General features: G+C 45.9%; 2 protein-coding genes and 1 pseudogene across 2 annotated transcripts; all 3 read left to right on the forward strand.

The window, feature by feature from the left end:
- Positions 1–594: 594 nt before the first annotated feature.
- On the forward strand, positions 595–9,352 carry LOC132372815 (dnaJ homolog subfamily C member 8-like; annotated as a pseudogene).
- A 496-nt stretch (positions 9,353–9,848) lies between these two features.
- Positions 9,849–111,580, forward strand: GALNT8 (polypeptide N-acetylgalactosaminyltransferase 8). Its single transcript, XM_059934933.1, is given in 13 exon segments — positions 9,849–9,857; positions 10,891–11,084; positions 20,388–20,554; positions 22,568–22,751; positions 23,482–23,679; positions 24,181–24,295; positions 29,646–29,831; positions 30,816–30,893; positions 30,895–30,954; positions 31,501–31,555; positions 31,558–31,595; positions 32,602–32,769; positions 111,398–111,580. Coding segments are annotated over 13 exon segments (1,635 nt in total).
- Positions 74,398–75,981, forward strand: KCNA6 (potassium voltage-gated channel subfamily A member 6). Its single transcript, XM_059934422.1, has one exon. The coding sequence runs from the start codon at positions 74,398–74,400 to the stop codon at positions 75,979–75,981; it is 1,584 nt and encodes a 527-aa protein (XP_059790405.1).
- Positions 111,581–144,179: the final 32,599 nt, after the last annotated feature.

Here is a 144,179-nt window from a genome sequence, read left to right on the forward strand (position 1 = left end):
TGAAAATAGTGTCACCGAGCCTGGCTTTGGGTCTCCTCGATCAACGTGCAGCAAAGCCAATCTACTGACACCAGGTTGTGGTGAAGGAAAGCACAGCGTTTATTGCAGGGTTGAGCAAGGAAAAGAGGCAACGCATGCTCAAAAGACCCAAACTCCCTGATGGTTTTCAGCAAAGGGTTTTTAAAGGCAACATTTGGGGTGAGGGTTGCAGCTTGTGGTCTCTCTTTTGATTGGTTGTCGTTGGTGGTGTTTTGAGAATCTTAATCATTAAACTTCTGGTTCCAACTAGTCTGGGGTCTATGTGCTTGTGGTCAGCATGTAGTCACCATCTTCCACCTGGGTGGTGGTCTCAGTTTTTGCAGAACAACTCAAAGATATGTGTCAGATGGTTACGTACATCCCTTGAGGGGGAGCTAGGACTCTGTTTTATCACTGAACTATTGCTTAAGCTCTCATTACTTTTCTTGCTTAACTGCTTTTCCTTTGTTCCTGCATTGCCTCACTTCCCTAATTAGTAACTGCTTGGATCTGCTCTTCCGAACTCAGGGAAGGCCTAGGAGACCAAAGCCTTTTTCTACAAACAAGAAATGGGACATGGAGCGACTTTGGTACCGGGGAGGGCCCTGCAGGGTCCTGCTTGGTTCCAATAACAATGTCCATTCCTCCCATCACACAGAAGCACATGCACATGCACACCACCACCAGTGGCATCACCACCACACATGTGGATTCTGCCCATCACCTGTGGAAGCTTCTCTCACCACTTCTTTCCTGCCTTGAAGATGTTGTGCACCATCCCAACTTTGGACGAAATATGATACCCGTCTGGCTACTGCTAGACCGAAGTCTGTAGCTAAGACCTTCCAAAGAAGGAAGAAAAGAAAGAGAGCACCAGGGCATCCTTCCAAACATTTATTTAACAGCTTCTCTGGCTCTCTCATGTTTCTCCAGGGACTTCAGAAAAAGAAAAATTTCCTGGAGTTTCTAATTGCCTTTATGTTTATTATGAGGAGGCATATGCTTTAATTGCATCATTAAAATCTTTTACTTTGTTAATTATACAATATCGTGAATATTCATATAAAAATCTTTTTATGGACAGAAGTTTTCATTTTTCTTGGGTGGTACCTAGAAGTGGAATAGCTAGATCATATAAGTAACTTTAGGAGCGAGTGTTCTATAAATGCCAATTAGGTCATGTTGATTGTGTTATTCAGATCTGCCATATCATGATTACTGTGATAGGAAGAAAGATGCATAGAGGGGTCCTATGATCTCCACTCCCTGGTGTTACTCCCATGATTAAATTATGTTACGTGACAAAGAGGCTTTTATAGATGCAATTGTAGAAGACCAAAATATGCCACCCCAGAATATGCCTCCTTGTCATAAGGATTATTTTGAACTGATTATTTTGAGAAACAGAAGACACAGGAGAAGCTCTGAAACTAAAGTAGAAGTTACCCTTTTATAACAGGAGTTTACATTTACAAAGGAAATCTCCGTTTGTAAGAGTTTCTCCTTCTCTGTACCTGGAAGAGAAAGATGACTAGATCACAAGAGACTCTTATCAATGGATAAAGTACCAGCTTAAGTCTGCATAACTAGTCTTAACTTTTATTTACCTTACTTTTCCTGATCACTCCCATAACTGGCCTCCCCCACACCCTTCCTTCTCTGTTTTTAGCTGACGATGATGATATTTAAGCCTGAATTCTAAGCCCATTCCTTGAGGATTACTCATTTCTCTGGTTATCTCTCCCAAGAGCTATACATGTAATAAACTTTAGTTTGTTTTTCTCTTCTTAATCTGTATTTTATTATGGTAACCCCAGAACTTAGAAGGCTAGGGGGAAGATATTTTTCCTCCCCTACACAATTAAAATGACTTATCAGTTGACCTTAAGATTAGGGAGGCTATCCCAGTGGACGTGCTCCATTTACATGAACTCTTTAAAATCAGACAGTTTTCCCTGGCTAGTAGCGGAAGAGGAAGTCAGAGAGATTTCAAGTGTGAGGAAGAGGTGCTGGCTTTGAAGATGAAGGGGAACAGGTGGCAAGGGAAGCAGGTAGCTTCTAGTTGCTGAGAGTGGCCTTGATTAACAGGCAGCAAAGAAACAGGGACCTCAGTCCTACAGCTTCAAGTAACTGAATTATGCCAACAATCTGAACGACCCTAGAAGTGACTTTCCCCAGAGGCTACAGAGCCCAGAGTGGCTGACACCTTGATTTTGGCCTTGTGAGACACTTGGGAGAGAACCCATTTAAGACCACCCTGGCTTGTGACCTACAAAACTATGTTGTTTTAAGCCACCTCTTTGTGAAAATTTGTTATGCAGCAAGAGAAAACTAATACATGAACTAACTTTTTGTTCCAATTGTTTTATCACTTATTCTCTCCAGGATTGTAGATTTGCCTATTTATCTTTAGTTATGACAGTTTTTGCTTCATGTATTTTGACGCTCTAAGGTTCACATACATGTAAGATAGTTATGCCTTCCTGACTGATTGACCATTTGTTGTTATAAAATTTCTACTTCATCTCTGATAATACTCCTTGTTTGGAAATCTTCCTTGTCTGGTATTAACATAACCACACCAGGTCTCTTCCCTCCAAGAAGATATAACAATGCTTAATGTGTATGCACCTGACAACAGAGTGTCAAACCACATGAGGCAAAAACTGATAGAACTGCAAGGACAAATAGATTAATGCACTATTACACTTGCAGACTTCGGTGCCCCTCTGCATATACTGAACAGATCTACCAGGCAGACAATCAGTCAGTACATAGTTGAACTCAAAAACACCATCAATCAACTGGATATAATTGACATCTATAGGATACTTCATCTAACAACAGCAGAATACACATTCTTTTCAAGCTTGTGTAGGACATTCACCAGGTAGACCACATTCTGGGACATTAAACTCACCTTCACAAATTTAAAAACTAGAAATCTTACAATGCATACTCTTAGATCACAGTGGAATTAAAACAGAAAGATAGCTGGAAAATCCCTAAATACATGGAGATTAAACAACATAGTTCCAAATAACACAAGGGTCAAAGAAGAAATCTCAAGAGAAATTTTAAAATGCTTTGAACTAAATTGAGTTGAAAATATAATTCATCAGAATTTATGAGATACAGTGAAAGCAGTGTTGAGAGGGAAATGTATAGCATTGAATGCACATAATAGAAAAGAAGAGGAAGAGTCACGTGGTGACCGAGTTGGGGAAATCGTGGCTGTAGGAGTGAGCAGGTTTGGGGTGGAGGGGGCAGCACAGAGGAAGTATCTATGACCTTCTACAGTGAGGTGAAACAAATAAGGAAGAGAGATTCAGTTCTAAAGTCCAAAAATGAGATTGAAAGGTTGACTTGTCCTGGTTCCTCCTACTTCAACTTGAACCCTGAGGTTCTTCAGATAGATCCTGAAGTGACAGATGAAGAAATAAGAAAGTAGTTTCAGCAGTTATTCATATTGGAGCATCCTGACAAAAAAGAGGGTGATGCTGATGGAGCACAAAACCCTTCTGAAGCTGTGGACAATGTTTACAAGTTGCTACTGGATCAGGAACAAAAGACGAGGGCCCTGGATGTAATTCAGGCAGGAAAATAATACCTGGAACACACTGTGAAAGATTAAAAAGGGCAATTAAAGAAGGAAGGAAAACCTACAAATGTGGAGGAGGATGATCTCAAGCTGTTCAAACAAGCAGTGTACAAACAGACCATAAAACACTATGCTGAGCTGGAAATTAAAAGGAAAGAGAGAGAAACCAAAGAGATGCATGAAAGGAAATGAATAAGGGAAGAAAGAGATTGCAGCTCAAGAAAATGGTTTTTAAAAATCATTTTTTTCTCTTTCTTTCTTCACATTGGATAATTTCTATTGATATGTCTGGAAATTTATGACCTTTTTGTCTGAAGTTGCCAATTTGCAATTAAGTCCACCCAGTAAATCTTTAATTTCAGATACTATAAATTTCAATTCTAGAATGCCCATTTGGTTCTTTTTTAGAGTTTCTAGTTTTTCCTTGAGATTTCACCATCTCTACATTCATTATGTCCATTTCTTTCTTTAAATTCTTGGACTTTTTTTTTTTTTTTTTTGGACATTTTTATAATAGCCATTTTAAAGTCCTAGTGTTTGAATTACCACATCTGAGTCATCTTCTGGTGGGTTTCTATTGACTTCTGTTTTAATGGGTCACATTTTTCTGCTTCTTCACATGTCCAGTAATTCGTGATAGCATCCTTGACATTGTGAATGAATCCTTGTAAAGGATCTGTTATATTGTTTTCCTTTAAAGAGTGTTGAGTTTTGTTCCGACTGTTAATATACTGGAAACTTATTTTGATGTTGTTGAGACTTGCTTTTGGGCTTTGTTAGAGTGGGTTTAGAGTGGCCCTTATCCTAGGGCATGGTTCTTACATGTAAGCAGTGGTCTTCCTATTGTCTTAGCAGGATACCCAGGGTGTTCACTAAGATGTCTCCATTGTGACTCAGCCAGAATTCCTGTATCCACTAAGACTGTGTGACCTCTAGTATCTTTGTTATGTCTTAACCCTGTAGCAGTTATGCTAGGCTAGACCTTGTGGAATTTCTCCCTGGGATCATTAAACCTATCCCATGTCTGGGAATCTGGAGGGAATCCTCAGAAATCATCCTCTTTCTAGGTAGCTCCTTTAATTTTGGTACCCTGCACTGAAATTTACAGATGCTTTAGCAGCTCCCAAATTTAGCTCTCTGACTCCTCAGCTCAGGAGGCTATCATTCTCTGCCTGGGGCCAACCATCCTATGCCATAGTTGCAAAATTGTCCCCAGATCAAGAGATGGGGTAAATGTAAGACTCAACTCATGCTTCCTTCTCTCAGGGATCACAGTTATTTGCTGCCTATTGCCTGAAAACAGGTGTCTCATATACTTTGTTCAGCTTTATAGTCTCGGCAGGAGGGAAACTCTGATTCCAATTACTCCATCATAGCTGGAAGCAGACATTGATTCTGCATAGAAAGCCAAATAAAAAAAAAAAGAAGAAAAAAAGAAATTATGGTGCTTTTCCATCTATTTTCAGCTGATTCTTCAGTAAATTTAATGTAAGGTAGAGATACCCCTTTCTCAACTCGTCAAACTAACCTTCATTTGCCTGAAATTCCAGAATATCTTTTCTTAAGTGCTTCTTCCAATTTTTTTTTCAAGTGGATAGTTTCACCTTGAATTATTTAAAGTCTCACTGGAATGCCTAAATGAAACAGAAACTGAGCTGTTGCTGGCAGGTGGCAGCTGGTAAGTAACGTAGTGCTTCAAATCATCATCCATCAGATAATATTTGAAGAACTGAATTTAAAGGCTTATGAAAGTGAATTGCATAGACAAGTGTGGGCTGCCTAAAAATTGCATCTACTCTAGTTCTGATGGTAATGGCCAAGATTCCCTACCAGGTCACTGATGCAACTCACAATCAGGTGTGGTAAAAAAAAAACCCAAAACTCATGTTTTGGTTGTGATTCCAGTTCCCCTCTTCTTTTGCTGTTTTGTTCTGCAATCTGTATTGGTCTATTTTCCAGGCTAATTTTTTTCCCTTGGGCCAATTCTGCTCTTTTATAGATACTCAGGGCTGGTGAATAATTGCAAAGAATTCTGTGGCTCTGCCATTTCTCCAAGTTAAATGTTTATCAATTTTATTGACTACACCATTGTCTCTTCCTAATTATGTACAAATGTATTAGGTTTTATGATGCTAATTCTGCAGCACGATTCTCTTTCCTCTGTTGCTATGGTGAAAAAGATTTGTCTAAGCCTCTTTATTATTGGTGGGAAAGACCACCTTTAAAGTGGGTTTCTTACTCAACAATTTTGCTTACCTTATGATTTTTGGGGGGGGTGTCTTACTATGTCATATTCTCACTCCTGGCTGAGCAGCTGAAGTGAAAAACTATTGTCATGGAACCCTTGTTTCTGCATCATATATAGACTTTAGCATAATGATAAATATATAGGCAACCGGTCCAGGAGGTCAGGAAGGACGTTAGGAAATGGATATCTGTGCAAAAGAAAAACTCTGCAGATTATCCGTACTAACCCCCAAAACTATAGCATAAAAAAGTATGATTAAAACACTGAAACAAATACAACCTGATCCAGAGTGGATATCACTTAACCTTCTGATTCTCAGTTTCCTTATCTGTGAAATGGGCTAATAATCCTTGCATCAGAGGATGGTTATGAAGACCAGATAAGATCGTATACATACAGTGCCTAACACTGGCTGGCCCACAGAAGGTGCTTACAAAATATTTATTTCCTTTTTCCCTCCAACACATGTTCACAATCCACAAATAAGCTTTTTTTTAGCCATTGTTATCAACCCTATTCCTTGTCAGATGAATGAATCCTCTGAAATTACACAGATATTTGTAACCGATTAAGAAAGGATACAGTTTAATCTCTTGAGAACACATTATCCCCAAATGAGCATAGAATGAGCAGAAATTTTAGGGATGAAATATGGGCGGGGAAGGAGCTTCCTTCCAAAAAGTCAGTATTATGATCAACAGAAGTAATTCATTCTGAAATATTTACTGTCTGGCTTGAGGTTTTATGCAAAGGGAAAGAAGAGATAGACATTATTCATGATTGAATCACCATTCCCCCCACCCCAGTAGGTTTTAAGACACTATAAACATAAAATTTCCCATGCTTAAATGTTTTATTGTTATGTTTAATTACAGTACATTTCTACTCTCAAAAATGTTATTAATTTCCTCTGAGCAAATTTTCTGCCCTTGATCTTGCCCTAGAGCTTCAGAGCCAAATTTCCATTTTCTCTCTGGACATACCTGATCTTGCAAAGGCCTTTCAAATGAAACATATACCTAGTTGACCTAAATATCCCCGGCCCCCATCTATTCTCCCTCTTTGTAGACCCTGTATTATGGGCACCACCAAGCACTTGATTGCTGCAGCTGGAAACCTCAGAGTTCTCTTTCAGTGCTTCTTTCCCCTCAGCCTCTATTTTCAGATGGCTACCATGTCTGGTACATTAAAATATCTTTAATTTATAAATATTTTCCATTACGAAGCTGATAGGACCATATCAGAGGATAATTAAAAAATAGAAAAAGAAAATTAACTGTCTACATTTCTACTACCTTAATGCTACCATTCTGATCATTTCAGCATATTTCCTTCCAGTCTTTTTCCTTGCATTTCTGTTTGGTTCTCTTGTTTTAGTTTTCCTCTTTCCTTTTTTGAGTATTTTCTTACTTTCTGGTACTACAAAATGCTTCAGGTTCATCTCTTATTTTCTCTGCCCCAGAATCAATCATTTATCTAAATTACACGGGTTCCTTGTGTTGGAGAATCTGTTCACAGGGTGTTGTTTTTCTTTCAAATGTTGCTGTAATCATGGTCATACTTTGGCGTGGCAGGTGGTTCCCATCTGGAATCTAAGCTATGCTCAGTGCTTGAGTTTAGCTCTCTCTGGGCACATCTGGCAGAGTGATAGAGTAGGCAACCAGCAGTCTGCTAAGGAAAGAACTGCTAAGGAAAGAACTGCTAAGGAAGCAGTCTCCTGGGAAAGAACTCATGCTAAGGAAAGGAGTCAGGCAGGCAGACAAATGTGGGCAGAGGTGACGTCCTCTTCATCTGAGGGAGAGAGAAGTGATTCTGCGTCATAAATGGAAGCAATCATGCATTTTAAATTTCTTTTGACTCCAATTTGCAGGTGAAAGCATGGGGAAAACTGATGAAAACAAAAGAACTGGTTACTAAAAACCCTAGTGTTTTAATGAACAGGTTAAAAAAAAAATCCTAATGTGATTTATTTATAATGTGTGTGTTCTTTATCCCACTTTGTAAAGTCCTTTACCTCCCTCCCACCTCCCACTTCCATGGTGCACCCTGGACTTTGTCATCACCCCGAACTACTCTTCTCTGAAATGACAAACTCATGCCATCCATCCCTGATCGCAACCTCAGGACCCTGGCGCAAGCTCATTTAATTTCTCCATAACAATACCATCCCTCCAGCTCTTCTCTTGCCAATATCCACAACTCCGTGCATACCTGTTCTGTTGTACTCTCCTAAGAGCTACCCCCCAACCCCAGCATCATGTGAAATCAAATGCCCATCTTCTCTGTGTCTTCACCCAAGTGCTGAGCACTGTTGGAAAAATTCCCATAACCAAGCAGCCTGGAGCCACTACAAATTCGTGGTCACTTGCCTCAGCCGGTTCTCTCCCAGCCCTGTGGCGATTCTATGTTTCACAAATCAGCTCTCAATCCCATTTCTTTCTTTTTTTTTTTTTGGCCGTGCAGTGTGACATGCGGGCTCTTAGTTCCCCAACCAGGGATTGAACCCATGCCCCTGCAGTGGAAGTGCGGAGTCTTAACCACTGGACCACCAGGGACGTCCCTGAAGATACTCCCATTTCTGATCACAACAATTGTTTTTCTTGTTGGATTTTTTTAATGAGCAATTATGTTACGTTTTTTTAAATTGTGTGAATATAAATATGGTACATTCATTTCAAGATACAGCTCAGGGATCATACTGGGTAGAACACATTTCCTTTCATCTCCAGGTTGAGTTCAGTACTTCTCCTCCGGACACCCATGACATCCTGCTTAAATCTCTTATGATACGTATCGCACAGCGCTTGTAACTTGTTTTCCTTGCTGGCCTGGGAGGTAGTTTCCACCTCATTTTCCCAGACTTCTCCACCGTGGAGAAGGGCGCCATCAACCTGTCTGGTCACAACAGCCAGAAACCTCAGGCATCACTGACACTCCCCCTTTCCATGCCTACACTTTCACTTCCCAGCTGTCCTCAAGTCCTGTCTAGCCAACCTGCAAATCACATCTCAAAATGTTCCACTTCCTTCCCGACTGCATTTTCATTCTAGATCAACATCTCTCCCCTAGTCCACTACACTGCTGCTTCCTAATTGCTCTCCTAAGGCCACTCTTTCTGATCACAGCAATTTAAGTTTCCCACTCTTCTCAAAACCCTTCCTCACCTCTTCCCCTTCCCACCCTCCCGACCCCCTGGCAGAGGAAACAAAGAAACTAGAGAAAATGGAATAATAGCCAAAGTTTACTGTGTGCCAGGTCCTGTCCTAAGCACTTTACATGTATTAATCCACTAGTTATCACAGCAACCCTCCAAGGTACTTGGTAAACTTAAGACACTGAGAAGAGAAATCCCCTGGCCAGGGTCACACAGCTACGAAGGGTTAAGGCAGCCTGGCTAAGGAGCCGGGACATTTAACATCTCTGTGTTAATAGAAGTTGTCAGATAGGATCAGCCTGTCTTGTTTGCCACTGTCCTTAGGAACTAGCCAGTGTAGATGCTCAATAACTCTTTGGTGAGTGAATGATCCAGGTGAGGTCAATAAGGAATTGAGCTGGAGTAGAACGGAGAGAAAGGGATGAATTCTACCCTGAAGAGATAGGCCCTACACAAAGAGGCAACTGGATGGAGGTGGGGAAAAGAGAGTTAAAGGAGACCTGAGGTTTTGGGATAGGGTAGGTAGGAGACCAGTAGTTGGTGCCATCTGTAGAAATAGGAGTGATGCCTCGGGAGACGCAGGGGCAAGGTGATTAGGAATTTGGGAAACTTGGAAAACAGCAAAATGAGAAATGTCTCCAAGAATCAGTTGAGAAGAGAGTGATGATGATGGTGATGAAGATGACGAACGTAACAGGCACAGTTACAAATGCTTTATGTGTACAAACTCATTTAATTCTCCCCCCAAATCCATGCAACAAGTGCTGCTATGTCCCATTTTACAGATGGGGAAGTGGAGAAGTTAAGATACATACTTTCCTGAGGTCATGTACCTGGTACGTGGCAGATGTGAGATTCAAATTTAGGCAGTCTGACTCTAGAACTGCAGATTGGTATGTCTGGTGGTGGTCATTGCCTTGAGGTGAGAGACAGGGCCTTGGGGTAGATGAGATCATGCAGAGGAGAGGACAGAGGGTAGGGATGGGGGACAGGGCAGAGGAGCTTATGGGAGCCCGTCTGTAGTTCTGTGATGCAGAAGGTACTCACTGAGAGAGAAATGATGGCGGCAGAGCCAGGGCAACCGAGGTGAACCTGGCCGGGGACCAGGGGTGGTGACAGCCAGATGCAGAGAAGATAACACTGATTTCTCCTCCTTCTGCTGAGGATATTCTCAGCTGTGTGGTCCTGCGTCCAGGCTCAAAGATGGAGCTGTATCATGGGTCTTGCATCTGGAGACAAGGCCACTGAATTTAATGGCACAGTGGGGGAAGACACATTTAATATCAGAATCAGACTCACCTAAGCTGGGTCATCCTGTGAGAGACTAACAGATTCTCCTGCTTCCCTTGGGTAGGGAGATTCTGATTTCATTCATTTGGGGATAAACCTGGATAACTACATTTAAAAATTATTGTGACAGATGATCCTCATGTAAGTGGTTCTTGGGCTTTATTCTGAGAAATATTAGCTTATTGTCAATGTATTTCTCAGATTATGGTTCCTAGAGGAAACATGAAAGTATGGGACTTGAGATAGATAAGTTCTGATAGAGCTGATAGGAGAGATTTGTTTTCTTGCTTGCCTGGTTGGGACAGCCTAGCATGGCTCTGACACATTCCCTTGATCCAGCGTAGCCTCTGGGGCAAGAACTTGTAATTTTTAGAATCTGGGGAGAAAAGCATTTCAAGGAAACGTGGATGAGAAAGCAATGCCCAGGTAACTAAAGATTGGCTGAAGTGTTTTCTCCCCTGCCCTTCGTTTGCAGAAGAAAGTATGAAACTAGCGATGAAGCAACCAAAAGATGTGGATGACACACTGGCAAGGGTGAAAGGTGAAAAGTGTCCTGTTCAAAATGCGGTGCAAGCCTAGACGAGTGGCTTCTTTAAGCAAAAACCCAATAAGATTCTCTTCCCAAACTCAAAGCTTTTCAAGCGGGGAGGTAGGGACCTTTCTGAGGCTGAGCAGAAAGAGGTTGAGGACCTCTTCCAGAAGTTTGGTTACAACGTTTACCTCAGTGACCAGATGCCCCTCGATCGAACCATCCCAGACACACGAGATCCCAGGTAAGAAGGACAAAGGTGGGCTTCCTGGGGACCTCAGTTTAATTTGAAGATAGGGTTTGGGAGTAGCAAAAGTCAAGGGTTGGAAAGAAGGTTGGGGGAGTGGGAAATTGGTGGGGAAGGGTCTCAGGGCATAGAAAGTTCTGGAAGGCTGACAGAGCAGAGTTCTTGGCTCTAATCCATTTTATGATGGCAGCTCAGAGAAGATAACTGACTGATTTAAGTATTTACAGCCCCTCAGAGATGAGCAGAGATGTCAGAGAAACAGATTCTTGAGAATTCTGATAGGACGGGTCTAACTCATAATTTTACAGATGAGGAAACAGGCTGAGAGAGAGAAAGAACTTGAGCAAGTTGCAGGGAAGTCAACAGCGCTACTCTTCCCACTGGTGTTTTCCCCACATTCTCTGCTTGGATCCCTCTTTGTTATTAATTTTAACCAAAAGAATCTTCCCTCTCTCCTGCTGTTTCCCCCTTCCTATTGTTTTATTTTCTCTTTCTGCCTCTCCTACCCTCCTTAATAAGTTTTAAAAATAACATCTTTTGAAGATATAATTCACATACCATAAAATTCATTAATTTAAAGTGTACAATTTAATGGATTTTAGCTTATTCATCACCATAATCAATTTTAAAACATTTTCACCTCTTCAAAAAGAAACCCCTCCCCCACTAACAGCCACTCCCCATCTGCCCACGATTAGCTCATCGCTAGGCAAGCACTGATCTGCTTTTTGTCCCTATGGATTCGCCTATTCTGGACATTTCATATAAATGGACTCATATAATATGGGGTCTTCTGTGACTGGCTTTTTGCACGTAGCATAATGTTTTCAAGTGTCATTCATGTTATAGTGTCTACCACTACTTCATTCCTTTTATTGTAAAATAATATTTTGTTTTACGGTTATACCACATTTTCTTCATCTATTCACTAGTTGATGGACATATGGATTGTATCCACTTTTTGACTATTATGAATAATGCTGCTATGAACATTTATGTACAAGTTTTTGTGTGGACATATGTCTTCATTTATCTTGGTTATACCCTAGGAGTAGAATTGCTGGGCCATATGATAACTCTATATTTAAACTTTCAAGGAACTGCCAGACTGTTTTCCAAAGTGACTGCATCATTTTACATTCCCTCCAAGCAACATATGAGAGCCCTGATTTTTCCACATCCTTACCAACATTTGTTATTACTTGTTTTTTGATCATAGCCATCCTAGTGAGTGTGAAGTCTTATATCATTGTGGTTTTGATTTAAATTTCCTTGTTGTCTAATGATGCTGAACATCTTTTCATGTGTTTATGGGCCATTTGTATATCTTCCTTGGAGAAATGTCCGTTCAGAGACTTTCTACTTTTAAAAATAGATTTATTTGTCTTTATTTATTGAGTTGCAAGGGTTTTTTTTTTTAATTCTATATATATACATAAGATTATGTCATCTGCAAATACTTCTTCTGTTCCAACATGATGCCTTTTATTTCATATTCTTGCCTAATTGCCTGGCTAGAACCTCCAGTACAATGTTGAATAGAAGTGGTGAAACAATAGGCCATTATTGTTTTGTTCCTCATTATAGAGGGAAAGTATTTTATACTTCACCATTAAGTATGATGTTAGCTGTAGGTTTTGTAGATGTCCTTTATGAGAAATTCCATTCTATTCCTAGTTTGTTTAGTCTTTTCTTTTTGTTTTTATCATGAAGGCGCGTAAAATTTTGTCAAATGCTGTTTCTGTGTCCGTTGAAATAATCATGTGGGTTTTGTCCATTGTCTATTAACATGGTGTTTTACATAAATTGATGTTAGGATGTCAAACAAACCTCAAATTCTTGGCATAAATTCCACTTAAGCATGGCATATAATTGTTTTTACAGTTGCTGGATTTGGTTTACTAGTATTTTGTTGAGGATTTTTGTGTCTCTAGTCATAAGGGACATTGGTTTGTAGCTTTCCTTCCTTTTGATATTTCTGTCTGGTTTTGTATCTGGGTAAGACTTGTCTCATAGAATGAGTAGGGAAGTGTTTCCTCCTCTTTTATATTTTAGAAAAGTTTGTGAAGGATTTCTATTAATTCTTCTTGAAATACTCAGTAGAATTCACCACTGAAGCCATCTGGGCCTGACCTTTTTTGATGGGTAATTTTTGATTACTAATTTAATCTTTTTGCTTGAAGTTGTCTATGCAGATTTCTGTTTATTTTGTGTCAGTTTTGATAATATATGTCTTTCTAGGAATTTGTCAGTTTCATCTCAGTTTTCTAATTTGTTGGCAGATAGCTGTTTATGGTACTCCCATAAATGTGTTGTTTAATTTCCACATATTTGTGAATTTCTAATTTTTTTCTTTTTTCATCTCTAATGCCACTCCACTGTGATCAGAGAATCACACTTGGTATGAATTTAATCTTTTTAAATTTACTGAGGCTTATTTTATGCCCTAGCATACAGCCTCTCCTGGAGAATGTTGCACGTACAGTTGAAAGTATTCTGCTTTTGTTGCGTAGTGTTAGTATAGATGTCGTTAGGTCTAGTTGGTTTGCACTGTTGTTTAAGGCTTACATTTCCTTGTTTATCTTCTGCTTAGTTGTTGTATCTATTATTGCAAGTGGGGTATTGAAAACTCCAATGATTACTGTTGAATTGTCTGTTACTCCCTTCAATCTGTCAGTTTTTGTTCCATGTATTTTGGGACTCTGTTGCTAGGAATGTATGTTTATAATTTTTATGTCTTTCTGATGGATTGATTCTTTTATCATTACAAAATCTCTCCCTTTATAACTAGTAACATTTTAATTTTACCATCTATTTTGTCTGGTATTAGTATAACCACTCTAGCTTTCTTATGGTTGCTGTTTGCATGATATATCCTTTGTTTTCAACCTATTTGTATCTTTTGATCTAAAAGTGTGTTTCCTAAAGACAGCATATAGTTGGATTTTTTTTTTCCAAATATAATCTGACAGTATCTACCTTTTGATTGTGTTGTTTAATTCATTCACAATTAATGTTTTTATTGATATAGTTGGATTTATGTCTATTTTTGTTTTCTAATGTCTTGTGTGTTTTTCCTCTATTCCTCCTTTATTGCTTGTTTTTCACATTAAGTGAATATTTTCTAATGTAACAGTATAATTCTTTCAACAATTTTTCAATATATTCTTATAGTTGTTTTCTTAATGGTTGGTGTAACTTAACTTAATGATAAGTTAACATACATCTTAACTTATCAGAGTCTATTTAGACTTATTCCAATGAGATATAGGAAGGTTACTCCTATATAGCTCTATTCCCTCTTCCTCCCTTTTTCTATTATTTTTACATATATTCCATATATGTATGTTACAAACCCCAAAATATACTGTTATAATTACATTATATAATTGTATGTCTGTTAAAGAAGATGAGAAAAAAGGAGAAGAAGCATAAATTCATGGTGTGTTATATTTGTCTTCTTATTTACCATGTCTGATTCTCTGCACTTATTCCTGTGGATTCAATTTACCATCTGGTGTTATTTCCTTACTTCAATACAGCTTTGTTCCCATCCACCTCTTTTGTGTTGCTTTTGTCAAGTATAGTAAACTGTTACATGTTATAGCCCCAATAATACAATTATATACACTTTAAAAAAATACAGTTGCTTTTAAAATTAGTTAAGAGAAGAAAGGAGAAGAAATAGGCATTTATATTGTCTTTTATAATTACACAATTACCTTTAGTGGTGCTCTTTGTTTGTGTGTGTGTGTGTGTGTGTGTATTTGAATTAACATCTGAGATCACTTGCTTTTAACCAAAAGACTCACAGACTTAGAGAACGAACTTATGGTCACCAGGGGGGAAGGGATAGTTAGGGAGTTTGGGATTGACATGTATACACTGCTACATTTAAAATGGATAATCAACAAGGACCAACTGTATAGCATAGGGGACTCTGCTCAATATTCTGTAACAACGTAAATGGGAAAAGAATTTGAAAAAGAATAGATACGTGTATATGTATAACTGAATCAGTTTGCTGTACACCTGAAACTAACACATTGTTAATCAACTATATTCCAATATAAAATAAAAAGCTTAAAAAATGTTAAAATAATAAAAAAACAAAGCAAGTGTTAAAAAAAAGAACATCGTATTTCTTTTAAGGTGGTCTGCTACCAACAAATTCTCTCAATGTTTGTTGATCTGCCAATGTCTTTATTTCACCTTCATATTTGAAAGATATAAGATGCTCTGTTGATAGTCTTTTTTCTTTTGACAATTTCAGTATGTTGTCCCACTGCCTTCTGTTTTTATTATTTTTGATGAGATGTCAACTGTTAATATTTTTTGGAGTCCCCTTGTATGTGGTGAGTCATTTTTCTCTGGCTGCTTTCAAGATTTTATCTTTGGCTTTTAGTATTTGGACTCTGATGTGTCTGGGTGTGTATCTCTGCATTTATCCTACTTATTTTGGAACCTAGCTCAATTTCATAATTTAGGTCTTTAGGTGTGCAGATGATATGCTGAGGTCAGTGGGTAATTGAAGCTGCTTTGCACTTAATTCTGGAGCATTAAGTTTTAATTCCATAGAGATTAACTCATGAAACTGCTTGTTAGAAAGTCTTAGTGTGGATACAAACTATATATGACTCAAGTATCCACCTATACTTGAATAACATGAGTCACATCTCATGCTTATAAACCAAATAAATACTCTTTCTTCATGCTGACCATAAAAAAATTCGTGTGGCTCAGACATATGGATTCCAGAGCTAAAGCATCCTGGGTACCACCACGCTTTGAAAACTATAGGAAGACCACTCCTTGGACTTTCTCTGAGAAAGAAATAATTTAGTGATTCAGAGCTATCTCATAGAATTATAAGGTAATATAAGGATAGACCTTCTATGCCTGCTAAGCATGATGCCAAAGTGGTGGTCATCATTAGGTCTCCCCAGCTTTCTGGATGGTTGTCTGATACCAGAAAGATGCCAGCCCTGGCAGTCTTCATGTTGTCATGTCCTCTCGTTACCTTTCAGGGACCAGAGAAAAGCGACTCAGGGGAATCAGTAAATTTTATTGAGCTTAGGTAACTATTAAATACCAACCAAACAATCAAACATATGGAAAGGCAGAGCTTCAATAGTTAACCTCTAATAAGGAGTTCACCAAAATGCCATGGGCCAGGACCAGTTACAAAATTTGCAAGACCCAGTACAAAATGAAAACATGGGGCCCTTTGTTTAAAAATTATTAAGAATTTCAAGATGGTGACAGCAGAGTATTAGCCAAGTTAATTCACCAATTCATTTTTTCTTAGAACTGCAGGAGCCACATTTTTTTGCCTCTCTCTCTCTCTCTCTCTTTTTTGGGGGAGGCTGCCCTGTGAGGCATGCGGCATCTTAGTTCCCCAACCAGGGATCAAACCCGTGCCCTTTGCAGTGGAAACACGGAGTCTTAACACTGGACAGCCAGGGAAGTCCTCTGCCTCTCTTGATATAAAGTGAGTAAGAGAATGTGAGGTGTGGATAAGTGTTGTGAAAGCATTTAGAAAGTAGCCAAGAAAATATTCAAAAGGATGCGTGGGAGACCGGGTGGAGGAAGAAACATCTGAAGGTAGCTGATCGGATTATGTGGATTAGAGGTAAGAGAAGCTGAGCACGGTTTTAATCAGTTTCCAGTTTAGCATAATTACCGATTCTTACTCTCAGTTAGATGCATATTTATTATATAACCAGTCTGTACTAGACGTTAAGAATGGCCACTGAGCTTGAAAGAATTTAAAGTTCATCTCTCAGGCTCCTCTGCTTTAAATATTGATGATCCCCAGGCTTTAGCTGAAGGCGTCTATCTGCACGTAACTTGAGTGATTTTATCCAGCTCTTATGAAGTCAACCACCATGTACACGGTGATGACTCCCAAATTCACGTCTCCAATCCAGATTGTTCAGACTCAATGTGGCCAAACTTAAATGTACCAATTTCTTTTTCTCCTCTCATGTGAATGGTGTTATTGTTCAAGTGATAATTATAGCAACAAGAACAGCTATAACCACCAAGGTGGTAGCGATAGCAGCTAACATTTATTGAGCACTTCTTCCATTCTGAGCATCTTATGTACGTTATTGCATTTGATCCTCATAATAATACTATTGTAAGATAATAGAAATATATATTGGTCTCTGTTCCCAGTTCCTGGCACAGAGCTCATGAAACCGTTGTAAATTCCTAAGTGCATCCTAAGTGCATTCCTAAGTGCATACTAGGAGCATCTTTCGTTCTATTGAGGTGACTCTGGGTAAACTCCTGTATGGGGGCTGGTCACCAGAAAGACCAAGTCATGCTTAGAAGCTTGGAATTTTCAGCCTCACCTTCCATCTTCCAGAAAGGGGAGAGGGTTGAACAATCAAATTAATATTTGATCATGCTGGTATGAGGAAGCCTCCGTAAAATCTCAGTAGTGTGGGATTCAGGGAGCTTCCAGGCTGGTGAGCACATCCACACTGGGAGGGTGATGTACCCCAGCTCTGTGGGGACAGAAGCTTCTGTGGTCAGGACCCTCCCAGATCTTCTCTATTTATGCCTTCATCTGACTGGTGAACTGTATCCTTTATTCTGTTCTTTGCGGTTGGCATCTGAAGTGGGGAGCAGTCTTGTCGGACTGGGCCCTTGCCATGTGGAATCTGATTATCACCAGGTAGATACTGTCAGAATTGAATGAAATTGTAGGACACCCAGCTGGTATCACAGAGAATTGCTTGGTGTGGGAAAAACTCCCACACCTTTGGTGACCAGAAGAGTCAAAAATGAAGTGTTCTGCGTGATAATAATGTAATACAGGAGACACACAACAGGGAGCCACAGAAAGCCGCACATACACGTCTGGTTACTGACGTTTTCATTGTGAATAGTGCTGTAAGTAGAGAGAAAGAGACACACAAGAAGTTTTCTTCTTTACAAATGCCAAGACAATTTAATGGCAGAAAGAATGGTGTTGGGACAACTGGGCATCTACATGCAAAAAGATGAAGTGGGGGCTTCCCTGGTGGCGCAGTGGTTGAGAGTCCGCCTGCCGATGCAGGGGACACGGGTTCGAGCCCTGGTCCGGGAAGATCCCACATGCCGCGGAGCAACTAAGCCCGTGCGCCACAACTACTGAGCCTGCGCGTCCGGAGCCGTGCTCCGCAAAGAGAGGCCGCGACAGTGAGAGGCCCGCGCACCGCGATGAAGAGTGGCCCCCGCTCGCCACAACTGGAGAAGGCCCTCGCACAGAAACGAAGAACCAACACAGCCAAAAATAAATAAATAAATAAATTAAAAAAAAAAAGATGAAGTGGGTGCTTAAATCACATCAGACATAAATATTAACTCAGAATGGTCATAGATGTAAGAGATAAAATGATAAACCTCTGAGAAGAAAACATGAGTAAATCTTGAAGATCAGGTGTTAGGCAATGATTTTTAGATATGACACCAAAAGTCTAAGTGATAAAAGAGATGATTGAAAAGTTGGACTTCATCAAAACTGAAATTTTTTTCTTGCTGCAGATAATACAAAGAAAGTGAAAAGACAGCTCTCTGAGTGGGATAAAACATTTGCAAACCATATATCCGATAAGGTACCTGAATCTAGAATATACAAGTAACTCTTACATCTTAATAATAAAAAGACAAATAACCAAATTAAAAATGAATAAAGTCCTTAGATATTGCTCCAGAGAAGATATACAAATAGCCAACAAGCACAGGGAAAGATGGTCACGTCATTACTTATTAGGGAAATGGAAATTAAAACCACAGTGAGATAATACTTCACACCTACTGGGAAGGCTATCATCACAATGGGGTAATGACAAATATTGTCCAGGATGTGGAGAAATTGAAACCAACATTTATTACTGGTGGTAACGTAAAATGGTGCAGCCACTTTGGAAAACCGTACAGCAGTTCATCAAATTGTTAAATATAGGGTTACCACGTGACTTAGCAATTTCGCTCTTAGGTGTGTATGTTAGTAAAATGAAAACATATGCCAACACAAATTTTCATAGTGGCATTAATAACAGCCAAAAAGTAGAAACATCCTAAATGTCCAACAATGGATGAATGGATAAACATGTGGCATACCCATGCAATGGAATATTATTTGACAATAGAAAGAAATGAAGTACTGATATATGCTACATTGATGAACTTTGAAAACATTAAGCTAGGTGAACACAAAAGACCACATATCGTATGTTTCCATTTAAATGAAAAGTCCAGAATAGGCAATTCTATAGAGATAGAAAGTAGATTAATAATTGCCTATGGCTGAGGGGGGATGGGGTTGGGGAGAAATAAAGAGTGACTGCTAATAGGTATGGGCTTTCTTTTTAGTGTGATGAAAATGTTCTAAAATTAGATAGTGATGATGTTTGCTCAACTCTGTGAATATTAAAAACAATGAATTGTACATTTTTATTTTATTTTATTTTTTCCCTCTGGAGAGTTTTTACAAAATTTTTACTGGAGTATAGTTGATTTACAATGCTGTCTTAGTCTCAGGTGTCCAGCACAGTGAATCAGTTATACATATACATAGATCCACTCTTTTTTAGGTTATTTTCCCATATAGGTCTTTAAGAGTATTGAGAAGAGTTCCCTGTGCTATGCAGTAGGTCCTCATTAGTTATCAATTTTATATATAGTAGTGTGTATGTGTCAATCCCAATCTTCCAATTTATCACTCCCCCATACACTTTTAAATGGGTGAATTTTATTGTATGTGAAATATGTCTTGATGAAGATGTTAAAAAAAGAAGAGTAGGTCAGTGCCAAGCATACGGTAAAGCATTTAATAAATATAAACTCTGACACTTAAAAAATTTGTTAAGCACACGTCTCTGGACAGTTGGCCACCTCTCTTTAGTGGTGAAGGAGAGGATTGTGTCAAAAATGACAGAAGGTCTGAGAACATGGAGAAAGGGTGGTGGCAATGGCAGAAGGAGGCCTTCTGGCAAGGACGATAATTTGGGGACAGGGAAGAATAGGAATTCTTTGTGGGACACGTTGAATGTTCAAGTGGAAACGTCTACTGAAGGTTAATCAAAAAGAAAGGAATTTTATCCCCAAAACAAGAGAATTTTGGACAAACAAATACAAAATCTTCTTGCTACTGTGACAAGCAACTGAGAGTTCCCCTTCCTAATGAGTTTGGGGGTTGGTGAGTTGATTGATAGATTATAACATCATACGTAGGGAAGAGGGACTTTGGAGAGTAATGTTTAAGTAATTAAAAAGAGTAATATGGTTATAAAAAATCTCTTAGAGGTGTCTTCAGAAGAGATACCCTTCACAACTCCCGTCTCTCAGTGTCATTCTCATATTCGTGGATGAAGTTCTGTCTGTTATACAAAGAGCCATCACCAGCATCATCAACCGGACGCCCTCTCAATTGTTGAAGGAGATCATCTTAGTGGACGGTTTTAGCTCAAATGGTGAGCAACTTGTTCAAGGAATAGTAGTAAAAATGACCATTTATGGACTGTGCTAGGCTGAAAGGGGTTTTAGAGTTTAGGACAAGAAGTTGGACTTCTCATGGAGGGAAAAGAAAGGGATCATTTGTTGAGGGGTCATTTTGTGCTGGGTACATTAATCTTCCCACGTCAAGACAGAGGACCATCCTTTTGTTTGTCCTTTTGTTTTTCTGTGGATAAAAAAACCCCAAAAGCAATGGTTCTATAATTCCATATTCCATGGAAATAGATGAGTTAATTCAAGAGTCCTTCCTGTGGAGCAATGAAACTGAAAAATAACAAGTTTACAAACACAGAGTGGACATATAAAGAGAAGCCAAAGAAGGTTCTCAGCTGTTCTAGACCCTGTCATATAACATCCTGCTCACTTGGGTCGGGAACCCATTCATAGAGATAATTTGTTTGGATAGGCACAGCAGAGGGAATTGTTGGTCATTCTTTGACGGGTGTCACTGGGACAAGAATCACCTTCTCTCTCAGTAACCATGGAAACATCAGCCAGTTTGGACCTGCACTGAATTATGTATTGTGTTAAAATTTTTTTTTGTTAAACTGAGGAAAATGTTTGGACGTCTCTACCATGCAGGCCACAAAAGAAACTTACTGTTCATGTGACTTTGGAGGGCTGTCTCTCAGCTACTTCTTGCCTCCATTTCCTCATCTGTGACATGGGACAAATAATAGTGCTTCCTGATAGGACTGTTTTGGGGATTAAATCATACATGTAGAGTCCTCAGCCCAGGGCTTGCCCATAGTAAATTTTAGCTAGAGTCCTCCTTGTTTACCTCAGTATCATTGGTAGTAAGATTGAAATGCCACAAATCGACGTTAGAGATGTACCCCCTTCCTTTTTTCCCCCTAGATGTGAAGCCTCATTTGCATCAGGTCAAATATTTCAAGTGTCAACCGATTTAATCCAAGTGTTTCAAAAATGGTTTGAATGCATACACAGGCCTTATAAAAGAGAGGAGAGAGAGAGAAGAAGAAACTGTAAACAATCTGGAAATAGCGAATCTTATTTGCATAATGTTGGGGATAAACTTATTAGCTAGAAGCTGGCAAGGAGATTCGTCTGGGTATTCTGTCCCAATTGGTCCTTGAGTAGGTCAAGTAGGAATACCTAAAAAAGACAAAACAATTTCAGTTGTTTATGTACTCTCCAGAAAATCTTGAGAGTTTAGCTGTGGAGAAGAAGTTCTAGGTTTTCTCAGCAATGTCTGTCCATCAGCACCTCTACCTTAGTTAGGTCAGGTGTGTCCCATTCATTCTTTTTTAAAAAAATGTATTTATTTTATTTATTTATTTTTGGCCACGTTGGGTCTTTGTTGCTGCGCGCGGGCTTTCTCTAGTTGCGGTGAGCGGGGGCTACTCTTCATTGCGGTGTGCGGGCTTCTCATTGTGGTGGCTTCTCTTGTTGCAGAAAGAGGGCTCTAGGTGTGTGGGCTTCCGTAGTTGCAGCACGCAGGCCCTTGAGCGTGCGGGCTTCAGTAGTTGCAGTGTGTGGGCTCAGTGGTTGCGGCTCATGGGCTCTAGAGCACAGGCTCAGTAGTTGTGACGCAAGGGCTTAGTTGCTCTGTGGCATGTGGGATCTTCCCGGACCAGGGATCAAACCCGTGTCCCTTGCATTGGTAGGCAGATTCTTAACCACTGCACCACCAAGGAAGTCCCGCATTCATTCTTGTAAGAATTTCTCAATACTCTTAAAACACATGTAACAGTGCCTGGCACATAGCAGTATTATTATGCTAAGATAGTTTAACTTCAATGGAAAAATTAGGATTGGGAACATGAATCCTGAGGATGGAAGGGAGAGGAGAAGCAGGGGTAGGGAAACACTATTTTCTCAGTCAAGGCTGTACAACTGCCCATCCTATGCTGGAGGTAGTCCAACCACTACTCTACAATAGTATAAAATTTTTACACCGCATTGATTATTGCATTCAGAAGTTCTATAGGTGTGCATTTTGTTGGCAGGAGAATTAAAGGCATACTTGGATGAGAAGATTAAGCTTTACAACCAGAAGTCTCCAGGACTACTGAAAATAATACGGCGTACCGAGAGAAAAGGTCTTGCTGCTGCTCGCAACACCGGCAGGGAGGTGGCCACGGCTGACGTGGTTGCCATCTTGGATGCTCATGTTGAAGTGAACGTTGGGTGGTAAGGCTCCAGGGGACTCCTTCTGGGAAAGGGAAGAGAGGAGATATTGTACATACGGTGAGTATAAGACAGGATATTGTGGAAGTGGGGAAAGTCAACACCAGACCTCAAGCAAAAGGAAGCTCCAAAGACAGGATGCTTTTGGTTGGCTAGGAGAAGTAGTCTAGTGCTAGCGAAAAAGCAATGGACTTGGCATATGCACAACTGGATACCAACCCTGGCTTTGCCAAATACTTTGTGACTTTCAGTGAGTCACTTCACCAAACTAGACATTTATGTAAAATGAAGAGATTATCCTTATCTGTAAAATGAAGAGATTATCTTCTGGTAATTCCTAAGGTTTTTCCCATGAAGTTACCTGATACGAAGAGAGTTGTGTTCTTTGGAGAATGTGGGGAATCAGATAGTAAAAGAGACATTATTTTGGAAGCAGGAAGACCCAAGAGCTAATGTAAATTCAGGCAGATACTGATGGTCCTGTTCACAATGGCTTGGGGGTGATATTTGGGTACTAATTTCAAATCTGCTCTTGACCTGGGTCAGCAGCTAGCCACCCCAGCTATCCCCAAAACTGCAGATTCTCTGGGCTCTGGAGAGTTCTGCTCACCACCCAGCGCAGCCTGAATGAAGAAGGTGCTCAGTGCCAGGGCAACGTGCTTGCAGCAGCTTTGTCTGCTTGCTTCTGCTGTTTACCCTCACATCCAACCTGGGTTACACACTGTTCTTTTAGGGCAGAGCCCATCTTGGTGTGGATTCAGGAAGACCGCACCGTCGTTGTGTCTCCTGTGTTTGACAACATTCTTTTCGACACCTTTAAACTGGATAAGTATGCATTAGCAGTTGACGGGTTTAATTGGGAACGATGGTGCCACTATGATTCACTGCCAAAGGCCTGGATTGATCTGCATGATGTCACCGCTCCTGTGAAGTAAGTCTTTGTGGGCTCAGGGAACTTGATTAGCACATGGGAAGTCAGGAATGGGCAGTCTGGGCTTCGTTTGTTTTTGGTGGTAGTCATGGGAGTGGGGTGGGAGGAGCGGAGGAGATGGGGTGAAAGACAGGGGATAGAGAAAAAAGAAGCTGATCCCAGATAAGAAATCACAGATACTTTGGCTATTTAAGGAATTTCAAGCAAAATAAAGCAAAGAGTATAATGGTTTAGAAAACATCTTGGCCACTTTAAGCATTTATCAGGCTATGAAGCAGGGATACCAAGATGAAAAAGATGTCATTTCAATATAATTTGAGAAGGGAAGGCTCCACGCACTTAGTTCAGCCTAAGGGTTTGGGGAGAGCCTTCAGGATAAGAAGAAGTTTGGGTAGAGAGAATCTTGAAGGCTAAACCATCATTGGGCTTCCTAGCCCTCACCGTCATCCTGACCCATTCCTCGTCGAGGTGTTAGTGACTCTCTTGCTGTGTGCTCTGCAGGAGTCCTTCCATCGTGGGCAACCTGGCTGCCAACAGGCTCTTCTTGGGAGAGATTGGATCTCTGGATGGTGGGATGCTGACCTATGGAGGGGAGAACGTGGAACTTAGACTGAGGGTGGGTGCATTTCCATTCTCGTTATGGGACAAAGCAGAAAGGGAAATCATAGGAAGGTAGTAGGATCTGTGGAATCCTGGAACAAGGATGAATGCCATTGGCTCAAGAGGCAGACAAATTCTCATGTTTCCAAGTCACTAGGGAGGGGCTGTGGAACTTCTGGAGTGGAGCTTTCTGGTATAGGTCTGTATAATCTGGGTGATATGGGTGGAAAGATGGTGTCCCTATTTCCCTGAGGACTCCAGGCGTTTTCCAAGCATCTCCTGAGATAAACCAACTTTGGGACAGACGGCTCTCTACAAGACCAGTCAAAGAGAAACTGGAATGGGCAGAGGGACCAGAGGATACAGATGTGTGGGGAGCCAACCTGCCCCTGTATGGACAGCCAAAGCAGCTGACAGGGTGACATAAGTTCATGCTGAGATGTAGTCTAGTCTAGAACAGATAGCCAGTGATGGGTTGTACTTAAATGGAATCCTCAAACCAGTTCAAGTTCTGAGCAACTTCCTGTGTGTCTGGAGCAATACTGGCGTCACACTTCAGCAATGATCCCTGTTCTCTGCCCCTGACAGCTTCTCATGGTTTCAAATGAACAGGTCAAATGAACCTGGATTTAGTTGTGCTTTATAAGGGAATTCACGGTGCAAGTAAAACAGTTGGAGAAATTCCAAGTGCAGGTTCATATTACCTCTGTGTATCAGTTAACTATTGCCACAAAAATGCTGTATAACAAACCATTCTAAACTCAGTGACTTAACGCAACAATAATTACAGATCTTACAGATCTTCAGGTCCAGCTGGGCTTGGATGGGGTGGCTCTTAGGCCTAGGTTTGGAACTAGCATGTTATTTCTTCTGTCTTATCCCATTTGTCAAAAGTCTCACGGCCAAGCACAAAGTCAAGGGGTAGGGGAGTATCTTCTGTCTACAATAAAGGCATGGAGAGAGGTATAAAGAACTGGGGCCAATAGAGTCAACTCATCACAATCAGTTTGGAACAGTTTTCATGCATAAAATATCCCTTCTATAGTATGCCTTTTGCCCCTTCTGTATAATCTACAGGCCTTCTCTAAACGAACTTGACCCTTGGGTTTGTGACTGTCCTTGTTAGTTATCCTGTAATCTTCCAACCTAAGGCTGAACTCTTTTTATTTTTTTATTAATTTTTATTGGAGTATAGTTGCTTTACAATGTTGTGTTAGTTTCTGCTGTACAGCAAAGTGAATCAGTTATACATATACACATATACACTCTTTTTTAGCTTTCCTTATCACGTGAGTAGGGTTCTCTGTGTTAACAGTAGGTTCTCATCAGTTATCTATTTTATACATAATGGTGTATATATGTCAATCCCAATCTCCCAGTTTGTCCCACCGCCCCCTTCCCCCCCTTGGTAACCATAAGTTTGTTCTCTACATCTGTGACTCTATTTCTTAACTCTTAAAAGACGCAGCGCAGCCTAAGGTGGTGAAACTTACACAGGTATTGGAGACAGACAGACTTAAGTCCAAATCCTACTCTGCCATCCGAAAGTCTGTGTTACCCTGGGCAACACACAAGCTCTTGAAGCCATACCTGCCACGTCAGGCACCTAGCATGGCTAGTGACACGTGGCTTTTACACTCAGTATATAGTTACTGACAATAATAATAATAGTAAGGATGTCAGGGTTGCACTGTGAAAAATGCTGAACACGGGTTCTAATTCTGGCTCTGCTGACACCCTGTGGACTGACCTTCTATAACATGGCTTTTTTCTCTTCCCCCAGATTAAAAATTCTGTGCTTGAGGCCAGGTGACCTCTGGTCCATTGTGGACTCTGGAGGAACAAGATAATTTCCTGTCTAAAGCTTAGTCAGGTCTTTCAGAGACTGATGACCCTACAGCCATATATCGTACCCGGTTAGCACCCAATGAGGACTCCACATTTGTATGTTAACAAATAAACTTTGAGTCCCCCTCTGGGTTCTACCTTAAGCTACAATCATTCCTTGGCAGAGAAAACTAATTTTTTTACATAGTGGTCTTGACCAGTTTTCCCATTTGTGAAATGAAGAGAAGCATCCTTGTTTCATCTTCCTCCCAAGGATGATGGTGCAGTTCAAACGTGATAAGTAATTCAAAATGATTTATAAGCATATTAATTAGAATCCTCGTTTGGTTTCTGTGACAGAGGCCAAAATAACAAAGGTTTGAACAAGATAGAAATTGATTTCCTATAACAGTTTGAACACGAGCAGTTCAGGACTGAGAGGGCAGCTCCAGGGTGATGGGAACCAAGCCTCTTCCATCACATGGCTCTGCTACCCTCAGCACCACATCTGTATTCTCATCAGTACGAAGAGAAAAGAGGGGAAAGAGAGAGCACGCTGTTTGTTTTTAAGGTCACTCCCCGAAAGGTGTATTTCTCCTACATCCCATTGGCCACGACAGGTCACACGGACATGCCTGTGTGCAAAAGAGTCTGGGAAATGTAGATTTCAGCTCGTTGGCTATGTGCCCAGTTATTCCTTCTATAACTATAAATGTAGGGGGTGGGGAGTAGACATTGGGAGTACAATTAGTCTCTAGCACAAAAAACGTAAATGCAGAAATCATTATTTTATGCACGGTACTAAGCAAAGTCCTGAGGATGACCCAAGTTCCTTGTGGCTGGGTTTTGCTACCCACCAGAGCATCCCATGAATTTGCCTGGAACCTCAATTCTCCAACTTAGCACCCAAAGCCCTTCTTACCATTTCTGAGTTCATCACGCTTTTCTCTGCTCTCCCTTCCGCATCTCATTTCATCTTCCGCAAGAAATCCTAATTCTTTTAATACTCTGTGATTCAGAAAAATAGATTTTGCTGGAAACAGAGGGAGTGTCAGGGAAGGGTCATTCTTTTCCTTTTCTTGGTAAAACGGTTTACCCATATCCAGCTTCCTTTGTTTGTGTGTGTGGCCATTTGCCTTTTCAAACCTCTAAGCACTTGTTAGGATATGTATTTCTCCTAACAGTAGCAGACCTTGGAGAACATCAGAGCTGCACGGGGTGTTTTATTCTGACATCTAGAGGCCACGCAGCGATGGTGCGCATGAATGCGTATAAATAGAGATGGAGTGTCAGTCTGATGCCCTCAGCACTGGTCCAGCACCCTGTGTATTCCTGGCGCTGTACCAGAGCTTGACACTGTCTGAGATCAGAATCAGGCTTTGTCATTTCTTAGCTGGTAAACGTGGGCACATTATTTTAATGGGGGTAATCATAATACTTACATGGTGAAGGTTAAATTGCTGAAACATCAGGATAGTTTGTGATACAAAGTAAGCCATTGTAACTATAAGCAGAAGCTTCGTGTCTCTGTGTGTTTGAGAGAGAGAGAGAGACAGACAGAGAGAAAGAGGAAGGGGCAATTGGCAAGTGGGAATAAATTGAGAGAGAAAAATCTGAAACCTATTGTTTCAGGAGAAGAGTTAAAATTGCTTCATCAATGACAATTCTGACTTTTGTCTTTTCACTTGAATTTAAGGTTTCTTGTGCCCACTGTTCATTTTTCTCCCTTAAATGCCTGTGGATTGGAAAACTCTTTTAGGAAAACGGAAGGAAAGTTGTATCGGGATTTTCAAATGTTTAGCTACAGAAAATAAAGTCTGAAAACAAGCTAGATGGAACGTCTACATGAGGTTGGGAACCAATGAGGTGAAATGGAGGAGGAGGGTGAAGAAAAGATGTGCTTCAAGTTTATCATCTTAGAAGATGGTGCCATTTAGTCCTCCTGGCAGCCCTTTTGGGGCTGAGCCCCTTGAGGCTCAGGGAGGGGGCAGGTTTCCCCCCCTCGCTGCTGGGTGTGCTAATAGCTCCCAGAAAATGCAACTCACTTGGGCAACCATGAAGAGAACACACAGGAGCGATTGTATCCATCTAATATCACTAGACAGGTCAATCATCTACTGGCATAAAGAATACATTTTAAGCCACATGTTAGACTGTGTGGGCTGACAACCATGTTTGTATCCATCAGGATGACAAACATATTTATAATTAGATCATAAGTCATGGTATCTCTTGGTCAAGAATTACCCGGATTAGTTACCAATTGCTGTGTAATAAAATCGTCACAAACTTTGTGGCTCAAAGCAAGATCCATCTATCATCTCACAGTTCCTGTGGGTCGGGAGCCCATGCCTGGCTCAGCCAGGTCTTCTGTAAGGCTGCCGTCAGGGTGTTGGCCAGGGCTGGGCTCTCCTCTAGGGTTGGCCGGGGACAGGTCTGCTTCCAAGCTCGTGCGGTTGCTAACGGCACTCAGTTCCGTCAAGTCTTCCAGACGGAGGAAGCACTCAGCTTTTTCTGGCTCTCAGTTGGGAGCTGCCCTCAGTGTCTTGCCGTGTGACCTCTCCCTCTGGTGGCCTGATTCTTCAAAGCCAGAGAGACAGTGCATCTCCCAGCAAGACGGACACTACCTGCTTATGTAACGTAATGACACACGTGTAGTCGTGCACATGCTGTCCTCTTTGTCACAGCCTATTGGTTAGAAGGAGGTTTCAAGCCCACCCTCAGGGGAGGGGATTAGGGAGACATGTGAATGGCAGGAGTCAGGCCTCATGGGGGCCCCTGAGAGTCTGTCCACCACATTGCCTTACGTCCAGCACCAGGACAGAGGGCAGTCATGGGAAGCTAAGTCCAGCGAGACCGGCCCAGGCCATGGCGTCCCTCAGGACTTCTGCATTTTCCCTGGGGATAAAGGAGCAGGGGCCCTTGGGCTTCCCTGGTGGCGCAGTGGTTAAGAATCCGCCTGCCAATGCAGGGGACAAGGGTTCGAGTCCTGGTCCGGGAAGATCCCACATGCCACGGAGAAACTAAGCCCATGCGCCACAACTACTGAGCCTGCGCTCTAGAGCCCGTGAGCCACAACTACTGAGCCTGCGTGCCACAACTACTGAAGCCCACACGCCTAGAGCCCGTGCTCCACAACAAGAGAAGCCACCACAATGAGAAGCCCGCACACCGCAACGAAGAGTAGCCCCCACTCGCTGCAACCAGAGAAAGCCCGCACACAGCAACGAAGACCCAACGCAGCCAAAAAAAAAAAAAAAGGAGCAGGGACCCTCCTCTGGTCCCTTCAGGAGGACTTCCTGAAGGAGGTAGGATTTCTGGCGCTGTCTGAGTGACAGGAGAGAAGCAGTTTGGTAGATGTCTAAGGAAGATGGTTTTCTATGAACAGTTTGGGGGTGCGTAGAGATGGGAGTAGGAAGACTGAATGTACACTCTTTAAAAAGTGGTTCCAGAGTGTGGTCTCTGAGTCAACAGGCTGTGCACTTTCCGGCCACGGGTCCAGCCTGCCCAGGCGATTTTGCTTTTTTCTTCTCTTGCAGGTGTGGCAATGCAGTGGGAGAGTCAAGGTCTTGCCTTGCTCCCGGGTTGCCCACCTGGAGAGACACCACAAGCCCTACTCCTTGGACCTGAGTATTCCCTTGAAGCAAAATGCCCTGAGAGTGGCTGAAATCTGGATGGATGAGTACAAAGACATGGTCTACATGGCCTGGAACACACCTCTCCAGGTTCGTCCTGGACTTGAACAGAAGCAGAGGTGGATGAAGGAGAAAGAGGTGGTGGTCACGGCGGGAAATGGGAAGGGATAAAGCAGAAGTGCCATCCCAGCCCTAAAGAATTAAAGTCAAGTCCCGATAGGGTGAGGATAATGATATTAGCATTTATGTCCCAGGACTAAGTTCCAGGCACTCATGACTCATCACAACGTACCTCTGGTGTAAGGCTTATTTTTATTATTTTAAGTTTTCAGATAAAGAAACTGAAGCACAGAGTGGAAAGGAAGTTGCTTAAGGTAATAAGGTTGTAAGAGCAGAGATAGGATTCAAACCAAGGAAACTTCTAGATTCCATGTCCTTCATCCGTCATCTATACTGGGGGATTCCTTGTGGGGCAGGGTTGGGCATGGTTCCACTGTCTAAAGAGGACATAAACATAGCGGTTGGGGTGTGGGATGGTGGGAGCCGGCACCGGAATCCTGTTGGATGCACGTGAAAGAAGATGACCTTCTTGGCTAAGGCCACATCATTTGCCCTAGTCCCCGAGGCTGGCATGACATGCCGTCTCTGTTCCCGAGCTGTGGCTCTGGGCTGAAGCATTCTTCCACTTTGATTGGCCACAGATACCACTTCTAGAAAATCTCCTTTAACCTCCAAATCTTGCTGCCAGAATATTCCTTTTGGAAGCCTTTTCTGGACATCATGAGGAATATTTTGTGCCTGATTGGTGTGAATATTTTCTCAAACAGGAGCAGTCTGCATCAGCTTGCTAACGATGAGACGTAAACCCCACTACGCAGGCCTTGCAAGTGCCTTTGAAACTAGCAGATATTCCTAGGGGTCAAGCCTCTTCCACTTTCCCTGGAAAACTATAAATGATTAAGGATATCTTACAGGGAATCAGGGAAACACTCAGTTCCCTCATGCATTACCCGTACCCTTTGGTGGAGTCAAGGGTGTTGCAAGGTGCATACATGTTCCGTGTTTTATTTGCAGAACTCCGGAATCGATTTTGGAGACGTTTCTTCCAGAATAGCACTCCAGAAGAAACTGAAATGCAAAACTTTTGACTGGTTATCTGAAAAATGTTTATCCAGTCCTGAAACCAATCCACAGCACTGCGGGCTACGGAAGAGTAGGTTTCATGAAATTGCATTTCAGATTTTAAATGTTTGGATATAAAAGACCATGAGACCTGAATCATCGCATGACTGCCTGGACAAGGGTTTCCAAAAGCCATCCTCCCCGATTCCCTACCTACCCCCAACTCCTCTCTCAACTTTTTGCACTTGAACCCTCTCAGTTTCCCTTCCTCTCTTGCTCCCCAGTCCCCATCTACTCCTTCTCTCCGCCTCTGGTTCCTTACTTTGCAAACCACAGCCCTTGCTGTGACCCTCACAGTTTCTCAGCCAGTCAGGGCGTGTGGCCTCACCCACCTGACGGCAGGTGTAGGAGCCCCTTCTTTATATATGCTCTGATGCGCTGACGGGGTGTGTGTTCCCAGGAAGTGGGCATCACAGCAGAGCCTCACTTCAGCTTAGAAAGTAGCTGCCAGGATCCCAAATTCCCACTCCCTTTGGCATCCTTAGAGTACTGGGCAAAATGCAGGGCCTGGGGAGGCTTGGGGACCCTCCTTCTCTGTCTCTTTCCAACAGTGTTGCCTTGCGTTTTGCTCCTTCAGATGAAAAACCCATTGGATGAAAGTGTCTGCCTGGACCAGGGTGCTATTCCAGGCAACAGCCGATCATGTATTACTGCCATCAGTACAGTTCCCAGGTATCTTCCCTGCCCCGGCGGAGTGAGTCTGTTGTGGCTCACCCCCTGCTAGCCTTTGCCAGATTTGGACTTGGACTTGGTGTTAGATGATGGGGAAGCAGGTGCTGAGCATCCTGGGTAATGGGTAAGGATGAAGCCTGAACCCGTGCTTGTACCTAAGCACTTCCAAGTTCTTGTGAGCAGTCATTGCGTTTCAGGTACAGGGAGACTAGGCAGAAAGGCTGTACTCTGGCACGTTCATTCTCCAAGGTCATATCTTCATTGATAAAAACCTCCGATCTCTTCCTTTTCCCCTCCTCCCACCGCCCCTTCTATCCGCCCGCTGCCCCTTGTATGCCCTGGAAGGTGGACAGGTGATGTTACCTGTGGTCCTTCCGTAGAGAAGGAAACAGAGGGCTAGAGAAGAGACAGGCTGAATGGAAGCCCCTCCATGGGGTAGGAGAGGTCTGGCACCACGTGGAGGGTGCCCCCAGGGGACTTTTTCCACCTATCATGTTACTTTGCATGTTGCCCTCACAGGAACTTTTTGAGGTCTGCAGGACAGATTGAGCTTCCATTTGAGAAAAGAAAAAAATGGAGATACAGAAACAACCTATCTGTCCAAGCTCACTGAGCAAGGTAGTGAGAGACTGAGAATTTGAAAGGTTTCCTGACAACAAGCCCTTAGCTGGGACTTATAATGACAGCTTCTGAGTTCAGTTGTGTTGTTTTTGTTTTCAAAGATAAGCTCCCTCGTCTATGCAGGAATTGATTCTATTGGAGCCTCTGTGTGGAAGGAAGCAGGCTAGTGTCCCTCCCTCATGCCCGGTCTTCTTTCTAGAATCATCTGGGGATGAGGGGGGGTCAGAGAAGGGTGCAGAGGTGACTCTTTGTTACCCACGAAAGTGCAGTGGTCCCCCCGTGGTGACCGGGTGTCTAGGGGAACCAAGAGCAGTCTTTATGCCCTCTGTAATGTCAAGGGCATCCCCACTGAGTCTCCATGGCAAATCCCCTTGTCCTCTTGCAGAATGTCTACTACCACCTAACTGGGGAAGTCTATGTGGGACCACTGATTGCTGAGACAGACATTGATGACTGCTGTCTGACAGACCCTGGCAAAGGGGAGAAACCTACTTTAGAGCCATGTTCCAAGGCAGTCAAAAATAGACTGCACATACACTGGGATTTTAAACCGGTGAGTCAAGTGTTGTTTTTTTTAAAGATAGATATATTAAAATATAGTCTGAGAGGTTCAGATTTGATCTAGTAGTGTTTTAGAAAGATTAATTTTGTAGCAGTGTATAGGGAAAAGACTAGAAATTTTTCTAGTCTGGGCATGAAATACTGAGTCTGTCGACTAAGGCGGGGTGGCCAAGGGGAAAAGATATTGGAATGTGTTGTAACTTAACAGTTAAGAGTTTGCCTTCAAATCCTAGTTCAGTCACTTTAAGCTATTTCCTTTTTCTTTTTCTTTTTTTTAAACATCTTTATTGGAGTATAATTGCTTTACAATGTTGTGCTAGTTTCTGCTGTACAACAAAGCCAATCAGCTATACGTATACATACATCCCCATATCTCCGCCCTCTTGCATCTCCCTCCCACCCTCCCCATCCCACCCCTCCAGGAGTTCACAAAGCACAGAGCTGATCTCCCTGTGCTATGTGGCTGCTTCCCACCAGCTATCTATTTTTTTTTTAACATCTTTATTGGAGTATAATTGCTTTACAATGGTGTGTTAGTTTCTGCTTTATAACAAAGTGAATCAGTTATACATATACATATGTTCCCATATCTCTTCCCTCTTGCGTCTCCCTCCCTCCCACCCTCCCTATTCCACCCCCTCTAGGTGGTCACAAAGCACCGAGCTGATCTCCCTGTGCTATGCAGCTGCTTCCCACTAGGTATCTATTTTACGTTTGGTAGTGTATATATGTCCATGCCACTCTCTCACTTCGTCCCAGCTTACCCTTCCCCCTCCCCGTGTCCTCAAGTCCACTCTCTAGTAGGTCTGTGTCTTTATTTTCTCATCCTCTCTGAGACTTAGTATCTTCACCTCTAAAATGGAGATGATAATTTCTACTTTACGAGCCTGTGGAGATGATTAAATGGGATAATATATGTAAAGTATTTAGCATGGCGCCCGGCACATAGAAAGCATTCAATACTATTAGCTGTTGTGATTAGCCTTATTATTAATGATAATCAGAGAGTCTGGAGCACTAGGATGAAATTCGACAGGCACTGATGTAAAAGCCCTGATTTAACATCATCATCAACTGACTAAGAACAGGGTGGAGGGAATCTGGCGGAAGTCACATGACAGTGGCATGAGGGACATGGCTGACCACGTCTACATGTGAATTAACTATGTGTTGGAGCTGCATTCCTAAGCCACGTTGGCAGTAATGAGATGTCTTGAGGGAGAGAGGGGGGTAATACTTTGTCTGTGAATATATCTCTGAGCATCTTGGTGCTGTGTTAGCTTAGGTTCACATTGTAAGAGACATGGACAGTCTAACAGTAATTGCTCACTTAAAGCTAATAACCCCTTGAGGAATGCTATGGACCGTCTCCAGGAAAACATATATAGGCACCTATGTGAACAATTGTGCTAATGTTTTGTTGAAGTTTTTTTTTTTTTGTCTAAGTTCATTAGAGATAACGGTCTGCAGTTCTTTTGTTTTTGTTTTGATACTGTCTTCCTTTTTAGTATCAGGTTGATACTGGTCTCATAAAGTGCGTTGGGAAGTGTTCCTTCTTTCTGTTGATAAAATTAGTCATGTTGACAAATATTACAGAAGAGACCAATTTCTGGAAGAGGCATTGTCTGGAAGAGATTTTCTGGAAGAGATTGTCTTTAATTGGTGTTAGTCTATCTTTAAATTTTTGCCAGAATTCTTTAGGGAAACCATATGGACCTGGATTTTTTTTTTCAGAACCTTTTAAATTACGAGTTGAATTTTAAAAAAATGATATAGGGCTATTCAGATTATTTCGTCTTGATTGAGTTTGGTGGTTTATGGTTTCTGAGGAACTGTTCCACTTCTTCAAATTTATGAGTATAAAGTTATTTGTAGTATTTGATTTATTTACTTATTTACTTATTTTTATTTAGATATAATGGACATATAACATTATATTAACTTCAGGTGCACAGCATAATAACATGATTTATATGTATATTGCAAAATAAGCACCACAGTAAGTCTAGTTAACATTCTTCATCACACACAGTTACAGTTTTTCTCTTGTGATGAGAACTTTAAAGGGGTTTTTCAATTTAATAAATTCCCTTAAACATTACAGACTGTATTTATAAATTTAATACATTAAATTTTCTTTTTTAAGAACTTCAATTATCTTGACTTTAAACTGAATGATTTCTTAAGTTCTGTTAAATGTTTCAAAAGTGTTTGCAATCCAGTAAAATTTCAACATAAAAATCACAGATTTATTTAATTACACATTTTAAAATTGGTATCACAAGGTTAATCTGTAAGACAGTTTTTCTTAAACATAGTAAGTACTTAAAAATAGTAAATGTACACAGAATCTTTAGCAATTATTATGTGTTTGATTCCTTTCACATCTCAACTTTATCTTAAATCTCCAGATAGTATTTATGCTAAAGAAACAATGATGACATCCCAAATATTTTGAAGGTTGTCTTTCCAAGAGAATTTTGGAAGATCACTTACTTTCTTAGCGGGTTGAAGTTGCTGATAGAATAGAGATCTTGGCTGGTATGAGATCTGGAGCTGCAGGACATGCAGGGGAATTCAGCCCACCACTCTGATGTCCAGGCTGGGTCCCTTTGTACGATCACTATGTCAAGAATTCCAAAAGTTAAAGAGAGAGACACTCATGTCGCTCCTGGTGCATTACCTGACTTCAAGTCAGGTTGAAGTCCCTTCATTCCATCTAATCTCTTCATACCCATCTTATCTCTTAGGACCACAGCTCTTTCAGATGTGAAAATGATGTTTAATGGAATCTTGGGTCCCTTTTGTGCTCTACTTTCTTTGTAGACACAAATCGCACAATCATTCTACTAAAAAGTTACCAAAGATGTTTCCCAGAACTGAGAGGGAGGGAAAACTCTATAATTCCTTTGTTGTCTTCCAATTCCATGATTAATGTTTTGAGTCAACCAGAAGAGGTTCAGACCTCTGAAAACCACAGGAGAGATGGTGCCAGTGACTGAGAAGGGACTTGTTTGGAGAGAGAAGGCCAGTTTCAGGTATCTGGACTTTCACATGAGGAGCACGGAGGGGAAAGGAGAGACAAAGCTGATATAATGGAGAATTTGAGTGACAGTCATTGTTCAGAAGTCTTTTGGATAGAGTGACAGCAGAGGATCTCTGGGAGAGGTAGTGAGAAGGAGGAGGCCGCTTGTAGTTGGGTTTGAGAAGTGAATAGGAAGAGATCCCTGAGGGAGGGCACTCACGCGTGCTGGAGGGCACAGCTCCAGAAAGGTCTGACACTAACCAGAATCCCCAAATTGATTAGGCCCCCTTTTAAGGCACTAATTCTCTTTTAAGACAATATTTTAATTTAAGGAATAATATAGAATGTAGATCAAGATTAATATAGAAAATATGTTAATAGTTATAGCAAAATATTAGGAAAGATTAAATGTCCAACAGTAGGGGAGATTTTTGTTCATCCCTTGAACTGAATATTATATAGTCATTCAAATTATATTCTCAAAAAGTGTGTTTTCTAAAATGTTAATGACACTGGAAAATGCACATGATACAATGTTAAATTTCAAAAACAGGGTATAAAAGCCATATAGACAATGTTATCTTAAGCTAAAAAAATGAGCACATATTCTTTTTGTACAAGTGAAAAAGAATCAAAAAATCTTTTAAAAAGTGGCAGGCCATACCTCTTAAATACAAACCAAACCAAAAATGTATAAGATCCAGATGAACACATGTAAGAGAAACCAGAGGGGAAGAGTCTGAAGACATGTAAGGAATATTGCCAAAGTACATGTCACATGGAAGTGGAGAGAAAATAGAAAAAAAAAAAAGGACCATTGATTTTATCTGCAAGGTCACAATAAATTGTAATTGCCAATATTTATTGAGTACATATTATGTACCAGACATTGGGTTAAACATTACCTAATTTAGTCCTTACTCAAATCTTATGAGAAGTATTACCATTAGCTCTACTTTACCTATGAAGTAACTAAAACACAGAGAAGTCAAATAATATTCCAAGGTCACATAGCACAGTAAATATCCAGGGTTCAAACACAGAATCTTATCTACTGTTTTTGCCACACTGCTTGGGAAGTTTGATTCTGAAAGGGAGAAAAACACTGAATGCTGGTTGAAAAAGATGATAGAGTTAAGGAACATTTTTTCCCCTCGAATATTGGGACATTTGGATATATTTAAAGTCATAGAAAAGGAATCTGCCAAGAGGGAGAAATAAGAGAAGGATGTTAGACAGGAAGGGTGTTTGTTTCTCTGGCATCGAGGATGGCTGGGGTCCAAGCACAGGGGGCTGATAGTAGAGACAGAGGCAGGGCAGCTCCTTTGAGACCACCCCTGATCAGCACCCCGAGGTTGCTCATGGCATTTGGGAGGGACTAGATTGGCTGGAAGCAAGGTCTTCTTGACAAAGGGAAAAACAAAGGCATTTAGTGAAAGTGAGGGTCAAGGGCTGGGGCAGAAGGAAAAAGCGTGCTAAGGAGGCTTGGAAGAGTAACCCTAAGGAGTAAGCCAAGTTCTGAGGCCAGACTGCTCTAAACACTTTTTAGGGGCCAGGCCTACTCAGTTGGTGGACCCTCTCCAGGAGCGCTCTGTGGTCTGGGAATGGGGCCCAGAGAAAGGAGCGGTGGGAGTGATGCGGGCAGTTCAAGAATAGGAGGGCATAATTCCAAAAGAGTCATGTACCACAATGTTCATTGCAGCTCTATTTACAATAGCCAGGACATGGAAACAACCTAAATGTCCATTGACAGATGAATGGATAAAGAAGATGTGGCACATATATACAATGGAATATTACTCAGCCATAAAAAGAAACGAAATTGAGTTATTTGTAGTGAGGTGGATGGACCTAGAGTCTGTCATGCAGAGTGAAGTAAGTCAGAAAGAGAAAAACAAATACCGTATGCTAACACATATATATGGAATTAAAAAAAAAAAAAAGGTTCTGAAGAACCTAGAGGCAGGACAGGAATAAAGACGCAGATGTAGAGAATGGACTTGAGGACACGGGGAGGGGGAAGGGTAAGCTGGGACGAAGTGAGAGAGTGACATGGACACATATACACTACTAAATGTAAAATAGATAGCTAGTAGGAAGCAGCCGCATAGCACAGGGATATCAGTTCAGTGCTTTGTGACCACCTAGAGGGGTGGGATAGGGAGGGTGGGAGGGAGATGCAAGAGGGAGGAGATCCGGGGATAAATGTATACATATAGCTGATTCACTTTGTTATAAAGCAGAAACTAACACACCGTTATAGAGCAATTATACTCCAATAAAGATGTTAAAAAAAAAATAGAAAAGAATAGGAGGGCAGCCCTGAATGACGGATGCTGGATGGATGCACCCAGGGAGGTGGGAGGTGGTGGCCAGAGGGAGTCCAGGGTGGCCAGGGACGGGGGCAGGTGAGATTGGGGGAGCAGGGTTGGTGGGGGCCGTTGGCGATTGGAAGAGATGAGAGGAAGGGAGGCGGGGTCAGAGAGGGAGCAGAGATTTGGATGTAGAGCTGCAGCCCTGCTTGGTGTTAAGCAAACACGAGGTGGGGACAGGTCATCGAGGTGGCGCAGTGAGATCCGGGCTTCTCACCAGACGTCCACATGTATGCTGTGAACTCTGAGGGCAAAGGGAACCACTTCACCCAGACACTAAGGTAGATTCCTGCAGAGGGCTGGAGAGGGGCATGGGGAGGGAAGAGTCAGGAGAACAGAACAGGACACATGGCATGACCGTCAGTGTCAAGGTGAGCAGATAAGGAGCAAAGAGGTCGGGGGCGTTGGACGTGGCACAAGGGAGCACAGAGAAGGACGCCCTCCCTCCCCTGTTCCCCGTTAGGATGGGGAGGGATGGAGATGAACTAATATCTATTGCACATCTTCCGTGTCCGGCACAGAGCTCAATAAATATTAACCCCAACATCAACTCTAGACCAATTTTAGAGATGAGGAAATTGAGACTTAGGTTAGGTAATTTGCCCACATCTCTCTCTTCACAGTGGAGCAGAGATCCAACCCAGACTCTTTGGCTTTAAAGCCCTTAATGTTTCCAGCAGTAAACCTTGGTGAAGCTCCCACAACAGGGGAGGCAGGAACTGCCTCCCTACCCAGAGAAAACAGGTGGAGAAAATAGGCTGAGAGTCCTGAACAGAGCTTCCACTTCAGTCCTACCACTGGAGTCCCTTGCTGAGGAGGCGGGGGTGGGAGGGGGGAGAGTTCTGATGGGTTTCATGGGCTCGGGGATGAAGACGTAGAAAGGAGGTCAAGTGGAGAAGGGCCACGGCTCTTCAAGCTGCATCCTGTCTTGCCAGCCATGCTGACCTGATGCTTCCAGCTCAGGAGATACAGATGAGAATATAGGAACCCAGCACAGCGTTTCTTACTCCTGGGTCTGGGGTTAGTTTGCGGCGGGACTAGAAGAGAAAGCACCGGGTGATTTAACTCAGCACTCGGCTTCGTTTGTCCACTGGATGACTCGCAGAGGATTGAGGGAGCCCTTGGGCTTTTCTCTGAGCACAGCAGGGAGATGATGCTTGAATACCTTCACTTTTTCTCCTTCCATCCAGGGAAGAGCCGTCCTAAACAGAACCACCAAACGATGTGTGGAGACAAAGAGGGACACTTCAGGTGGCTACATGTTTGTTCTCCAGACCTGCACCACACAAGTGTGGACACTACAGTACACTGTCGGAAACTGGGGGGTCAAATCAATGCCCAGTGATCCTCAGAGAGCCTGGGTTCTTGCCACAGGAATGGGTTCTGCTCAAAGTGGAGAAGAGGGAGAGAAAGAAGGTGTGTGTGTGTGTGTGTGTGTTTACTGTGACTTCAGCCAGCACTGTCCTGAAAGGTGCAGCAAATCGACCCGTAATCTTTAAAAAAAATTCCTCCATACATCCCCTCACAGCAGCTTTCTTTGGATTACCCCATCTCTCCCACAACAGAGACTCCAGGGGCTGAGGATAGGAGAGAACACACCTAACGAACCAATCCCACTCTGCCTAGTACCTGAGAATGGTGGAAAAATCCAAGTCCTTCCAAGTCTTTCTCTAAGGAGCTTATAACATTTAATAGGCTTGATTACCTGTTTCCTTCTACCATCCCTGAAAGTTATGGAGAAAATGAGGCTTGAAACAGACAGGCATCACTTGTTGGGAAACAAAGAAGGGATTGTAGGTAAATACTAAAGACCAGGGGTCCTTACTGCTGCCCACTGGATAAATCCTTTCTTGTAAGTGGTGAGTTAGGAGGATCTGTCTAGGGGTGCCGGCTTTGGCAAGGTGTTAGGGGCTGGTGGGAGCGAGCATCACGGTGGGAGAGGAAGTAGGATGGCGCTGTGTGTGCTGTGTTGTTGGGTCCACCTTTCAAGTATGTCCTTTCTCCAGAGGGTCACCTTTTCCTCTTTGTTTCACGTCAGGGTTACTTGGGTATGATTCTGGGAATCATCAGGCTTCCTTTAAGCATTAGGCAGACAAGACACTGATAATTTAGTGCAGAATTAAATCAGCTAAGAGTTTTTCAAATAAGAAACGTACAAGTCATAAATATACAGCTTGATAAAATTTTCGCAGTGACCACGCGCATATCAAGGACTAAAACGTTGCCACAATTTAAGATTTTATGGTGCAAAAATTAAGGAAGAGGATAAATGTTGAGCAAATGTAGAACTTCTAGCTTCTGCCCAGCATGTTAAAGGGAAGATGCAATTCATAGCCAAGTTTTAAGAAAAGCATGTGCCCAACAGAAAAATGGGCAAAAGACACAATATCCTTAAGCAAAAGAAAAAATGTTTAACCTCATTCATAGAGTGAAAATTTAAAAATATGATGGCACATTCTGGTTGGCAGGGCTGTGGGAAACAGGCAATCTCATACTTTGATGGTAGGGATTCAAACCGGTACAGTCCTTTTGGGAGGGATATTTGGCAATATCTAAAAATACTATATGTGCATTTTCTATTTGTGCCAGTAATTCCACCTCTAGGTACTTACAGCTCCAAAAACAAGAAAATACTTACATACATAATAATTCTTTGCAGTATTGATTGTGATTGTAAAATGTTGGAAACAAACCGTATGCTCAAACATCAGGGAGTGGTCCACCCAGTGGGGTGCAGCTGTAGAAAAGAACGAGGACCATTTTTTGAATGGATATGGAGTGATTTCCAGTGTGAAAGAAGAAAAACAGTCTAGAGTATGGGTCTTTTAGGTAAGAAATGAGGGGGAAAGATACATGTATCTGTTCATTTCTGGTTAATCTGCATGATTAACCAGAAACTAATGAGACTGGTGACTAATGGGTGGTGGGGGCTGGGAATGGGGTGGAAAGGACTGGGTATAGGAACAGGATAGAAGGGGTGTGGCAGGGGAGTGACACTTTTCAAACTACAATTATAATTGTAGACTTTTAGAACCACGTTATATTTCATATGCTCAAAACACACATACGGGAAAACCAGTAAGGTTAGAGGAAACCCAAAATGGAGTACAAATAAAAACAAGTGAACTTAACTATATTTTGATATTTTAACTGAATGCACATACCCTCTGAGAACACTTAGCATCTAGCATCCAGATCTTGGTTTCTTAATATTTTCCAGTAAAAGGAATTAGAGCTCCCTGGAGAAATAGCTGATTTTAGGGCTTGGGGACTGGGACATTTTCCCATGTTGGGAAATAAGGAACTTCTCAAAGAATGATGGGAACAAGTCACAGACTACAGCAGCCAGGTTCCAGGGGCTCCCACTGGCCAAATCTAAGACAACTTGAGCATTAAACTAAACAATGATTTTATTATATAGACTATAAGCCATAGGATAAAATAAGAATCCATGAGTCCATACCGATGAGTGATTGGACAAATGGATGGATGGATAGATGGACGAATAAATGAATGAATGGGGAAAAAGGTAAAGCTCTTTCTGATAGTAGAAAGCCAACTAATAAATGTAGGAGAAATTATGGAATTAGAAATTTATTTGGCAACCCCCATAATTAAAATTGTTTCAGGCAAGAATTATCAATGGATGTTAAAACTAGTGGGTGATGAGAAACAGGATACATACAGAGTATCAAAGTAACTCCCCCAAAGATATTCATTAACTACAAAGGGAAAATAATAATTTCGTGGTGGAGAAACCGGGCGGACACCATCTTAACAAGATGATCAGTGTTAACATCACCAGTTACAGCAAAAATGGATATCATGTGCCTCCTGATATGATGCTCCCAGAAGAATACATCACTTCTGTGGTATTCCTGCCCCAAATACGGAACCTGAATCTATAATCTTGAGGAAATACCAGTTAAACCCAAACTGAGGGACATTCTTCAAAATAAATGGTCTTTATGCTTCATAAACGTCAGTCATTAAAAAAAAAAAAAAAAAAAAGACAGACTGAGGAACTGCCCCAGAGTAAAGGAGATTAAAGAGACAGGACAGGGCTTCCCTGGTGGCGCAGTTGTTGAGAGTCTGCCTGCCAATGCAGGGGACACGGGTTCGAGCCCTGGTTTGGGAAGATCCCACATGCCGCGGAGCAACTGGGCCCGTGAGCCACAACTACTGAGCCTGCGCGTCTGGAGCCTGTGCTCCGCAACAAGAGAGGCCACGATAGTGAGAGGCCCGCGCACCGCGATGAAGAGTGGCCCCCGCTCGCCGCAACTAGAGAAAGCCCGAGCGCAGCAACGAAGACCCAACACAGCCATAAATAAATAAAATTAAAAAAAAAAAAAGAACCGTGTGCTCTGACATATCTCAAACTGGTTACTTTAAAAAAATAAAAATAAAAAAGAGACAGGACAGGTGTCCTGATTTACCTGTCTTAATTGCAGCTGCTGCTTCTCTTGAATTCTGGCACTTTTTTCAAGAGAGATGGGCCTGAGGCTGTGGTCATGTATCCTGGGCCTGGTGGTCCCTTTTCTCCAGGCCCCAAGCACATTCCACACCAGCCTCGAACATCCCAATGCTGTTTAGGACAAGCACCTTCCTCATTTGTGCAAAACCTAAGAGATAAAGGGCTGAGGGCTGGGTCATAACAAATTGAGATTCTAGCAGTTCTAAATTTAATCTCTTATAGAGTCCTTTTATTTTCCTTGTAATCCATTTTTACAATAGGAAATGTGCTTTTAGTTAATATCCTAATTTTAAGGAAACTTGTAAAGTCCTTTTATAGAGATTAAGTGAAATAGAGTTAGGCCAGTAATGTCCTGGTGAAAATTATCGCTAGGATTGGTGAATAAATCAACTTCTCATGACTTTAAGTTGTTATAATTTTAACAAACACAGGTTTTTTTCCTGCAAACATTTTGATAAGTGTAGTTTCAAGGAACAAAACTGTCTCAAGATTTCAAGTCTATTGTCCATGGAACTATAAAAATCAAATCTCTCAATATTACCAGAAAGGTGTTTGGCCGCCTTTTTTATTTTTTTAACATCTTTATTGGAGTATAATTGCTTTACAATGGTGTGTTAGTTTCTGCTTTATAGCAAAGTGAATCAGTTATACATATACATATGTTCCCATATCTCTTCCCTCTTGTGTCTCCTTCCCTCCCACCCTCCCTATCCCACCCCTCTAGGTGGTCACAAAGCACCAAGCTGATCTCCCTGTGCTATGCGGCTGCTTCCCACTAGCTATCTATTTTACATTTGGTAGTGTATATATGTCCATGCCACTCTCTCACCCTGTCACATCTTACTCCTCCCCCTCCCCATATCCTCAAGTCCATTCTCTAGTAGGTCTGTGTCTTTATTCCCATCTTGCCACTAGGTTCTTCATGACCTTTTTTTTTTTCCCCTTAGATTCCATATATATGTGTTAGCATACTGTATTTGTTTTTCTCTTTCTGACTTAACTTCACTGTGTATGACAGACTCTAACTCCATCCACCTCACTACAGATACCTCCATTTCGTTTCTTTTTATGGCTGAGTAATATTCCATTGTATATATGTGCCACATCTTCTTTATCCATTCATCCGATGATGGACACTTAGGTTGCTTCCATGTCCTGGCGATTGTAAATAGAGCTGCTATGAACATTTTGGTACATGACTCTTTTTGAATTATGGTTTTCCCAGGGTATATGCCCAGTAGTGGGATTGCTGGGTCGTATGGTAGTTCTATTTTTAGTTTTTAAGGAACCTCCATACTGTTCTCCATAGTGGCTGTATCAATTTATATTCCCACCAACAGTGCAGGAGTGTTCCCTTTTCTCCACACCCTCTCCAGCATTTATTGTTTCTAGATTTTTTGATGATGGTCATTCTGACTGGTGTGAGATGATATCTCATTGTAGTTTTGATTTGCATTTCTCTAATGAGTAATGATGTTGAGCATTCTTTCATGTGTCTGTTGGCAATCTGTATATCTTCTTTGGAGAAATGTCTATTTAGGTCTTCTGCCCATTTTTGGATTGGGTTGTTTGTTTTTTTGTTATTGAGCTGCATGAGCTGCTTATAAATCTTGGAGATTAATCCTTTGTCAGTTGCTTTGTTTGGCCTTCTTAACAAAAAGCCCTAGGCAGAAACCCAACTTTATGACAACAAGATAAGAAATAGGTGTAGTTTTCACTTTAATTGATGTAAGAGGTTGTGTCAATATTCCCAATATTTTCCTTCTTTCTCTGACAAGTCATTACCGTAAGGTCAGGACTTGTCTTTTCCAAGTAACTTGTCAATGTTCTTCATTCTTTAAAGGTTCTTCATTAACTACTAAATGAGGCTGGTGGTTTCTGTTTCCAATATAGTTTCTAGCCAAGGCTAAATTGCAGAAGACTGGCTTATGTTTTCCTGTTTTTGCAGGTGCTTTGTCCTGAGGCTGGCTGTAACCCCTAAGTCCCAGCTTCTCCCCCCAACCCCCATCAAGCTCTCTACTTCCTCTCCAGGGGCCCTGCTGGTGGGCCTTCCCCACCAGGCTTTCAGCTCATTTTGACTAGTGTTTCCATGTGAGAATTCTTTCCCAGCATTGCTTGGGAAATTTCTGTGTTTTTCCAAATTTCAAATTTCAAGAAAAAAAAACGGTTGAAAAGTTAGGAAAACAAGAAAAAACTCTATAATTCTCCTGCAAGAATTAAAGCTTTATAAGTGACATAGAGATGTTACTGATTTGAAGGAATCCATTGAAGTGCAATGGAACATGAGTGCAGGAACCACTGGCACATAGAGTCCAAGGTTAAGGGTGATAGTTTCTGAGACCAGGACAGGATCACTGAGAAGAAAAGCAGTGATGATCTAACCAGTTTGTCATCCATAAGCTATAGCCATGTTGTGTCTGTGACCTGCCTGTCTCTAATGGTGAGTAATTGTTGCAAATAATAATTAATGAATTTTACTAATTTCTGATACATTTTTATGCACTGTGTACTTTCTACAAATCTTGGAATGGTGTTCCAAGAAATAATAAATTTTGGGAGCAAAATAAGTCTTGAGCAAATTCAACGTATGATTCTGACTAGTGCTGTCAACTAGTTAACCTCTCACTAGGAGATCTGAATGTTACATTATTTAAATAATACACAGTAATGTTTGCTAGTGTTTGAATATTTGCTATAGACTATAGTTTTCATAAATATGACTAAGCTTAATATTTCTTCTTTATTATACAACTTTTTATATATCCATGAGTAAAGAGTATAATTAATTTTAGAAACACTTAAAGAATAACTTATGATTTGGGGAATTCCTGAACATTCTCAAGAGTTCTAATTTTTGTTCCTGAATCCCAAAGATAGTATCTGTTGGTAAACTACTGGGAATACTACCTTAACATTGCTGGAACCTACAGGGTGGTCTCCCCCAATGTATTGCCCTGGGTTTTCCATTAAGCAATCAATCAAACAAGTTTCTTTCAGGATTTACTTAAAAAAACTTGGTCCTTTTTCTTTCGTTCTTTTTTGCCAAAATTTTTAAAGCCAGTTCATTGAGGTATGAATGACATGTACACAATTAATGCACACAATTTAACGAGTTTGGGGTAAGTATAACCCGGGAAACCATCACTACCTTCAAGGCTACAGACATCCATTACCTCCCAAGGTTTTCTTTTGCCATTATTATTATTAATATTATTATTATTACTAGCACACTCACCATAAGATTTTCCCTCTTAGGAAAATTTTAAGTATAAGATACAGAATTGTAAGCTATAGGCACTAGACTGTATAGTAGATCCCCAGAACTTATTCATCTTGCATAATTAAAACTTTATACCCTCTGACCATTATTTCCCTATTTCCTCCTTCTCCGACCCCTGGCAACTGCCGTTCTATTCTCTGCCTCTATGCATTTGACTATTTTTAGATTCCACATGTAAATGAGATCATATGGTGTTTGTCCTTCTGTGTCTGGCTTATCTCACTTAGCATAATGTCCTCCGGGTCTATCCATGTTGTCACACATTTGCCAAGCTTTTAAAATTGCCTTTGACAAACGAGTTTCCCAGTGGTCTTTTCTTCTCAAGTCTGTGTGTGCCTGGGCTGTGGTTGGTTGGCCGGGAGAGCTATGGCTGCGTGAACAGCAGCCCGGACGCAGCGTTTGGAGGGCTCCTGCTGGGGCACAGTGGTTCTCACGATTATAAGTATCTTCAACAATTTGTTCCCAGTGACTTTTTAATCAAGAGCTTCTCTCAAGGGCAGGAGAGTTCTGCTGAAGGTGGAGTAAAGTGTACTTCCCCACTTTCCTCTGATCAGTGGGGGAAAGGTCAAGATCTAGGACCATGGGTTACGACGACAGTGGCAAGAAGAGGAATCTGTAAGTAGCACAAAGCTCCAGCATCATAATCTGGGGAACCCCTTTCTTCCAAAAGTCCCACCCCAAGCCCCATCATGGAACCCCTTCACCACCTGCTGGAGTCTTTCTGAACAGATTTGTAGCGGGTGCAGCAGAGGTGCCACAGATTCTGTGAAGAGGCGCTAGGACAGATGCTCTGCTTTCTAAGCCATGGGTCCTGCCACTCTCATGAGGGCTTCCCTTCCCCAGTTGGAGCCAGACGCTGGTCCTGGGAGGGCTACTGCTCTGGGGACTGGCTACCTGCCGAGCCTTGCTTTGCTCCACTGGGCTAGAACACTGCACTCCCGGAGTTGCCCATCATGGCTTAGGGCACAGGGAAGATAGACTGAAGGGGCAGAAAGGAATTGACTCGGGGGGCAAAAGGGGTGGCCACTGCACGGCCAATTTGGGTGATGGAGGACCCTGCGGGACGGGTGTGGCTGTGTGGGTACCAGCAGTACCAGCAGTGGTACTTGCATGCCCTAGGACAGGGTTAACAGGGCAGCAGATCTTGCAGGGTGATGGAAGTGGCGGGGTGGGCAGGGGCTAGTCTTGCCTGCAGTAGCGGCTGCAGGAGGCCCCCGTGGTGCTGGGTAGCCCTCAGGGAGCTCTGGCAATGGCAGGTAGTGAAATGTTGATAGCTGAGCCTGGGGATTGGCCAAGCAGGAATGTGTGAAAGAGCCAGGAGAAGGGGCCTTTAAGTGTGGCCGCCTCTGCTCTTAGGCCCTTCCCTGCAGGAGGACTCTGGCTTTCTCAATGTGCCTGAGGTTTTCCAATCTCCATGCTCAGATGTTAGGACCTTTGCATCTGGGATGAACTCAGCTCCAGGGGAGCAGGCACTGGCTCTATTGATCAACGACAACCCTGCTCTTGTACATCTTTCTGTTCAGTCTAGAGGGAACAATAGGGGGTCTTTTTTTTTTTTTTTTTAAAGTGCTTCTATAGCACCTTGTATTTTTTAAAATTTTATTTATTTACTTATTTATGGCTGTGTTGGGTCTTCGTTTCTGTGCGAGGGCTTTCTCTAGTTGCGGCGAGCGGGGGCCACTCTTCATCGCGGTGCGCGGGCCTCTCACTATCGCGGCCTCTCTTGTTGCGGAGCACTGGCTCCAGACGCGCAGGCTCAGTAATTGTGGCTCACGGGCCTAGTTGCTCTGCGGCATGTGGGATCTTCCCAGACCAGGGCTCGAACCCGTGTCCCCTGCATTAGCAGGCAGATTCTCAACCACTGCGCCACCAGGGAAGCCCCAATAGGGGGTCTTTACTCATGAACACTTTGCCCAACAGACCTTTAATCACGGACAGGCTGTTTTCCATAGAGGATTCTTCTTTGGATCCTACCCCAGCCCTTAGGAGGCTGAGAAGAGCCCTCCAAAGGGAATAATGTCCCCACCTATGAGACTCACCCTTCTCCCTTGAACCCTCTGGGATCAGGGAAGATTTCTTAAGACTGTAATAAGAGACACCCTTAAAAAGTGAAGGCATCTCTTTTACCTCACCCCTACCAGTGTGAACTCCCTGTAGCCAAGTTCTCTTAGGGAGAGAGAGAGAGGGAGGTTTCAGCTGTCCTGGGCTATATCCAGAGGCACGGCAGAAGCAGTTTCACTGATATTGAACAGAACTACTCTCCAAGTGAGAATCAATGGCCAGCACAGCAGTCCCCTGGCCGTCTTGAGTGTTTCTAAACATCCTGCTTTTATGTACAGAGAGGTTTGAAAAAATAAAAGCAGTCCAGGACCAGTTGCACCCAGAAGGCAAGGACGGGAGGTTCTTAATGGAACAGGCAAGGCCCCTGGGGGAGCGGTGGTGCTGGCTGTGGCCGGGTTGGGCCTCTTTGGGCAAATAGACTAGCTGGCCGGTCACTAACAGAGTGCAATGTGGTAGAATAAACAGGCAACTGTTCTGAAATCCAGCTTGCCCTGGCCCTAGGCTGGAGCTGTCTGACAAACCCAGCAGTGGAGAGACTTCACCTCAGACATGCTTTGAATAAGTGTACCCAGTTGAGTTCTTTGCCAGGTCTCTTGTCTGTCTCCACTCCATCCTTAGATCCTTTTGGCTCCAGAGGATATCAAAGGTTCCTGCTTTGCTTGGCCAGAGGCCTCAGAGAGAGAGATTTGTAAGAGTCTTTTCATTATGGGCTCTTGGTTACTGGAATTTGAAAATCTGGCTGTGAACACTTCTACTAGGCCAACTGTTGGCACCAGTGTTATAACAAGGATCAACTTCTACCCTCAGTCCCTTTGAGTCAAATATGGAAAAACTCGATTTGGCAGTGCTCTCCCCTGAAATAGCAGCAAGAAGAGAGACAAACATCCCAAGTTTAAAGAGAGAAGACTTTAGACTGAATCAGGGATTCTCTTGTACTCGTATTCTAATAAGTAATACCTTCAACTTTGTCCTCACTCCTGATATTTGTGCTTATAAATGGCCTCTAGACTGGAGATGCAAGTCAGCTCTGAAGCTACAACTGGAATAAAAGAAACCAGTGTATTAAAAGTCCTTGCATGACTGGTTCAAGATGGCAATGCCGGAAGACGCTGAACTCCCCTCCTCCATGAATACACTGAGTCTACAGGTACACATGGAACCATTTCCTCTTAAAAATCCTAAAGGCTGGCTGAGTGATAACGTCACATTGGGCAAACAAGAAAACCATATCGAGGCAGGTAGGAGAGGCTGGGACACAACCTCACGCCAACCCCACCCCTGGTGCGCATCTCACAGCCGGGAGGGAACTCGGAACCCAGAGTTTCTCCCTGAGGAATGAGGGGTTTTGACCCCACATCAGGCATCCTGACATGTGGGACACATGAGCCCCCCAAAACCTCTGGCTTTCAAAACCCACGGGTCTTGGGTCCTGAGACCCACAGGACTAGCAATCTGTGAGATGGCTCTTAAAGGGCTCCCACACTTAGACTTGCCCATCCCATGGCCCAGCTCAGAGCAACCCATTGCCTCCAGACTTAAAGGAAGAACACTCACCTGCTTATATTAAAGCATTGGCTGGAGGGGCCAGCATCTAATTTAGCATCGCATCTAGGAGTCTGCTGGAACGCTCTCCAAGATGCAGATGGGTGGGTGCGGTCTTCCGCTCTCCCTTTGCTGTGATCCGCGAACATCAGTGTCTCCAGGATGGACGCTTTTGCACACGTCCATGCCCCGATTTTTGTGGCTGCTGCCTGGGGCACACCTCCTGATCACCCGGCCCTGGAGGCCAAGGGACTGTAATAATCGGTGTCACCAGAAAGGAGCTCACAACCCAGGCCGGCACCCTGATTTTTGCGACTGCTGCCAGGGGGCTCCTCCACATCACCTGGCTCTGGCGGCTAGTGGGGCTTACACTCTTGGGTCCCCCAGGTCTGTGACCGACAGAGAAAGAGTTCTTAAACAGCTGCCACCCCCAGAGCACAGCAAGAGGCAACAGACCCCCTGGAGCTTGGAGGCCTATTAGCTGATTATTATAACTGCAGGCAGAGGGGCAGCTTTCTGATTAAACACACAGCTAAGGGCTGACTGTAAACCTTTCCTGAGACCGCGGAGGGTGACGTTATCTTTGCACTCACCCTCTGCTGTGCTCCGGAGGCCAGTGTCTCCTGGACGGGAGTTTTGCATGCATCCAGTGCCCTGGTTTCTGTGCCTGGAATCTCGGATTTTGCAGCTGCCACCCAGGGTACGCCCCTAGACTGCCTGGCTCTGGTGGCCAGGGGGCTTGTGTTCCTGAGTCCCATGGGACTGTGGTGATTGAAGAGATGATTCTTGGCAGGTTACCACCCCCAAGGTACTCAGGCTGTGGACTGAGGCACACCCCCCAGTCTTTCTATGAAGAAGGACTATTTGCTTGTCCTTTGGCCTGAAAGGCAGTTTTCAGGTTTGACACACATTTAGAGGCCTATGGAGCTGCTCTCAAGGAATGTGGGCTGTGGGTGCCGTCTTGGCTTTCTTCCTCTGCTTTGCTGCAGCTCACAGATACCACCCAGAAGAGAGTTTGTACACTCATCTTGAGCCCTGATATCTGTGACTGCTGCTCAGGGGACACCTCCAGATCACCTGGACCTGTTGGACAGTGGGGCTTATGCTTGTGGTCCCAGAAGACGGTATGTATTTGCATATGTTTAAAAGCTGATGCCTGAGAGTCTGGCTTCCGGTTAGCCTGGATCTAGGTGGTGACTGAGATCCTCCCCTTTGGGACACTGACAGGTCTTGGCAAACCCTCAACTACTGGGAGCCATTAAAAATATAATAGGCTGCTTGGACAAGCACAGAGGCTTAAAAGACAACCAGGAGTTGAGGCAGGGCTGAAAGAAAATGTTCATCTCTTACATGAGACCACACCTTCAAGACTGGAAGGGGTGGTTGTTTCATCTACCGTATAGAAACCAACACAGAAGAAGCAAAACGAAGAAACAGAGGAATATGTTCCAAATGAAAGGACAAGATAGAACCTCAGGGGGAAAAGAAACCTTAATGAAATGGAAATAAGTAATTTATCTGATAAAGAGTTCAAAGTAATGGTCATGAATATTCTCACTAAACTGGGGAGAAGAATGGATGAACACAGTGAGAACTTCAGCAAAGAGATGGAAGATATACAAAGGTACCAAATAGAAGTCACAGAGTTGAAGAACTCAATAACTAAACTGAATAAATACTCTATAGGGGTGCAAAAGCAGACTAGATGAAGCAGAAGAAAGGATCGGTGGACCTGAAGACAAGATAGCGGAACTCACCCAATCAGAGCAGCAAAAAGAAAAAAAGAATGAAAAAAAGAGAAAACAGCTTAAGGGACTTATGGAACAACATCAGATGGAAACCAAAAGAAAGCTGGAGTAGCTATACTTACATCAGACAAAATAGACTTTAAAACAAAGACTATAATAAGAGACAAAGAAAGGGCATTACATAATAACAAAAGGGTCAATCCAACAAGAAGATATAATATTTGTAAATATTTATGCACCCAACATAGAGGCACCTAAATATAAAAAGCAAATATCAGATATAAAGGGAGAAATAGACAGCAATACAATAATAGTAGGGGATCTTAATACCCCACTTACATCAATTGATAGATCACCAAAACAGAAAATTGATAAGGAAACATCAGCCTTAAAGGACACATCAGACCAGATGGACTTAACAGATATTTACAGAATATTCCATCCAAAAGCAACAGAATGCATATTCTTCTCATGTGACAGAACATTTTCTGAGATAGATCATATATTAGGTCACAAAACAAGTCTTAATCAACTTAAGAGGATTAAAATCACATCAAACATTTTTTCTGACAACAGTATGAAACTAGAAATTAATCACACAAAGTCAACTGGAAAATTCACAAACGTGTGGAGATTAAACAACATGCTACTGAACAAGCAATGGTTCAAAGGAGAAATCAAAAGAGAAATAAAAAAATACCTTGAGACAAATGAAAATGGAAATATAACATACCAAAATGTATGGGATGCAGCAAAAGCAGTTCTAAGAGGGAAGCTCATAGTGATAAATATCTACCTTAAGAAACAAGAAATGTCTCAAACAACCTAACTTTACACCTCAAGGAACTAGAAAAAGAAGAACAAACAAAGCCCAAAATTAGTAGAAGGCAGGAAATAACAAAGATTAGGGCAGAAATAAATGAATTAGAGACTAAAAAGATAATAGAAAAGATCAAAGAAACTAAAGAGACTAAAAAGATAATAGAAAAGATCAAAGAAACTAAGAGCTGCTTCTTTGAAAAGATAAACAAAATTGACAAACCTTTAGCTAGACTCACCAAGAAAAGAAAGAGAGAAGACTCAAATAAATAAAATCAGAGATGAAAAAAGAGATGTTATAACTGATACCACAGAAATGCAAAGGTTCATAAGAGGCTACTATGAAAAATTATATGCTGACAAATTGGACAACCTAGAAGAAATGGATAAATTCCGTATATGTATATATATATATATATATATATATATATATATATATATATATATATATATATATATAAAAAATAAGGTGTGTGTGTGTGTGCATGCATGTGGTTGAATATTATTCAGTCATAAAAAAAGAATAAAATCCTGCCATTTGTGACAACATGGATGGACTTCGAGGGCATTATGCTATGAGAAATAAGTCAGACAGAGAAAGGCAAATACTGTATGATCTCTCTTATATGTAGAATTCATATATATATGATATTATATGTACTTATATAACATACATATATAAATACATATAAAATTAGGCTCATAGGTACAAATTGGTGGTTGTCAGAAGCAGGGGGTTGGGGGGGCTGGGAGAAATGGATGAACAGTTTTTGTTTTATTTTAGTTAAATACATTGAATAATAACAAAAAGACACATAGCCAAAGAGAGAGAGTGCTTAATTAAGTAAGTCTGTGAGTTAGAGAACAGAAAAGCCAAGGTAAATAAGGTCCCTGCAGGGATGGCTCTGGGACAGGGCTCTGCTTACCCTGAGATTGGGTGTTTCTTTTCTCTGGTCTGGAAGGGACCTTGTAATGCAATGCTTTTCTTGGGAGAGCATGTGTCCTCACGGAAGGGACACCTGTTTCCTCTGTTTTGGATACACGTTCTCCTGTCTCCTACTAGGGGTCAGAGAAAAAGGACCATTTGAATCCCTTTTGGTTGTGTCTTTTTGAGACTCTGTAGCTGCCAGTTGTGTGGCCTAGATTCACCAGGGTTATGCAAACTTAATCATGTTTTTTTAGGATTTTATGGTTTTCATCCATTTCCCCCACCCTTCCCACCTTCTGTCCTAACTTTTACTTCTACATCTCTGACACTTGGTTAAATCAATTTGATTGGAGCAGAAAGGGAAGCAGGCCCACCTGGATTGGGGAGGGGGCGGGGGTGGTGGTGGTGGAGGAGGCTCTCAGGTCTGCCTCAGGCTCAGGAGGCCTCCCGAGGAAGGTGGGATTGGAGGAGGCGAGTGAGGAGAGGGGGACTCTTCCTGCTCCAGAGCCTGACATGGTCCCAGGGATGTGATGACAAATGAACAGAGACGTGGAACCGGGAGCAAAAATGCCAAAAATGAATTTGCCTGGACGGCATGAAAGGGCAAAGGAGAGATGGGGGCACGCCCTGGGGGAGAGACAGTGTAGGCCTTCGAGGAACACAGCAGGCAACAGAAACGTCCTTTATCTTGCCTTCTCCCTCAGGAATGCATAGAGAAACAAATGAATAAATAATACTCAAGTTCTATTTTTCATTGTAAAAATTTCCAAAACACATAAAGGCAAAGCCAAACAAACAAACAAATACAAATGCCTGCATCAGCTTACCACTTTGAAGTAATAATTATAGATTTCTCCTTGTTTCCTTCTCATCTTTTTTCTTTGAATCTATGTGTCTGAATATATTTATACATTTTATAAAATTAGGACCTTATTTTATATGCAGTTGTAGCTTGATATTTTTAATTTAATATTTTATCAAAAAAATCCAGCATTTTTCATTATATCTGGATATAGAGGAGTTATCTGTTGAAAGACAGAAGTTTCTAGCACAGGCTTTAGAAGATGACTCTGGAACGATGGTGTGGGTGAGTCTCTTTTGGGCAAAAGTTTGAGGTGGAACAGAGCACTTCCTCAGCTGCCCAGCCCACCATAAGGGCTGCTGCTCCGAGAAGGAAGAAGGAAGAAGGCAGAGGGAGGTGTGTTAGAAAAAAGAGCTCTCTTCTCCCAGGTGTGGTGGGAGAGAGCCCGCAGGGCTGGGTCTGGTCTGTAATGATGGGGTCAGCGCCTCCCAGCTGAGTACAAAGGGATCCCCCACCTTGGAGGATGCTCTTTATAGCTGACATTTATTGAGCATCTACTAGGCGCTGGGCGTTGGGGGCTGTGCAAATGCCATTCGTCATCCTCCAAACAACTTGAACAAATAAGCATCATTATCCACACTTCACAAAGGCAGAAACTAAGGCTCTCAGAGATTAATTTACCAGTTCATGGTCACACAACCGGTGAGTGACTGAGGACTACAGCTTGCATTTCCAAGAGGGTAGCAGGATAGAAAAATATAGGCTTTGAAACAAACAGAAAACATGAATTTGAATCACTTTTGTTAAAATACAACTTTCCTTTAGACTCAAAAGTGATACGTATTTATTGAAGAACATTGCTACCAATGTCTTTCTATCTCTGGTCACTTGATTTGGGAAGTCTCTGCTTATCTGATTTTCCCTGTTGGGATCTTACATTAAGTCATTCAACAAACATTTATTTTTCAATTACTATGTTTAGTCACTGATAAGGGGAATAAAATAATGCATATGATTTAGACCCTGCCTTCAAGAAATGGACAGGACAATGGGATGTGGCAGTCACATACACACTATAACACCTGTAATGATTACTGCCATAGAGGTCTGAACCCAGGGCTGAGGAAACATCCACGAGAGGAGGGTTACACCTGTTTGGCCAGAGTCAAGGAAGGCTTCAGAATGAAGGTGGTGTTTCCCCCTTTGAGCCTTTGTTATTTCACCCGTTAAATGAAGGAACTGGACAAGAGTGACTTGTGGCTTCGGCATTCCTTGATTTTCATTCCCTTATCTTCCACAGGGTTGTCACCAAGGACAGCTCTTTCCCATAAGTAGGAAACTACATGTGAGTTGCATATGTGTTCCCAGACAGCGTGCTGCAGAGCTCCCATTACACGGTTGCCTGCAAAGCCCCTTATCTTGCAGTGACCCGGTCTGCACATTTGCTTGTGTTGGGCAAGGAGAGATCTGGTCTCAGATCCAGGTCTGGGATATTTCCTTTCCACTTTCAGCTCCCTTCCTCTTTCCATGCTTTCAGGTGTCTTTCAGTGGCAGGTCAAGACCCACTCCACTCCTCCCCACACCCACATTCCCCGAACGGGTAGGATTTGTTTCAGTTCAGCTCTGCACCCCTCTAGATCTTAGCACGGTGCCTTGTGCATAGCAGATGATCAAATAACGTGGACGGATGAATAGCTGTTTTCTCTTTTGGAACTTTGCATGCAGTTTAAAAGTGTCTGTGTTTGTTTTCTCTAGTTTGCGCAACAAATTAGCACAAACGTGGCCAAAAACAACATAAATATATTATCTCACAGTTCTGGAGGTCGGAAGTCTGAAATGGGTCTCACTGGGCTAAAATCAAGGTGTTAGCAAGGCTGTGCTCCTCTCTGGAAGTCCTAGGGGGACATCCCTTCTTTTCTGTTTGTTTGTTTTGTTTTCTGGTTTTGTTTTTGTCTTTTCCATCTTCTAGAGGCTGCCTGCACTCCTGGGCCTGTGGCTTCTCCCACCTTCAAAGTCAGTGGTGGCTGATCAAATCTTTCTCACATTGCGTCACTGCACCACTGACTGTTCTGCCATCTTTAAAGGACCTTGTGATGACATTGGGCCCCTCTGGATACTCCAGAATCATCTTTCTTGAAGTCAGTTGATCAGCACACTTAATTCCATTTTGCCGTGTAACATATCATCGTTACAGGTTACAGGGATTAGGATGTGGACACCTTTGCAGGGGCCATTTTTCTATCTACTATGGGGCCAAGTAAATTTATTTCAGGATCCTGTTTATTCAGCCATCCACCCCTGCACTCACCTCGCATTTGTGGAGCTCTTACTGTGTTCCATGTGCTCTGCAGGGAGCTGGGAGATCAGGGGTGCACCACGAAGAGTCTGGTAGGAGACAAGAGTGAGCAACTGCCCAGCAATCTGACAAGCCCTGTAATGTGGGTGTGCAAAGGGGGGCTGTGGGGTACAGAGCAGGGGCATCACCCCAGGCTGGAGAAAGAGAGGACACCCGGCTTGAGCTTTAAGGGGGCTGGGGCTGGGACCGGGGGACCATGCAGAGGGAAGAGCGTTTGCAAAGACCTGGAAGGCGTGGGAGTTAAGAATAGTCTAAATTGCTGGAGCATAAGGTGCTTGCCCACACTCTACCTGTGCTGTCCTTAAGGAAGGGAGTTGAGGCTGGATGGGTAAGAATGGGCAGGTCATGGTGGACCCTGGGTGCAGTTAAGGTGCTGGACTCTATGTTGTAGCCACAAGTAAGCCACTGAAGGATTTCAGACAGAGGAGCGATGGTGTTGATGTGCCGGCCATGCATGGTGACATTCCAGGGATTCTTCCTTGTGTGCTTGGGGCTTCCTTCCTCCCAGGGAACACACATGGTCTACCTTTTTCTCAAATGAGCACAGTGCAGCCATTTAATACCCTTGTGGCCAACCTCCCTGGGCTAACCCTGGTGCCTGCTGTTGCTAAGGCTGCTTTGAGGTCCTCAAAGGTGACTTTGCAGAATCTCTCCACATATTATGCCCAGGACGTGGCTCTGATTACTTCCCTGCTTTCCGTCTCTTTTTCCCCCAGAGTCATCTTCATTAAGGTCCTAATTAGGACAGCATCAATGAGCTGTAAGTGCATCTGTACGAGATGATCGCCTCTCTCAGCAGATTTGCTGCTTCTCTGAAAGTAGTGGCAGAAGCGATGATGAAGCAGCTGTGGGACAGCAGCAGAAGCACTGGTTCTAGTCAGAAAATCTGCCTGTGAATCCCAGCTCTGCCACTGAATAGCATTAGAACTTGAGGAAGTCACAGAAATTCAGTCATAAATCAATTCCACAGTCTATAGAATGGGGGATGTATTAGCCAGGGTAGGCTAACTGCTGTATCCAACATTTTAGTTAGATTAACACTATAAAAGTTTATGTCTTATTCATACGACAGCAAAGCAGGTGTTCTGCTTAGCTCTGCTCCACTTTGTGACTCAGGGACTCAGAATCCCTCCAACTTATGTCTCTCTCAACCCCCTCCACCCTGCAGTCCTCGGCATCCTCCTTATCTGGTCAAAAGATGGGGAAAGGAGAGAGAGTGTTCAGGTTTGCATAGTTTTATGAGCCAGCCCAGGAAGGGACCCACATCCCTTCTGCCCACATTCCACTGGGCAGAATGTGGTCACATGGTGCTGCATCCACTTAGTTGCAAGGGAAGCTGGGAAATGTAGTCCAGCTGCGTGCCCAGGATGAAAAGGAAATGGTTCACTGCACACCTGGTCAGTCTTTCCCCAACCAGCTGACTATAAGGATTATACAGTTTCGAAAGTTAAATTAGATCAGTGCCTCTCTAGCGCTGAGAGCAGTGCCTCGTACATGTGAGGGCTGAATGTGGGCTTTTGAGCCTTGGAAAGAGTGCCTCAGAAGACAACAAACACTCCAGGAAGGAAACGTGAATTGTGGGTTGTGAGAGCACTCCTCCTTCATGGTTTCTTTAAATGTATCAGGAAACAAGATTCAGTAAGAAACAGTCCATTAGCAGCAGCAAAACACACGTCAAAAGAAAATAGTGCATTAGCCCCGGCACACTTAGGACAGAGCGGCTTTCTGCCAGGAGGTGCTGCTTCCTGTCTGATCTGATAGTAGCAGAGTCCCTGGTCTTCCTCATCTTCCTTTGCTGCTTCTTTTCCGATTACTTGCCCCCCTCCCCCAATCCTTAAACTCACACACACTAATTCCCCTCATGGAGGGCTAATAGGAGCTGACTCAGGAGTGATAAGTAGCAGAGGGGTGGGTTAAGTTGGACAAGATAATTTAGAAGAATAAATAAGGCAACCTAGGTCATCGAAAGGAGGATTAAATGCCATTTGGCCTAGGAGAAAGGTCCAGATTAATTCAGACGCTTGTGCAAGGGAGTATGCAAATCACTTGAACAGAGAAGAGAGAGACGGCTCATGGAAACGTCTTGTAATGAAGTAAGACAGTGTTTCTTCCAAGTGTTAGGGCCCTGATGCCTTTCCAATCCCCTGTCCTGCTCTGCCCCCTCCTCATAATGGGAACTTAATTAGGAATGGAAGGTATTCCATCTCCCTGCCTAGCATATTTCAGAGCTGGTGATTTTATTAGAGCAAGTATTAATTTTTTTAAGACATAATAAGAAGATTATTTCTTCTCCCTTTCTATCAGTTCAAGCCCTACCTTGGAAAAAACAGCAAGAGGAAACTCTTTAGTGAGTGTGCTGCTTTCAGAGCCAGCCCGGGGGACAGATCCATCTCCATTAAGTGTCCAGTTTTTGAGAGCTGGGCTCGGTAATGAACTCTGTGATCTGAAGGCTGGGGGCTGGCTGGGAGGGGGCTCTGAGAGCGGCTTGGGAAGCAAGTCCCTCTCTGATGATACCCAAGAAAATGTCATCCAAAGAGAGCTGGTGAGCCGTGTGCATGAGGGCTGAGAGGTAGGCTGCAGAGATTGATGGATGGGGGTCATTTGAAAGAAAGGACATGACAAGTTAAAGCGAAATCATGCTTGTGGCTCAGGACTCAGAGCTTTTATCCAGCCACGAGCTATTCTCGGTCTGCTTGCGGGAGGGAGGGCTGTAGGCTGCTTCTGCTTCAGAGTGAGGACGTGAACGTGAAGAGGGGGCTGGTCTGGGGCTGAGTGGGCAGAGAGGAGGCTAAAGCGTGGCCCAGGAGCCAGAAGAGAGCTCGAGGAAGAGGAGTCAAAGAAGGAGCCTGGCGGTGAGTACGGAGAACCCAGGACTCAGGATCCCGGCCCTAGAGCCCCTAGGGTCCCTGTTCCAGGAAGGAGAGGGGTGAGGACCATTCACAGTTGATCAGTGAAGACATTGGATGGAGAAGAGCTCTGACTGCCCTTCTCTTTGATTGTTTTGCTTTTCCTTATGGTGGATCTCCTTCAGGAAGAGGGTTGCAATGTGTGTTGTTCAAAACCTGGGTTTGAATTCCAACTCCGCCATTTGTCTACTTGGTGAACTTGGAGAAGTTCGTTAACCTCTCTGAGCTTCAGAGAATGGTGAGGATGAAGAGGATAATAATGTATGTAAAACCCCTACAGTGTCCGGCTCATAGCAATCGTTTGTCAGAGTTAACTGATGCTGTGAAAAATGCTTAGTTTGATCAAGGAGATGACTGGAAATTTGGGGAAGGCATCCCAGACGGCATGATAAAGCTGTCCTCATGCAAACGCAAATCGGAAGGCCTTTTTCATGAGGTTTGCCCCCATTTGGAGGCCAAAGACCTGGGTCCTAGTCGTGGTGCCACCATTAACGAGCTGCGGGACCTGCAGCCGGCTCAAGTAAGAATTTCAGGAGCAGGTCCTCGTGTTGGAAATATGGATGATGCTGATTGCTTGGCCTGCTACACGGGGTTCCATTAGGGTTCGTCAGGCAAACCGGAAACACCTCGTGAGAGGCAAGAGTCTAGGCAAACATGGGGGGGTCATCGGTGGGTGATCCCCAGAAGCAGAGGCAAGATGACTAGGGAGTGAGAGGAAGAAGTGGGGAGAGGGCAGAGAGTGGGAGAGAAAGTGCTAGAAGCTCTGGTAACCCTAAGATTGTTTTCTATGTCTGTGAATCTGTTTCTGTTTTGTAAATAAGTTCATTTGTGCTGTTTTTGAGATTCCACATATAAGTGATATCATATAATATTTGTCTTTCTCTCTCTGACTTACTTCACTTAGTAGGATCATCTCTAGGTCCCTCCATGTTCCTGCAAATGGCATTCTTTCATTCTTTTTAATGGCTGAGTAGTACTCCATTGTGTATATGTACCACATCTTCTTTCTCCATTCCTCTGTTGATGGGCACTTGGGTTGCTCGCAGTCGACTCTTGTGAGTCAGTATGAGCTCCAGCACATCACTGGCAGGAGACCAACAGAGAGGCTTCTAGAGCTCCCAAGTAGTGAGAAAAAGTCATCAGATTTGGGATATATTTTTAAAGCTTCCTCCTATTATGAACAAGGGTGAGTGACATTCTTGCTATATCTCATTAAATCTTTATACCAGCTCAGGGCCAGCTTTAGCCCATAGAGAACCTTGACGCAAATCAAAAAAAGACGCCCCTTCCTCATTATTTGCTGAACAGCCACGCCAGGGTGCATGGTGCTGGGTATGGAGTGAAGGGTGCCCCATACAGGGTACAACCTGCCAATTCAGGAAGACATCCTTTGAACTACAATGACAGAGGTGCTGCCAGGACTCCCTTTTCGTAGGTGAGGAATTGGCAGTCCGTATTAGTTAAGTAACTTGCCTGCAGTGGGGGAGATGAGATAGAAATCCAACGTACAGCCTCACCCCCAAAGTGAATCTTCACGCCTGGGCTGTCAGGTGCCCAGATTGCAAGGGCAAGGAGGTGGAAGGAAGAGTAAGAAACCTAGGGCTATAGATTTTTATGGCAAAATTTTATCCCTGGAGTTGTGCCAACCCAAGGTAAAATGAAAGGAACTATAGTTATTAAGCTTCTACTTGATGAAAAGCATCCCAAACTTCTTCATGTTAATTTGGGACCAAGAGACATTTTAGCTTCATTTTTAAAAATGAGAACACGGAGGCTCAGAGAGGTTGGGAAATGCACCCAGGGTCACACAGCTGGGGAGTGGCACCTGGCCTGTGCGCCTTCCACATCACCTCCCTCGAGGTTGTGCCCTACCAGTGGGCACAGGAGCCCCGCCCTCGTGGTGCATGCCCCCCCACCCCCCTTCCTCAGACGATCAGAGGCATCTGGATGGGGAACAGGCTGCCCACTTCCTAATAGTTTAGGAACTTGACATCAGGGCAGTTGTACGGAGATCATTTATTTTTTTCACTCATTCAACAAACATTGAGTGTCTGTTATGTACCAGCCACCCAGTCAGGTATGGGGGCTGCAGTCACAATGTCAGAGGCCTTCTCTCTGACCTTGTAAATTACTCCACAATCCTCTTGGTTCCTCTTTACAATTCGGGGTGCAAGTCCCAAATGCTCAGTCCCAATCTACCCAGGGCTCTAAGGGAACCCAGGATGCTCACGTGGTTTGCTATTTCCCCAAGTGAGGATAGAATCAGGACACATGGAAGGTATCAAAAATTGCAACTTCCCGGGACTTCCCTGGCGGTCCAGTGATTAAGACTCTGCGCTCCCACTGTAGGAGCCGCGGGTTCGATCCCTGATCGGGGAACTGAGATCCCACGTGCCACGCAGTGCGCCCACTCCCCCCCCCCCAGAAAAAAAGAAGTTGCGACTTCCCTTTCCTGTTTCCAAAACGTCACTTTGCCCCTTCCCCTGCCAATTCCTGAGCCGATGACATCGAGAAAACTGAGCCCAGAACTTCCAGACAGCGTGGTGCCTGTCCCCCACCTGCCCCCGATTCCCCTTTCTCCATCTCCTTGTTTTCGACCTGTTTTGTAAGGATGCGGGGCTCTTCCCTAGCGCAGGGCCCCTTCCTGGCTTTGGGAGGATTCGGCTGGACGTGTTTTTCATGGAAATGGAATTCAAATTGGAACCTTATGTCTGGTTTCTCTGTGCCGCAGAGCGTGGCTAGAGTGTGGCCTACATCAGCCAGACCCAGATTCCGAAAGTCTGCTGACTCGGATTAGCTAAGCTGATGCTTTCTCCTTAAATGAGGGACTTCATGCCTGTCCTTTTCCTGTAAGGATTCCCTTCTGGTGATGAGATAGTGAAATACGATGCACAGGGGTGGTGTGTGTGTGTGTGTGTTTGTGTGTGTGTGTATATGTGTGTTTGTGTATATGTGTGTGTATATGTGTGTGTGTGTATGTATATGAGGGGGTGTGTGTGTATATGTGTGTGTGTATGTGTGTGTGTGGGGGTGTATATGTGTGTATGTGTATGAGGGGGTGTGTGTGTGTGTATGGGGGTATGTGTGTGTATATGTGTGTATGTGTGTGTATATGTGTGTGTATGAGGGTGTGTGTGTGTATATGTGTGTATGTGTATGGGGTGTGTGTGTGTATATGTGTGTATGTGTATGAGGGTGTGTGTGTGTGTGTATATGTGTATGAGAGTGTGTATGTGTGTGTATGAGGGTGTGTGTGTATATGTGTGTATGTGTGTGTATGTGTATGAGGGTGTGTATGTGTGTGTGTATATGTGTGTATGTGTGTGTATATGTGTGTGTATGTGTGTATATGTGTGTGTATGAGGGTGTGTGTGTATATGTGTGTATATGTGTGTGTGTGTATGTGTGTGTGTATATATGTGTATGTGTGTGTATATGTGTGTGTGTATGTGTATGAGGGGGTGTGTGTGTATATGTGTGTGTGTATATGTGTGTATGTGTGTGTATATGTGTGTGTGTATGTGTATGAGGGTGTGTATGTGTATGGGGGGTATGTGTGTGTATATGTGTGTATGTGTGTGTATGTGTGTGTGTGTATGAGGGTGTGTGTGTGTATGTGTATATGTGTGTCTGTGTGTGTGTGTGTATGTGTGTGTGGGTGTGGGTGTATATGTGTGTGTGAAGAGAAAGTGCAGAGGGTTAACTCTGCATTCAGGAAAGTTCTGGGCTCCCCTGAGCTCTACCATCCCCCTCACTTCCCAGGAGGTGGTCTGTCCTCACAGCTCAGCTGGATTGGAACCTCCACTGTAAAACTTCTCAGCTGAGATACTCTCTGCAGGTTACTTGGCTTCTCCGAGGGGTTCGGTTACTCTTGCTGCAAGACAAGTTACCTGACACCTACTGTCTTCAAATATCAGTTTGGTATCATTACAGCTCACAATTCCGGGGCTTGGGAATTCAGACAAGTTGCAGCGGGGATGTCCTGTTACCTGCTCTGTGATGTCTGGGGTCTCAGCTGGAATGATTTGAACGGCTGAATCCCGAAGCAGCTCAGGCTGCTCCAGGAGCGTGCCTCTGTGAATACGTGTGTGTATGTGTGTGTTGTGTGCACATGTGTCTACACACTTATGTCTGTATGTATATGCTTTGCCCCCCCCACCATTAGATAGGCTGTCCTGGGGGTCAGGGTCAGAGTCAGGCCTATTTCATTCAACACTCTATACCCAGCACCTAACACAGTACCTGGTACACAGAAGATGCTCAATGACTGTTTGTTACGTAGATGAATGACTACCTCTCAGGTCACCAGTATGCATGGCCAGGACAGCAGGTGATGAAAGCAAGGTGAGTCAGCACAGAGACAGCCCTCTCAAGGAGCTGCCTTCTTGTCCTCTCCCCACCCGTAAATACTGCTCAGGTCACCCTGGACTGAGGGGAGAACTCTATCTATTTAGCAGCTAACACAGCTTGAGGAGCCCAGGATGCGCCGATATACGATTGCCTCGGCTAATGGAAAACGTGCGCATTAACTTATTTGCGCTTTTCAGATGGATAGGTTCTGGGGTAAATGAGGGACACAGAGTACTTTGAGACTCTGATGACAAATCCGTTGGAAATGTCCTCTACTGTAACTTTCACCTTCCAGATTTGGGCTGTGAGTGTAAGAGCCTTCATCTTATCCTCAGTTGAGCGTGTCTCCATAGGGAGGGGTGCGGGGATGCGTGCGGAGATGGGGGGACGTGGCATCTGGGTGATGACAGTGTGGGCATCCTCTGGCTGCCTCTGTGGCTGTGTTCCTGCAGCTGGTGACACACGTCCTCCTGGGCATCAACTCCAAGAATCAGGTCTTGGGCCAGCGGGAAGGGGTGCCTAGAGCCCACTGCTGCCTCTGCTGTGGGAAGGGCCTGGTGGGTGACACCTGGGGTAGCCGTGTGAGGCCAGCGTTGCAAAACCGCTCTACTCGGGAGCTGCTGTTGCTGTTGCTTTTGGAGAAAATGGGGTTCTTTCTACCTGCAGGGGCAGATGCCTGGAGACCCTCTGCAATGGTACCAACCTAGGGTTAGGAGCACACATCCAGAGTCTGAGGGTTGCAGAACCAGGATTATAATTTACCTTAGACCCCAGAGTCCTCTAGTATAAACCCCTCACTGTGCAAGTGAGGAAACCAAGGCCCAGGGAAGTGCAGTGATGTGGGCTGATCACTGGACACCCCAGGCCTGGAAGTCGGGCTCCCCAACTCCAACTCCAGTGCTCAAGGCTCCGGATGTGACAGTCCTTTGCACACTGTAAATCACCGTGATCAACTGAGGGCGTTCTTCATGTTATTACGAACCCGTGTCCCTTGGTCACTTGGATGGGAAACGTACATGGAGAGAAAAGAGCTGTCACCTCTCCCTCTTCTCCCCTGCACCCTGACCCCACCCTTCACACACTGCCGCCTCCCCTCCTCTGGACTCTGGTCCCCTTGCTGGTGTCCTGGACCCGGGCCTGGGGGGGAAACAACACATGCATTTCAGAAAAGAGGGTGCGGGGGAGAAGGAATTGTGTGAAGGATGCTTGGTGAGCCTTCAACATCTTCAGAAGAAAGGCACGAAGCGTGGGGACACCAGGAGGAGCAGCACGATGAAACCTCCTCCCCTCCAGCCGCCGAGGCCCCCAACTTCCAGGTGTCCTGAAAGTCCAGCTCTGTGGAGCGGGATGCTGGAATCCTTGCTCCCAGCCTGGCGGCCAGCACTGTGGCCCCTGTGGTCAGAGCCCGCCTGCCTCTGGGAATTGTGTCTTGGGGGAAATGAGGTCCTCCTTACCCCAGGCCATTTCCAGGCTTCCTGAACCACCGAGAGCACTGGGATGAGGGATGAATATTTTATAAAAGGCCATAAAACATAATTTGTTCCTCGGAGCGAAGTAGAGGCTGTAGTTAAAAAAAGAGAGAAGCTACCATCGGTGGACTGAGAATGTTGCATTATTTAGCCCCAGCTATTTCATTCCATCGGGAGAGCAGAAGAACCAGAACATGAAAATCACACTGAGCTCCTCAGGAAGGGAGGCAGCACCTTGGGGGCCCCGCTACATCCAGCTTAGACTCACTGGGCAAGGGACAGTGGTTCTCTGTTTGCAACGTGCCTGGGGGGAAGGAAGCATAAACGCTTTGGAAAGGACGAGGCACCCTACTGCTCCCATCTGTCTATTTGCAGCCAAAGTGGGGAGGGGAGCGGGGGATGCTAGTGGGGTCTCCTCTTTCTGTAGAATCCTCCCTAATCTCCCCCATCTTTTCTTCCGAAGCAGCTCCTTCGTTCTCCAAGACTGGAATGGGAAGCCAAGCCCAGAAGAGAAAACAGCCTAAAAGTGCACATTAGACATGCCAGTTCCAATTTCTGCATCCGACAGGCTACCTCACAAGGTCTTTGAGACCTTGCCTTCCCACTTGTTTTGGGGACCTGTCCTACTCGACAGACAACCTCCTCTAATTTCTTCCTTTTTATTTTTTTCTTTGCTTTTTCTTCCCTCCCTCCCTCTCTCTCTCCCTCTCTTTCTTCCTTCCTTCCTTCCTTCCTTCCTTCCTTCCTTCCTTCCTTCCTTCCTTCCTTTCTTCATTTCTTCCCTTTTTAAAAACTTCTTTATTGGAGTATAATTGCTTTACAATGTTGTGTTCCTTTCTTTCTTTAAAAATTTTTGGCCATGCCACGTGACTTGTGGAATCTTAGATCCCCAAGCAGCTTGTGGAATCTTAGTTCCCCCACCAGGGATCGAATCTGTGCCCTCGGCAGTGAAAGGGCCGAGTCCTTACCGCTGGACCGCCAGGGAATTCGCAATTTCTTCCTTTTTAGGTTCCTGCAATTCCTGACCCTGGGAGGAAAACGGAAAATCATTTTACTTCTGTTTTGATGCAAAGCAATTGAACTTCCTTTGCCTTAAGCTTCCATCACAAACCGTATCCTGGGCTTTATTTTTCTTATAACCATAAAGTCCTTTCATTTGTCGTCAGAACTAAAAGAACTTTTTTACTTCACGGAGTAAAGCAGTTAGCAGAGTCAACAAGAGATACAATTTCTTCAACTGTGTCAAAGGTTCCAGATCAATCTCTTCGTGAATTTGTACTTCACTCCAGTGGTGGAAGAGGCCGGAAAATATTTTCTCCATCTTTTCCAAGCATACCCTCTACAGCATGATATGGTGGGGGGAGAAGTAACCAACAATAAAAACAAAAGAATTCACCAAAATTAAGCTTTTGAAATGAATTTCATGATTTATGTTCAATTTTTTACTTGTGGCCATAGAAAATAGAACATTAATGACCTCTGTTGTATGTATCTCTAAGCAGGAAAACCAGTAGGTGTATCAGTCAGGAGAGGCTAGGTTAAGCTGTAGTAATAAACGTCCCATACCTCTCAGTGTGTTCTATTGAAGGATTATTTATTTCTCAGACTACACATTCTTCACTGGCATTCTTGGCGGCCCTAGGTTGATGGAGCGGCCACTTTCTCAAGTGCTCTGGATCATTATGGCAGAGGAAAAGAGTTTGGGAAACTCAGTGCTGCAGGCCAGATATGACACATGTCACAACGCATTGGCTGGAGCTAGTCACGTGACCCTGGCCCGCCATACGTGGACCAGGAAGGACACAATCCTACCACGTGCTCAGAAGGTAGAGAGATGGAAATATTTGGTAAATAGCAGCAATGCCTACCATCGTCTGCCCTCCTGATCATGAAATGTTTGACCCTCACAGGCAAAATACACTTACTCACTCTCTAAGGGAGACAACGCGAAAGTCCTATCCATTCCAGGTAACAAGCTCAAAGTCTAGGACCTCCAGCAGTGGGTAGTAGTCTTTGTGTTCAGAGGGACATGTTCTGGTCTCTACATCAGTTACGGACGTGGCACCTCCCAGTTCAGAAACTCAGAGAACCAAAGACATGTTACCTTTCCCTCTCTCACAACGCAATGGACAAGGGTTGAATTGGAATAAGATAACCTTAATAAATATTCCCGTTCAGAAGGGGGAGAGATGGAAACAGTGCAGCCGTCACCGGACTGCTGTGGTTCTGAACTCCACGTAGCAGAATTAGGACCTCATGTGGCTGCTTGGGAGGGATTTCCAGCTCACTGTTCTCTATCCCCTGGCTTCTCCCTCTGGAACACCCCTTTTTCTCTGTCATCTTCCTTGGTCCTGTCTGAGATGGGCGTTGCAGGTGATACGTTTCTTGGGGACTGAGCAGCTTTCTCTGTCTGCTTCCTGACCATAAAAATGTAGGGGCCTAAAAGTTGTTTCAAGTCTTGAACAGTTCTGAATGGTTTAGTCCAGGTCATGGTTCCCTTGGCGGTATGACTGATATAAATCATCTTAGACTTTCTTCTATCTGTCCAGGCAGCTCTCTGTGCCCAGAGTCAATAACCACACCCATGGTTCTTCTTGAGATCAACCTAACAGTGGATAATTTGAGCCTATTAGTTTTCTGTGGGAGGTTACACACCTCTAGTTTCTTCCCCTCCGCACAAGCCACTTTGTTTAATTCAAATAATAATTTTTTTGGAAGCCACAACTTTAATTAGGTTTTTGTAAAACACCTTATTTCATTCAGAGGTATTAGCAATGGGCATGATTGCCCTACGATTGATTTGTTCCATGAAGCAAGCCTGAGTCCTTATCAGCCCTTCTGCCACAGAGGTCTTTCAATTTTTGTTTACTTCTGATTGGGAATGAGCAGCAGTTGCCTCTGCCAGCCCTGAAAATCCGCACATTTCTGGACTCTCTCTTGTCCATTTCAGCTCTGCTTGCCAATGGTAACCACCATGTGATACTAACAATCTGTTTTGTAACCTCTTCATAGATGTGCCAGTTTTTAGGTACATTATCTGCTTCTAGGTTATCACAGGCAACAATTTTTCAAATATTTTGCCACTCAGAACATGGATAGTCCATAACAGCCTCCAATAAAGTGTCTTTACTGCCCATTATCTGACCCCTGAACCAATGACACAAATTTTAGGTTTTGGTTACAGCACCTTCTCGATTCTGGGTATCATTGTGGATCAGTTTGGATAGACTAGATTATGCCATGGTAACAAATCCATCCCCAAATATCAGAGAATTAGAACAACAAAAGATTTTTTTTCTTACTCATGCTACGTTCCTGTTGCTTTGTCTGGGGGCCCTGTCCCGCATCACCTCACTCTGGAACCCACCTCACTCTGCCAGAGCAGCCACAATCATGGGTGATTCTGGCCATTGTGGCTGGGATAAAGAAAGCTCTAGAGGCTTTAGTTAAATATTTGGGTCCAGAAATGACACGCATCACTTCTGCTTACAACTCATGGGTTAGAACTACTGGGCTGGTCCAACCACAATTGAGCTAGAATACAGTTCCCCACCTTCCTGAAAGGGAGAGAGCTGGAGACATTTGGAAAACAGCACTAATGATGCCACAGTAGGGGAAAGGGATGAAGAAGCAGCTGCAAACCTGTAATACTAACACGTGCTCTTGGATCCTCCTTGACTGGTAAAACATTCTTTCTTCTTTTTTTTTTTGGCTGCGTCCGGTCTTAGCTGCGGCATGTGGGATCTTTTGTTGCAGCTCGCGGGCTTCTCTCCAGTTGTGGCGTGCGGGTTTTCTCTCTCTAGTTGTGGTGCGTGGGCTCCAGGGCGGGTGGGCTCTGTAGTTTACAGCATGCGGGCTCTCTCCTTGAGGCGTACGAGCTCAGTAGTTGTGGCACGTGGGCTTAGTTGCCCCGCGGCATGTGGGATCTTAGTTCCCCAACCAGGGATCAAACCTGGGTCCCCTGCATTGGAAGGTGAATTCTTCACCACTGGACCACCAGGGAAGTCCCAAATGTTCTTTATAGATTTATTTTCTGGCGTGGTTAGTCATTTCCTAGGGCTGTTGATTTGCGAGACACAGATGTCTAATGCATTCTTTTCCCAATATACAGCTTCACTCAACTAAAATATGTTAGATTTTTCTCTAGTGGATCCTGGAGCATCATTATCTCCATCACACTTTGTAGTTGAGATCATCACCATCACCATCATCATCGTCATCATCATCATCATCACCATCAAAAACTTTGGCTAAGCAGCTAATTATAAATGATGCTTATCTACAAGATATGTGTTTACATTTGTCCTTCCCCTTGTCACTTTAGTCCCAGGGAAAGCCCAGAGGGAGGGAAATGGTCATGGGACACATTGTCTGACTCATCATTCCTGTCCCAAACCATCTGCAGTGGAAACCTAGAGAGGGGGGTGATTCTTCTTAGGGAGGGTATGTGTATACGTACTTGTGCACAGGTAGGAACTGAGGAAGCTGACCACTTACATTCTTTCCTTCCACACGTGTCTGTGAGACATAGGGCAGTGAGAAGGACCATTCGCAGAGATTCCTCAGAGAAACAAGGCTAAGTCTCCCCAAAGGAAAACTACAAGGATCTTATTCCTGGGGTAATGATAAGCACACACACGCAGACACAGAGCAAAGTAGAAAATGTAATAAAAGAATCCTGTAAAACAGAGTAGAATGATCATTTATATACCTGGGATAAGTACATTTTAAGGCAAAGATAAAAATGTAAATGGTTATCAAATTATCTGCCACATTTTATCTGCTCATCTTGGTACATACGTCCATTTTTAGGTGGTTCCTCCCTCCTGGCACCATTTTATTCCCACCATGTGCTCCTAATTTGATGTAGATATGTTTTCAGCTGGAAGGTCTGCATGGGTCTGGGAGGATGGGACCCCTGGGGTCTGGTCTCAGTTGTTGGTTTCCAGGATAATCCTTTCTCTTGGTTTCCTTTCCTTTCCACTGAAAATCCCTTGGTCTTCTTTGCTGGCTCCTCTTCCTCCTGAACTTGAATGGTAAATTGTAGACTGCTGTGAAGGACTTGGTCCATATTCTGTTTCTCTAGGAGACTTTAATGCCAGGGGTTTAAATACTTCTAAATATTTTAAATTCATAAATCATACATTTCTCTACCTGGATAAACAATCGCCTCCTTGATGTCTTCATTCACATGTGTAATTTGCCTCTCCAAATGAATATGTCTAAAAACGATATGGGTCTTGATTGATCCCAAGCTGTTTAGTCTCTCATCTTCCCTTTGTCAATAAATGGCACCACCAACCCACCTGGTTGCTCAAATCCCAAACCTGGCATCCATTGTTTACTTCTCATGTCCTATCCATCACCAGTTCCTGCTAATTCTATCTCCTAAACATCTCCCCACCCCACCTCCTCCCTCTGTATCTCTATACACCCTACCTTTTCTCTAGTCCAAGTCATCACCATCTTTTCCCCAAATCACTGCAATTTCCTGGTCTCCCGATTTTTTTCTTTTGTGGCTTTGTAATTCATTCCCCCACAGCCTCTATGTAAATCATGTCATGTCTCTTCTCCTCTTGAGAACCATCACTGGCTTCACATCCAACATCCTAAGATAACACCTGAACACCGCCCCCTGGAAGACCTACCCCTCGCTCCTTCTTCAGCCTCATCTTGTACATCTCTCCCTGCTGCCCATTCTCCTCCCAGCACATGGCTTTTGTTATCATCTTGAACACCCATGACCTGTCTAGCTCAGAGCTTTTGAACTTGTCTGCCCAGGATGCTCTTCCCTGCTTTTAGCAAGTCTGGCTCATTCTCATCTTTGACTTCTCAGTTGAAATATTACCTCTTCAGAGGGAAATTTCCCAACCACCCTCTTCAAAGCAGAATCCCCAGGTTCATTTCTGACTCAGCATCCCATTTATTTTCATCAGAGCATTTACTACAATATGTAAATATCTTCTTTATTGTTTACTGTTAACATTTTCTGTCTAGAATGTCATGTATTTATTGCACGAAAATGTAAGCTCATAAGACCAGATGGGTTGTCCAGATCACTTCCAAATCCCCAGCACCTGGCACATGGTGGGCACCCACTAGCTTCTCAATGAAAGCTTGTTAAACAAATGAATGGTTCCTACCATTAGTGAAAATGTCTGGATTTAGATACAATTAGAAAAGCCTATGGTTTCATGAAATTGGGGCTCAGTGAACTCTGGGGAAATGTTCACCGGTCACTGGAGGTGGCGTTGCAGTCTATGGATGGGGTTATTCCTCCTGTCTTCCTTCACATAGGAACTGGCACTTCCGAAGGTGTGATTTTACTCATCCTTAATATTTGCTTGAGAGGAAAGATCTAGAAAAAAGGGCTTTTCTAAGCTAAGAAACGCGTCTCTTTCACAAAAGAACTAAAAACAGAACTCTGATTCATGAACTTGCTAATGGGTTTTCCCTCCAGGGGAAACTCCTCGTGCACAGTGAAACCTCTCTTGGGGCAGAGCCTTGTGGGGTGCAGGTCAAAGTAACCATGCAGCGTCAGCTCTGCCTGTAGCTTGGCAGCCTTAACCCAAGTGGTATTTGAAGGGCTGTTCCCGCCACCACGTTAGACCGTGCCCCCTCCTGGCAGAATGCAGGTTCCTTCCCACATTTCTCCAAGGTTTGTTTGGAAGAGTTAATGACCTAGTTGATAACCTTGTGGATAAAAACGGCAATGATGAAAAGAAACATGCAAATGAACATTTCACTGTAAAAACTGACCACCAAAGACGACAAAAGGGATCATGAGTGAGTCAATTTACCACCCAGAAAAGAATTACAGATAACTGGACATGGGTAAAAAAGAGTATCTTCTATGTTATATAATACTTATGTTATATGATATAAGTATATCATATAATATATGATATATCATATAACACAGGTTATATGTAGGTTCCCTTTCTTTCCTTAAAATATTTCTTTTTTAAGAAATAGGTTCTTAAAAAACCTATAGGTTTTTTAGGTTCCCTTTCTTTCCTTAAAATATTGCTTTCTTTTTTTTTAATGGAGCAACTTCATAGTGCAAAGTTTAAATTGATTAATTACAGAGCCTGTGAATAGGAAGAATATTGACTGAGTGACTGGGTACACTTGCTCTCTCGCCATTCACTGAAACATGCAAGCTGAGAGGAGGGAGTGGAAATGAACAGGATAAGCAAAGAAAAGAAGCGGAAGAACGATTGCCCTGCAGGCCTGGTGAGGGACTGGACTGGAGAATGAAGCAGTGATGTGGCAGCCTGTCTCCTACCCACTCACCACTTGACCTCTGCCCTAAACATCCAGGACACTTAGTTCCCTACTCCCCATCGCCCCGCCCCCCCAACACCTCGCTGGGAGTGAATCACTGTGGTTTTAAAACCCTCCATGCAATACAAAGAACTCTCGCATGAATCTTGTGGTTTGAGAGTACCTTTACGTATCACTTCCATCAGTATCATCCATGAACTCTTACCAATGATCTAAGAACACAAGAAGCTACACACAAACACCTTCTGGTTGTCAACAACCTATTTTGTCCACAGCCACCCCAAACGGGGGAAAATGAAGCACAGAGAAGCAAACGTCAACCCTACCTGGCAGTGGCAGTGTGAAAAGATCAGACCAAAGCTCCCCCAGCAGACCCCAACCTGTCTGATCCAGTGATGGAAGACGATAGGGTCTCTGGTAGAAATGGATGGAAAACCATTCTTACCTCCTCCCTCCTGGAGAGTTAGGGGAAGAGTCTCTACAGCAAACTTGGGTCCCTACCCAAATACTGCCAGGTGGGTCTTCGCTGTAACATTACTGAGGAGCAGAGGCCGCCCTTCTCATAGGATTGTGAAGAGTGAGTGAAGCGGTGCAGGTGAAGCACCTAGAAGGTGGCCGGTACATATTAAGTGCTCAGGAAGTGCAGCTGTTAGTTTAATCAACATGACCTTTCCACTCCCCCCTTCCCCCTTTTCTCATTCACTCCGGATTCGTTCCCAGGGAGGCTGGGAGCTTATGAATTCCAGGATGTACTTCCCCTGAGCTATGCTACCTCTGAGATACCACCATCTTGTGGTTCTTTCTTCACTGGGGCTGCTGCCCAAACTCCCAGGACTCTCTTGGAAAACTTCTGTTGGAAAAGGCAACCAGCGACTTCCTACCCTTTTCCCTGCAATCACTTTGCAATCCTGGGAGAATGGCAGCCTCGCCCTCCCGGGTTTGCAAAGGGAGGTATGGGATTCTCTGGGGACTGACATTGGCGTTACAATTTAAATTGGAAGCTCTCAAGACATCAAAACATGCTTCCTCAATTTTTTTTTTTTTTTTTTAAGTAGAGATTGGAGAAGCTGGCAAATAGGTCTTCGTAAATGCAGAAGGACAAAATATAATTTGATTTTTTTCATTAAATTTCTGGGTGAGTGGAGGCCCAGAGCTCTGTGCCATGGGGCGGGGAGGGGGGCGGTGAGGGGTGTTTTCTTATTGATGAGATGCACTGCGCAGGTCAGCTCCCTAAACCGAAAAGAGAAGAGCGACTTGCCGGGGCGGGGGTGTGTGGCATTAGGGTACCTGCGCCTGTTTAGAGGGCCCTGGGTGTGGACGTGCGGGAGGGAGAGGCGTGCCAGGAGAGCGCGGGAAAGATTACTGGAGAGGTGAGGGTGCGTCCGCTCGCCGCGCCCTGGCTCGCGCGGCCCCTGGCCGGGCCAGGGGTGTGATGCGCGAGTGGGGTGGGAGGGGGCAGCAGGCGGGGCCTGCCACGTCACTTGGAGAGAGTGTGTTGGGAAGGAAGGGCAGAGCGGAGAGCCGAGCCGCTGCAGCTGCGGCGGCTGCAGCGAAGGCACAAGGGCTGGGGAGGTGGGTCCGCGCGCCCCGGCGCCGGGGCCGCCCCAGGGCCCTCTCGCAGGCCAGCGGCGCGGCTCGGAGGGAGGCGGTGGCGGCCGCGGCGGCGGGAACGGCGACCTTGGCCAGCGGAGCCCGCGGTGGCCGTAGGGCGGAGGCCGAGCCCCGCCAGGCGTCTTGGCCGAGCCGGAGGGAGGCGCATCTGGCGCTCGGGTCCCAGCGGCGGCCGGGGGTCTGGAGCTGCTGGAGGAGCGCCGCGGGAGCTGGGACGTGCTGACCGGTCTGGAGGGCGGACCCCCGCGTCCCGGAGCCCAGTCTGGGGAGGGGCGGGGGCGCGAAGCCGCGCTTCTTGCCTGGCGTCCAGCTGCACACGCGCCAGGCTGCGGTTCCAGGTACCACAAGCTCTATCTAGCATCGGGCGCGGATAACTAGGGGCGCGGAGCCGAACCCTCCGCGCCCAGGTCACCTCCCCAGACCTAGCCCGGCGAAGACCAGGGCTTCGGGGCTTAGGGACCCGACGGCGGTCGTACCGCGAGCCCCACCCCGAAAAGAAGGCGCCGCCGAGAGCTGGGAGGCGGCGCCGCGCCCGGGAGGTCGTGTCGTGGGCGCCGTCCTGGTGGCGGGGAGCGCACCGCGGAGGGGACATGCGATCGGAGAAGTCCCTTACGTTGGCGGCGCCGGGGGAGGTCCGTGGGCCGGAGGGGGAGCAACAGGATGCCGGAGACTTCCCGGAGGCCGGCGGCGGCGGCGGCTGCTGTAGTAGCGAGCGGCTGGTCATCAACATCTCCGGGCTGCGCTTCGAGACGCAGCTGCGCACCCTGTCGCTCTTCCCCGACACGCTCCTGGGGGACCCCGGCCGCCGCGTCCGCTTCTTCGACCCGCTGAGGAACGAGTACTTCTTCGACCGCAACCGGCCCAGCTTCGACGCCATCCTCTACTACTACCAGTCGGGGGGCCGGTTGCGGAGGCCGGTCAACGTGCCACTGGACATCTTCCTGGAGGAGATCCGCTTCTACCAGCTCGGGGACGAGGCCCTGGCTGCCTTCCGCGAGGACGAGGGCTGCCTGCCCGAGGGTGGCGTGGACGAGAAGCCACTGCCCTCCCAGCCCTTCCAGCGCCAGGTGTGGCTGCTCTTCGAGTATCCGGAGAGCTCGGGGCCCGCCCGGGGCATCGCCATCGTCTCGGTCCTGGTCATCCTCATCTCCATCGTCATCTTTTGCCTGGAGACGCTGCCGCAGTTCCGTGCAGATGGTCGAGGCGGAAGCGATGGTGGTGGTGTCTCCCCAGTGTCCCGGGGCAGTCAGGAGGAAGAGGAGGATGAAGACGATTCCTATACATTTCATCCTGGCATCACCCCCGGGGGAATGGTGGCAGGGGGCTCATCCCCACTAAGTACTCTTGGGGGCTCCTTCTTCACCGACCCCTTTTTTCTGGTGGAGACGCTGTGCATCGTCTGGTTCACCTTTGAGCTGCTGGTGCGCTTCTCCGCCTGCCCCAGCAAGCCGGCCTTCTTCCGCAACATCATGAACATCATCGACTTGGTGGCCATCTTCCCCTACTTCATCACCCTGGGCACCGAGCTGGTGCAGCAACAGGAGCAGCCGTCAGCCAGTGGAGGCGGTGGCCAGAACGGGCAGCAGGCCATGTCCCTGGCCATCCTCAGAGTGATCCGCCTGGTCCGGGTGTTCCGCATCTTCAAGCTGTCCCGCCACTCCAAGGGGCTGCAGATCCTGGGCAAGACCCTGCAGGCCTCCATGCGGGAGCTGGGTCTGCTCATCTTCTTCCTCTTCATCGGGGTCATCCTCTTCTCCAGCGCCGTCTACTTCGCAGAGGCTGACGATGATGATTCACTCTTTCCCAGCATCCCAGATGCCTTCTGGTGGGCGGTGGTTACCATGACCACGGTAGGTTACGGGGACATGTACCCCATGACGGTGGGGGGCAAGATCGTGGGCTCGCTGTGTGCCATCGCCGGGGTCCTCACCATCGCCCTGCCCGTGCCCGTCATCGTCTCCAACTTCAACTACTTCTACCACCGGGAGACGGACCACGAGGAGCACGGCCAGTATACCCACGTCACCTGTGGGCAGCCGGCCCCGGACCTGAAGGCAGCTGACAGTGGACTTGGCAAGCCTGAGTTCTCGGAGGCCACCCGGGAGCGGAGACCCAGCTACCTTCCCACTCCACATCGGGCATATGCCGAGAAAAGGATGCTCACTGAAGTTTGATGGATGCAGGCCGGGCCTGCACGGAAGACACTGAGCAAACCATCCCTTAGGGCTCCTTCTCGTTCTCCACCACGCGCACCCCACAGCTCCAGGTGACTTCCTGACTCCCTCCCCTACACCCAGTGGCTGGTGCCAGGACCACACACCTGGACTCTCAATCTTGTTACTTGACCCCTGCAGCATCCAAGGTGTTTCTCCATCTGAGTGACATTTTCGAAATTCTAACGGTGCCACTCATTCGTGCCCATTTTCTGTCACATGGATGAGATTTCCATCTGACCTTCCCTCAAGACTCATTTTTCATGTCTGGGACTTGTAATATCTCTAGGAAGAGCGACGTTGACAAGATGGAAACCAGGCATACTTGGGTCCTTTTTCCCCTTAGCATCTGTGGCTTTGGGGCACGCCCCTGTCTTAGCTTCTGGCCACATGGTAACCGGCAGAAACGGGGGGACAGAAACAGTACTCCTTCTGTTGTTTTCCTCCAGCGCCCTGTAACACTGGCTGGTCATCCTGAAGAGGACCCCTGGGAGAGCCTTCAGCTGCCCAGCCTGAAAATATGCTATTCATCTCTAATCTTGGATGCAATTCGAGAAACTACAATTACACTTGGCCATTTAGAGGATATGAGAGTCAGTTCTGGACCAAAGGGGCCAATGGATTCTTCCAGGTGTGATCCGGCACAGTAGACATCAGTCTTTGGTCTCCATTTAGTTCTCCCCACTCTGATCCCCTGACTCTCTCTAGCTTCCAGGAAGGTGCCTTCTCAGAGCCAAATACTCTTCCTGTGCAGAGGAACTGGCAAAGAGGAACCACAGAGCTGGGAGAAATGGCTGAATATAATCAAGCACCTGGCTTGACCGCTTATCAGAAGAGAGGTGACACGGAGACAGTGCCATCTCGGGGGGCAGAGGAGTCTTCTGCTGATTGCAAATTTCTCTCCCTCACTTCCCCCGACCCTCTCTAGCCCTCCACCCTTCTTCCTGGGAGTCTGACTTAGGATTGCTGTTGAAGGCTTTCTAAAGCAGACTCCAGCCTAAACCCACAGACGGGTAAAAGCACACATTGGATGCTAGCGTGGGCTTTTTTTTTTCTTTTCCATTTTGTGGGCAATGAGACAGGTGGTTTAGAGTAAGGAAGAAGCATTATTCCTTTGCTGACAGCCTCACTGTTAGAGGTTTTTGCTGAGTCAAACAAACATTCTCCTGCTCTGACCCTGGAGCTGCAGCCAACAACTCTCACTGGTAAGGTGCCACCTGGACCAAGTCATCTTCTTCCGTTGTGAACCCCTGTTTCTGTCCCCTCATCACATTGTCATTCATTTGTTGCCTTGATCAACTGTGATGCACTGTTGTGAGCTCTCCTGGGTACAGTTCAGAAACCGAAAGGACTGTTAACGAGTTTTTAATTTTATAAACTAGGCTTTAAGGCTCCTTGATAAGAATTTTTTAAAAAATCTTTTCTCAAAGAGCAAACTTATGAGGGACGGCCTCTTGAGGGTTTTCTTGAGAGACACTGTCCGGATGTTGCCACACTTTACAGGGTAACTTGGGTGCCACAGTCCCTCTTTGTGCCTCAGTTTCCCCACCCATTCAATGGGAACATTCATGTCTTCCCCCCACCCCCACCTCATGGGGAATGGCCCGTGAACTCATCTGGGAGGCTGGGGATGACGCTATGCAAATGTGTGAACTTCCGTAACGGTTTCTAGTTCATTACCACGTTCCCCCATCTCCCATAGGCAAGGCCTCCCCTGAGAGTTCCTGCCTTGGATCCAGAGCCCATGCACAGGCCATTCTGGGCCATTAGCTCTTTAAATCCCTCCCTAGCCTCTTGAACCGGGCCTTGGTCTTTCTTCTTACCCTTTGGCAAGGAGGATACTCTTTGGAGCGATCCAGTGGGATCCTTTTAGGGCCAGACACCATCATCTTGATTGGGAGCTTGGCTTCTCCAAACCTGAAATGCAGTAGGAGATGCTCATGATTCAGACACTTGCCCTGAGGTCATAAAGTGCCAGGTTTCCAAATCTCTTCTGGAATATTAACTCCTGGCAGTTCGGGGGAAAGAGAAGGCCCACCCAGAGGCAAAAGGAATGCTCCCGGCGAGGGTAAAGTTGGCACACGTAGGCATGTGTCTCTGTACGTACGTATGTGCTCATCTTCATCACCATTTCCTTTTCAAGTCAGAGCATGCCCGAAAGTAAAGGGTTTATGGAGAGCTGGGCTCTCCAGGGACTCTGGTTGCCGTAGCAACCTTCCAGACTGTTCTCTCTATCTTCTGATTTGGGCAGCCAGGGAGAACAGGAGACTACGTATTCCCAGCTTCTGAAAGGGGGACGCCTCTCGCATATGGCTTTAGGGGCTGCTAGGGCTAGGACAGGGGTGCGTGACCTTTGGAAAATGAAGGGGAAGCAGGTCCCCAAAGCTTCCCATCTGGACCTTTCTTCCTGGTTTCCCCACCCAGTCACTGAAGCTGCCTCATCCCACCCCTGAGTCTTCAGAAACTTGAATGCTAAGCAACTGCCGGTTAAACCAATGTCCATATTATTTTGTTTGAAATGGCCTTGGAGGGGACTAGCTTCTCCAGAGGCAGTCAAGCTGGGCCTGGCCAAGGGTCGTACTCGTTTTAATCCGTAATAGCACGTGTGGAGCACTCACGTCCTCGGAGAGAGGCTCCGCCCAGCCCCAAGAGAGACAGAGAAACGACGCTCCTTCTTCCCAAGGAACAGTCTAGCGCTTGGGAGGAATTTCACAGGTGGTTCATCTTAAGATGTGGAAGAAACACTGAGAGGCTGTGACCTGACCTAGTTCCTGTGAAGGATTCTGCCAAGTGAACCCCTCTGACTCTGAGCCTCTTGATGGGGATTTTGCTCCCTGAGCGCCAAGACAATCTGTGCCCGGTGTTGCTGTGACAGCTGGGGTGGCGATTTCGCAGCTGCCAGCAGAGGGGTTCAGGTCATCGTTACACCTGACTCGGGCCCACAGGAGCTCCCAGAGGTCTTCCTGGATCTGTGAAGCTCGGCTGAGACGTGGGAGATTTTCTCCTGCCAGATCAGCCCCAGGAGAGAAGGGGACAGCTGGCCTTCTTTGCACCCGAGGTAGGTTCTCCTGTTGGGGAATTTCGTTCTGGCTCAGTCCTTCAGGCCAAATGAGAACAGGGGTGGGGAGGGGCAGAGAGAGGGCGGGAGAGAGTGTGTTTGGGGGAGGATGATGGCTTTGGTTTCCTTTCCTCAGTGGCCACCTCGCTCTCTGTGTTTTTGTCTGCATCTACTTTACTCTGCTTCTCTGTTTCTGTTCCCACACTGCTACCTCCCTCCTTCATCCCCTTCATATATATATATATAATTAATGTATTTATTTTGGCTGCACCGGGTCTTTGTTGCGGCATGCGTGTGGGATCTAGTTCCCCGACCAGGGATTGAACCCAAGCCTCCTGCACTGGAAGCATAGAGTCTTACCCACTGGACCACCAGGGAAGCACCCCCCATCCCCGTCTAATCACCGCCTTTTCTCTGTATTTACCCCTTCCGTCTTCTATTCAGTGTCACTCTCTCTGCCTTTTGTTTTGTTCTCACATCTCTGATTTTCCCCCATCTGCTGTTTGAATCTCTTCTTCCTCCTCTGTGTACCTTTCTCTCTGTCTCTCTCTTACATTCTCAGGGGCTGGGAGCACCTTGGGGCATTTCAGCTGAGATTGCCCTTTGGACTGTAAGACGGCTGTGACCTAGGGTGTTTTCTCAGAAGGTTGTTCTCCAGCTGGAGGACCCCCTTTTTCCTGTCATCTTGGTACAGCATCCTTTCCTAGGGTACTCACCTCTGTGGGCAGAGTCCTGAGCTTCTGGAGCAAGGTGAGATTGCTGTGGGTTTAGGAGATGTCTCGGACAAAATTTCTTGAATCTGCAAGGATAAAATAGAGAAGGAGAGAGAGAGAGAGAGAGAAGGAACCTGAGAGCAATACATTTCAGAGAAATACTTTGAAATGGCCTTAAGAAGGGTCCCCCAACCTTAAGAAGCTTACAGAAAGGTTCAAGACAATGGCACAGTGGAAAAAGTGAGTGAAATAAACACAGAAGAGAGGGCTTAGGAGGAAGGCATAGAGTGGAATTAGACTAGAAAAAGTCTTAATTCAAGGGCGACCTTCTGACTGCCCTTAATTCACTCCAAGGGTCTCAGAGCTGTCTCTCTTGTCCACTGAAGGCAGAAGAAAAGCAAAGGACATAAATGTCAGTGGTGCAAGGTGCGGGGGACACTCCTTGGCATGATGGGTTAAGATTCACCAACCGGTCCGTAGGGAGGCTCGTGCATCTCCTTGCTGGAGGTCGTGTAGGCTGAGTCCCACCTGCATCAGGATACCAGGCGGCTTTTGGAGGGTAAGGGACATTTTCTAAAAGAGGATTGTGGTGACAGTTGTACAGCTCTATAAGGCAACCCAAAAACGTCACTGAATTGTTAAAAAAAAAAAGTGACATGAGACTAATAACCTCAGAGTTTCACCTCTTGTCTGGGAGATGATTTGGTTTTATAAATCTAGAGGTTAAGCCTCTCTAAAGATGGACCAGACTGCATATTCAGGATGGAGTGACAGTTTTTTTTCTCTGCCACACGGGGACACTTCAGAGCTTTCATGCAGTTGCTGCCAGCTCCTCCCTTCCAGTGCCAAGAACTGTTTGTTTTCTTTTGTCTTGAATTTTGACAATGGAACCTTTGTGGGACTGACATGCCCCTTTCTTTTTGCTCTGAAGACAGGCCAAGCCATTCCTGGTCCGTGCAGAGCCTGCTTAGCATGTACTGAACTAGGATAAGCACGTTGGATGTGACTCATTCATGACAGAGGATGAAGGCAATGAACTCGCCTCCCCCCCCCCCACCTGCCCCCGCCAAGGGGTTTCTACTCTGCTGGCAAAAGAGAAACAATCAAAACCTCACAGACAAACGCAGAAAACTCCACCTTATCTCTGTACCTGGCAACTCAGAATTCCTTAAGAAATTACACAGGAGTCAAGGTGTTTTTCTCCTGGCCTGGTCCCCACCGTCCAGCCGCTGATGGGGCCCCGCAGGCTGTGGTGCTTCCAGGAAACAGAAGAAGTAGGGGTGAGAGTCTTCCCTTAGCTCGTCCTCCTCCAAGGGTGCTCATGGGATGTCATTCCTCTCTCTCGCTCTCTCTTCTTTAAAAAAATATTTATTTATGTATTTGGCTGAGCCAGGTCTTCGTTGCGGCATGCACGTGGGATCTAGTTCTCTGACCAGGGATCGAACGCGGGGCCCTTGCGCTGGGAGCGCGGAGCCTTAGCCACTGGCCCACCAGGGACGCCCCTGTCTTTCCTCTCTTGCTCTTACTTGCCTTCCGCTCGCTAATCCCTTCCTTCACCACGACCCCCCGACCCCCGCCCTGGCTGCTTTTCCTCACATGACACGTTCCGGTCCTGCTGTTTATCATGCCTTCTCTCCGCTGGCCGAGGCCTCGCTTTTGGCAGTGTTTTGTCCCCCGGCATCTCTCCAGAAATGCCAGGAGAGATTTCCAGGGAACACCGTCCTCCCGGGACAATCTGGCTGGGACCGCCGGGCCGGCTCTGATTGGTTTTGACTGTGCGTTATTGCCCCGGGAAGCAAAGTTTGGTCTAATTCTAGCTTGTCAAGGTCGCTTAGGGAAGGAAAAGAAATCCATTCTTTAAACCAGAAGATTTCCTCTCTCCATCCCACTTGACTCCGGGCTGCCCCGGGGTGCGCGGCTCTCTTGGACCAGAGTCAGACTGGAGCCTAGGGCTTTTCGGGAAAGGGGACCTCTGGATGCAGACCACTGGGCATGAGGACAGATGGGCTCTTAGCTCTCGTGTTACCATGTCTCCCGATGAACCACTTTCCTGTTCTGGGCTCGAGGTCCTTGTGGGATTGGAGAGGGTCATTTCTTTCCCTTCCTCTTGCTCTGAACTCCTAGAGAAAGGCATTGATACCACCCCTTGGTCCCATATATTTTTAAAAATTTTTATTGGAGTCTAGTTTATTTACAATGTTGTGTTAGTTTCAGGTGTACAGGAAAGTGAATCAGTTATACATATACATAGATCCACTCTTTTTTAGATTCTTTTCCCATATAGGTCATCACAGAGTACTGAGTAGAGTTCCCTGTGCTATGCAGCAGGTCCTCATTAGTTATCCTGGTCACCATCCCCTTGGTTCCCTAAAGAAGGAGTGGAAACCTCTCAGCACTTGGGAAAGGTTATCCAAAACAAGTGACTGCTCGTTCCCAGAACAAGTGACTGCTCGTTCCCAGAACAAGAGAGAAAAAAGAGGCAGACACCCTAGTAAGTGCCATCAAGACTGGTCTCACCTAACCTATTGGGGGCCTAGCCCTGATGGGGTTTATGACAATTTTTTAAAAATGTATTTTATTGAAGTAGAGTTCCTTTACCATGTTGGGTTAATTTCTGCTGCACAGCAAAGTGAGTCAGTTATACATATCTAGATATTCTTTTTCATATTCTTTTCCATTATGGTTTATCTATGACAATTTTTTCTTCTTTTTGAGCACACCTCTGACCTCATCCTTGCTACTGTGGAGGGGCTTTTCCTTTAGTCTGTCCCGCGCCTGGCGGACATTCTTTGCCCGGCCCTAGAAACATCCTGGAGCCTTAAGCGGCCTCTGTCACAGGTGCAGGGAACGCAGACAGACCCCGGCTCTTTGGCGAGAGTGAAACCAACATCTCCAAGGAGCCTGCAGCCGCGCTGTCTGCGGCGCTGCTATTTTTGACACGCTTGCTCTCGCTCCCAGGACTTGACAACCGTGGTTTCCAGGAGACAGACAAACCCGCTCTTGGCAGCAGAGACATTGTGCTTTGGAAAAAAAAACACAGGAAGACAGTCCCGCGGCCAGGAGGGGCCGGGACCATGCCTTCTTTCTCCTCCCGGAGGCTGGCACCGGCCAGCGACGTTGTGGATCTGAGGCTGCGGTGCCACCTCCTCCGGGGAATCCATCCTCTCCCGTGGGAGTGGTCCTGACAGGAATGAGAATGGCGCCATTCATTTAAAGAAGCATCTCGAACACGTTCAGTCCTTTCAGACATCGTGTCATGTAACAGAGGTTGGGAGCCTGGACTCTGGAGCCAGATCGTCTGGGTTCAAATCCCGCCTCTGCCACTCACGTGCTGGGTGATGTAGACCAAGTTCTGAAACCTTCTGTGCCTCAGTTTCCTTCTCTGTAAAATGGGGGCATAATGGAGCCAGTCTCACAGGGCTGTTTTGAGGGTTAGATGAGTTAATATGGGTACAATGTTTATGTAATATGTGACACCATGTAACCCTATGTACACAGTGTGATAGGCAACCATCTGTGAGCACGACCCAGAGGTTGGTATCATGATCAATGCTGTTATCCTTCAACAACTAAATGCAGTGGGAAGGCTAGGCATTGTTTTCCTCTTTGGCAGATCAGACAGTTGAGGCTCAGAGGGCAGGTTCAAGGGCATCCGGCTTCCTTGTGGTCCATCGCCCTCAGGGGAAATGTAATGAACAGAACGCAGTAAGGGTCTGATTGGTACTAAACAAGAAGAGAGAATGAATTCGTGGTTCCTAAATGTGTACATAGGCTGTTTTTTGTTTGTTTGTTTGTTGTTTTTTTTTTGGCCGTGCCGTGCGACATGTGGGATCTTAGTTCCCTGACCAGGGATTGAACCTGGGCCCCCTGCACTGGAAACGCGAAGTCTTAACCACTGGACCACCAGGGAAGTCCCCAATAGGCTTTTATTTACATGCCAGTTTGTCTTTGTGATGGAAAACCAGCAAGCATCCTATGCTCTTTTCTTCCTGGGGCTCTGAAGGCACGGAGCTGCATCTACATCTTTGTAGAGGGCCTTGCCTCACTCCATCACTGCTCTCCTCCCCTCACGTTTTAGCATCCTCGGCGGGTCACTCTCCTACAGCCTTCCTCACACACTTCCTCCCATCCTCCTCCTTGGGACAAATGCAGGGTCTCACGGTTAATCCTCGGGACGGAACCCAGAAGCTGGACCTGGCTGAGTTTTCATCCATTGCTCTAGCGGCTTTCAAAATCCCGCTTCCCCCGGTACTCGCCCTCAGCATCCCTCTTTCATGTCCCACTGCGCCCTTTCCCCTTTGCCGGTGGGGTACCCGCTGACATTGCTCGGCTGTTTTCCAGCTGCCCTGTCTTCCTTTCAGGCAGAGGGTACAGGAGACCCCGGAGTCGGAAGACGCCGCTTCCCTGACTCCCGTGGGTCTCCCTTTGCTTCTGCTGTGGCTGAAGGGCCGCTGCTGCACTGGGGGTCCTGACTCGGGCCAGAACGCCATACGCACCCTCAGCTCATTCCCACAGCCACCGCAGTGTCCCGTGGGACACTGCCTTCCCCATCCTGAATTCAGAGCTGCCTTGCTTTTGGAGTCAGAGAACTTGGGTCTGAATCACTGTCTGTTAGCTGCACCTCGTTTAAACCTCTCCAGTCTTCTGCTTCGCCATCTGCAAAGTAAGGAAGCAGATTCCACTTGCCCCACTTGGTTGTCACGAGGCTGCAAGGGAAAGGGTTTAGCAGGCCAGACGCTCTCAGCAGAGCCCCGTTCTCCCCTCTGCCAGGCAGCAGAGGGGGCCTCAGTGACACTGACCAGCAACCTGGGGTGACCAGCCACCTGCAACTCAAAGAAAGGGGGTCCCAGTTGACTGCAGTTTTATTCTCTGAAACCAACATTGAAATGAAATATGACATAAAAATAGACTCAGGATAGCAAGATTTTTAACTAGAAGGCTCTTTTCCTAAAGGATTCACAGCACAATCTCTTTAAATAAATTGCACTTAAGACATCACTTAATATAGAGAAAGTAATCTGAATATGTCTTGTAAGAATATGGTGGATATACCGGTAATCTTTTTTGTTGGTTTCCAACCAAATACGATGCAGAGTCTCACTCAACCCCGTCCCATGAGCACCGGCATATTGGGTAGGGCAGTATCCAGGGTCACAGATGGACAGATGAGAGAGCTGGGAGGGGTCATAAATGCCCCCCTTCATGAAGGAGGGGTCTGATGCGGACAAGAGGAGTGACTGACCTATGGTCACACAGGCAATCGGGGCAGAGCTGAGCCCAGAACTCAATGTTTTCTGACTGCAATGCAAGTATATTTTTCTATGGAAAATGGAAACCTAAGGCTTATTTAAACATTAAAAAAAAAAACTGTATTCATTTCCCACCCAACCAAACTCCTCAGCAGGGCTGTCCAGGAGGACATGGAATGAGTGCGTTTGAATTTCATCTCTCTCCCCTGACTTTCCAGGGGGCAGAGGCAGCAGGCCAAGCTAAGAAATCCTTAATCAGACAACCAGCTCCTGGATTTTGAAGGAAGGACCTTCAAGTGTTACCCTAGTGCGGACCAAAGGTACTTTTGCACAGGGAAAAAGAGGTTTGTGTACAGTCTCTGGCATCTAATCTCACTGAGGCAGAGGTTCCTTAACCTTTTAGGGCTTCACTTTTTCTGTTAAATTTAGTGACAGAGCTGTAGGAAACCGTCTTAGATTAGAAACCAGGAAAGCTGGAGGTTATTTGAGACTTCTGTATTTTATAGAGGAAGGAAGGAATACAGAAGGTTGGCCTCTTACCCAGCAGTGCCGACTTCTGATGCCCTGGGAAACAGAAATCCTCTTCTAGGCTCTTCTCTGCCTTTTGTTGCCCTGGGAGAGAAAGAGAAGTTAACCGTTGGGTTACAGATCACTTATAAATCACAGGACTAGGGGCAGGAAGAACCAAGTTTCCAGAGGCCAGGGTAGCTGAGCCATAAATCAGACGGATGCTCGCCGGCTGCTTTAAGGCAATTTGGCATCGCTGGGAAGAGACAAAAGTCTGGTGTGCTGGGGAAAAAAGCTTGTGGCCCGTGCAGGACTGCTCTCTGCTTTAGAGGACAGGTCATGCTAAATGTGTGTGCGGCATTCCAGACAGCTATCGCAAAGCGCCTAACCTGAGACTCTGCAGGTTACTCCTGACCAGATGTCCTAAGTCGGTAATGTGTGGGCCAAATATGATGAGACACTAAGAAATATTGGACATGACAATTACATTTCCATAAAGGTGGGAAGAATAAAAAAATGAAACAAAATACAGGGAAAGTTGGAAGATTTCACATGCAGACCTGGATATTTGTTTTCTTCTGAAAAACAACAGGTCTGGTCTCCTTGGTCCTGTGTTTCAGTTTTTCAACCTCAGTCCCTTTGGAAGGGCCGGGTGCTCTTGCCAGGTGCCTACGGAGGCTGGGGCCCCTGTCGCTTGCACTGTGCCCACAGCCTTGGGTTCCTTGTAGGAGGAAGACATCTCCCTATGTGTGCATTTCCACCGCAGGTTGGAACATCAGAGACGGAACGGGTGCCCTGTGCAGGGACAGGTGCCAGCCGGCCTCCTTCATCTGGTGACCGGTGGACTCTGGCGTGTGTGGCCGCTCTCGGAAGCCCTCCTGTGGGATCGCGTTGCACTGAGTCACAGCGGACTGTTAGGTGGGGGCGGGAGGAGGGTGGTTGTCAGACACAGACAGTGGGGATGGAGGCGAGGGCTGGCAGCGAGAGAGGAGACAGTCACAGCTCCAGAGGAGAGACAGTCATGTGGCTGCAGGAGGGCAGGGGGCCTCGGAGCGATCAAGAATACACTAAGGCAACGTATAAATACAACACGGCCTCTGTCCCCTGGGGCTCTCTGCCATCACCCTTGTGTAGGCGCTCAGCACCCGATGTTAGAATTATTGCAATAAAACCATTCAATCTGGAAGAAAAAAAAGTTATGTGCTCTGTCCAATTACGTAAGTAGGGAGATGTGTGAAACAATTAAGGATTTCCGTCTAAAATGAGAAAAATGAGAAAAAGGCAAACTGCAGTGTTTAGATATTTCCGATTTGAAAATGACTTCCTGACGTCAGATAACGAGGCGTCCCCCATGCCTGCTGGCTGGGACTGGAGAGAATTGAGAGCAGGCATTCCTAAAGTGGGACCACGTGGCTTTCCTGGGTCATCATAGGCCCCGCAGCACGGGCTCTGCATCTGTCAGCTGTCTGCGACATCACGACCCCACGGTCAGCCCCAGATCCCTTCTTGCCCCTCTTCTGAGATTCTTCCCAGCGAGTTTCAGCTCCCAGGGGAACGCTCATGTCTGTGAGATTTACTAGCTTAAAGTTAAATAATTGTAGAGTTGGAATCATGTCCAACATTATCGCTTTGGGAGACAGATAAGAAAGTCTCTCCTCTTTTCATTGCTTTATGTGTATAATTTCATTACAGTATTTCAGGGCTAGAATTCAAGTGGAGAGTCTCAAAAGCATTCTGAGTTACAGTCAGCCCCAAATCCTCAGGATTCCAAGAGAGGGGTAGATTTCACGGTGGTCATCCCTCACTGGGGACAGCTTTCACTGCTGAAAACCCAAGTTTAAAAGGATGCTGTAACCCTTTTCCTTCCCCTTCCCCCCAAATACTTACCGTTCCCAGGAGTGTGGAAAAAATGAAATCAGGTTAGGCCTAAAGGAAATCCATCATGGCCTTCCATCTTAATGCTTGTCTGCCTCACTTTTTCCAATAGACTCACTTCTAAAGTTGCTGTTTTTGCCATGAGTGTGTGTGTGCGTGCAGGCACACACGTATAAAAATAATAGACTCGGGGCTTCCCTGGTGGCGCAGTGGTTAAGAATCCGCCTGCCATAGAAGGGGACATGGGTTCAAGCCCTGGTCCGGGAAGATCCCACACGCCACGGAGCAACTAAGCCCATGCGCCAAACTACTGAGCCTGCGCTCTAGAACCCTCGAGCCACAACTACTGAGCCCACATGCCACAACTACTGAAGCCCTTGAGCCTAGAGCCTGTGCTCTGCAACAAGAGAAGCCACCAAAATAAGAAGCCCGCGCATCGCAACAAAGAGTCGCCCCCGCTTGCCAAAACTAGAGAAATGTCGCGCACAGCAATGAAGACCCAACGCAACCAAAAATAAAAATAAATAAAATTAAAAAAAATAGACTCACTTCCTATCAGAGGTGTTTTCAATAGAAGGGGGCCTTTTCACATTAAAAAAAAAATCACAATATAGCTAAATTTACATGAGAATACCTAGTCTACAGAAAAATGAACCTCAACTAGTTTGTGGCATACTTCCTACCATCCTAATTCCTTCCTGCAGTGGTGGGAAAAGGAATGCTCTGGTATTAGAAAGGGTGGGGATCGCTGACCAGATCTGAGAAAGAAAGAGCCCTTCTGTGCGTTAGCAGAAGTAGGGTATATTTTTCAAAATGTATGTTCAAAAGTGAGAACTCTAAGAGACTCTTTACCGTTTTCCTCTCTTTCTCACTGCATTTTGGCTCTCGAGGTACTGAGTCTGCCAGCATGCAGCACTGCATTTTGCATGCCTATCGCCGTGTCAGGAGAGGCAGGATGGGAGCGCTGACACAGTTCTGAGCCCCCAGTTTCTCTTGTTTTCTCTAACCAAGTAGGAAGCGGGGATGTCAGCCAACCTGGGAGTCCGCACCCACTGCTGCCACCACCCTCCGGTTGTGCAGCTCTGTGGCCTTGGGGACTTTGGGAACCTCTCTGAGCTTTGGTTTCCTTCTCTGTAAAATCGGACCGTGAATGTGGTAGCATCCCTCACGGTGGCTGGTAGAATTTCATGAGATAGTGCTAACCAAGGTGCATCACACAGCTTGGCATGTAGCAAGCATCCAATCAGAGAGCGTTATTATTTCCATGGTCTCTTTCTTCTTTCCCTTGTTCAGTGGGGTGCTGAGGCAGCAACAAGCCTCTGAAAATTGTCCAACCTTTAGAACCAGCGGAAACCACTCAAAGCTTTCGTAAATCAGTCCTTTGGGAGATATATAATCGTTTCTCTCACTTTGCAGATTTAGACTTCCTGACCTAACCCTGACCACGATTCAGCTATTCAATCATCAGATACTTGGCTGTCACAGAGGTGACTCACGTAAAGGGGCTTAATGCCATGTTAGACTTGAAAACTGCTTCCATGACAAAAAAGCCAGCGAAAGAGAATATCCAAGGATTCTGATAAATTCCTTTAAAAAGAACATAAGCAATGAGGCGACTTACCCGTTCAGAATCCCTGGGAGCAGTGTGAACTTCCAACTCACTTAGGAATTAACTGAACGTGTGAGTGAGTGTGGAAAGATCGTGTATCTCAGCTCGTTACTTGCCTGGCTTCTGGGCCCAGGTGGATGCTTCCTTGAGCGCCCAGCAGCTCATAAATATGCCTTTAGTGAAGTGTTTGGGGTCGAGCGACGTTCTTCTTTGGAATTACAACACAAGCAGGTGGAAAATATGACTCAGTTTACAGAGAATGTATTTTTTTTACACACAGCATTTCAGGAATGTGTTTAATTTACAGGGAAGTCAGCTGAACTCATTTCATGATGAATAAGTAGAGAGTAAGACAAAATGACATGGAATAATTGAGCAGGAAGAGACTTCCAAAAGTTAGGGAATCCACTACTCTGCCCTGAATTCGAGTGAGTTCTTAATTATCCCAGGCCTCTTCTGAAACATCCCCAAAGAGGATCCATAACCTAGACCCCCTCAAGGACATGTGTTTGAGCTTCACAACCTTTGTTGTCGGGATGTTTTTCTCCTATCTCAGTTACACATCTCCTGTGGTACTTTAAACTTCCTTCCTCCCATTTTGTCTTCTACTGAAATGAATACAGCCCATATTACCTAGAATAGCATCTTTTGTCACTTCCTCACGCTGTGATCTGTAGAGCACTAGTCTTTAATGACATTCCCATGGGAAAAGACTCCCTGGGCACTACGTCTGTTTCAGAAATGCTGCCTCTTGGAGATACACAAGGCATATGTGCAGATTAAAGGCTCTGAGAAGTCCTGCAGCAAATAAACCTATTTCACTTCTTAAACCAGTACTGTTTAAATTGTTTTTTTTACTACGGAAGCTCCACCTCTTTTGTGGCAGCGGGGGGACTTCTATTCATGTCCCACAAAAACTGTAATCCAAGGAATATATTTTGAGAAACTCAGAGATCTAAAACTCCTGGTGATGTATTGGAGTCTATGAAACCTCAGCCCTTAAAGGTTTTCTCAAATGGACTGTTGGGTAGCTTCTTATCAACCCTCTTAAAGTTTTCCACACTCCTCTTGAGTTTGTGAAGAGGCTTATAGAATCAGTGATCCGATAAGGCTCTGAATAATGTGGAAGAAGACATTCTCTCCCCTGCTGACCTTCTTCTTAAGTAGAAGTCTTTGAGAAAAATAACTGTGAGAGTGGTTCTTGTTTGTTAGATTTGGAGTTTCTGTTCTACTTTGCCTGCAAGTGTCCATACTTCAGATACACTTCGCCAGATGGATGACTGACTTAACAGTGCTGTCTTATGGTGCTAGCAGCCCGATTTCCATGCATGTTGTTAACCAAACCAAAGATTAGGACATACATTTCTTTTTTTTTTTCCAAATGATGTCTCTGTGCACAACTGACCCTATGAGGTGGCCATCATTATCCCCATTTTACAGATGAGGAAACCGAGGCTCAGAGAGGTGAAGTAACTTGCCTACAATCCCACAGCTAGGAAGTGAAGGAGACAAGATTTATACTCAGGGCTTAGTGCCTGGCATAACGAAGACTCAGAAAATGTCTCCTTCTCTGCATAATGCTTCCAACATGCAGCAGGCACTCTGGAAAGATCCTGAGTTTTTTCAGGAAGAGGAAAAGGCCTTTGCCTGTGGTAGGAAGTCATGAGTTCAGGTCCCAGCTCTTCTAGGACATGCATTTCTATTCACAAGCACTCTTCCAACTAAACCAGGCCTTTTAATGGAAACTTCCAAGTATAGCCTTTACTACTTATCCTATTTACGAAATCTTATTCGCCATCAAAGCAAGACATAAAGAAACACTAGCAGTGAGCTCTAAATAACCAGGGTTAGAGTCTTCTCTTCCATTTTCCTAAATACCGTTTTCAAGTTCGACACACTCTTGCTGTCTCCTGAGGCACTGCAGGCGTTGGTCCCTCCCAGTTGGACTGGGTTCCCCCGGTGCTGGCGTGTTCAGTCCTCTGGGAAGCTCTTTCTGCTAGGCGTTCTTTGTTCCCGAGGAATCCTTACCTCTGACTCATCTCTGCTCATCCCAGGAGAGGTCTGATGCCCTTGTCTGCTCCTCTACCAGCCGGTCCAGGATGAGATTCTTCCATGTTTTCCCTTCCGTGCTCAGAGGCGAAAGGAAAGAGGCTATGGTTGCTCTTGACCTGCTGTCGCCTTTGTATCTGCTCCTTCTCTGGACAGCTTGGGCTGTGAGGAGGAGTTTGTGATGACTGATTGTTTCTTTCATCTTTAAATGCACCAAGAGTCAGAACAAGTGGATTGTGGGGAAGGCGGGAATCATTTAATTCTGGGTCTGTCACTAACTTGCTGTGACCCTGAGCAAGCTGCCCGCCTGGCACTGGGCTGGTATTAGCTGTTGGTATTATTCTGTGTCCTGGTGTCTTCATCTGCATAGTGAGGTGGTTGCATTAGACAATTTTTGAGCTTTTGCTTGAAAATTCTATGGTTGCTCAAGCCTGTTCATTAAATGTACAGCTGGTTCCCTCCATAACTTGGCAAACTTTATTGCTTGGCTTTTACCACCAGAGTGATCTTTTAAAAAGAGAGCTGGAGTTAACTTAAAATTTCAACTTTATACAGAATTATTTAATTTCAGAGTTTATCTACTCCAGTCTCTTATTTTACAAGATCAGAACTTAACACTTAAAAATATACTGAGCAGATTATAGCAAACTTTTGAAAGCAATGTCTTAATTTTTTATGTGATACCAAGTATGATAAATCTCTTCCCTCTGCTTTTCTCTTACTTTTTCTCTCTCCCTCTTCCCTCCTTCCCTCCCTTCTTTCCTCTTTTTCTTAGATGAAGTCTATCTTAGTTATTCAGTGATTTCCAGATCTTTTAAATTTCAAAGTATCAAATAAACATTCCTCGGTGTTGGCTGTGTCAGCACCTTGGCTTTATGACTGGAAAAACATTGGGCACAGAGATACGCTTCTATATTATGGAAAAGCAGGGGATGCAGACCAGCAGGGCTGCCGACCTATATCCTCTGGGCCTCTGGCTCCCCAGTTGAAGAGGGAGCCTGTAGAAAAGACAAAGCAAAGAAAAGTTGGTACAATTCTCTGGTATCTTCAAAGTAGAAGCTGGCTCTTTCCATTTCTGGGAAACCCCAAGGGCAGGCGTTGGATTGCATGCTGGGATGGTCCCACTGAGCTGTGCAGTGGTTCTGAATAGTAAGACCTGTCCAGCTCTGCCCCAGGAGCTGGGGCTGCACATCGGGGCCAGGGTCCCCCCTGAGCTGGGTCCCAGTCCTGCATGGGCGCATCAGGTCCTGGTGCCTTTTGGTGTTTGTTCATCATCTTCATCCATTTAGTCTCCTTTCCTACTGCTGGTGTAGCCTGACGAAGCAGCAGAACCCTGGCCGCGGATAGAGAAAGCCCATGTGGGCTCCGAGTATACTGTCTGACCTTGAGCAAATGGCTTGAAACAAACATTTTATTGACTGACTTTAAAAATAGTATCTGCTCATTATGGAAAATTAGTACAATTCAGAAAAATATAAGGAAGAAAATGAAAGTATCCCTAATCCCACAACCAGAGACTTTCAGTGTCGGTATTTTACTGGGTTTTTCTTCCAGACTAGCTCTGTCTCTGCATCTGTATCTCTGTTGAGACCATTTTGTGTTTCATTAAAAAAAAAACCTCCATGTTATGTCTCTAATTTTCTCATGCAATTATTTTTTAAATAAATTTATTTATTTATTTTTGGCTGCATTGGGTCTTCGTTGCTGCCCATGGGCTTTCTCTAGTTGGGGCGAGTGGGGGCTACTCTTTGTTGCGGTGTGCGGGCTTCTCATTGCGGTGGTTTCTCTTGTTGCTGAGCACGGGCTCTACAGCACAGGCTCAGTAGTTGTGACCCACGGGCTCTAGAGCGCAGGCTCAGTAGTTGTGATGCATGGGCTTAGTTGCTCCGCGGCATGTGGGATCTTCCTGGACCAGGGCTCGAACCCGTGTCCCCTGCATTGGCAGGCGGATTCTTAACCACTGCGCCACCAGGGAAGTCCCTCTCATGCAATTATTATATAACCATCACATAGGTGCACCATCATTTAGGTAACCTATCCCTTACTGTGGGACATTCAGGTTGTTTTCTAGCTTTTTGTTCTAAATGATGCTACAGTGAACATTTTCCCTATAGATAAGTGTTCACATTTATGACTGTCTCCTTAGGTTGTGTTCCTACAAGGGTCAAGCGGTATGAATAAATGGAGCAAATTATTTTCTTGGCCTCAGCTTCCTCACCTATCATAAAACAACAACAGAAACAACGATAATTAAGAGCAGCAGACACGTCCCCAGCGCAGTGTGTGCAGCCGCATTTCTATGAGCTTCGCGTGTGCTGACTCAGTCGCTCTCCGGCAGCGCTGTGAGCATCCCCAGCCCAGGGGAGCCACTGGTCCAGGATCGCTAGAAAGTGGGGGGGTAGGATTGCACCCCAGGCAGTCTGGCTCCAGCATCCTTGCTCTCAGCCGTGATGCTAATACTGCCCCCGTGAGATGGGGAACGATCCCCAGGGCGCCATTGGTCCTAAGGTCATCTGCATCACGTGATTCTACACCAGCCACGTCCCCAAGTAGCACGGTTGCCGGGTGTGAGTCCCCCGCTACTTGAATCCTCTTCACCCCTGCATTTGTGTGCATTTGTGTGTGTGTGTGTGTGTGCGCGCACGCGCTTGTATGACCTTAGGAATGGAACAGAGCCAGCAGAGAGAGTGTGGAGCAGAAAAGCCTGGACATCTATCGACAAAACAATAAAACCCTGCTAATGGGTGTTATTATTACGGATAACTCATCATGGTGTCCTCCTTTCCTTAAGGTTCTCAGCCTTTATGGCTGGGACATTTGTCACGTTATAATTGGGCTGTCATCCCAGTGGAGCAGGCATGGATTGGGATGTGCTGTCTAGCACGACCCTGTCCCAGAAACACGTCTGTACACGTGCCTCGAGGAGGGCACGTCCCCTCCCAGAGCAGCTCCGCCCACGCTGTCTAGAGCAGCGTGATACCCGCGGGTGTGATTATTCATCCTGCAGGGAAGGAGGGAATCGACAGACTTATCATAGAATGAGGGTCCAGGCGGCCTTATTGCGTGTTCAATACAGAGATTGCCTGTCTTCCCGGAAATTCTGATGCAGGAGATCTGGGAGAAGCCGAGGATCAGCCTCTCTAATACGTGTGCACTACGTGATGATCTTCAGGAAGTCTGGGGAGGTCTTAGGTGGTGGGTCTCCACCTTGCCAGGGCTTCAGAATCACCTGAGAAGCTTTTTAAAAAGTATCACTTCCTGCCCCCTCTGCTGTCTTAACCCCTTCCTGCTCCAGCCCAGTTTGAATCATTGATCTAGGATGGGGTCTAGGAGCAACATTTTTTACAAAGCTTCTCAAGAGATCGTAGGGTATAGCCACAGTGGGGGACCGCTAGTCTAAGAGGTTCTGGCGATAATGATTTACACCTTCACATTTAAGTGCCCTTGACATTTTACAAAGTTTTTTCACAACTGAACTTCACAACAGTCCACTAAGGTCAGTAGAGCGGGCATTTTTATAACTTTCCGTGGCCCACAGAGGTTTACTGAGTTGGCCAAGGTTGCACAGCTTCTCCCTCAGTCACAGTGGAGGTTCGCTGCCCAGCCCAGGCCAGTCCTGCCAGGCCCTTTGGGAAAGGGCAGCCTCCCCTCCCCGAGGATCTTCCAGGAGAGAATCATCTCAGCCTCCACCAGCTGCCTCTCTAGCGTGGAGGCTCTTTCTTTTCATTCTCATCTGAATCCCTTCTACCGCAGCCCCTCTTCCTCCTCAGAAAGCCTCCTCATGAAATGTGCCAACACATCTTGTTCGCAAGCTCCACCCCACGTGACAGATAATGGCCCCGAGGGACACAGGGGTCTGACCGCCAGCCCCAGACCTAGCCCTTCACGGCTGATCCTCTGCATTAGCGCTTGGCAGGAGTGAGCAGATCCACCTCCAGCACAGCAGCTGCCCAGGGCCCCCCTTCGCTTCTCCCTAGCTGTCACCTCCCATCCCAGTTCCCCCTTCACCACCAGAGCTTCTCTCCTGCACCCACTCCCTTCCCATCCCGCCCCCAGAACAGCCTTCAGGCCCACCTGAGTCCTTCCTGTGAGCCCCTGCCGTGGTGGGTCTCCTCTCTGGACATCCGGGTTGGACTGGCACTTAACATGGTGGGCCAGGGAGAGGAAGACAGAAGCAGGTACCTGCAAGCGCCTGCTGCCATCCTCCGCCCAGCACACCAGCTATTGGCTCAAACTCTCCCCCGACTCAAAGCAACGACCTCTGTTTCTCGTTCCTCTTCCTCTCCTTGTTCAAACCTTTTCCCTCGCGCAGGCTGTACCCTGGACCGGCTCCCAGGGACTGCAGGCTCTCTGTGTCAGAATCCTGCCTCCTCGGTCCCTGGGATGCGGGGAGGGGGGCGGGGCGGGCAGGAGGCGGGGTTTGGCTTCTGGGCGCTGCAGGCTGCAGTGGTGCCCTGGAGGAGGAGGTGCAGGTGCAGGTCCCCTCCTTCCTTTCACCTGCTCCGCAGCCTTGCGACACGTGACACCACCACCTGGCAGACGCCCTCGGAGTGCCCTTCTTTCTCTCTCCCCCGCCTGCCCACCGCAGGTTAATTGCTTTGGAGGGTTGGTGTGGAGGGTCAATTAATGTCCTCACGACTTTTGATCCCCAAGGACCAACTTTCAGGAAAGGCATGTCCTCTGCTCTCAAGGCCGGGCCCCCGCTCTGCCCTGCTGCTCTTATACAACAACTCTGTGCAGCTTTTTCTGCCAGGAGAGAGGAGAGAGGATTTGGAAAGAGGGAGGAGGTGTATGACGGGCTCTCCTTTCCCAAAACGAAGCAAAGGTGTAGTTTCCCAGAGCCTGGAGTGTCTGGCTTGGTGAATCTTTACCGTTCTGGTTGGGTGTCATCAGAGAGAATGGTTATTAGTGGGTCCAAGGGCCCCTCACTGTTACCCCCCTGAGCCTCTTTCCAGGAAGCCGTGAGTTGAGACAGAAGGCCCTAGTTTGGTCTGGGCTAGTCTCTCGGTGGAAGAGATAGAAAACCTCCCAGCCATGAGAGCTGGAAGGGTTCTGATCCATCATCCAGCTTCCCTTTCTCATTTTTTTTTAAAACATCTTTATTGGAGTATAATTGCTTTACAATGTTGTGTTAGTTTCTGCTGTATAACAAAGTGAATCAGTTATACATATACCTATGTCGCCATATCTCTTCCCTCTTGCATCTCCCTCCCTCCCACCCTCCCTATCCCACCCCTCTAGGTGGTCACAGAGCACCGAGCTGATCTCCCTGTGCTATGTGGCTGCTTCCCACTAGCTGTCTATTTTACATTTGGTAGTGTATATAAGTCCCTGCCACTCTCTCACTTCATCCCAGCTTACCCTTCCCCCTCCCAGTGTCCTCAAGTCCACTCTCTACATCTGTGTCTTTATTCCTGTCCTGCCCCTAGGTTCTTCAGAACCATTTTTTGTTTTTTTTTTAGATTCCATATATATGTGTTAGCATACGGTATTTGTTTTTCTCTTTCTGACTTACTTCACTCTGCATGACAGAGTCTAGGTCCATCTACCGCACTACAAATAACTCAATTTCGTTTCTTTTTATGGCTGAGTAATATTCCATTGTATATATGTGCCACATCTTCTTTATCCATTCCTCTGCCGATGGACACTTAGGTTGTTTCCATGTCCTGGCTATTGTAAACAGAGCTGCAATGAATATTGTGGTACATGACTCTTTTTGAATTACGTTTTTCCCAGGGTATATGCCCAGTAGTGGGATTGCTGGATCGTATGGTAATTCTATTTTTAGTTTTTTGAGGAACCTCCATACTGTTCTCCATAGTGGCTGTATCAATTTACATTCCCACCAACAGTGCAGGAGGGTTCCCTTTTCTCCACACCCTCTCCAGCATTTATTGTTTGTACATTTTTTGATGATGGCCATTCTGACTGGTGTGAGGTGACACCTCATTGTAGTTTTGATTTGCATTTCTCTAATGATTAGTGACGGTGAGCATCCTTTCATGTGTTTGTTGGCCCTCTGTATATCTTCTTTGGAGAAATGTCTATTGAGGTCCAGAGATATTACTTGATCAGCCCAAGGCCACATGGCTTTGGTGGCTACTTTGTAACAGAGCTGGGTCTGAAGTCTAAAGTGTTAACTCACTTTCTCTCTTACCTAAGACACAATGCCTCTACAACGAATCTCCTCTGAAAGCGTGTGATAGCTCCGACTCTGAGGAGTCATAGTCGCCTGGCGCCGTGTGAGGGCTTCGTGGGGAGAGCACGGATGCAGCCTCAGACCTGGTAGGTTCAAATCCTGCCTCTCCTACTCACTAGCGTTGAGGTCTCGGGCACCTTCTTTCTCTCTTGGGACCTGGTGCTCTCCAGCTATAACATGGGGATCATTGCACTTATTTTATAGAACTACCGTGAGGGTTTTCTAATGGAGATAAGATATATTTAGCACATAATCATTGCTCAATAAAAGAAAGAAGTGTCCTTGGGCAAAATAAATAATACTTGCCCTCTTCCCCTGGGTTCTAATTCTGAAGCTGGTTTGGTTTGGGGATTGTTTAGTGCCTTCATGCTTGCGGTTGGGAGCAGAGAACGGGGGAGGGGTGGCCTTCTTTTTGTCTCCTCTCCAGGCCCCGAGGGAGATGGCCCTGCAGAGAGCTGGGCGTCACCCTGCAGCCTGTGGTCATGCCTCTCAGGCCCAAGCAGCCCAGACATAGAGGGAGATGAGACAGACCTTGGCAACTCAAAAGAAGCAGGGACTTCCCTTACTTTCTCTCTAGGCTTGTGAAATCCATTCAGCCTACAATCCAACCTTTGTTAAAGTCCTAACTCTGTGACCCCGCCCCAGGCTGGCAGTAAGCCCCCCGGGTAAGAGGAAGTAAAGGGCACAGGGATGAACAGGTAGATAGACATTCTTCAGCCCCGGTCACTTCTGAGGTCATGGGCATTGGCTGGATGACCCCTGAAACTCTTCTGAGGGTGGCTACAGGGGACAATGGCTTGTGCCAGGTCTGCCTTGTGACCTCATAGAATGAACCTTTCTTGGCCCTGCACTGAGAAAGCTCTTCTTTTGTTGTGTGTCCTTCATGCCCTAAAGCACCACATCTGAGCTCAATTCCTGGTCATTCACCTCTTCCCACAACAGATCCCTATGGAACATCCATCTTTCCAGGGTCAGATAGGATCCTGCTTCTCTCTACCTCCCTTCATATCCCCATCTCTCTAAACCCCAAACCTCCTTCAAGGACCACCTAGCGCTTACCCTACTTCCTTCATGAAGCCTTCACAGGGACGGGTCCACTCACTGTGTCCTTAGTGGAGGTGACCTTGTATTGCTACGCACGTCTTCATGTTCAAATCCCTTCTACAAAAGCACAGGCCATCAGCCCCTCACCTCAAAGAGCCTCGTTGAAAAGTATGTCTTAAGTTCAACTGGCCTATAATTTCATTGAGGGCAGGGGCCTTGTCTCGTCTTTTCCTCACAACACTATATCAGGGAGCGATTGGCTGCATATAACAGTGGCATTTAAAAGCAAAAAAACAAAGAACATTTATCGTCTCATAGAACTTGGAGTTTTGAGGAGGGAGGGCTATTGCTCTGTAACTACCTTCAAAACTTAGGGGTTGAAACATTAGCCACTATTTTTAGCTCCTAATTCAGCAGTTCAGCAGGTTAGGCTGGGCTCAGCCAGGCAGATCTTCTGGTCCCGCCTGACCCGCGCTCCTCCTGCCGCTGTGGTCAGCTCTGCTTCACCAGGTGGCTCTGCTTTGGGGGGATTGGCTGGCTATTGGCCAGGGAGCCTGAGCTCTCTGTGCCTGTCTTTCCCATCCCTCTAGCGGGTGGTCTGGGCTTTTTCTCATGGTGGACGCAGGGGCCCAAGAGCAAGAGTGGGAGCATCAAGCCTTCTTGAGATCAAGGTTCGGAATTGGGGCATTACTTCTGCTGCGTACTATTGGTTATTGGCTTGGCCAAAAAGTTCGTTTGGGTTTTTCCGTAAGATGTTAACAAATCACTAGGCCAGCCCAGACTCAAGAAATGGGGAAATAGACTCTGCCTTGTGGTGGGAGGAGCTTCAATATCACATTGTAAAGGGCAGGGCAGGAAGTTTGAACCACTTCTGCAATCAGCCCCCCGCGGCCATGGTGCAGGGCTCAGGGGGTCCTGCTCTCTGAGGCTCACGTGGCTCCCCCTCACCTCGTGTTCACAGAAGCCTGCAGCAGTTCCAGGCATCACATCTTCACACCACCAGGTCCAAAGGCAAGAAGGGAAGAACCTTCCTAAGAATGAGGAAACCTTCCCACCAGCCTCTCTTAGCTGTGGTTCGGACACATGCCCAAACCAATCTTGGCAGAGGTGGGTAAGAGTGCCATGATTGATTTAGGCTCAGCCAGAGTCACCTGTAGGGCTGGACAGGGACCCAACCTCTTTGGAGCATTTGGCTTTTAGAAACTCGAACAAAATTGAGATTCTGGGGGCAAAGATGCAGGGCAGGGGATGGCAGCGGGGCTGGGAATCAGTAGGGTGTGGAGGAAGCACCTTATTCGGTGTCTTGTACCCACTTATTCTTTTTTAACAGACATTTATAATAAGGCTACGTGAGCCAGGCCCTGGAGAATCGAAGGTGAGCAGAAGTCTAATCTCTTGAGGAAGGAGGTCACAGCACATGCGGACACAAGTAGACGGCGTGCTAAGTGGGGCAGGTAGCGGGGCAGGCTGTACGTGAGGGCCCGGATCCTGCCTGCTGGCCCCTCTCATCACCCCTGAGCTTTGACTGCGGGACTGACAGGCAAAGACCAATGCAGGAGTCAAGGGACAACTTTATCCGCATCAAAGCAGCCCCCGGATCCTGCAACTCAGGGCTCTGGGGTAAAAGGCTGAGTTGAAACACACAGCTGGGACTGCAGGCAAAGGGGGGTTTCCTATTCCTTCCTACCTTGGAAGCAAAATCTGTGAACAGCTTTCCTGGGAGTGACTTGCAGGAGGGGGAGAGAACAAGACTCTCTCAGTCCACTTTCCCAGCTGGTTTCATGGCGATTGGAATCAGGAATTTAGCCTTCCTTGGAGGCAGGTGCTCCAAGAAGAGTGGAGGAAGAGTGAGGAGTTCTCCTGGTGGCTGGAGGGAGTCAGGAGAGGTTTCCCAGAGAAGTCAATGCATCAGCCGGGCCTTGCAGGATGAGTAGGAGTTTTCAGGATTGAAAAGAAAATTCTTAATAGAAGGAACGGCTTGAGCAAAGGCAAGGGGACCCAAGAAAAGGAGGATGTGTTCAAGGAACTGGGAGCTTGGGACACATGGGGTGGGGCAAAGGTTGCAGGGGAGGCTGGAGAAAGAGATTGGACTCAGGTGGTGAAGAGCCACGAAGCTGTTAGTAGTTCGATTCATTCTGACGCCCGTGGGAGCAGCAAGAGTTGTCAATCAGAGACAGGACCTGCGCAGATGCTGTTTTGGAATGATCCCAAATGCTGGCTGAAGTGAGGACAGGAGTGGGGACCCTGGCATAGCACGTCGTGGGGAGAGGTGTTAGGAGTGGTCCACCGTAGTCAGGAGGGATGTTTCATCACTGACACTGTTTACCATGGCTGGCACCTGTTTTGGGCCAGTTTTATTATTGTGGATGATGCAATCCTTCATTGCCTGTGTGGGGACAGACCTCTCTCAATGCACTGCCCCTTGTGCTCCTGAGGGAAGGCTCCTGTAGGAAACCAAGTAGAAGAGATTTGGGTCATGTACTGAGCATCTGCTGGGAGCTTTGGATGGATGGGCTGAGTGTGGGCTCTGCGGTTTGGAGGTGGATTTGAAAAGAGCCGTCGTGTTTGGGACGCTGCTGCACCAGGCTGCAGAAACTGTCTGCCTCTAAGAGTTTCTTGAAAGTGGAAGAGGCCCACGTGCTCTTGGAGGATGTGGAGAGAAGGTGGGGTGGCGGTAGGTGTCACCGTCCTACTGACCTCAGGGGCATGGGTCTCACAAACCCCATCTCTTCTGGCCACATTGGCTCCCCTTGACCCTCAGGGAGTAAGAGATGCCTTCCCTCAGGTTGCTGGGAGCAGGTGGGAAGGAACAGCGTCTCTTTTGTTCCTGGAACTTCCTCCATAAAATAGTCAGGTCTGCCAGGAAATCATCAAGGGGAGCCGTCTGACAAGTAGAGTTATTCAGAAGGGAAAGCTTTGCCTGCCAGTCTCCATCTCTCCAGGCTGCTCCAGGGGTCCATCTCCCACCTTTGCTGTCCTGGGGAGCTCTCGAATCACAACATCCACACACCAGAGGCTGCAGGTATTGTCGTGGGTGCTCTCGGTGGAGAGCAGAACCTGGGGACGGCAAGAGCGCTTCCCTTGACCTCTGATCGCTTTGCAGCCTAAATGAAATATGATTCAATGGTTCAGGTGACTCGGTTGCCTCTGAAAAGTGGGAAGCTTTATCTGTCTGCCATTGGCCTGCCTGACTTTGACCAGTCTCACCTATGTGTTGTACCTCGGTTTCTTGGGAGGGATGTTGGGTTACTGTGAGAAATAACAAACAAGATGAATTGCATATTGAATGTCATCTCATGGGTAAATGCACATGAACCATTTTATTATATTTTCATATAAGAAATAGAAATGATTTATTGGAAATCTGGTGATAGCTCACATCCAGCTTAGACAGCGTAAGACAGTGTGCTTATAAAGTGGAAAATTTGCAGTTATCCAGTCAATTTCACCAATGGAGTCAGCTTAGATTAATGCTGTGGAGGTTGCATGATGCTGATGGGCATTTGACACGACTCAAGTGAGCCCCAAACTTGCTCTCAGATCTTGATAGTTTCTGGGAAGTTAGAGGAAAATGGTAGCACCGAGGAGACTTCCTCTACCCACTTTAAATGAGGCTCTATTTGTGAGCTTTTCCTATGCTTGGCTTCAACCAGAGCAATCTGTGGGAAGTTAGACTTTCTGGGGGTTATTTTAGCTCAACTAGTAGTGAACCCAAGCCCAACAAAAGAGTTCTGTCTGTGATGTGAGACCAAAATTCAGAACTCTAAGTCTAGACCAGAAGGTAGTGTGGCGCAGTGGCGGAATGTAGGGTTGGTGTCTTGGTATCCTGGTTCTACCCATCTAGCTGTGTGATTTGGGGTAATTATTTAACCTCGTGGAGCCTCAGATTCCTTATTTGTGAAATAGAGAAAATAATGTCTATCTCAAAGGATGGGTAGGCTTATTCATGAGATAATGTATTTAAAATATCTTGAACACAGGAAGTGATGAATAAAGTATAGTTATTATTTTAATTAGGCTATAGAACTTAGGTGTTGGTGGTTCTATAATTAAATGGGGCCAGTTAGCTTTCTTTTGGTTACAAGAGACTAAAACGCTGGCTCAAACCAATTTAATCAAAAAGGGAAACCTATTAACTCATAAAACTTCATTTAAAATTGGGCTTCCTTTAGCAGGATACCATAGAACAGACCGAAGCGTGGAAGGTTGTAGGGGTCGAATGACTCTTTAGTAGTCATTTAGCAAATGAATTTTACCAAATTTAGCAAATGAAATTTACCAAATTTAGCAAATGGAAGTACAGGATGCCCATATAATTTAATGAATAGCTCTAACTGCTGAATTTCTGTAATGTATTGAAAAAAGCTGAATATGAGACATTTAGGCTGTCCTGAGAAGGCCAATACAGGAAGCAAGACAAAATCATTAAATATAGGACATGTCCTAAATATACAGGACGCCTAGCAACCCTCCTCTTGTTTAGGGTATTTCCACCCATGAAATTCTACCCATACCTACAAGTAGTGTTTTTAGCTAGTGCTATTAGACTCAGTTAATTTAATTCCTATATCAATTAAACTAACCAGAGCCTGTGCTGGAAAATTCAAGATAAGTCTAAGATCCATAGTATGTTTCTTGAAAATAATAGAATTCTTTCAAAAAATTGGGCTTCAAGTCCAGTATGATCCAGGAGGTAAAATGTTTTCATCCCTTTTAATGTAATTCTGCTGTCCATGTTGACTGTGGTTGGTGGTAAGATGGCTAGTAGCTCCAGACATATCCTCCCAGGTTCTAGCCCAATAAACAGAGTCTTTTATTGACCTGGCAAAATCCATGATCTGATTTTCATTGGTCAGAATTCCACCTCATCCTCTTATCTGGGCAGATTATTAGGCCAGGGGAATGGTATGCTCTGACTGGACATATCTGGGTCACATGCACAGCCTCAGAGCCAGTGCTGGAGTCACTTTCACCCAAAGCCTATGGGCTGAGTGTGGAGTGTGGAGATTGCTTTTCCAGAGGAGAGCTGGTTCTCTGAAAGGAAAAGAAGAGACGGCATAGGTGTTGGGTAACCAAAAATGCAGCAGCCTCCCTCCCCAAACAAACAAACAAACAAAACAGCAAGTATCTATTACATCCAGGTTCTTCTTTGCCGCCCTTTAGCAAGAGAAAAATATCATAGCTTAGGTAAATCAACACCAAACTAGGACAAGGAACATGGCCCTGACTTTAGGTGAGGAATTCCTAAATCCACACCTGGGCTTGCCGCTTCAGATTTTAAGATTATCAAAGAATGCTTTTGCATAATTCTTCTTTTTAGGTTACTGGTTCTTCCCCCCGCCTCCCCACCCGGATTATTAAGATAATGCAGTTGATTCTTGAACGACATGGGTTTGAACTGAATGGGTCCACTTTTACACAGAGTTTTTTCAGGAAGTGCACACTACAGCACACAATCCAAGGCTGGATGAATCCGAGGATATGGAGGCGTGACTCAGATTTTCGACTGTGCGGAGGGTCAGCACCCTAGATCCCTGAGTTGTTCAAAGTTCAACTGTATATGAATAAAGGTGTATAGAGCAAAATAAAAGTCACCAATAATCCCACAACCCAGAGATAATTCCTTTCATCTTGGTGTAGTTATTCCAGATGATTTGTGAGTGTGTATTTGTATGTGTCTTATACATATAAAATACTTTAAAAAATGAAATCAAACATAAACTTACTTTATTACCTTTTAAAATGCAATAATATATTCTGGAAATCTTTTCATCTTAAAATGTAGATTTTGGAAATCGCAATTTTAGGGCTGCACACATTTAAACAAAAATACCATTACTATTTATCCACTCTTCTATTAATTGTTTTTCATGATTGTAAGCAACACATATCCTTACCTGTACATGTTTATCTATTTGCTGATGATTTCTTCTGAATAAGTTCCCAGAAGTGGAATTTTTGTGCTAACAATTATGTATACCTTAAAGATTCTGACATTTTGTGTTACTAAAATGCCCTTCAGAAAATTGTACCTGTACTGGGTAGGTTGCCAGATAAAATACAGGATGCCCAGTTAATTCGAATTTCAGATAAACAGTGAATTTTTTTTAGTACAAGAATGTCCCAAATATTACAGAATCATTTGAAATTCAAATTTAACTGTGGATCTTGGGAGCCCCAGTCTCGGGTCTGGCCACCTTAGTGCACCAACAGCCATTTCCTCCGAAGTCTGGCCATCTCTGGGGATGCTACCATCTAGTGGGGTTGGATCCCTGCTCTTTTCCTACTCTGACCTCTGACTTTTTTTTTTTTTTTTTCTGGGTGTAAGGGAGGAATCTCTACTTCTCATATTGTATCAGTCTGCTAAGGCTACCATAACGCAGTGTCACAGATTGGGTGGCTTAAACAAGTAATTAAATTATTAAATTTATTTTCTCATAGCCCTGGAGGCTGGAAGTCCAAGATCAAGGGGCCAGCAAATTCAGTTTCTGGCGAGAGCTCTCTTCCCGTTTTTGAGGACCGCCGCCTTCTCACCTTCTGGCTGTGTCCTCACATCACCCTTTCTCAGCACACACGGAGAGACAGCGAGCTCCAGTGTCTCTTATATATGGACACCAATCCCACAGGGCCGGGCCCTACCCCTCGCACCTGATTTAAGCTTGGTTACTTCCTTAGAGGCCCCGTCTCCAAAGATAGCTGCCCTTGGGGTGGGGGGCTCGGGCTTCAGCATATGAATTTTGGTGGGATGCAAACATTCCGTTCATAACATGTATCTTTTTTTTTTTTTAAATAATGCCAGCTCACAGTTTTCTATTTTTTTAAAAAATTAATTAATTAATTAATTAATGGCTGTGTTGGGTCTTCGTTTCTGTGCGAGGGCTTTCTCTAGTTGCGGCAAACGGGGGCCACTCTTCATCGCGGTGCACGGGCCTCTCACTATCGCGGCCTCTCTTGTTGCGGGGCACAGCCTCCAGACGCGCAGGATCAGCAATTGTGGCTCACGGGCCTAGTTGCTCCGCGGCATGTGGGATCTTCCCAGACCAGGGCTCGAACCCGTATCCCCTGCATTGGCAGGCAGATTCTCAACCACTGCGCCACCAGGGAAGCCCTGTAACATGTATCTTTAAAGGTGCTTTCCTCTTATCGCTTTCCAAGACTCTAAAGGAGTTCAGGTTTTCGAAAAACAACACAGGCAACCTCTGCTTATGAATGAGGTAGTAAAATGTGTCCGTTGAACTCAGAAGCTTCCGGAAGAACTCAGTTGAAAGATTTATAACCTTCATAAATTGAATATTTATTTATCAAAGCCATGGATCCTCTAAATAATCTTTTCGGCACACAAAAGCACCTTGTGGGAACATAAAGAGTGCACATTGACATTTATACACATGTATATATGCATAGAAAAAAGACCGGAGGTATGTTAATCACAATAATAGTCACAGCTACCAATTACTAAACATTGTGCTGTACAAAAATATTACCGTAAATCGTCACACTGTAAGATAGCTTCAATTATTATTTCCATTTATCAGATGAGGCCACCGCATAAGTAACTGGGCTGAAACCGGTTCGGTGCGACTCCAAAGGCAAAGAGTGTGTACATTTTAGAATCAGAAAGATTATTTCCACCTTGACAAATTATAGTGGATGGTCAATGTATAGAAATGAAAAGACAAACAGAAGAAATCGCCAGCTCTGTGTGAGAGTATTTATGTCACCAACCAGCTCTGAATGTTCTAGTTGGGAAGAGTGGCTCTTAACTTGATGGGCATTAAGTGGTATCTTGTGTAGTTTGCATTTTGTTGCTAATTATAATGTCCACATGCTCTTTTTTTTAACTTTTTATTTTATATTGGAGTATAGCTGAATAACAATGTTGTGATAGTTTCAGGTGTACAGCAAAGTGATTCAGTTTTACATCTTCCCATTTAGGTTGTTACATAATATTGAGCAGAGGTCCTTGTGCTATATAGTAGGTCCTTGTTGGTTATCCATTTTAAATATAGCAGTGTGTACGTGTCAATCCCAAACTCCCTATCTATCCCTCCCTCCGACCCTTCCACCCCTGGTAACCATAAGTTCGCTCTCTAAGTCTGTGAATCTGTTTCTGTTTTGTAAATAAGTTCATTTGTATCATTTCTTTTTAGATTCTGCATATAAGCAATATATGATAGTTTTCTTTCTCTGTCTGACTTACTTTACTCAATATGACAATCTCCAGGTCCATCCATGTTGCTGCAAATGGCATTATTTCATTCTTTTTCATGGCTGAGTAATATTCCACTGTATATATGTTCCACATCTTCTTTATCCATTCCTCTGTCGACGGGCATTTAGGTTGCTTCCATGTCTTGGCCGCACGCTGTTAAAGATAATGGCGAACCCTAAGACTTGGGAGAGACCGACAGTCTCCCTGTGGGTGTCTGGAGCCTGACGTAGCCCTCACCTTGCTGCATGCCGCCTCTCCATCTCTCAGGGGTTGCACAGGGTTTGGTGACGTACCCCAGAGGAGCAGCAACTTTGATCAGGCTCAAGGTTTCAAGGGATGCCAAATTCCACATCACTCACAGGAATGCCAGAACGGTTGGGAAACAGCTGTTGAGTCTAGACCAGCCAGTGTAGACACGAGACAAGACCAGCCAGTGTAGACGCGAGATTGAGATGGTCAGTGGTTCACACTGGATCCAGCAAGAGGCAGGATCGTCCAGATCCTGGTCCTCACCTTCCCCTGCACATGGGGCATGGCGCAAACTCTGGGAAGTGCAGCCCAGTTGAAGATGTGACTCCCCCAATAGCAATTGCCAAGACTGATTCTGGGGGCAAAGGAAAATGTGTTTTAAAAATATACACATGAGGATTCTCAAATTTCGTTGTTCAATTGTAATATATTGCAGATGTAAAAACTTTAAGACTCCCTCTGACTATTTTAGCTTGTGTCTGAAGGGGAGTTAATTTAAAGGAGACAACCTGGCAGTCTTATTCTTTAGAAGGAACTTTAAAGAATGTTTGTTTTATCATACGATTCTGAATAAGTAGGGAAAAATGGATGAATTCAAACTTGCTTTACTCAGCAAAGGGTTAAATTAATACCGGATTACTAGGTAGTCCTTAATTGCACAGGAAGTATAAACAAGTGGTGCTCAAAATTAGGTGTTCAAATTTAGATCCCCCGATGCCCTATCTTATGTTGGATTTGTTATTTTGTGCATTAGCTGACAAATGGTCGTTCTCATGGTGGCCCTGTCAGCCGGCCCATGTCACCATCTTTTCTGTATAGTTATGCATGTGCAATAATTTAGCTACTTTGTTGCATTTTTTTGCCCTTGTTTTACAAAAATGAGGGGAACACAGAGAAATTGACAGCACCAAGCAAAGATGTTAGCAGAGCTGAGAGGAGATAAAAATCGTTAGGTTTGCCGAAAGTGCTGACTCTTTAGCTTCAATCAGTTGTTCACTGGGATTCAACCAATTGAATGTGTGTTGAATTATGAAGGAAGGTAACATATTGAAGGATCATGTGTGAAGTGCTGGAAATAGATATGGATGTTATATCTACAAGGCAAAGCGTAAGGAAGGATTTCATCATACCTTAGTGCTCCAGCATAGAAACCCCATACAACATACAATCTTTTGCAGATTTTATATAAATACACATTTCCAGAAATTATATGTGAAGATGGGAACCACAGGTTTATAGAGGAGTGAGTGGCAGGGCTTTACAGAAAAGCGTGCTGGACTTCCCTGGTGGCGCAGTGGTTAAGAATCCGCCTGCCAATGCAGGGGACACGGGTTCAAGCCCTGGTCTGGGAAGATCCCACATGCCGTGGAGCAACTAAGCCCATGTGCCACAACTACTGAGCCTGTGCTCTAGAGCCCACGAGCCACAGCTACTGAGCCCACATGCCACAACTACTGTAGCCCGCGTGCCTACAGCCCGTGCTCCACAACGAGAGAAGCCACAGCAATGAGAAGCCCGCGCACCGCAACGAAGAGTAGCCCCCGCTCGCCGCAACTAGAGAAAGCTCGTGCGCAGCAATGAAGACCCAACACAGCCAAAATTTAAAATATAAATAACTAAATAAATTTATTTAAAAAAAAAGCATGCCATCTCCAAGTCCTAAGAGTTTTAGGGCAGAGGTGAGGCAGATTAATAAATGTTATTCAAACCCAAGCAATACATATTGGCTGTTGCAGTAGTAAAAGGTAGTGTTTTAACAAATTATTGATAAGTATTTATTGAGCTCCTATTGTGTGCTAGGCAATGGCGATAGAATGATAAATGGAACAAATGATTTCCTCCTTTAACAGAACTGATGACGACGACGACGACGGTGATTTGGTGTGTGTGTTCGTGCTGATGTTCATCCAGTAAACCCCAGTATAAAACTGCAACTGTGACAAGCGTTACAAAGTACAGACATTCACATACCAGTTCTACAAGAGCCTGAAATGGGAGGATTTGACTTAGTGATATGTGAATTATATGAAGAAGGTTAGATAGGCAAAGGTTCCAGACACGTCATTCCAGGCAGAGTGAACAGTATGTCCAAAGGCCCTGTAGTGGGATTAACGTGGTGAGCACAAGAGACGGGGTTGCCAAGGCAACAAAGGAAAGGGCACGCATGGAGCAAGGCAGTCTCACCACAAGGCACTGCGTTGGATGGATGCAGGTGGACCCGTTACAAAACTTTTGCCAACATCCAGGTGAAAGATGGCACTAGAGTGATAGTGGTGGAGATAGAAAGAAGTGATTGGATTTGACAGCGGTGGAGGAGGTGGGAGCTTCCGGCCTTGGGGATGGATCGGAGGAGGTGGGTTAGAGAGAGAGAGGTGGATGAGAGGAAGGAGATGACGTCTAGGACTAATATCACAAAAAATAGGAAATCTAGCCCTCACTTCTTTGGCATTGGAATGAAATATGATTGGGGTGGGGGAGGTGAAAAACAGTATACTTAGGAATCATTTTAAGTTTTGTTAAAGTCATACATGCCCATGATTTGAAAAGCCCAGTGATACTGTAAGTCCTGCTTCTCTCCTCACTGGGAATTCAAGTCCTTAGATAAGGCAACCACTTTCAATTGTTTGAACAGTTTCTGGTATTTTCCTTCGTTTTTCTCTGTAAATGCTTATGTTGCTATTTCTTGAATTTTTTTTCATTTACCAAATATTTATAAAGTGCCTACTCTGTGCCAGTCACTGAGCACGGGAATATTAGGGAGCAAATCGTGGATACACGTCGTGAACAAAATCTTCTGCTCTCACAGAGCTCTCACTCCAGTGGGGAGGATAAGTAAGCACTGAAATAAAACATCGCTGTCAGCCTCTCATTGTATAGAGGCAGTGCTCTATAGGGATGGTTATACGTAATATGGAGAAGAATAAGCACCCGTGAGAGTGATGCGGGCCACGCTGGGAAGAAACGCAGTGTTCACTAAGGGAGCGGGGGCAGGGATGACCCGCCTGAGAAATGGCATCTGAGCAACAACCCAAAGGATGGGAAGGAGAGCCCCGTGGATGTGTGGGGAGGTGGCATTCCAGACCAAGCAACAGCAAGTGCAAAGGCCCTGAGGTGGGAGGACAGAGGGTGTAACTGAGAACCAGAACAGCAGAGAGGCCCTTGCTGCTGGAGCACAGTGAGTGGGGGAGGGTGATGGGGATGAGGTTAGCTTGGTAGGGTGGGGAAGCACGATGGGTAGGGCCTCATGGGCTGCTGTAACGACCTTGACTTCTACTCGGTGTGATGGGACAGCACCTCTGGTCTTGAGAGGAAACCGCATGCCCACTTTCTGACATAATTTTTGGTTAAGTCAGTGTTCAGTGTTTACACATTATCACTATCAAATATTATTTTCTGCATTGTCAACATCATTTTCTTGGATTCCACATGTAGGTGATGTTACATGATACTTGTCTTTGTCTGACTTACTTCACTCAGTATGATAATCTCTAGGTCCATCCACGTTGCTGCAAATGACATTATTTCATTCTTTTTCATGGCCAAGTAGTATTCCACTGTATCTATGTACCACATCTTCTTTATCCATTCATCTCTTGATGGACACTTAGGTTGCTTCCATGTCTTGGCTCTTAGTGCAGCAATGAACATGGGGGCACATGTGTCCTTTCAAATTAGATAAACTTCCCCTCTTTTGACTGAGTGGCAGAGGGATAGGTGTTTGGCTCTGTGGAGGTGGGGAGGAGACCTGGAAGAGCATGTCCAAGGCAACCCTGGCCTGTTCTTGAAGGGCTTTGTGGGAGTTACAGCAACACGCCTTCACACCCGGCAGCTGAGTTGGCACTTGGCTTTCTCAGCCCAGGGCACGGTAGAGGCAGACCTTGAACACAGGACACTGGGCCCCAAATCTCACATACTTTCCAGTAGAAAACACTGACGTCTGATATCACGTGGGACTGACTGTAAGGGCAGCAGGAAATCAGGGAAGAGAGAGCTCAGTCGTGTTGGTGCGGCCAGAGGGGCTCACGGCGGCGCTGAGGCTCGGCTGGGCTGGGAGGGATGGGGGACGGAGGAAAGTGGGAGGGGGAGGCAGGAGGTTCCAGTGGGTGGCGGAGGGGAGAGCCAGGCTATAGCAAGGACTCTTTCACGGAGGAAGCATACGCCTGATGGATCTGAGGGTCAAGATGGGCCCTGGGACCCAGCAGGACAGTGCAGGTGTCAGAGAGAAGGGAGCCCAGCTAGTAAGTTGTATGAAGCATCACCTTCCTGGGCCTGGAAGTTGAGCGGATTGCTTGGACTTAATTTTGGGGGACTGAGAGGCCACTAAAGGTGGGGTGTTAATGACCACGGTATACAAAGGCAGCTTCTGCAGGAGCCGTTCAGGGCTCAGCAGTTGCTGATGGGTTGCAGGGACCCTTGGAGGGCCTGTGGGGTGGCAGGTACGGGTTGGGTAAGACAGAGAGGCCAGGAATGGGGCCAGGCGGGGGACCACCATGCAAAGGAGCCAAGGAAAGAGGCTGGCCGTCTATCCCAGGTCTCTTGGAGCCACCCCTCATGCAGCCCAACCTCCCACCACTAACTCATCTCCTTTTCTTCTGATTCATCCTTGGCAGGAAGGAAGGGAAGAGGCTGGCACAGAGGTCCAGGCCAGGAGACCTACACCTCCACTTCTGATAGTGGCTGGACAAAGAGGGTCCGGACCCTCAACTTCTCCAGAAGATGAGACCCCCTCCGGTGGCCTCCCACGGGCCATGACCAGGCTGGAAAAAGCTGGGACCAGACCCACCGGCATTTAAAGATGGGGCCCAGGATATTGGGGTGAAGCTGGGGCGGGGAGGTGAGAGCTGGTGGTGTGGATTAAGGAGACCAGGTGTGGAGAGGGCAGGGGTCGAACGATGAGGGCAAGTGCGCGGCTGTGCTGGAGGCCCGTCTAGGAAAAGGGTGGCCACGGAGGGCTACCAGTAAACCCACGCGCAGTCTCGGAGGCCGTGTGCTTCGCTGCGTGGAAACATCAACAGCTAAGCTAAGCAGACACGTCATGTTAAGTCGTGACAAAGGCAGCTATCCAAGGTGCCAGGGCACCCAGCCAGCGTCCCAGGTGCCACCCGCAGATGGCATCAGAAATGACGTTTGATTACCCTCTGCCGTGACCCCACCCTGGACAGGGGACGTCTTCCAAGGGGGCAGGATGTGTCACCCACGGTTGAAGAGTGGCCTGCCTCTCCTATAGACCTGCCTGTGGGCAGACGTCAAGGCCAGACGATGCCACGCGCAGGGTGTCCCAGGACAGCGGAGGCTTCTTTCTAGTGTGTAACCCACTCTGCTTCTGTCCTGTCCCCAGGGGAAGGAGAGCAGGTTCTACTTCCGGGAAGTCCCTCCTCCTCGCCTCCGTCCCTCCCTCCCTCCAGCATCCTTCCAGGGTGCTCTGGAAGGGGACATTCCCACTAGTGGCCACTCATCCAAATATCTTTTCCTCTCGGTGACAAAACACATGAGGCTGATTTTCTTGCCTTGAATTTACTTTCCTAATTAGGTGTTGCTGAGATTACCGTTTGCTTTAATGCCCGGACCCTCCCAGATCTGTGTGCTGGGCAGGGGGCTTCGTCACCAAGCTGCAGAAGCCCTGGCCGCGGGGACCATATCCTCAGCCAAGTGCCCACCCGATGTCTAGCAAAGCACCGGACGTGGACTTGTCACTCACAAAGTGGCCGGTGAATGAGTGAGTGAGGATGTGATTGAATGAACGTTGGCTCTGGTTAATATATGCCGTTAACACACTCGCGTACAAGTCATCAGGCACTTACACGTTGTTTCCTATAAGTGAGGGTGGCAGTCAAGCATCGCTGCATCACACACACACACTTTTCTCTCCCAGGCTTCTCCTCTTACCGAAGAAGTCTCACAACTCTGACATCTCCTGTGAAGGTCTGTTTCCCAAGCTGTGTCTGTGATCTGTTTGCTTCTTCATTCAACAAGTGTTCGTTGAATGCCTGCTGTGGGCCAAGGGACAAAACCAAGGACTCAGGCTCTTATGAAGCTTAGCTTCTGCTGGAGGAGATAGGCAATCGATAGAATAAGTAACTAAAATACACTCTATGCTAGGTGAGTACAAACTCCACCGAGGGACATCCAGAAAGGGGGCCGTGAAATACAGCAGGGGGTAGGGGGGTGTGGGGACCAGATTAAAGTAGGGGAGACAGGGGAAGGCTGACCTAGAAGGGAATGTCTGAGTAAAGAGCAGAGGGGGTCAAGGAGTGAGGGCGCCGTTCTAGGTGGAGGAACAGCAAGTGCAAAGGCCCTGAGGTGGGAGCTTCGCCGGCGTGTTCTAGGAACAGCAAGGGGGCCGGTGCGGCTGGAGGGCAGTGAGTCAGCAGGACGCGAGGTCAGGGTTACCTGGGTACTGAGTGTGGGCTCTGTCCAGCCAGAGCCTTAGAGGCCCTGAAAGGGCTGTGCTCGTACGTGGAGTTGGAAAGGAAGCCATTCCTGCAGGGTTCTGAGCGGAGAAGGGACATGTCTGGACTTCAATTCTAACAGAATTTCCAGTTGGGAAGCCGGTTGGATAATCCCGGTGAGAGCGGCTGGTGGGCGGACCAGGCTGTCCGTGGTGAGGTTGGTGAGAAGTGGACAGAGTCTGCATAATTTTGAAAAGAGAGCCAATGGGAGGAATTGGGGGTGGGGTTAAGAGAAAGAGCGAAGGCGAGGATGACTCCCAGCTTGCGGGGGAGAAAGGGGAGACCCGGGGGCCGGACCACCCTCTGTGTCTGTGCTGGAGACCCAGCGACCCTCTCCCGGAAGCTGGCCTGCGGTGACCTCACCCACCAGACTCTGCCCCCAGGCACAGCTTGGCTCTGCCTCCCAGCCCCACTTCCTTCTCTCCAGGAGGCCCGGGGGTGGGTGGCAGCAGGTGGGGTGGTGGGTGGGTAGTGTCAGCTGCCGCCGTCCCCGCCGTCTTGTCTCCCTGACCGCACGTCCAGGACGGGCTGCATCTGCGTTTCCATGATTTATTCTGAGTCTCGTGCACCTGGGAGGGTTGGGGACCTGGCTGGCCTTGGCCTTGGCAGGCAAGGTATTGTCACCTCCCGGACAACCACACCAGAGTGGGACGCAGGAGACCAGAATCACCTGAGGCCGAGACAATGGGGGAGGAAAAGCCAGGGTGCGTGGGGCGCTCCAGTAGGAGAACCCGGAATCGGTCTGGGAGAAGAAGAAACATCAGTGGGAGGCTGAGGACGCCTCTCTCCTGGCTCCTGGAGGGGCCCACGGAGGCCTTGTCCAGAGTGGACGGATGGACGGCAGGAGACCTGATGTCACAGGCCGCCCTCAGACTGTCCTGCCCTCTGCCATCGGTCTGCCTTTGGGAGGCACCGTTCCAGGAGTGACTCTTGTCTTTGTTTGGAGGTGAGGTAGCAGAAAACTGATTGACCAGGCCACTTATGGGCGCCAAGGGCTGGTGTCAGAGGACGGGGCTCCCTGAGCTCAGTTGCGCTGGCTCGTGGCCGGGGAGCCCCCTGGGCCGCCCGAGGGGAGGTCTCAGGGCCACCCTCCAGCTCACGTGCGAGCAGCCGCAACACGGCGGAGCGGCGGGAGCTGTGGGCCGAGAGTCTGGAGGCCCGGGGCCCAGTCCCGGCTCTGCCACTAAACTCACCGTCTGATGCACGTCGACACTTTGCATGTCTTTATCCCCTGGTCCTCCACCTCACCTGAGAAATGAAGAATTGGACCCAGTGATCGCCATTGTCTCTTCCCACTTGGATAGACTTTAACTCCATCACTTGGATAACTGAGGGCAAATTGGTTTCCTGGCCCCTGATGGAAAACGAGAGGCCTCTCCTCTTGCCTGGGGGGATCCGTAATGATTCCATTCTTATCAAGCGTCTCTACCTGCAGGCAGGCAGTTATAATACCCAGGTGACTCTGGCTGTCACTGTTCTTGTATCTAGGCAAGAATGGCTTGTTGGTGGCTCGCCAAGGACACAGGGTTGTTCTGATTATACGAGTGAATACGCAAGTAGGTCCTGGCTGTCGTCAGCATGTGTGTGTGTTAGTGACAGTCACTGTCTTGACTATTATGGGCTGGGCCACGTAGACATCTTTTCCTGCTAAAGAGGAGGAATTCCTCCATCTTGTTTCCTCAGGGCTCCAAGTGCAAATCTACAGCCCTGAGTGACCCCTTGGCACGGAGCCCTTGGCTCTGTGGGCCGCAGAAGGCATCCTCTGTCTCTCAGCTCAGCCTCAGAATACGACGCCGGTGGCGGGCGGTGGGAGAGGTGAGAGGAGAGGTGAGACGAGGTGCGTCAGACGGTCGCCGTGCTCTTCGTGGCAGTGCTTGGCGACTGTCAGTCTCCCTCCAGGTGTAGGTGGTATGAGCCATGCTGTGTTTCCTCCTGGGTGAGCAGTAGACTGTGGGCTCATTTGAGACTCAGAGCATCTCAGGGATGGGAGGTCACGTGGGAGGTCACAAGACCCAGAGAAGTGAAGGGGCTTTGTCCACGGTGAGGCAGTGAGTGGCTGGAAGAGGCGTCCTGGGTAGGAGGGTAGCGCTCGGAGCCCTTGGGCTTGTTGCTGATGCTGAGGCCTGCAGCCAGAGATCGCCAGTGCTTTTTCCCACAACGAGACAAAACAACTTCCTCCAAAATCTATAAGAATCTGGGCCACGCTCATCAGCTCCATCCCTTCCCGCAGGTACCTGCTCCCTTTATGGTTCCCCAGCCACCTGCCATTGCCGACGGCGCCACTAGAGGGAGCCACCACGGCTCCTGTTTCTCCCACAGGTGGGCTGGGAAACCCTGGGGCTGCCCCGGGAGCCGGGCACCTCCTGGTGGGAAGGGCTCTTCATCAGCCCTCGGTCACTCCACGGGGTCCCTGCGTGTCCAGCCACACGTGATGTGTGAGTCCGTTCAGGGCTGAGAGTCTGCTGGGGTCTCTACCCAGCAGTCCTGATGTAGCTGGACATCCAGTGAATGGGGGGTGACCTGCCCCTTGTCCATCCGTGCAGGAGCCCCAGGAGGTGCTGCTCAGAGATCCGGGGCAGATGTGGGGGGAGCCGAGGCTTCAAAGGCCCCCGGATCCCTGGCCCGAGAAGCCCAGTGGGCAACTTGAGGGGGGTCCCTGCCAGGGGGTATCCCCAACCTCTTGGAAGATGCAACAGAGCAGCGGGAAGCAGCAGGAAACTGCCCTGGAAACTGCACTCAGAGGCCTGATATCCAGGGACTTTTGCCCAGGTTGCTGTCAGCGGTGGGAAATTATGCACAGGGGCCAGGGGATGATGTGGCAAAGAGATCAGGTGTCTTTTGGAAAAGTGATTTTCCAGTTCAAATACCACTCGGTCACAGAGATTTTCTAGAATCCTACCAGGCTAAGAGTCAGGCTGAATTATCCTGAACTCCTACCTGCTATTGGGCTTGGGGTCAGGAGGGGACAGATGGGTAGTGACCTTGTGCATAACCTTTTGTCTTCCAGGGGGAGTCTTCCCCTCTGGGCCTCAGAGGTTTCCTCCTCTGTCAAGCAGGGGGTTTATATTTGGATGCTCTCCAAGGCCCCTCCTGCAAGGAGGAGTGGTCTGTTTGGTTTGTCCTCCTGCACTGTGGCTCATCTGTCACCAACCCTCTGCTTTCCGCAGTTTGAAGCATGTGGAAAGTCGTTGCCCCTCCCCACATAAGCAGCTTTTAAAAATACCAGTAAAAATAAGATGAGATTGACCTCTTAGGACCAGTCAACTCATCAAAATGATTCTGAGCCCTCTGTGCTGAAGTGTCAACAGTAATTGATCATTTCCCAGCAGTAGGCTGGGAAAGCTCAAAAGCGGGGTTAAAGTTTACATTTTCTATGTCAGCAATCACTTGCCTGCTGTCTGGCTTCATTTTTGGTCCTGCTGACTTCTGATGAGCTGGGGCCAGCTCGTCGGGGCTCTGTGGTGTTGCCTCACATCTTGGTGGCAGGGGTCCTCATTACTCTGAATTTCCAAGCACAGCTTAGTCTCTCAAAGATGCTTCGGTGACTAAAACTCCATTCCAAGCCTGGTTTTGGTGGAAAAGAAAGTCGATGACGATGGGAGGGGTTGGAGGGGTTTCCTGAGAGGCAAAGAGAAGGGTTTCCTTCCAATCAATACATTATTCCAGTCAATACATTATTGATTGCAATAACGAAGATGTGTTTTTCAGTTTTGTTTTTGTCTAGTGCCTTAATAGTCAAGAAAGGCTGTGGACATTAATGGGAGCAGGATACCGGGGCATGCATGGTCCAGGGCAGGACTTCTCATCCTTCATTGTGGAACCATATCACCTGGAGACCTTGTTAAAATGCAGATTCCTGGGCCCCAACCCCCGGGGATACTGACTCAGTAGGTCTGAGAAGGAGCCCAGGAACGTGCATTTCTATCAAGCTCCGGGTAATGCCGAGGCTGCAGGTCAGGACACTAGGCTGTGGGTGGCACTGGCCTAGGGCACAATGATGTGCCATCTACATCCAGGGTGGTGAGCCCTGTGCAGAGACGAACCAGGGATTGTCGAGCTCACAGGGAACATGGGGAACAGTTCACTGCAATGGATGCGAACACAGCTAAATCTCCAAGGAAACAGACGGTTCCCCCCTCCCACTGTTATTCACAAGGCTGTGGTGGTGACTAAACACTTGGCTAATTACCACGCTGGCGGGAAGCATCCCAGGTTAGTGCTCTGAGCTTCTGGCCACTTCTGGCCACCAGGTGGGGCAGGGTGATTTCTTCCCAGGCCCGAGGGGCTGGAAGAGGAAAAGTACTGAGGAGATGGTAGCAGAGCCTTTCAGAAAACGCTGCAATCTCTGCGTGCACCAACACCATCCAGAACTAGGGTCTGGCGGGGAAGGGGTGCTGTTGGTTTTTCAAGCTGTTTGCTTTTCCTCCTGTTGTCCCAAAGTGCATCCTCGTTCACCCCCTTGTGCAGTAGGTGACTGTGGCTTGAGATGAAAGGGAGATCGCTCTCCCTGTACCGAAGACGGAGCAAGAGGAGGAGGGAGAGAAAGGAGCTTGTGTGAGGAGCCAGTGAGCAGCGCTGGGCTGGCTGGACCAGCATGTTTCCTGCCCAGGTGGGTTGGGGGGCTGCTGGTCTGCCCCGAGGTCTCTGCCGACCCCAAGGTCATGGTCCTGATCAGGCTGTGCTCTTGGGGTGGGGAAGGTGAAGCAGTTTTTTAGGGAGAAAAAGTCAGGCAATCCTCGGACTGAGATGAAATGACCCAGAGGGTATTAGTTGCCCTGCGCTTGCAAAGAAGCAAGGTCCGGGAGTTATCGAGCGCCCCCTTTGTGCACTGTTAGCCGGTCTCATCTGGGCATGTACAACTGAGCATCACGCAGGCAACCAAGCCGACACAGTGCCTGCTGGCCAGGCGCTGGTCCCCCAGCGTTCCCAGAGCACCCTGCCTCTTCCTCCTTCATGAAGCCTCTTCCCAGCGTGCATGAGCTTTGGAAATACCTTCATCTCCCCAAATTATTTGGGAGCGATTTACATTTCAGCCTCCGAGACTCCCCTTTTCCTTTTCTTGGCGTGAAAACACCTAGTAGTTTTGGAGAAAAGGTATGGGTCCAGAAAACAGTGGTACATGGGTGGGCTGGGTGTGTATTTTGAGCCCTCATTCATTGGAGGTGTCTGTGCGTGTGAGTGTGCCCTTGGTGTGCAGGCGGGGGTAGAGCCTCCAGGGCAAAGTATGGTAACAAAACATCAGCTGTTAACACTTGATTTGGGAACATGGTGCGTATTTGCTGGAAGCACCCACACCTCTCCTAGGGGGTCCTCCCGCTCGCCCCCAGCAGTCCTCTGCTTAGCTTGTTACATTTGTCCGTCCCTGTGACCAACACATGCAGATCACTTGTTCAGAGAGAACCCCGGTTACAACTAAATGGGGGGACCAGAAGCCTCTCGTCTCACGCTGTGGCCTGAAATTTTCTCCAGCTCACTGTGATAGCATTTCGGCCTGAGCAGACGAGCAGACTTCTTCTTTTACAGATATAGACAAAGAGGTGTGTGTGTGTGTTTAGATGGCAAGCTCCCACCTCAACCCACCCCTTAAAGCATCTTTAAGTGTGAGCAGAGCTGCACCGCCACACTGTCCCCTCACTCCTTAGACAGCTCTCTTTGCTGTCAGCCATCCAGACGATCTTAAGCGAAAGACCATGGGGGTTCCCCTTCCCCTGCGCTGACGTCTGGGTATAAATTCTGACTTTCCTAGAGACAGTTTCCCACAGGGCTTCTCTGTCCCTTGTTGACTGCAGAGGATGTTGCTTTACAAGGCGGAGCATCGGCGTCACCCCTACTGCAGCTGTTCGGATGGCAGGAACCCTCAGCCTTGGATCCTAAGGCGACCTATAGCTGCCCCTGAACGTGTGTCTTTGGGGACGCTGCAGGGCCTGCCCCCAGGTCCCCTCTGCCACCTGCCCGGCTCCACTGGGGCTCCCTGCTGCTGCCTCCAGTTCAGCCTGGCCGCTGGGACCAAGAACGGGTCCAACGGCCGGCGGTCAGGGAGCGGCGAGCGACATTCTCCGAAGACTGGGTTTCTGATGGCTGTCCTTGAAGGCCCCCAACCCCCCTCCCCTCGCTCTGTGCCGTCCCCAGTGCTGTAACCGACCCGGAACATCAGAGGCAGGAAACTCACTGCTCCAGTTGAATTTTGCTGCAGTTTCTTTTTTTTTTTTCCTCCCTTAGATGCTGAGAGCTATTTTTAGCCACAGATTTTTTTTTTTTGCAGGGGATCCACAGTCTATTTTTAAAGCCCTTACGGAGGCCATATCATACAGTGACCCCCCAAAGGGATTTTGGAGTTAGGTGGGAGAGGCCAGGGCAGCGGGTGGTGGGGGAACTTCCTGAAGATGAGAGGGTTGCCCTAGGGAGGCCTGGCAGAGGCTGGACCCCAGCCGGGGGCGGGGGGGGCCGTCCACGCAGACCCACCCTGCTCTTCCCCCCAATCGCTCAGCTTCAGGGACAGGGCAGCGGGCTCTGGCAGCCCAGCAGCTGCGATAACATTGCCTCCAAATGTGGCCGCTGGTTTAATTTACTGCATTTTCCTCTCCTTTCCCTGAATTTCTACACGCACGTCTCTCCCCATCGCCCCCTTCCATGGTCCCACCTGGTAGAAGTGAGCTGGGCTGTGGAAGGCTTTGGACAATGGGTCGGGCAGGAAGCCGGTCCTGGGTGAGGAGGGGGACCAGGGGTGGCCCAGACGATGGCCGGGGGTGGAGAAGCAGCTGGGCAAGGATCTGGTGGCCTCAGGCTCCACAGGAGGGTCAGGAGGAGGAGGAACCGAGCACCCAGGGCAGGGCGGCTTCTCGGAAAGCCCAGGTTCTGTTCAGAGCCTCCTGGACAGAGGCGTTAATGGGGCAGGGGTGCTGTGGCGTCTGGAAGACCCTGCCCTCCCGTGCCCATTCCCGGCACTTAACCTCTCCTGCCAAGGCCTGTGGGAGTGGATGGAACAGGTGGGGAGAGGAGCTGGGGCGGAAAATTCCAGACAGAGCTGGTGAAAGTGCTCCCCAGCTGGACCCAAGCCTCCTTTCTCTCTGCTCTGCATTTAGGGAAGGACGGAAGGACGGCCTCGCAGGAGGTCCCGAGCCTTCCCCGCCCCTCCTTTCTCTCTCCTCCTGGAACTGAGTCCACGGGCTGCTCTGGAAACAACTGGGATGCTTGGTGCCCCCTCATCCAAGAGGTGAGGAGGAGGAGAGAGGGAAGGCGGGGGGGTCCTTGCTTCCACCTGGTTAGCAGACGATTGCACGGCCGGTGGGCCAAGAGCGGCTGGGGGTGCTGCTGTGGGCCCACCTGGGGTTGGCAGGACCCCTGGGTAAGGCAGCCCTCCTTGGGCTCTGCCAGGACTGCGGACCCTCCAGGTCAGCCCTCAGGAGGGCAAGGGACCGCGCGCCCCTAAAGAGACCCCACACTCCGTAGCCTCCCCACTACGACCTGCCCAGAGTCAGGCCAATGTCACCGTGCCCGCCTCGCCTGTTCCGTCAGGCTCCACCTGAGCCCCGGGACCCCCTGTTCCTGGATTCTCCTCTCCATCGCTCTGACTTCATCGGTGGGTCTCCCATGCCCCTCCATGTAAGACTGCCATCCTCTCCCCGCACCCGAGCGCCCCTCCTTGCTGAGCTTCTTGTTCTCACCATCTGACACATCATGCATCTTCCCATCTCTTGTTCATTATGTGGCTCCCTTAACGTAAGTCCCATCAGGACAGGGATTTCCTTTCCTCTGTTCACAGCAAATCCCTCAATGCCTAGAGCAGCACTGAATGTATATTTGCCGAATGAATCAATAAAAGAAGCAAAACGTGCCAAGGTAGAGGCATCCCTGGGGAGGCTTTCTTTTTGACCCCCACCAGCAGAGCATTCAGGGAGGTGACAAAATAGGGACACCTCCCCTCCCAACACACACAGAGGAGATCAGTTTTGGCCCCAGAATAACAATCTATTCAGAATCTTAGCAGGAAGGGGCTGAAGAGATCATCAGACCTAAGCCCCACATTTGTGCAGAAGAGGGAGCTGAAGCCCAGAGAGGTGAGGTAACCTGCCCAGCATCACACAGCCCGTGAGTGACAGAGAGCAGAACCTGGGCACTCTGCTCCTAGGCTAGAATTCCAGAGACGGCCATCAGCTGTCTCTGCCTCAAAATGTGGAGAAAGCATTATATTCCTTCCCAGGCCCAGGAGCAACGGCCTTCCCAACCCCGTGGGGTAGGATTGCCCTCAAACTCGGGACGGACAGATCAGCAAACCAGCATCCCAGGCTCCGGGCCAGCTGGAGGGTTCTGGGAGTCTGCCCGCGAAGATGTCTTCTCTCAGCAGGACCCAGACCACGAGCAGTAAAGAACCCACATCAGCAAAGAGAGAGACACTGCATTTCCAGGAGGCGATTGAGGGCTACGTCCCCTTCTTCCCAGTGAAGCCAAAGTCCTCACCAAGGGTCTTTGTGCGGGGCAGGGGGACTGATCTACATGATGTCATCACGCTTGGGGTGGCCTGTGTGTCTGTCAAGGGGCAGCTGTGAGGACGAGGCAATAAAGGACCCTGGTTCTGGGGACAGCAGTCCATCAGCCAGTGCATCAGTAGCACCAACTTCCAGCCGCACTGAACGCCTGTTACCCTGGAGAAACAGGGAAAAGGGTGGTGTTCTGTGCAGAGGGGTAGCAGCGCTGGTGCACTGAAGTGAACTGAGTGCAGTCTCGTGCCAGGCGCAGCGTGTGGGGCTGGGGACAGTTGCTGGGACTCATCTGCGGGACTGCCAGACGCTGAACAAAAGCTATGAATTCGGACACCGCTCTCAGGTACCTAGTGCTCTCCGTGAACCAGATCCAAGCCCTTGACGTGGGCCCCCGAGTCCTTGGGACAACCCTATGGGATGGGTGTTAGTATCTATCCTCACTTAGAGAAGAGAGAACAGAGGCACAGGGGAGTTCAAGCCCCCAGCATCTCACAGTTGATAAGTGGGGAGGGGCTGGAGTCCAACGCTGGCAGTCTGGGTCCAGGACCCTCGTGCCAGCCTTCTTCTCTCTGATGATGATGGAGGCGGTGGAGATGCAGCTAACACTTAGGGAGCACTTCCCATGTGCCGACCCCACCCAAAGCACGTTGTGCGTATTAATCCATTGAACCCTCCCAACTGCCCCGGAGGTAGGGTCTACTGTAGATGAAGAAGCAGAGACAAAGACTTGGGTACATTGTAAACTGCCTGCAGGTAGTAAATGGTGGAGGAGGATTTGCAAGATGGGGTGATGTGGGGATGAGCACAGTCCTACTGGGGACCAACTTGGACACACATCAGATCACGGTTAGAGACAAATGCCTGTATTTCCTGATCCTGTCTCCAGCATGTTCTAGGAGGAAACTCCGTTCCTCCAAGACTCCTCCCACGTGGTGTTGAGTGTCCCCAGAGAGCCTCACACGCTCTGAGACTTTGTTCCGGCAGCAAGTGTGTGTGGTCCCCACCGTTGTTTTCTTCTCACGCCATGATTATTCCCCATCCTCCTCCAGCTCCTGTTGCAGCTCTTGCCTTAAAATGTCCCCAAAGTGAGCCGAACAGGAGAGCAGATCTCACCAGTCCAGGTTGCTCTGTGCTGCCCATTCATCACCGAGATTTTAGGGAAACAACTCTCACTCTTTACTGCTTCTCAGATCCATCCCCCCCACCCCGCCTCTTTCCTGCCCGCAGCCAGGATTCGGGTGCAGGTCCCAGGGGCTGGGTGACCTGAGTGACACATAGGACCATACTCTTCCTCTCTTCCCAGCTAATGCTGCCATTGTTTCTACATGGGAAATGTGTCCAGTCCCTGGAATCCTTTCCTCCCCAGCAGGCAAGCTTCCTCATGCTAATCACCTGCTCTGTCAGATTCTCCTCGAGGTCCTTCAGATGTGCAGATGGTCTGAATATAAGGTGAAAAGTTTCTACTCTCCAGCCTTTGTTTTAAGATGAGCCAGGTGGGGAGGGACCAGCAAGCTGGGGAGTTTCAGTACTCATAAGGGTCGTTGAAGGCTGTTGCACTGCTGCATTAGAACACGGAGGGTGTTTTCTAATTTTCACAGCACGTTTGCTTTTCCTGGGTCATCTTCTTCCCTTTCAAGTCTTCTGTGATGAGCCATCAGATCTCCAGGGCGCTTCTGCTGCCCTGGCAAGTTCTAGAGTAGCACTGCCCCAGCACTGAGCTTCAAAGATACACAGCTTCCGGGAGGACATGCCTTCAGCAAAAGGCTCTTGGCTGAGCTAATACTGAACTGTGCAGGGTGGGAGAGCCCTGGGCCAAATCTCATTTGAAGGAACCATCCCCTGCCTCTGTAATGTTTTAAAAATGGTTCTCCTGTTTGTCCACTAGGTTATCTATCTGACCATAGTGTGGGCTTTTATAAGAGACTTGGAAAGGCAAGGCTGTTAGCTTGGTCCCAGGAATCTTAAAAGTCTGTCCTTGCCCACAGAGCAGGGATGGGGTGAAGGGCGCTGACTTGTTTTTGGAGATTTTCCTGGTCCAAAGACATTCCATCTGAGGACAGAAGAACACAGAAGAATGCATGGGCAGAGACTGAGTACAGTCCAAGATGCTGCTTATGGGAATAATAGTGGTGATGATGATGATCTGAGGCTAATAAAAACAATGCCGTTGATGATGTTGATGGTGAAGACGATGCTGCTGCTGATGGTGGTGGTGATGATGGTGATGGTGGTGATGATGATGATGATGATGGTGGTGATGATGATGATGATGGTGGTGATGATGATGATGATGGTGGTGACGATGATGATGATGGTGATGGTGGTGGTGATGGTGATGGTGGTGATGGTGAGGATGATGGTGATGGTGATGTTGTTGATGGTGATGATGATGATGATGATGGTGATGGTGGTGATGATGGTGATGATGGTGATGGTGGTGATGGTGGTGATGGTGATGGTGGTGATGGTGAGGATGATGGTGATGGTGATGATGTTGATGGTGATGATGATGATGGTGGTGATGGTGATGATGATGGTGATGATGATGATGGTGGTGATGGTGATGATGATGATGATGATGATGATGGTGGTGATTATGATGATGATGGTGAGGATGATGGTGATGGTGATGATGATGGTGATGGTGATGATGGTGATGGTGATGATGATGATGGTGGTGATGATGATGATGACGGTGATGATGATGGTGATGGTGGTGATGGTGATGGTTAGGATGTTGATGATGGTGATGGTGATGATGATGTTGATGGTGATGATGATGATGGTGGCGATGGTGGTGATCGTGATGATGGTGATGATGATGATGGTGATGTCAGCTAGTGTTTATTGAATGCTAACTCGGTATCTGGCACTGAGCTAAGCTCTTGATGTGCAAGAGCTCATTTCATCTTCACAGCAATGCCATGAGACAGGTATTACTATGTTCCCACTTTGCAGATAAGGAAACTAAGGCTCAGAGTGGTTATGTAACTTGCTTGAGGTCACATAGCAGGGAAGTGGTAGAACTGAGTCTCTCGTGCAGGAAACCTGTCTCAAGAGCCAGCTTTGAAGCAATGCCTCTATCAGGTTTTTAGTCCCTGGCCGCCTCTCATTCATTCCAGATCTTTTTTATTTTTTAAAATTTATTTATTTATTTATTTATTTTTGGCTGTGTTGGGTCTTCGTTTCTCTGCGAGGGCTTTCTCTAGTTGCGGCAAGCAGGGGCCACTCTTCATCGTGGTGCGCGGGCCTCTCACCGTCGCGGCCTCTCCTGTTGCGGAGCACAGGCTCCAGACGCACAGGCTCAGTAATTGTGGCTCACGGGCCCAGTCGCTCCGCGGCATGTGGGATCTTCCCAGACCAGGGCTTGAACCCGTGTTCCCTGCATTGGCAGGCAGATTCTCAACCACTGCACCACCAGGGAAGCCCTCATTCCAGATCTTGAATCCAGATAATGGGCTCAACTCTCTCCCCCAAAGTGAAGGTGCTTCTACCCAAGAAAAGGGGCAGAGGGAGCTGTCCACCTGGCATGTCTGGAAAGTGGCCAGAATTGGTGACTGCGGAGCAGAGAGGAGGGGAAGGTTGGGGGAGAGGAGAGGAAACTCGAAAGGTAGTTTGGATAAGAGAATGAAGGAGATTTTACTTGACAGTAACCGAGAGGCAATAGACAGTCATCAAAGGTTTCTGAGCAGAGATATGGCAAGATCACGTTTGTATTTGGGAAGGCGCCTGCAGTGATTCAGGTCTGGATGGAGTCATCCTCTCCGTAGTCCTTCAAACCTTGCCAGCAGGAAGAAAGCCCTCTCTTGCACCCACGGATGAGGCTGTGCCCGCCCGTGAGGTGGGAGGTGAGGCGACTTGCTCTGTTTTGCAGAAGCAGCAGCTCGGCTCACAGGTTACATGCTGTTTTGGCTTCCCTTGGTGCTCAGAGGGGACGTTCCTGTGCAGCCAGAGGGCGTGGGTAAATGTTAAGCAACCATCCCTCTAGGGATAAAAAGCCCAGGTTTGGAGCATTTGCGAATTTCATTAGCATAAATACCCCCACTATGGCCGATCTCAAGCAACTGAATTGTTATCAACTGGGGTTGCAGAATTCCTGAAAAATTTAACAGTTGGTTCTAGCAAGCCAGCGGGAGCGGGGTCCACAGCTCTGCATGCACCCCCGTGCCCTCCCCCGCAGACACTGGTCACCCCGAGCCAGCACTGGTAAGAGAGGCAGAGTAAGTTGCCCAGGCCACAGCTGATCCGCTTGGAGACCCAGGGATTGAATGAGGGGTGGAAACTGGCATCTTGTCTCCTGGGCCACGTGTTTGGGCAGGCTCTGTTTAGGAGGACAAAGTCTGACCTCTGTCTGGATCCCCTTCAGAAGGGATTTTACATTCAGTGGCAGCAAAATTCCTCTCTGGCTTCTAAGGCTTATGGGTCACATCCTCCTGCCAGAACCGGAAAAATAATGTCAGGGAGTATTTTTAATTGTGAGTACCAATCCCCTACAGTGATGGATGAATTTGAATGCCTCAAATCCTGTGCGTATGCTAGAAGATTATATGTCATTTTTCAATTGCCAAAGTACTTCTATTGCCCTGGTATTCATCTGATCATTCATTCATCTGACATAAACTGAGAGCCCACGCGTGGAGATTATGGGCAACAGAAGAGAAGGACCACCAGTTAGGTACTGACAATAAGTCAGAGGTGGGAGCAGGCAATAGACCATGAATCCTGACACGCAAGGTGAAAGTTAAAAAGTAAGCAGTGGATGGGGTTCAGGGCAAGATAACCCAAAATATGCCACTGCCTTACATTGATCATTATGAATAAAGGTTACTTGAGAAAGAGCAAGTGCAAGAAAAACGCTTGGACCCTCTTTTGTCCCCCTGAAAGCAGGAAATAAATCTCCCATGTGAAGTTACCCTTCCTGTCCTGGGAGGGTAGAAGGCATCCCAGAGACAGGAAATTCAGGACTGAGAAGGCTGTGTAGACAGGCTGTGTATGTCTTCCCTAATTTGCTACCTCAAGCCCAAACCCCTTTGTTTTGTCAGTTCTTCACAAACTTATTGTTTCTTTGTCTAAAAGAATATAAAAGCCGCCTGCTTTGGTCATGTCAGGGAGTCTCATATTTCATGGGGCAAGTTTTCCTTCCCCACGCAGTCCCTGGAGTTTTGAGAATCAACAGGTGAGACGCTCAGGACCAGCAGGTAGGAGAGGGTGTTCAGGACCAGTGAGCAGAGAATATTGCTCACAACAGACCTGCCCTTGAGGCTGCAGACTGACTCAGCCCTTGGGTTCTTACCCATTTCCTGTTGGGACAAGAGGCAATGCCAGGGAGGGGGCAGGAAGTAACATTATAGAGAGGTCCTGGGATACATCAGGCATGTATGAGTTTTTCACATATATTTTCTTTCTTTCTTTCTTTTATTGAAGTATAGTTGATTTACAGTGTTGTGTTAGCTTCAGGTGTACAACAAAGTGATTCAGTTACATACATACGTATATATATATATATTTATATTTCTTTTTCAGATTCTTCTCCATTATAGGTTATTACAAGATGTTGAATATAGTTCCCTGTGCTATACAGTAGGACCTTGTTGTTTATTTTACATATATTAGTATCTGTTAATCCCAACCTCCTAATTTTTCCCTTCCCCCTTTCCCCTTTGGTAACCATAAGCTTGTTTTCTATGTCAGTGAGTCTATTCCTGTTTTGTAAATAAGTTCATTGGTATCATTCTTTTAGATTCTACATACAAGTGATATCATATGATATTTGTCTTTCTCTGTTTGACTTACTTCACTTAGTATGATAATCTCTAGGTCCATTTGCTGCAAATGGCATTATTTCATTCTTTTTAATGGCTGAGTAATATTCCATTGCATATATGTACCACATCTTCTTTATCCATTCATCTGCTGATGTCTATGCCTTTGCTATCATAAATAGTGCTGCTATGAACATTGGGGTGCATGTATCTTTTCAAATTAGAGTTTTCTCCGGATATATGCCCAGGAGTGGGATTGCAGGATCATATGGGAACTCTACTTTACCATACCCATACCCATGTCCTTCTGTCACATGTATTTTCTGAAGTCCTAGTGGCAAGGAGAGAACCATGTGAGACCAGTGGTATTATTTTATTATTTGTTTGAGGAAAGGGAGGCTCAGAGAGGTTAATGACTTGCCTGTGGTCACACAGCTGGTAAGAGGCAGAGCCAAGGAGTATAAGAGGGTAGCAGCTGAATACAGATTCAGAAAAATTGGCAGGCGGTTGGAATTTATAGAAACGGAATCAGTTGGGTGTCTCCCTGCATTGGGGGGCCCCGTGGCTACTGATGGCCTGCAAGGCTGGGGACAGGGCTGGCGGAGAAGAGGGAAGGATACTTCTGTTCTCCCAGGCCCCGGGAGCAAGGTGTCCACTGCTCGGTCCACGTGTCCTCCTGGAAGAGGCTCTGGTGTTTACATAAGGGCACATTTCTGGCGAGTGAGGAGGGCCAAGCTGTAAACGGAGCTCCCATCCCCAGCTCGCCAGATGCCCGAGAGCGAGGCACACGCTGACGCTGATGGAGAACAGGGACTTCTTGTTTACCAGGCTCGCCATCTGGACGGCCGGTATCGTCCAAGGAAATCGCTGTAACAAGGGCTCTGAGGCCTCTTATGAACTGGCTTCATGGGCCTTTATTTACGTTCTGCTCATCCAAATGACTCAGGCCCCCAAACGGGAGAATCTCAGGACCTGAGCTCCAGGCATTTACGTGGCTTGGAGGCTTTATTGGCTCTGAGTTGGTTGGCATTTTGTAGGATATGAGGTCTGAGACTGGGGAATTTAAGGCAGCAGGCCACTACAGACCTTTCCTTTCTCCAGGACCTTCTGACCTAACAGGGATTTCCTAACACTTCTACCAAACTCTACATAGAGAAGTTCATAGATGTGAAGGGAAAGTACCTCCTACTATCTCTTCATCTCATGCGTAAGATGACAACCAATCTTGGTTTTCCCAGGACGGCCATGTCTACACCCAGTGTCCAGGCATACTTACTAATAGTGTCTGCTTTTGCTCTCAGAAAGCTCCCAGTTTGGGCCGTAAGTCACGTGCTCATCCTTCTTAGAGGAGACGGAGCACCTGGGCTTTGTCCTGTTGCTGATCAGATGTGTCCCTGTCAACCAGCCCGACGGCTCCACGTGATGCAGGAGTTGGGTCCATGTCATGAGTCCCTAGTCATTGTCTTTGTTCAATTTATTAACCCTGTGATTTCCAGGCTCTGTAGGATCGTGATCTCCTTTCTTTACAGGCCCCAGAGTCATGGGCCTGTGCTTAAGCAGCATTCAATAAGGAGACAGGCAAAAAAGTCAACACACTGATGATGTTAATAGAGCATGGGTTGTACATTCCAGTTTATGGATGTTCAGTTTGGGACCATGAAGACAAGGGACACTTCCAAGGCCACGTGGAACCCAAACTCTAGTTCTAACCTGGGCATCCTGATTCTGGGTCACTCTTCTTTCCTCTGTGCCAGCTATGAGGTCTCAGGTGCCCCTTACCTAATGGGAGGTCAAGCTAGTCCACACCAAGAAAAATTCTACAGAAGGACCCCAAATCAAACTAACAACCAAACAAGGATCTATGCCATGGTTAATTGATATATATCAGCTTCCTGAGTGTCCTTTATGAGTGATTCCTTGTCATCAGCAAAAAGGTTTGTTTGTAGGGAGTAATATATCCAGGTCCTCTGAGCCATTTTTGTTCCCGGCTCTGAAAGCAACCACTCAGCGAAAGGCCCACAGAACACTTCTCTGAAGGTGAGGAATGACACCTGTGTTGAATGAAGGAAGCATAAGATGTGAACTGTTCATTAGCTACATCAAATAGAGTCTGGGGTCAGTGCCATTTGTTGGGAGCAGGGTGACAAGCAGTAGCGTGTGATCTGATAGCGATTCATGTTGACTCCAAACCCACAGGTTAACCAAATGGAACCCTCCAAATCAGGCACCTGTCTTTGTTATGGTTTTCTGTTTAGTATGGATGAGCCATCCGTAAACTTGATTTGGAAATGCAGATGTGAGCTTTGGATTTATTAGGCTATGCTTACAGCAGCAAGAACCTTCCTGAGTTCCTAGGAAACAAACAAAAGGGATGAACTGGAGAAGGAAAGGACAATCTAGCTCCTGGGGTGACTTTGGCCACCACACACGAGCTGTACACGGACTCCCTGGGCCGGTAGGAGTCTGCAGAGCTCATGCTATTTAACCCCCGTCTCCAGATGCAAACCAGGGGCTCTCACTTGCTCTCATGACCATCCAAACTTCCCTTAAAGACTTCTCATTTCCATCTGGATATTTGGATATGTGTGTCATGTAGACACATTAGCATTCCAGAACTGAAGACTGCAAAAGACCTTGGAGGAGGAGAATGAACCAGGAAAAGAACAGCCTGATGTGATGGGAAGAATACTAAAACTTAATGACAGACCAAGGTTGAAAATAAAGGACTGGAAAAATGCATACCAAGCAGATGACAGCTAAGAGAAAGCCAGGGTGGCCGTACGAACGGCAACCAAAGAAGACCCCAAGAGAAGAGAGTTTTGGAGATGACGAATTCTTCAATTCGTCATAATTCATGAGGAATATAAAATAACTCTGAGCTGAATTACACCTAGCAATTCCCATTCAAACTATATAATGCAACCATTGCCAGAATTATAAGGAGGGATGGGCAAATACATTTAGAGTGGGAGGTTTTAACATCTTTCTGAAAACTAATAGATCAAACAGGTAAAAAAAATAATAGGGTATGGAAAATTAGAGCAACATGGTTAAAACTTTTGCTCAATGTCCTCATCTAGAATGTTCACCCTTAATTAGAGAATTCACAGTCTTTTCAATAAAACATGAAACAGTGGCCAACTTTACTATTATTTTCATTTTTATTTACATTTATTGACTTTTAACTTACTACTTGCCTTATCTTAAGCAATACCAACTGTGAACTATTAAGTTTGAGGTAGTAGTTATTATATTTCTTTGAAAGACACATTTTATTGAGTACATAAGTAGTGCTCATTTTTAAAAGTCCATTTTGGAAAGTATCCCCAGAATCTCCTTGTATGCCACTAGTGATGTATATTAGAAATAAAGAATGCTGAAATTAATGAAGTAAGAGTCTAACTCAAGAATTTATGAAAAAGCAATGGGGTAATCTAATGGAAATAGAAAAAAGGAAATAATAAAGAAAATAGTAAAATTAATGAAATAAAAAATAATGAAAATAACTAAAACAGCTCTGTTCTGAAAAAGTAAAAAAATAGACAACCCTTAGGCAATATTGATTAAATAAAAGAGAACATATAAGAACAAAATAATGGAAATGAAAACTAAGAATGAATTGTATTTACAGTATAGATTTTAAAATTATGAGATAACAATGATTAACTTTATGCCAATATATTTGAAAACCCGGACAAAATATAACATCAAAACTGAGTGAATAAAAAGAAACTAAGAATAAACCTAAAACTATTAAAGAATTTGCATCAGTAGTTTAAAAACTACCTGCAAAACAAATAAATAACAAAACAATGTAGTCAGGTAGTTTTTACATACAAGTCTACCAAATCTTCAAGGAAGAAACAATCCCTATCTTGTATAAACTGCATCAGAGAATAAAGAGGGAAAACAACAGAACTTTGATACTAAATTCCTTGGCCAGGAAGTCCAAGTGATGTCTTCCGTAAGTAGATGTCTTCCGCCTGTCCCCTGGCAGGGCTACGCACAGCACTGTGACGTAAGCGAGATCCATTTTCTCTTTAAAAGCCATTGGAGAAAGGAACATCCTCACCTGAACACACGTTCCAGGTCTCAACAATCTTTTTCCCTCGAAGCAGCCTTCCTCTTGTCTAACAATTTCTTTGCATTGCAGTCCTACGGGTTCCAAAATGGAATTGAATGAAATGGGAATTTCATGAAGAGTCAGCCTTTCGATAACACACCAGCCTGATACCATGCAGAATCACTCTTGCAGAAGCTTCAGCTGGTCTGAAATAACTTGATAATGGAAATGGAGAAGAGTACCGGTACTAAAAGGAGTAACTGCTGGGGGATTGTGTGGGTTTTGTGCACGGCACGAGAAAGGGATCCTCAAAATGGGAGGGTTCATGACCACACTTAAGATGGATACTGATGGAAACTGATAAACAAGATGAGCTGCTGATGGACTGGAATGATTCGACCTCGAGAAGAGACTCAAAGGGTTACGAAGCTTACCGGTAGGGTCAATGGTTGGGTGACGTGGGTAGACGGTGGGGCTGACATGGACAAGAACGGCTGAAGAGGAAGGAGAAAGATCAATAAGACAGCCACGTTTTGTCCTCTTTAGCTTCCTGGGGTCTGGCCTCAGAGTTGAGTCTGGGCTCTGCAGTTGGCAAACCTCCTCTTTGGTACAGCTCAGTGCGGTTCTCCCTCCCTGCTTTCCTGCCTCTCTTGGTGGCCTTTTCTGAATGTCCCCAATTACACTGTCCTAGACTACTAGGAGATGAGGGGATGGGGTGGGGGGCAGGACAGTGCAGTGAGTATCCTTACTGGGCTCCAGTTGGAAGACAAGACAGGCTCAGATCTCAGCTCTGCCTCTGACCAGCCAAGAGAGTCTGCACACCTCCCATCAGAAGAGGAATAAAATGCAAATGTAAGCCATAATGACCTTGACCTTCACCTAGCTCTAGATTTCACTATTTGTTTATTTTTATTTTTTTCTACTGTACTCTGGGGTCTTTTGCACTCTGACTTCCTGTATTCTAATTTGAAAATATCCTGACTCTCCACAGATGGACAATATGCATGTTTTTGTATTCTATGTCAAAGCGCGAGATTGTTCTTCTGAGCATTTCTGCAAAACTTACCCGCAACAGTACGTACTATTAGAGCATTAGGATGCAAGTCCATGGGACTTTGAGCTCCTTTAGGACACAACACACATCCTGACCCTCTTTGTATCCCCAAGGCCAAGTACTCAGCCCAGCACAAAATAAACGTTCAGTAAATGCTTTATAATAGTGAATGAAGAATGAGAAATTATTGACTTAAAATGCTCTCTGTTATGCCCAGAAGATACTTTTCTGACGGTACTGTCACGGGGTAGTACCCTTCCTGTGGGCAAGAGAACTATCTTAGTGCTGAGAGCTTTTTATATGTGTTCATGGATTTATCCTTGGTCTTTGATCGAAGTTTGTTCTACTCTGGGATAAGAGGAATTCCTAGGGAAGCAGATAAAGAAATATTCTTTAAGCACCAATGCTGGGGGCTTTCATGAAGTGGACTCAGGGTGTATTAACCATGTCTTTTATTTTCTGTATTTTGATGCTTTGACACCTGGGGTCAGGCAGACCCTGGAGGGATGCCCCTCCCAAGGTTAGTCAGTTTCTAGAGCTAGGAACCAACTTACCCACAAGTGCACCTTTTAAATGCAAACCAGCCAACCCCAGCCAGCTCCTTTATCAGGTTCTCATGGCCACTAAACAACTGCCCTAATCACCCCTGTGTCAGATACCAGCCAACTAGGGACAGCCCCTATGTCCTAGAGCCCATTGAAATTATTCAACTAACCAATCCTACACCTGCTTAGCCTGCCCATTACCTTGCCCATTTCCTTACCACGGAAACCATGCTGAAGGCTCTCACCACAATTCCCCCCACCCCGACCCCTCCTGGCTGACCCTGTGTGGCCCCCGGGTGGCGTGGTGTGCCCGTCCTTTGGGGAACTCTGAGTAGCAAACTATCGTTTCAATGGCAATCATCTCTTGACCGGTTGGCCTTGCCATACCTAAATAATAATAAAATCTGTCTTTTAAAATACATGGACTTCCCTCCTGGGACGCAAGTATTTTACTAATAAGGAAATAGCTCAGGCAGGTTTAGTGGCAAAAATTAAAAAGTAACTAAGTGGTGGAGCTTGGATTGGAACCCAAACCTCGGAGCCCTAAACTCAATGCTCTGTCTACCACCACATGTGATAACTGAGTCATTTGCGGAGAAAATGTCCCCAATAAGATTTGTAAGGCATATACAAGTGAATAGGAATATGTATTCATGGTCCCACTTTAATACCGAGGTAGCCTTCTCTATACAGTGGTCTTCATCTTACTTCTTCTCCCTTAAAAAATATATCTTAGATTTCTTTGTTTTTAACCAAACTTTGTTCCCCCTAAAATGAGGAAAAAGTAGGGACCTGATTCTTGGTTCTATTGCTGACCAAATAAATCTTGTTGACACCAGGATAAATGCGATTTGGAGTATAATGTTCCCCTAGCTAAGACTCTAATGTAATAATAACAATAGCAATAATAACAACAACAGCAACTTCACTTACGGAGGCTCACTATGTGCCAGGCAGCCTGCGAAGCCCTTCGCATACATTTTCTCATTTGCTTCCTCAGTGGCACTGTGAGGGAGATGCAATTGTTATTCCCATTTTGAGGATGAAGAAACTGAGGTACGTGCCCAAGGTCACAAGGAAGAAAGTGATGGAGGCCAAGACCCCAACTCCAGCTGTCTGAGTCTAAAGTGCATGCAGGGGCCAGTGCTTCTCAAATTAACATGTATATGTGCCCAGGAACACAAGCACATGAAGTAAAAAGTGAGAGTCTCCCCTCCTTCCCCACTGCTTCCATCCCACCGCTCTGCTCAGAGGCAAGCACTGTGAACAAGCTGGTGTGTAGCCCCCTTGCCCTTTTACTATGTATGCATTTATTATATATATTTACATAAAAGTACATAGTTTCAAAAAATTCACTTGGGATCATGCTCCAGATTACTTTTTTACCTTCCTTTGTCTTGGCGATCTTTCCATGTTGGTACAGGTGGACACATCTCATTCTTGTTCACAGCTACATAATTTTCCTTTCTATTAAAAAAATATTTTGGGGAGTATGGTTGATTTACAGTATTACATTAGTTTCAGGTGTACAGCAAAGTGATTCAGTTTTATATATATATATATATATATATATATATATATATATATATAGCAGAAAAGAATCTGAAATAAATACATGTGTGTGTATATATATATGTATATTCTTTTTCAGATTCTTTTCCACTATATGTTATTACAAGGTATTGAATATTGTTCCCTGTGCTTATACAGTAGGTCCTTGTTTTTTTTATCTATTTTATATATAGTAGTGTGATAATCTCTAGGTCCATCCATGTTGCTGCAAATGGCATTGTTTCATTATTTTTTTATGGCTGAGTAGTATTCCACTGTATATATGTACCATGTCTTCTTTACCCATTCATCCATCAATGGACATTTAGGTTGCTTCCACTGCTTGGCTATTGTGAATAGTGCTGCTGTGAATTTAGGGGTGCATGTATCTTTTTGAAATAGAGTTTTTGTCTTTTACAGGTATACGCCCAGGAGTGGGATTGCTGGATCATATGGTAAGTCTATTTTTGGTTAACTTCAACTGCATAATTTTCAATAGCATGGTTTAGCCCTTCTCCTACTAGTTCTTGCACATTTTTAGCCATTACATATAGTTGGACATCTTTATGCATAGGCACAGTAATTTCTCTAGAATGATGACGAAAGTAAAATTACTTCTTAGCAGCATATGCATGTTTTAGCTTTTAATGGACACTGACGGGTTATTCTTCAAAAAAAAAGCTTGTCAAATTTAACATCCTGCAATTGTATGTAGGAATATCTACTTCTCTGTATGCTCACCAACACTAAATATTTTAAACACTTACAATTTTTATGTAGTCAGATGGGGAAAAACATTTTAATATTTTAATATTCATTTTCCTGATTATTGGTCAGTTTGGGCCTCTGTCCATAAGGTTATTATTGGTCATTAGATTTCTTTTTTGGTGAATTGCCTTATTATATTTTTTGTACATTTAAACTGGGTTATCTGTATCTTTTCTGAGTTTTGGGTTCTTTAATATTAGTACTTTGTCTATTATGTGTGCTGTAAACATTTCTGACCAGACTGTTGCATGCTTTTTTATCTTTCTTTATAATGAATTTTTTGCCTACAGAGGCTCATATACTTAATCTTTTCTCTTATGACTCCTGGGTTTTGTGTATGCTTGGAAAGACCTTCCTACCGCAAGATTATAAAAAAATGTCCATTCATAGTTTGTCTAAGAACTTTATAGTTGGGTTTTTAAATGTTTAACTCTTTAATCATTTTGTTTATGATGTGAGGTAACATCATTTTTTTGTGTGTGTCGTCCATCCTTTCCCTACTGACTTGAAATTCCACCATTATCACTCACAGGAGTATTTTCCTTAGCAGGAAAGGATGACTTAAATTAAATCCCTTGCCAATGGGGATCAAAATTTCAGAGAAAATAATGGGGAAAATAGTGGGCCTAGGAGCTTATCTTGAAAGTTGAGACTAATAATTATGAAGATGCATTTATTTGATCTTCTGTTTATAATATTCAAGTTATAATTATTACTACTATGCACCTGCTCTGAGAATAAATTAGGAGTAGACCAAGTGTTCATATTTTTTGTGTGTGTTTGGTATTTATTGATAGTTTCTCCCTAAAATTGGGTGATAGCACAATATGCCACCCTCCACTTTATATGTGACTTTCTCAGAAGGATCATAAAAGACATACTTTTTACAAAAATAATAAAAAGTTTTACTAATTTCCCCAAGAGCCCCTCTTAAGCCTTTGACAATTATACCTTTCTGCTTTTGATTACTATCGCCAGCATCCTTGTAGAGTTTAGATTTTCTGTTGTTAGCTGGTCTCACACTGCAGTTATCAAGGATCGATGCAGATTACTACAAGTCAGGTCTCCTCACTTGTGGTTAATCCCAGGCTTTACTTTATAATCTTCGCATAGCAGAAGGATCTCAGGATCTTTCCACTCTTCCCCCTTCCCCACTGTACCCATGTCTCACTTCAGGTCACTTTCACCTCCAAACTGCCACTTGGAAGAACACTTGTCCACCAATACTTCTGCCGCACACTCGAGGGTCTACATGAATATTTCCCTCTAGCAAACTGAAAGTGTGGACATTGGACTCAGCAATTCTTTTGATCCCAGTAGCAGGTTCTGAATAGATACTTGATTGATTTTTTTAAATCGCGATACTCAGGAACTCCCTGGGATGCAGAGTGTCTCTCCCAACTCTGGTCTAATCACCTTTCATCAAATTCACTATTAAATTTAATCCTGACTCTATCACTCATGAATGATAAGCATCTCAGCTTACTTAACTCTTCTGAACTCGAGTTTACTCCTCTGCAAAGCAGAGATGATAACACCTAAAAATTACACTAGATAAAACGCATGCTTGGTGCCTGAAAATGTCTCAGTACATCTTCTTTCCCTTGTGATCTCATTTCCTGATTTTTTCTCTTTTTTCTTTTGGGGATCTGGTCCAGTGCATGTGAAAGAATTTTGTAAATATAAATCCTGCAGAAATGTTACTGCTCCTATTATGTGATATTTATGGTATAACTTCTCCCTTTAACACATATTTTCTAATGTAATATTACATAGAACAAGGGCCAAGCTCCCCTGAGCCTTAGTTTGCCTGTCTTTAAAATGGGAATAGAAATACATATTGAATGCTATCAATATTCAGTAAAGTCACATTTGTTAAGTATCTGACAGAGTCCTTGATGCATAATAGGGGCTCAATGAATGGTAGCTATTTTATTGCTTTATAATCATTCATATACTGATGTGCACTTCACTAATTGCTCTCTCTGCTTCTTGGTTACCCATACTCCCTCCCCTCCCCGTTCCAGTCAAAAAAGTGATCAGGGAAGAGGAAACCCAGGATATTGGGATGCACTGAAGGTCATTTGGGGACCTCATACTGAGTCATAATGTATGGGATGAGAAAAATCGGCACAGTTTTCTGCATCCGGCACACAAAGCAGGCAGTTAGTTTATGTAAGCGTCCATTGACTAGTGGGACTCTGACGTTGACAGGCGCCACGTCCTTTCCCCAACACAACAAACATCAAACCAACAACAAGCTATTGTTCTGTGCCTGCTCCTATTCTCTGAGGCTTGTAGCTAAGCTCTTCATTTCCTGCCAGTGGGATGCTGGAACATTCATGATCGTCTCCGACTGTATATGTAAACCAGGTAGTTTTTTTTTTTATCATTCTCATCTTACAATGACTCCAGCAGATCCTGTTACCAGAGAGTGGAGAAGGCTTAGCATTCCAATACTCAGATGTCAGTCAGGGTCTCAGGTTCCGTATCCCAGTGGTTGGGACATCTGCTCAGAGCCCTGCCAGATGCTTTCTCCAGCAGCTGTCTCATCATCTCTATCTGTGAGTGACTATGAAGCTGCAAGGCTCCGCGAGTCAAGCCTGAACAGGAACAGGGGAAGGAGGGGGCACACGCTGATCTTCAGCTTAGAGATGCTTGCCCCCCTCCCCCAGTTTTTTGCTGACACCTTGCACAGCAACTGCACGGGGCTTCAGAGGATAAACACAGAACTGGAATTCACCCACCGACCAGTTAGGATCAAGAACTGGAATTCACCCACAGACCAGTTAGGATCAACAGCCCTCTACCACATGCCACGATGAATACATGGGACTTGCGAGATGATACAGAGGAAGGAGACCCATTTACAAGAAGATACAGTTACTAACCCAGCAAATTACCACTGCTGCACTTTGTAACTTGCTCCTGTGTAACATCATTTCTAGGCTGTCTTTACTTTGCTGCTGGAGGAATCCTCCAAAAGCACCTCCTTGTAATTCAAGCACTTCCGTACTCAAGTATCTTCAATGGTTCTATGGGTCTTCTCAGATGATGTCTAAACTCTGAAACCCAGAATTCAACAGTGTCGCAAATCCCCATTTCTGGACTTACCTTGGGTGACTCTTCCGCGTGCACCCTTACGCTCCAGCCAAACTAAGCCACATGCCACTCGGGGTCTCAAGCTACCCCGCTTCGCCATGTCCAGCCATTTGCTTGTGATATTCCTTCCCCAAAGGGAAAGATGTCTTTCCATCTCCTCCTGTCCTCCTACATGTCTCAGTCACACCCATCTCTCGTTATCCAGCTCAGATACCACCTATTCCAAGGCAGCAACTCTGAGTTCCGCAATCAGAATTTCTTTCTTCCTCCTCTAAGTTTCCATGGCACCTTTCATGGCTTTGTATTGGTGTTTTCTCCCCATCTGTATGGTAAGTCTTAGACAGCACAGTTTTATATCCTATCTAGCACCTAGAGGAGTGATTGATCGTCAATAGTAACACCATAAATATTAAACCAATGAATGTGGCCTGTCCTCTGTACTTTTCCATCGGCTTCAATGTTCATGATCTGATATGTAAATCAGGCAGTTTTTACCATCCCCCCTTTACACTGGGTTAAACTGAGACTCATAGTTTCAGTGACTTGCTTAAGGCTACACAGACAGATAGTAAAGGAGTTAAGAAAACAACCTGAAAGAACTCCTCATCTGTGTTCTTTTAATCAGCATCCAAATGAAAACTGTGCCACCTGTAACCAAAAGTGACAGAGCTCTGCTGGGGGATAGAATGGCCTGAATTGGTAGGAGAAGCAAGGAGGGAAAAGGTTCACAGAGAAGGCTGCTTTCGAGCAGCGTTGTAAAAGAATGGAGGGGATGGATTAACAGGAAGGAGGAAAGTGGGCATTCCAGGCAGGAAATCGTGACCAGGGTGGACCTGAGCATATTGTGGTACACAGGTGGAAAATTGTGGTCCCCGCTGTATCCTCACGGCCCAGCCCAGTGCCTGGCACAGAGGAGGTACTCAATATATGGTAACTGGAGAAAATTGGGGAGGGAGGGAGAAAAAAAGGGAGGAAAGTTTGGAGCAGGAACATTGCATCTAGGTTAATGAGAAAGCACAGCGATTGCCAGCGCAGTGCTGGAGACATACCAGGTTGTCATTGCGACTTTGTTGCATTGAAAGGTTGTCACTCTCTGGAACAGGGGGAGGCATGGGCTCCGTTCAGCACTGAACAGGGGACAGAGTCATCCAAGACCACTATCGTTATTGGTCTCATCTTGATCCCCTAGTATGATTATCAGTGGTAAATGTTGCCTGGATTTTGTCAGGTAAGAGACCCAGAGGGGGAGCCTAATAGAAGGTCCACTTTGCCTGCTTTGGAGCCCTTGTCCCTAGCCCATTTCCTTAAAGATCCTGATGGCCTTGGGCATAAAACACTGTTAATTTTGGTGTCAGAAGAAAAGCACAGAACAGAAGGCAAGAGACATAGGTTCTTGTTCCAACTGCAACCACCGAGACCATGGCCTTGGACACGTCACATTGTCAGCATGTCTCTCAGCCTTAGTTTCCCAAGCTGTCAGTAGGGATAATGGTACCTACCTTACATCACGGCTTGCGAGGCTCGAATGAGAGAAGAGATTTGAAGTACTTCCAAAGTATGAAGTGACACATGATGTTGGAAGCAAGGGTGGATCTTTGTCTCAGAAAAAGATTGTTGGAATGCCTATTCTCCAAGTGTTGCATCTTGAAAGCATCATTGGAGCATGAAGGAAATTGGGATTTTGTCTTGTGACCTGAGGAGTAAACCACAGCCCCATGGGAGGGGCCAGGTCCCCAACACACCCAGTAAATGTGTGACACCATGGAAAACACCCACAAACCTGCAAGGGCCCACTCGTGAAGCACTACCTGGGCACCACCCACTGAGATCACTGGTTCAGCCCTCCAGGTTGACCTGGTCTGACCTACCTGCTTATCTTTTTTCTGTTTGTTCCTTAGAAAATCACCAAGACTCGGATAACTCAGCCTTTTGTCTTTTTACTTCGATCAAACTGGAGTCTGATCTACATTTAACCTAAAGAGTCTGTATAGTAACCAACAGCAGAGTAAATAACCTCCGTGTGTGCCTACTCTTCGCTTTCCTCTCCTCCTTCATGCCAGCTTCCCAATAAAATGCAACCCTTAAAATTGCTTATTTGCACCTGCTTTTCCATTAATAATCAGTAATATAATTATACCGCCTACCCTAGCGGCTCTCCATTCCTCAGGAACACTGTGACCAGAAGGCACCTCAGTCTGTGAAATTCTTACTCGGCGGTTATTTGGGAGCTCTTGGAAGCAGCGTGCTCAGATGGCTGACGCTGTTAGAATGGGAAATACCTGCTCCCAGGGGGACCAGCCACACCACATCCGTTGGGTTTATTGTTGCCACGTCCAGGAATCAGGTGCCTGGAAAAAATATGCTGACAGGATCAGACTGGGGAAGCTGTGATGCCATCTGGGGTCAGGAAGAGATATTTGTCCAGATGCCAACTGTGGAGGCTGAGGCAGTGTGGTGCCTGGCTGGCCTGGGGACTGGAATAACCCAGGAGGTGCTGGGGAAGCAAGGAGAAAGCTGCCCAGAATGCCATCGGGGAGAACTGGGGACTCTGGTGAAGATGAGGAGGATATGAGGCTTGAACATTCTGCACTGGACATTTTAGAAAATGTTTTGTTTTGGAAATGTTCAAACATACACAAAAGTAGAGACTGATAGTATAATGAATCCCCATGTACCTTCAACAAGTAACGTAAGCCAATCTTGTTTCATCCATACTTCTACTCACTCTTGTCTCCTGATCCCCAACTTCACTGGGTTTTATTGAAGCAAATCCTAGATGTCACATCACTGCATCCATAAATACTTCGTTATGTATCTCAAGAAAAAGAGAACTCATTAAAAACATAATTATAGTACAATTATTATACCTAGAAATACACAGTCCTTCAAATTTCCCCAGTTGTTCCCTAGTAGTCCTGGATGTTTTCATCAATCTGAGATAGAGTTAAAGAAAATAATAAAAAAGAGGGAAGAGAGAAAGAAGAGAAAAGTAGTAAGGGAAAGAAAGAGGGAGAAAATGCATCAACATATATTCACTGAACGTCTACGATATACCAGACTTCGTGTTGAGTTCTAAGTCATTGTAACCTCATTTTTGACATCTATACACTAATATGTATAAAATGGATAACTAATAAGAACCTGCTGTATACAAAAATAAGTAAAATAAAATTCAAAAAAAAATCATCCATCGAATCATACAAAAAAAAAAAAAAGAGAAAATCAGGGTACAGAGAGGTTAAGCCATTGGCCCAAAGTCAGTCCTCTAGTAAGTCTTGAAGACATAATTCTAATGCAGGTTTGGGTGGTTCCAAAACCCGTCTCTTTCTTCTATACTGCACTGCCTCTTAAATAACCTAATTATCTACTCAGGAACTTTGGAAAGAAGGAAAACAAAGGAGATGGAGGGGACTAAAATTCTCTGGTCATCACAAGTCTTGAAGGGTAGTTGATTTGGAGCCAGACTTTTCTGGATCTGAGTCTCAGCTCTGCAGCTGAGTAACTGAAAAAAGTTATCTTCCCCGAATCTTGCTTTCTTCATCAGTAAAATGAGATGTGGCAAGGATTAAAAGACATCATTCAAACACTTACTAGTTGCTGTTATTGTTATTCTATCTGAGGAATGGGTATGGAAGAGAGAAGGCAGGACGTGGTCAGTATTTACCCCATTCTTCTGCAGACCGGTGTTTTCCAGGCACTGATCAAGATGATGACAAAGAATCAAAGGGGGCAAGTCTGGTTCTGATGAAGTGGGTGACGGGGGTCAGTGCGGGAGGTAGAGGGGAAGTGGAGGGAAGAAGGAAGCAAGGAGGTCCTGGATCAGTGTCCATCCCTTTCTAAACACAAGAGCAAAGGTGAGAAATGACGATGAATGTGGCGCGGGAGTGGGAGAGTGGGGGAACCTACCTGAGTGAAGTGGCTGGTGGAGCTGAACAGCAGACGTGGGGAACACGATTGGATGGATGGAACCTCAAAAAAATGAAAGATAATGAAGAGATATTCTTTTTTTTTTTTTTTTTTGGCCATGCCACGCGGCTTGCAGGATCTTAATTCCCCCACCAGGGATTGAACCCGTACCCCTGCAGTGGAAGCGTGGAGTCTTAACCACCGGATTCCAGGGAATTCCCAATGAAGAGATATTCTTAACTAAGAAAAAGACATGCATAGAATATCTCCAGGAACATTCATCTGACTGTGGCCTGCCAGACAGATTGGTTAAAAGAGACATGGAAGGTAGGGACACATATACAGTAGATGTTACCAATCCTAGAGAAAGTTTCAAGGTCTTGGGGTGAATGCAGATTTTATGGGTTCATGCAAAGTCTCTCAAACCCAAAGTTGTTTTTTGTTTTTTTTTTTAAAGCATGATCATTCCTATTTATTATTTGAAATTCAGAGACCTTGAGATAATTAACTGTCACTCCCTCCATAAATTCTTTTTTTTTTTTGCATGGTTTTATTATTCGTTATTGGTTTTTCTTTTAATTAATTAATTAATTAATTAATTAATTAATGGCTGTGTTGGGTCCTCGTTTCTGTGCGAGGGCTTTCTCTAGTTGCGACAAGCAGGGGCCACTCTTCATCGCGGTGCGCGGGCCTCTCATTATCGCGGCCTCTCTTGTTGCGGAGCACAGGCTCCAGACACGCAGGCTCAGTAATTGTGGCTCACGGGCCTAGTTGCTCCACGGCATGTGGGATCTTCCCAGACCAGGGCTTGAACCCGTGTCCCCTGCATTAGCAGGCAGATTCCCAACCACTGCGCCACCAGGGAAGCCCAAACCCAAAGTTTTTTGAAGACTACTTATAACACTGAAAAATTCTAACATGCTGGTAAAGTCTACTGGTCTCCAGAGAAAGGATATGTTCCGGGTGTCCAAAAACACTTTAACCAACCACGACCCTTTTGCAGAGAGAACCCATTGATCGAAGCCAAAATCCTTCCCACCAACTGCTGCAGACCAAGCCGTGATGGATGAAGAAGATGTTGCCAAAAGGAAATGCCAGCAAAAATATGCAAAATAGACACTATGCTATTATCATAAACTCAGAGACCCAAGGAGCTCAGAGAATCTCGGAATGTAGGCTGATTTTGGCCACTTGTTCAAATCGGCAGTTATTTTAAGACTCTTTAGAATGCCATTTTGGTGCAGCAGCCTTAATGACAATGAAATTTGAGCTGAGGACAATGTCCGGGTTTCCTCCATTGCCCATAGCTATTAAAAACTATCTCATGGCCTCTTAGGAAGATTTCCTTTTGACCCAAATTGAGGTTCAGCCACTGATTTTTAAAGAGTTAGATTACTATAATCGTTAGGTTGGAAGGAAACTCCAAGGGCATCTTGCCCATTCCCATTCTTTCTGCAGGAGAACATGATTTTATTATAGATACAGAGAGAATCAAAGAATCATGGGAAAACTTAAATACCATCTGTGAAGGAGATTCCACCAAATGTTTGTATTTCCTGGTTTAATAATACTCATTTCCATGAAATTCTTCCATCTACCTTCCTTGCATTCCATTGTTGTAACTTAAGTCAATGTCTTAGATTTGCAAGCACATTTAATAAGCTTTACATAAGCAGGTTACAAACATTTAGTCAGAGTACCAGGGAAGAATT

The sequence above is a fragment of the Balaenoptera ricei genome, chromosome 10 (assembly GCF_028023285.1).
Source record: "Balaenoptera ricei isolate mBalRic1 chromosome 10, mBalRic1.hap2, whole genome shotgun sequence".
NCBI lineage: Eukaryota > Metazoa > Chordata > Mammalia > Artiodactyla > Balaenopteridae > Balaenoptera > Balaenoptera ricei.

Coding starts and splice junctions, on each gene's coding strand:
- KCNA6 (XM_059934422.1), top strand. CDS start 74,398: ATGCGATCGGAGAAGTCCCTTACGTTGGCGGCGCCGGGGGAGGTCCGT.